Source organism: Schistocerca piceifrons, chromosome 2 (genome assembly GCF_021461385.2).
Source record: "Schistocerca piceifrons isolate TAMUIC-IGC-003096 chromosome 2, iqSchPice1.1, whole genome shotgun sequence".
NCBI classification, from domain to species: Eukaryota; Metazoa; Arthropoda; class Insecta; order Orthoptera; family Acrididae; genus Schistocerca; species Schistocerca piceifrons.
Window position 1 is genome coordinate 466,188,005 of NC_060139.1, and position 144,179 is coordinate 466,332,183.

General features: G+C 42.6%; 1 protein-coding gene, 1 long non-coding RNA gene and 1 other non-coding gene across 4 annotated transcripts; 2 read left to right on the forward strand and 1 right to left on the reverse strand.

The window, feature by feature from the left end:
• Positions 1 to 1,383: 1,383 nt before the first annotated feature.
• On the reverse strand, positions 1,384 to 109,017 carry LOC124777713 (mucin-2-like). Of its 2 annotated transcripts, XM_047253210.1 has the most exons (8): positions 108,932 to 109,017; positions 60,277 to 60,407; positions 45,960 to 46,139; positions 29,390 to 30,401; positions 25,013 to 25,212; positions 12,282 to 12,467; positions 10,913 to 11,045; positions 1,384 to 1,540 (listed from the first exon to the last, which is right to left on the reverse strand). In XM_047253210.1, exons 1-8 carry the CDS (start codon positions 108,948 to 108,950, stop codon positions 1,404 to 1,406), a joined length of 1,998 nt encoding a protein of 665 aa, XP_047109166.1. In that variant the 5' UTR covers positions 108,951 to 109,017; the 3' UTR covers positions 1,384 to 1,403. The 2 variants fall into 2 exon arrangements, with proteins under 2 accessions (XP_047109166.1, XP_047109167.1); XM_047253211.1 differs by lacking the exon at positions 108,932 to 109,017 and having other exon boundaries at positions 45,960 to 46,205; positions 60,277 to 60,409.
• Trnae-cuc lies at positions 17,115 to 17,186 on the forward strand. The gene has a single exon. It is a non-coding gene; the product is annotated as a tRNA-Glu (tRNA).
• LOC124777714 lies at positions 78,683 to 79,328 on the forward strand. The gene is made up of 2 exons (XR_007015772.1): positions 78,683 to 78,753; positions 78,994 to 79,328. It is a non-coding gene; the product is annotated as an uncharacterized LOC124777714 (long non-coding RNA).
• Positions 109,018 to 144,179: the final 35,162 nt, after the last annotated feature.

A 144,179-nucleotide genomic window follows, 5' to 3' on the forward strand; every position in this document is an offset into this window, starting at 1 on the left:
ATTATTAAGCATATCTGGGATGCCTTGCAAATTGCTGTTCAGAAGAGATCTCCACCCCTTGTACTCATACACATTTATAGACAGGCCTGTAGGATTCAGGATGTCATTTCCCTCCAGCATTACTTCAGATCTCAGTCGAGTCCATGCAATGTCGTGTTGTGGTCCTTCTGCATGTTCTTGGAGGCCCTACACAATATTAGGTACGTGCACCAGTTTCTTTGGCTCTTCAGTGTAGTTCACCATCTGTTCCCAGAGGGAGCTTTTGTACAATCCCAGTTCAACTGATAGTGCTATATCTACATGTTGCTTAATCATAATTTACAGAAGTCATCAAAGGGCCAGAAACTGTATAAAAATTTCATACCAAACAAATTAGTGTATTTGTGCTATTTTTTACCTTTTTTGCCCCTCAATAATCTAAAAGAATTGTATTTGCAAGTTTCATGGCGTATTCCTATGATCTGTTATCATCTATCACATGTTGTGGAAGTACTTAAAAATAAGTCTGATGTATTACCTATGTAGTTAGATGTTGACTGTACATATTTTTAATATAACTAGGAGTACTATCACCTGTGAGTGATTTATGTATCTTACAATATACTCTAAGCGTCATAAAAATGCAGACAATATACCATATGGCTTTTGACCATTCCTGTAATGCCTAGTTTTTTCCCAAAAAATTATCTCTACTTTTGACAACAGGTTTCCATTACCATTTTTCGATAATCATTAGCTTTGCTCACCATCAGATAAATGACTGATTTTTAATTGACAAGATGATAAATTTTGTGTTAGTAAATATCTGCAATCAGATGTGCAGATCATGAAGGCAACAAAAAGTGGCTTTTAAAGAAAGTAGGAATTTGTTATATTTGCATATAAAAAACACGTGTAAAGGAAAGTTGTTTAACTAATACAAAATCAGAAAACAATTGTAAAAATGCGAAATCTATCTTCTCTAATATGATTCTTCTCTGATATGAGACAATAATGGGTTCTCCATTATTAACTAGTGCATTAACATTCAGCAACAGAAATATATAATGTTCCTGATGGTCTCCCAATCAGCTTCCTGAGAACACTGATTTGTTGATAATTGAAATGTTTCCTGTTGTTTTACTAGACACCAATTCCAATATTCAGCACTCAATGACACTGACGTTTCATAATATAACTAATAATTTTTCATAACGAACTGTCAGAGAACTACAGTTACCTGCCAAAATCTGTAACTTTCAATTTTTACCACTGCTTTCAAGGAAATAGTTGCTGATTAAACATGCCTGATTGATGCAGGCCAAGTCTTACTGATTAAATTTTAAAGTAGTTTTATGGGTTATTTTATGAAACATATAACCAAATAAATAATATCACTCTTGGTGGTTGTAAATGTCAAGAAATCAGTTTATTTTTTTACTGAGAGGGTTGGTCATTTTACCCAAAATCAGTGTTACATGAGTCTCCTTATCAAGTACAAAATATAAAAATGGATGCGTTGCATAAAATCTCTCGATTGGTCCATAAGCAGTTAGCTCACCTGTGAAAACAAGCAAATCATTTTAATATTTTCATTCTTAGACTGTATTGCAAAATAAACATTCCTATAGTATGAAATTCTTGTAAAGAGAGAAATGTTCAATTTATTTAAAAAAAAAAAAAAAAAAGCCTCCAGGGAACAGTTATTATGTTACCCTATTTACTTTGATGAAGTTTCAAAATTGAGAAAGAAGTGTTCCTTTCTTTTTGCTATTTTGAAACATGCAGAAATCAAGGTTTATTGTAAATTTTTTTGTCAGATTCTTATTAACAGAGGAATTGTAATGTACATCTTCCAAAAGCTCATAATACACGAAGTTCTTACTGCACTAGAGTAACTACAATGAAAACCCTCTTAATTGTCCAGATGGGCTATACAGTAATATTATTTTTTCAAAAGTGTTTAACTTATGTATGGCTTACATAGTCTGTGGCTGCTGTGAATTGTTAAGTGACTATGTAAGTGTGACAAGCAGCCACAAAAACTGGTTGATGACAGTGCAGGTCAAAGTATGGTACAAATTACCACAGTAAACAAATAAGGATGAACAACCAATAGATCTGGGAAACATGAGTTGATTAATGATTATATTTTGAAGCTGAAAAATTACAGAAAAATCCTAAGATAAAATTTGCAGAGGTTCATATGATCTGAGAATCAGGACATTGATTTAGCATTTATTGTGTTTTGAACAAGATTCATCGATATTCCAATCATAAAAAGAAAAAAGATTCATGGAATATTTCTTGTAGCAAATTATTTTAAAGTCATCTTTTCCATTGTGTGTCTAATTAGCAATTACTGTACCAACATCACCACTACTGTTGTTCACAAGCATGGAGTAGAAACAGTTAGAGAAAATTACTTCCTCATGGTGAAAGATCTACCAATTTATTGGTAGAAGTATTTAATAACTATGAGGTATCAATAATGAAACATGGACAGAACTGCAAAAGTCAGTCAGAAAAAAATATAACTTGACAAACTGGGCTGAATGATCCAGCTAATCACTGAATTGCCAACAGTGAAGATGGGTGTTGATCTTTCAACTTTACTATTGTATCTGTTGATGTTATTTGCAACTAAGTACATGTCAAGTAAAGGTCAATCATAAAAAGTAATATTTATTTATGAATCAAAAACTGATATTATTACATTCTCTTCAAAGTTCAGATAAATAATTTGGGCCTACATGGTTTTCAGTTGAGCTGTTGTCCATAGAGTTGTTAGTAGGTTTTTGAGGTGAAGTGTTATTAAGAATCCCTAATGTTTTTGTGACACTATTAGCTAGATTTCACAAAGAACAATGACCTTTTCCAGTCTTCAGGTTACTTAGAAGCAACAATTATTTTCAGGTGAGTGTTAGTTATATAACAATACAGACAGAGTATGCTCTTGTGGCGTCGATAGGTCACATCGGCAACGTAAAACATGATCTTTGAACTCTAACTGCTCTGACAAGCCGCCATGTTAATAGTCCAGTCAGCCTTTGTACCTTGTACAGTGTACACGTGTAGCTTTCTTTGTGCTGAAATATATGTATGTATAGACATTTATGGGAACAGTTTGTTGCATATACAGTTATCTGTATTCCCATTTTCCATATTGGTGACCCTGAAGTTTCTACGTCTTCCGCGACTTCCGTGCTGGCTGTGTGGAATCAAAAGGTTTTGCATTCGGCGCCATGGCTGCCTCACCCAACATTTTATATGAGGATTTGGAGGCTCAGCTACTACTACCAGGCCACTCTAATCCCCTGCCAATGGTTGTTGCACCACTAACGGACAGTGATTCACAATCTCCAACAAAGTTAACCTCAAACTTTGCAGCTCTACAATGGCCAAGTGTTACGCCGTTACCTGAGACAATGGACTCAGATTTTATGTCACCGGACTGTGCATGCCAACATGTGAAAGGTGAAGTGGACGATTTCCAGAATCGCGTAACGATCAATCACTTGTGTAGTGTTCAAAGGCACAAAAATTCGCACACGTGCTTTGATCCTCTATGCGCTGCAACATTGGTTACAGTAGTGCTGTGTGCAACGCCATTCATGCAAAGCGCTCACATAGTCAACTGCTATCAAGCTATGCCAGTTTCGCCTTCCTCACAATTTAATAACAGACATTTTTATACATCAAGTTCGCCAGGCTCAACCACCCGATCTGTCGCCCAGTTTCTCGACCACATGGGTTCAAGCACACCCGACGGTGCTTCACCATCCAGGAATGTTGTACCATGACAATGTGACTGTCAGCAGGTTTCACCAGTGATTTATAGTTCTTCCGCACCAGGTGTGTTTCCGATGTGTACAGAAAACTCTTGATGCTGCTACACCAAGTACCAAACCATCCCCCCGCCAGCCTCCCCTCACTCACAGGGGGCCCCAATTCCGACCATAAAGCCGCTCGCTCCTTCTGCAGTGCCGTCTGCACCTGCCGTGCTGGCCTTCCACATCATTTCCAAGGTGGACAAATTAAGTACTGTGCCTTTAACCAGTTTACGGGCCTAGCTCACACACCGCTCATCCATTCGTTCCCATGGTACTGACTGTGCCAGCTACGTCATGCTTCCATGACTCATCAGGGACATTTCAACTGGCCATTGATCGGGACATGTTTGCTAGTAACATGCCCCCAGTAATGTTGGGTTACAGGACAGCCTATCTACTCTACTCTACATCCATACTCCGCAAGCCACCTGACGGTGTGTGGCGGAGGGTACCCTGAGTACCCCTATCGGTTCTCTCTTCTATTCCAGTCTCGTGTTGTTCGTGGAAAGAAGGATTGTCGGTATGCTTCTGTGTGGGCTCTAATCTCAATGATTTTATCCTCATGGTCTCTTCGCGAGATATACGTAGGAGGGATCAATATACTGCTTGACTCCTAGGTGAAGGTATGCTCTCGAAACTTTAACAGAAGCCCATACCGAGCTACTGAGCGTCTCTCCTGCAGTCTTCCACTGGAGTTTATCTATCATCTCCGTAACGCTTTTGCGATAACTAGATTATCCTGTAACAAAGTGCGCTGCTCTCCATTGGATCATCTCTATCTCTTTTATCAACCCTATCTGGTACGGATCCCACACTGCTGAGCAGTATTCAAGCAGTGGGCGAACAAGCGTACTGTAACCTACTTCCTTTGTTTTTGGATTGCATGTCCTTAGGATTCTTCCAATGAATCTCAGTCTGGCATCTAATTTACCGACGATCAACTTCATATGATCATTCCATTTTAAATCACTCCTAATGCGTACTCCCAGATAATTTATGGAATCAACTGCTTCCAGTTGCTGACCTGCTATTTTGTAGCTAAATGATAAGGGATCTATCTTTCTATGTATTCGCAGCACATTACACTTGTCTACATTGAGATTGAATTGCCATTCCCTGCACCATGCATCAATTCGCTGCAGATCCTCCTGCATTTCAGTACAATTTTCCATTGTTACAACCTCTCAATACACCACAGCATCATCTGCAAAAAGCCTCAGTGAACTTCCGATGTCATCCACCAGGTCATTTGCGTATATTGTGAATAGCAATGGTCCTATGACACTCCCCTGTGGCACACCTGAAATCACTCTTACTTCAGAAGATTTCTCTCCATTGAGAATGACATGCTGCGTTATGTTATCTAGGAACTCCTCAATCCAATCACACAATTGGCTTGATAGTCCATATGCTCTTACTTTGTTCATTAAACGACTGTGGGGAAGTGTATCAAACGCTTTGCGGAAGTCAAGAAACATGGCATCTACCTGTGAACCCGTGTCTATGGCCCTCTGAGTCTCGTGGATGAACAGCACGAGCTGGGTTTCACACGACTGTCTTTTTCGAAACCCATGCTGTTTCCTACAGAGTAGATTTTTAGTCTACAAAAAAGTCATTATACTCGAACATAATACATGTTCCAAAATTCTACAACTGATCGACGTTAGAGATATAGGTCTACAGTTCTGCACATCTGTTCGATGTCCCTTCTTCAAAACGGGGATGACCTGTGCCCTTTTCTGATCCTTTAGAACGCTACGCTCTTCTAGAGACCTACGGTACACCGCTGCAAGAAGGGGGGCAATCCTATCACAGGACAGCAGGCCTTCCAAGATACGCTGAAGGTAACCCCACCCCCCACCCCTCCCTCGTGCTTGTGGAGCACCTTTTCGAGTTACATCAAGTGACTGACAACAACTCTAAATTTCTATGTCTTGTCACGCACCTCCATGACCACTCAGATTTAATTTGTGACCTCCTTTCGCCACCACTGCCACCAAAATACGAGTTTGCCAAGAAGATAATATTGGACCGATTCGCCTGCTCACCACAGGAATTAATAAAATAATCAAGATCCTGTACAAGGAACACCTGGGGGACCCCACTCCGTCACAACTCTGGCGCCGCCTTCGGCTACTTGTGAGTGAACACACAATGCCGGACGTTATGCTGTGGATGGTATAGTTCACCAAGTTACCTGCTGACCTGCAGATACACCTGCTACTGCACTCTTTCGAGCCTAATGTCTCTCGCCTTTGCATCGCAGATCAGCTGTATGCACTACTGCGACAAAAACCACCAGCACACCTCTCACCGCTAGTTGGCACTACGCCTCCTGTTTACTGGCCATCTGTGGGCAGAGGCAAGACTCATTCTGCCTCTAAGCCATCTACACCACTGGGCAGAGCTCATTGGCTCTCTCCTCTTTCTGAGCACTCAAGAATCGCACATGCACCATACGTCGTGGTTTACATTCTGGAAGAGATCAACGAGGACAAATCTCCTCTGCTGTCACAATCATCGCCACCGCCACATCTGGCTCATCCTTACTGTTGGTACCACAAGATTTTCGGGGATGAGGCCAAGAAGTGCAGATTACCTTGCCAGCATCCAAACGCCAACCGCAGGATCTAAAAGACGCTGAGTCCTGTGGGGAACTTCACAGGCGTCCTCAAACATTGCACTCCCTCCACTCGTCCTCTCAGCCGAGCAGTCATTTATACGTGACCGACATTTCGTCCAGACTTGTTTTCCTAGTCGACACAGCTGCTGAAATGTCCATCATACCTACATTGTTGGCTGCTCCCGTTTTTTCACTGACGAAGTTGCTTTTACGCTCTGTCAATGCATGAACATTACAAACTGTCTGCTCTGCTAAAGTTATGGTGCGTCTGTCTCCTTCTCTACATTTCCCATGGACTTTTTACATTCCTGACATTGACTAACCAATTCTTGGTATGGATTTCTTGTCCCATTATAAACTCTCCCCGAACATAGTCCAAGGTTCAGAGCTACACCACTCTTCTGACACTCAGATACCGCACTCAGGCACTTGTGCTCGTCATTCTGTTTCTGTTGCGACACAGATTTGGTTTACGAGTGCTCCACCCTTGCGAACAACATTGTGACCTGTGTCACTAATCTATTGTCAGAGTATGACACAGTGGTGCAACTTTGTTGGCAAAACAACAAGTTGAAACAATGCATTGCTCACACTTTCGACGAGCTCACCGCAGCTCATACCTCGCTGCTGCAACTGCAGTCCAAGTTCCTTCACCTGATCAACCTTCATCAGCAAGCACCAGCACCGACACTTATCAGGTTAGTTCAAAAACATTCATTGCATGTGACGATTCATGTTCAGTGATCTCAGCACCCACCACACACCCGCTATGAGCAGTGCCATGTGTTTCAAACAGTGCTTCTAATGACAGTCGCATGCGTGATGCGAACACACCCCACCACGCAGACAGCTGCCCCGCGTGTTGGTAAACATTCCCCCTCTCTCATGTGCCAACCACGTGATTCGGCGGCCATCGCCATTCCCCGCATGACGCCACCGCTTCTCTCGCCCGTGCCAGTTACTCAAGGAGTTACTCAAGGCAAAGCTAACAACAGACAGTCGCTGCACATTCCGATCCGCTCCTTGCTGTATGTGCAGCATGTGGCACAAACGTGGCAATGTTTCATTGACTCAATCCTATGACGGTTTGAGTTCTGCTTTGCATACCTGGATGACATCTCATTTTCAGCAAGTCGACAGAGGACCATTAAAAGATCATTTATCCCATGTCCTCCAGACCTTGAACTCCAACAGTGTCAAGGTCAACAAAGATAAATTCCAATTGCGCCAGTCTTCTGTGACATTTTTGGGTTACACGGTCTCAGCAGACAGAATACAGCCTCCCAAATCCTGCATGTGCAGGCTATCACGTCATTTCTACCCCCAGCTATATACAAAGAACTCCGACATTTCCTGGGTACTATAAATTACTACCGCCAACATCTACCTTCTGCCGCCGCCATGCAGGACCCGCTGGCGGACTCGATTCCCGGCAAACATTCTTCGGGCCTTAAGTCAGTCCATTGGGGGTCTTCAGGGCTCTAAAGACAGTGTTAACTCTTGCTGTTGTGCTCACCCGCCCCGATCTGTCTGCCAAGTTGTTCATCACTACGGACGCTAGCGACATCGCAGTTGGGGCAGTATTACAGCAACGCAAAGGTGACATGGTTTCACTCCTTCATTTCTTCTCTAAAAAACTGTCTACAGCACAGAAGAAATATTCTGCTTTTGATAGAGTACTTCTGGCGGTCTATGAAGCCATCAAACACTTTGGCTCTGACATCGAGGGCCTTTCTTTCTTCATCTTTCGACATGGTCCCTCAGTTTACTATGGACGTACACTACATCAAAGGCATGGAAAATATCCCCCCCTGATTCTTTTCGCAGATCAATACTGTCTCACGCATCATCGATTTATCTGACCTTGCCTCTTTCCAGGCCCCTGATGAGGAATATCAAGCTCTCTTCATGAATCCTCAGACATCGCTTGTGTTTACCAAAGCCAAGTTCTCCAGCGTTTTGGATGAAGTGTGGTGCGACTCTTCTACTGGCACTGTACGGCCATTGCTCCCTCCCACGTTGCACTGACAAGTCTTCGATGCCTTGCATAACCTCACCCAACCTGTCGTCCACACCACCACATGCCTCATCACCGAACATTTTGTTTGGAAAAATGTTAAGCAGGACTGTTAAACCTGGGCACGCAGCTGCATTTCCTGCCAACACAATGAAATCGGACGCCACACCTCTCCCCCCCCCCCCTTGGCAAGCTTGACATTCCGCAAGAATGTTTTCGTCTTGTACATATCGACCTTATCAGCCCTCTGCCACTGTCAGAGGGCCACAGATATATCCACTCCACAATCAACCGCATGTCTCATTGGGTGGAAGCTCTTCTTTTACCCAAGGTCACAGCAGAAACCATGGCCAAGGGACCTACCTCATCATGGATCGCTAGGTTCGATTGCCCGTCCGCCATCACCACCGACCAGGGTTGACAGTTCAAGTCTACACTTTTCAAGATTCTATGTAACCTTTGCAGTGACAAAAAATTTCATACAACAGCCTACCACCCGCAAAGCAATGGTTTAGTGGAACGATGGCACCGCACCCTTAAAACAGCACTCAGGTGCCATGACTGCCTCTGGTCTGAGGTGCTTCCTTGGGTGTTACTCGGTCTCTGTTCGACCTTTAAACCTGACTTACAGGGAACCATCTCTGAATTCGTTTTTGGTGAGAACCCAGTTCTACCCGGGGAACTCGTGGATTTCCCCACCTCCCCAGATTTTATTAGTAGAATGCGCACCCACTTTAGACATGCATGGTACACCTGCCTGTCAGCCATTCCTCCCCGGACACTTACGTGCCAACCGGACCCATCATATGCTCCCACATTATGCTCAGGGCTGATTCCATTAGACAACCCCTGCAATCCCCATACCTCAGCCCCTCTGAAGGACTCCAGAGGGGCGAGACGACGTTCGACATTATGGTTAAAGATCACCCACAGACTGTTTCGCTACACAGGCTCAAGCTTGCTTTTGTGGACTCCGACACCTCTCTGCCGTCCCAGTCAGACCATCTGGACGAATTTTCCATTGCCGAGCCCAATAATGAATTAGCTAATCCCATGGTAGGGTCTTCTCCTTCCGATGATTCATCACCGCAGTTCGCGGGTTTCCCAAGCAAGTCGTCATCAACCCCATGCGCAATGTTTGATTACGTTTCATCTACTGGAGAGATTTCCTCCCCAACTTTCAATTTGCACTGCAATGTACCACCTAACTGTGTTGACACTTTCGACGACCATGTGCTCGTGCTCCTTACAGACACTGCAGACTTGACACTCAACGAGGAACTAGATGGAAAGATAGTGCGTAGCCTGTCCCTCCCCTGAGAGTGTGATCCATCAAGAGTTCGTGCATTCATCTCCTCGGACGGCTCGATCTGCATTAGGGGCAGGCATGCTCGTACGCCGCACCCCTCCCCACATCTCTACTCCCGGGCCGGCCAACGCATTGCCTGCCCCCGCTGGCTGTCTGATTACAATGTGGGTCTGCATCCCATCACCACACCTTCGCATGCCACCCTGACTGAGCTGGAGCTTCCAGTCATTTGCCTGCCACCTCGCAATACTCACTTCAATGCTGATGCCCACACGACCTCCCCTCAGGCTTCACAGGCCATACTCTGTACTGTGGAGGGGGGGGGGGGGGGCTGTGTTGTGTTGATAGGTCACATCGACCACGTAAAGCATGATCTTTGAACTGTAACTGCTCTGACGAGCTGCCATGTTATTAGTCCAGTCAGCCTTTGTACCTTGTATAGTGTACACGTGTAGCTTTCTTTGTGCTGAATTATATGTATGTATAGACATTTATGGGAACAGTTTGTTGCATATACAATTATCCATATTCCCATTTCCCATACTCTAAAAAAGGAAAAGAACCTTAGGGTCAAACTAAATATAATTCTACATGAGAGGTTGTCCTCAGTTGTGGGCATATTTTATGTACTCCTTGACACATTCTTATTTTACAAAAGGAGATCTACTGGAATGAGGTGGAAGTCTAGAAGAACTAGAGGATAGAGAATGGTTAAAGTAATAATGGTTTTGTGATGTCTCACGTTCATGGGAACACAAAACTGCACTGCAAAAGTTACAAGAAGTAATGCTAAGAGAAGAAATAATGGCAGATGTGATACCAGCATCAAAAGCAAAGTTGACAGTTTACAAAATAAATAAATAAATAAATAAATAAAAGTGTTTCTCAAAAATCAACTACACAAAGAAAAGATAACTATAAAGAAGTTGAGATGCTAAAGAGAAGAAGAAGACTTTCAAAGTTCAGGCAAAAGAGACGTCAAGGAACGGTAAGCCTAAAAGTTGGTCATGCAAATAAGGAAACCTGTTGAAATTCATATTCTGACTCCTAGAAAACCAATTACGTATGAACTCGCTGGAACAGTCAGAGTACATATGTAAATTAAACTGTAAACACAAGAACTGCTCAGAATAGTAAGACATAGTACTTACCATTTTGTGAATCCATATAATTTCTTATGTTAACTTTGATGGTTTGTTCAATGTTTCGTACATAAAGCTCTGGATCATCACTCATACCAGTCAGATTTGCTCTTTTGGGATCAAAAATGTCCCAGATGCCTAACTGAAATAGTTAATTGAAAACAAAGTTTATATACTGTGATGTATCATGTACAATAAACACATTTATAACCCAACCAAATGAAAAGGCAATTGGTGCATTTTGCTACTGTCAGAAGAACAGACACCACATATATATAATTAGGCAATGACGGCCAATGATAGCTTCAGCGCAGATGCACACCAAGCCCGAACTCTTATAGGAATTGGCAAAATGCCATGAGTAATGAGGGTAATGGACAAGAGGCACTACATTAGTAGTGTGTGGATAGATTGGGAATTTGAGTCTGACAGGGGGTGTGCTAGCTTAGTGCATGCAGGTGGGATGACCACTGTGTTCTGATAAACAGCACATCTGCCTAGTAAGCATGAGACCTGGGTTCAAATCCCAGTCTGGCACAATTTTTCAACTTCCTAATTGACTTAAATCAATACCCACTCACAGCCAATGTCTGTAACTCCTTTGTGGCTTAATTCATAGTGATCGCAGGATCAAGATTGTGTCTGTTCTTTCAGACATGTCCAAAAGAACAGACACCCTGAAAACTATTCCTATACTATTTCCTTTCTCATGGAGAAGAGAGGTAGGTCGGGGGCATGTCACTTATACCCCAGAATTAGACAACCCATCTGTTATGAGAATAAAGGGGAAATACAGATGACAGTGTCATCTTTAAAAACTACATATGTTCATATACTACTGTAAATAACATGTGCAATGTCATATACAACAGTGACAGGAGAAATTTTAAGCATGACAATCTGTAGGGAATGTTACATTTAATCCCTTAGAACAAGGTTGCACATCTAGAATGTACACTGCCACAGTGTATCATATTCGGATAGCCAATCGAATCAAATCAATATAATGTAGAGTACACAAAAAGTATAATTTTGTAACTGAACAGTGTAAAGTCACATACTGTTCATCTAACAATTGAGATCACCAATAATCTGTCTTTTGAGCACTTTTCTAATCGGAAATCAGGATAAGGAACAAACAGTGCCTTAAAATTGAGATAGCTTACCTACCAGGAGGGGATGAATGATTGTGTACACAAATACAAGAATTTTTTATGGAGGCATTCACACATTTTAACAAGGGATACTGTCTTGAATGAAATAGACACTGTGCACAATAAACCCTATTTAAATAAAAAAAAGATCATTTAAATTGATTCATAATGGGGAACTTAATTATTGTCAGCTATTTGATCTTAATGCTGATACATTAATATACCTTTTTTAGGGATGTTGACAGAGAAATATCACCATCTGCCATAAATGTTGGTATGACAGCATTCACTCTTGTGAGAACCAAAGCTTCATACACCAGCCGCAATGGATATAAACTTAGAGAGTATATGAGGCTTTTTAATCCACATTTGTCCACTGGCAAAATTAAGAGAAGCTTATACTTATCATTCTGAAATACAGAGTACAAGACAAATTTTCATTAAAATAAAGTGTAATTTTTGTAAGATAATTCAGTCCTAAAAGTAAAGTTCAGAAGTAACATTACACACTATTACACAAAAGATGGAAAAACCTGCACACTACTGAACAATACAAGAACAGGCTCCTCAAAACCATAAAACAATTGAGGAAACTTTTGAACTTTGTGTGTCATTACAAAAACTGATATGTTTAGCTTCTTGTTGGATCTGTTACAACTGCTACTGTGTTTGTTATAAAAGGAGTTACACAATATAGAAACTTAATTGTAGTCAATGCACAGCTCTCTTTTTGCACACAATACAAACCAACTGTTTTCTTTTATGTACAACCAATGATATACTGTGACATGGGATAAGTTTGATCAGTTATCTGCTGATCAAAATGCACTCAACTTCAAATAGTGCTTCACTTTCCACGCCTCCTGTTAGTTTCCTGTCTCACAAACCTTCCTGAGTTTTTCTCTCATTCTGGTGCTATAAACTCATTTCACATTATTTTCTTAACTGTCACGCTCTGTCTTACTCTCTTGCTTGCTTGCCTCTACAGAACCCACTCAGTCTTTGTATTCTTATCTTCCTCCATTGCCATTTTTTCATCAGCCTAAGTCTATCTCCAACTATGCAATGTTTGGAAAGTATTCTCTTAAGTTTTCCCAATGAATCAGTTGTCTGTTTTGATCTCAGTTTTCCAACAGGGTGCAGTCATTTATGTAACATGACATTTCAACAGCATAACTTGCAATCATCTTCAGGTGGCACCTGGAGAATAAGTGCCTTTGTTATATCGCACCTCCTTTACACTCTTATCACTCCCCTCATATACCCTCACTACCTGGTCACACGCCTCATCAGCTGGATTGGTGTGTGTTGGTGTGGATGGGAGTGGGGGAGTGGGAGGAAGGGGGGAGGGGGGTAGCGTAGCCACAGTCACCAAATTCTGGGTGCAAGCTCTGGTCCCTCAGTGCTTCTACTGCTCCTATCAATCACAGAAGTCTCTCTTGGGTGACGCTGTGACTTTAGCTGGCTGAGGATTGGGTCCCACACCTTCCTGAGAGTGAAGCCACTGGCTTTATTGACCAGGCTGTTGGCCTCTCATATTTCAATGGCCTCTTTAGAATAAAGTCACAAAATAATGAATTCTATTGTAGCACTTCCATTTGTTCATATTTCATTGAGTCCACTGTAGCTATGCAATGTTCCAAAACCACAGTTTTTGTTGGTTGCTTGAGTTGAAATAGTTGATGTCATCAATAAATCCGTACCAAACTTTGGGTTGGCAGGTCTGGGTAACCAAGAAGGCTTCCTCTAAGCGACCCATGAATAGGTTGGCATACGAGGGGGCCATCCTGGTACCCATGGCTGTTCCCTTTAATTGTTGGTATGTCTGGCCTTCAAAAGTGAAGAAGTTGTGGGTCAGGATAGAGCTGGCTACGGTAATGAGGAAAGAGGTTTTAGGTAGGGTGGCAGGTGATCGGCGTGAAAGGAAGTGCTCCATCGCAGTGAGGCCCTGGACGTTTGGTACAGATTTATTGATGACATCTTCATGATCTGGACTCACAGTGAAGAAGAACTCCAGAATTTCCTCTCCAACCTCAACTCCTTTGGTTCCATCAGATTCACCTGGTCCTACTCCAAATCCCATGCCACTTTCCTTGACGTTGACCTCCACCTGTCCAATGGCCAGCTTCACACGTCCGTCCACATCAAACCCACCAACAAGCAACAGTACCTCCATTATGACAGCTGCCACCCATTCCACATCAAACGGTCCATTCCCTACAGCCTAGGTCTTCGTGGCAAACGAATCTGCTCCAGTCCGGAATCCCTGAACCATTACACCAACAACCTGACAACAGCTTTCGCATCCCGCAACGACCCTCCCGACCAGGTACAGAAGCAAATAACCAGAGCCACTTCCTCATCCTCTCAAACCCAGAAACTCCCACAGAAGAACCACAAAAGTGCCCCACTTGTGACAGGATACTTTCTGGGACTGGATCAGACTCTGAATGTGGCTCTCCAGCAGGGATACGACTTCCTCAAATCCTGCCCTGAAATGAGATCCATCCTTCATGAAATCCTCCCCACTCCACCAAGAGTGTCTTTCCGCTGTCCACCTAACCTTCGTAACCTCTTAGTTCATCCCTATGAAATCCCCAAACCTTCTTCCCTACCCTCTGGCTCCTACCCTTGTAACCGCCCCCGGTGTAAAACCTGTCCCATGCACCCTCCCACCACCACCTACTCCAGTCCTGTAACCCGGAAGGTGTACACGATCAAAGGCAGAGCCACGTGTGAAAGCACCCATGTGATTTACCAACTGACCTGCCTACACTATGACGCATTCTATGTGGGAATGACCAGCAACAAACCATCCATTCGCATGAATGGACACAGGCAGACAGTGTTTGTTGGTAATGAGGATCACCCTGTGGCTAAACATGCCTTGGTGCACAGTCAGCACATCTAGGCACAGTGTTACACCGTCCGGGTTATCTGGATACTTCCCACTAACACCAACCTATCTGAACTCTGGAGATGGGAACTTGCTCTTCAATATATCCTCTCTTCCCGTTACCCACCAGGCCTCAATCTCCGCTAATTTCAAGTTGCCGCCACTCATACCTCACTTGTCATTCAACAACATCTTTGCCTCTGCACTTCCGCCTCAACTGACATCTCTGCCCAAACTCTTTGCCTTTTAATATGTCTGCTTGTGTCTGTATACGTGTGGATGGATATGTGTGTGTGCGCGAGTGTATACCTGTCCTTTTTTCCCCCGAAGGTAAGTCTTTCCGCTCCCGGGATTGGAATGACTCCTTACCCTCTCCCTTAAAACCCACATCCTTTCGTCTTTCCCTCTCCTTCCCTCTTTCCTGATGAGGCAACAGTTTGTTGCGAAAGCTTGAATTTTGTGTGTATGTACAGGGTGTTTCAAAAATGACCGGTATATTTGAAACGGCAATACAAACTAAACGAGCAGCGATAGAAATACACCGTTTGTTGCAATATGCTTGGGACAACAGTACATTTTCAGGCAGACAAACTTTCGAAATTACAGTAGTTACAATTGTCAACAACAGATGGCGCTGCGGTCTGGGAAACTCTATAGTACGATATTTTCCACATATCCACCGTGCGTAGCAATAATATGGCGTAGTCTCTGAATGAAATTACCCGAAACCTTTGACAACGTGTCTGGCGGAATGGCTTCACATGCAGATGAGATGTACTGCTTCAGCTGTTCAATTGTTTCTGGATTCTGGCGGTACACCTGGTCCTTCACGTGTCCCAACAGAAAGAAGTCACAGGGGTTCATGTCTGGCGAATAGGGAGACCAATCCACGCCGCCTCCTGTATGTTTCGGATAGCCCAAAGCAATCACACGATCATCGAAATATTCATTCAGGAAATTAAAGACGTCGGCCGTGCGATGTGGCCGGGCACCATCTTGCATAAACCACGAGGTGTTCGCAGTGTCGTCTAAGGCAGTTTGTACCGCCACAAATTCACGAAGAATGTCCAGATAGCGAGATGCAGTAATCGTTTCGGATCTGAAAAATGGGCCAATGATTCCTTTGGAAGAAATGGCGGCCCAGACCAGTACTTTTTGAGGATGCAGGGACGATGGGATTGCAACATGGGGCTTTTCGGTTCCCCATATGCGCCAGTTCTGTTTATTGACGAAGCCGTCCAGGTAAAAATAAGCTTCGTCAGTAAACCAAATGCTGCCCACATGCATATCGCCGTCATCAATCCTGTGCACTATATCATTAGCGAATGTCTCACGTGCAGCAATGGTAGCGGCGCTGAGGGGTTGCCGCGTTTGAATTTTGTATGGATAGAGGTGTAAACTCTGGCGCATGAGACGATACGTGGATGTTGGCATCATTTGGACCGCAGCTGCAACACGGCGAACGGAAACCCGAGGCCGCTGTTGGATCACCTGCTGCACTAGCTGCGCGTTGCCCTCTGTGGTTGCCGTACGCGGTCGCCCTACCTTTCAATCACGTTCATCCGTCACGTTCCCAGTCCGTTGAAATTTTTCAAACAGATCCTTTATTGTATCGCTTTTCGGTCCTTTGGTTACATTAAACCTCCGTTGAAAACTTCGTCTTGTTGCAACAACACTGTGTTCTAGGCGGTGGAATTCCAACACCAGAAAAATCCTCTGTTCTAAGGAATAAACCATGTTGTCCACAGCACACTTGCATGTTGTGAACAGCAAACGCTTACAGCAGAAAGACGACGTACAGAATGGCGCACCCACAGACTGCGTTGTCTTCTATATCTTTCACATCGCTTGCAGCGCCATCTGTTGTTGGAAATTGTAACTACTGTAATTTCGAAAGTTTGTCCGCCTGAAAATGTACTGTTGTCCCAAGCATATTGCAACAAACGGTGTATTTCTATCGCTGCTCGTTTAGTTTTTATTGCCGTTTCAAATATACCGGTCATTTTTGAAACACCCTGTATGTGTCTGTTTGTGTTTCTATTGACCTGCCAGCGCTTTCGTATGGTAAGTCACATCATCTTTGTTTAAAAAAAAAAAAAAAAAAAAAAAAATATATATATATATATATATATATATATATATATATATATATATATATATATCCGGTGTGGTCAAGTGGCTAGGATACCTGGCTCTCACCCAGGAGGCCCGGGTTCGATTCCCGGTACCGGAAAAGCGCATTTTGTTGCTCCTCTTATGCGACTTGTCCCGACTTAGCTCGATATATATATATATATATACACACACTCCTGGAAATTGAAATAAGAACACCGTGAATTCATTGTCCCAGGAAGGGGAAACTTTATTGACACATTCCTGGGGTCAGATACATCACATGATCACACTGACAGAACCACAGGCACATAGACACAGGCAACAGAGAATGCACAATGTCGGCACTAGTACAGTGTATATCCACCTTTCGCAGTAATGCAGGCTGCTATTCTCCCATGGAGACGATCGTAGAGATGCTGGATGTAGTCCTGTGGAACGGCTTGCCATGCCATTTCCACCTGGCGCCTCAGTTGGACCAGCGTTCGTGCTGGACGTGCAGACCGCGTGAGACGACGCTTCATCCAGTCCCAAACATGCTCAATGGGGGACAGATCCGGAGATCTTGCTGGCCAGGGTAGTTGACTTACACCTTCTAGAGCACGTTGGGTGGCACGGGATACATGCGGACGTGCATTGTCCTGTTGGAACAGCAAGTTCCCTTGCCCGTCTAGGAATGGTAGAACGATGGGTTCGATGACGGTTTGGATGTACCGTGCACTATTCAGTGTCCCCTCGACGATCACCAGTGGTGTACGGCCAGTGTAGGAGATCACTCCCCACACCATGATGCCGGGTGTTGGCCCTGTGTGCCTCGGTCGTATGCAGTCCTGATTGTGGCGCTCACCTGCACGGCGCCAAACACGCATACGACCATCATTGGCACCAAGGCAGAAGTGACTCTCATCGCTGAAGACGACACGTCTCCATTCGTCCCTCCATTCACGCCTGTCGCGACACCACTGGAGGCGGGCTGCACGATGTTGGGGCGTGAGCGGAAGACGGCCTAACGGTGTGTGGGACCGTAGCCCAGCTTCATGGAGACGGTTGCGAATGGTCCTCGCCGATACCCCAGGAGCAACAGTGTCCCTCATTTGCTGGGAAGTGGCAGTGCGGTCCCCTACGGCACTGCGTAGGATCCTACGGTCTTGGCGTGCATCCGTGCGTCGCTGCCGTCCGGTCCCAGGTCGACGGGCACGTGCACCCTCCGCCGACCACTGGCGACAACATCGATGTACTGTGGAGACCTCACGCCCCACGTGTTGAGCAATTCGGCGGTACGTCCACCCGGCCTCCCGCATGCCCACTATATGCCCTTGCTCAAAGTCCGTCAACTGCACATACGGTTCACGTCCACGCTGTCGCGGCATGCTACCAGTGTTAAAGACTGCGATGGAGCTCCGTATGCCATGGCAAACTGGCTGACACTGACGGCGGCGGTGCACAAATGCTGCGCAGCTAGCGCCATTCGACGGCCAACACCGTGGTTCCTGGTGTGTCCGCTGTGCCGTGCGTGTGATCATTGCTTGTACAGCCCTCTCGCAGTGTCCGGAGCAAGTATGGTGGGTCTGACACACCGGTGTCAATGTGTTCTTTCTTCCATTTCCAGGAGTGTGTGTGTGTGTGTGTGTGTGTGTTATATATATATATATATATATATATATATATATATATATATATATATATATATAAAAACAAAGATGAAGTGACTTACCGAACAAAAACGCTGGCAGGTCGATAGACACACAAACAAACACAAACATACACACAAAATTCAAGCTTTCGCAACAAATTGTTGCCTCATCAGGAAAGAGGGAAGGAGAGGGGAAGACGAAAGGAAGTGGGTTTTAAAGGAGAGGGTAAGGAGTCATTCCAATCCCGGGAGCGGAAAGACTTACCTTTTTTCCCCCTAAGGTAAGTCTTTCCGCTCCCGGGATTGGAATGACTCCTTACCCTCTCCTTTAAAACCCACTTCCTTTCGTCTTCCCCTCTCCTTCCCTCTTTCCTGATGAGGCAACAATTTGTTGCGAAAGCTTGAATTTTGTGTGTATGTTTGTGTTTGTTTGTGTGTCTATCGACCTGCCAGCGTTTTTGTTCGGTAAGTCACTTCATCTTTGTTTTTATATATAATTTTTCCCACGTGGAATGTTTCCTTCCATTATATATATATATATATATATATATATATATATATATATAAATGAAAGTGCTGGCAGGTCGACAGACACACAAACAAACACAAACATACACAAAAAATTCAAGCTTTCGCAACAAACTGTTGCCTCATCAGGAAAGAGGGAAGGAGAGGGAAAGACGAAAGGATGTGGGTTTTAAGGGAGAGGGTAAGGAGTCATTCCAATCCCGGGAGCGGAAAGACTTACCTTAGGGGGAAAAAAAGGACGGGTATACACTCGCACACACACACATATCCATCCACACATATACAGACACAAGCAGACATATTTGGTCTTTAAATATGTCTGCTTGTGTCTGTATATGTGTGGATGGATATGTGTGTGTGTGCGAGTGTATACCCGTCCTTTTTTCCCGCTAAGGTAAGTCTTTCGGCTCCCAGGATTGGAATGACTCCTTACCCTCTCCCTTAAAACCCACATCCTTTCGTCTTTCCCTCTCCTTCCCTCTTTCCTGATGAGGCAACAGTTTGTTGCGAAAGCTTGAATTTTGTGTGTATGTTTGTGTTTGTTTGTGTGTCTGTCGACCTGCCAGCACTTTCATTTGGTAAGTCACATCATCTTTGTTTTTAGATATATTTTTCCTACGTGGAATGTTTCCCTCTATTATATATATATTTATAATAGACTGGCTATTTGTTGAATATCTTCTCAGTCCAAGAGCTCCTGCAGTGGCGCAGTCTGATGTGGTGGCTCATTGTCATCCAGAAATATGAAGTCAGGGCTGAATGGACCCCTGAAAAGACACACATCAGAAGGAGTTCAGTTTCATAATAATGTTGACTGGTGAGTGTACTGTGTTCAATGGTTTGGAATTCGGTACCCCATGCAATATTATGCCAACATACACCATAACACCTTGACAATCAAAACAATCCATTTAAACAATGTTTATGGGTACATTAAGTCCCTCATACGGTGAGAGGTTGGAACACATAATGCACCCAGGAACATTACCCGGTACAAGTATGATCATTTTGGTGGTCCAGGTGTGTGTGTGTGGGGGGGGGGGGGGCATAATGTTGCATGGGAGTACTGCCCTCCAAATCTTTGAACATACGATACTCACCAGTCAACATTATTGGATCTATACTCCTTCCTCACGTGTATCTTTTATGGGGTGCATTCAGGACTGACTTCATTTTTACATAAGACAGTGAGTGACAGCACTGAAATGCTCAGGTGGTGGAGGTCTTGGAACGAGAGAATATTCAGTGAATGCACTGGTCTGTCATTCCTCTGACTCAAAATTCCATCATGTACATGTAGAATGTATTGGGGAAATGTATTGCTGCACATCCAAATACACCAATGGCCAGCAGTTGTCAACTGTGCTGGTGGAGGAATTAAATGCCGTGCCACAAGAACTCCTTACCAACCTTGTGGCCAGCTTGTGAGTGTGTTGCAAAAGCATGTATTGCCATCCATGATAATCACACACCCTATTAAAAACCATGTCCTACCTTTTGTAATATCTAGGGAACCATCACAAATTTCAGTGACTTCAGTGTCATTATTGTCTTTCTGTTTGTCTCATTGTGCATTTCTTCCATTTACCTGTGGTACTATAATGTAGCAGTTTTTTTATGTATGGTCCAAGTTACATCAAGCTATCTTACTTGGCAGTGATACTTGAAGCAAAAGTTAGTTTTGTCCTTAAGTTTTGGGCTCCAGTGTATTTAGTTCCAGTATACGAGTCGTGGATAATATCAAACAATGGAAAAACCGGGATGGAATGTAACAATATTATGAAAAGGAAAGTTGTCTGTCATCCATTTTTGATGAAGGCCTTACTGGCTGAAGCTTTATTTGTGACAGTCTTTTTGTTGTTCCTATCTGCGACTCAGCATCTCTGCTATATGGTGAGTTGTGGTTAATATCCATTTTAAAATACTGATAGTAACCTATAGTATCTAATGTGTTAGTTTCTAAGTTTCTATATATCCATTTAATTTTATGTAAGGTTGTTAAAGTAAATGTATAAAAATTACAAATCAAGATGTTATGTGCAAAAAAGATAATTATTATTATTATTAATGTTATGTAGTATTATTCACAGGAATCAGCATTCAGCACCATCTGGTCAAAAGTATCCAGACACCTTATGTAATGCCAAAGTGACCACTAAAGCTCAAGAGAGGTGGACCTGGCAGTATAAAAGTCAAGCATTGCAGAGGTTGGTTGCAAAAAAATGTGTGAAATCAGAAGAAGGGATTCCTCATGAATTCCAAAATGCTACCAGAAGCCCTGCTAGCACAATGACTGTGCACAGAGAATTAAAAATAATGCGGTACAGTGGTTGAGCAGCTCCTCATAAGCCACACATTTCAGTAGTCAGTGATAAGTGACACTTGAGGTGGTGTAAAGAGTGATACCACTAGATGATGGATGACTGAAAATGAAAAATGAGTGATTTGGAGTGATTAATCATGCTGGACACTGTGGCAGTCTGGTGGAAGGGTTAGTGTTTTTGCAAATGCCTGGAGAACATAACCTGCCATCACCTGTAGTACCTACAGTGAAGTACAGAGGAGGTGGAGCTATGGTAAAGGGGTGTTTTTGTGGTTAGGATGTGGTCTCCTTATTGTTCTTAACAAAGTGCTACATGCTGATGGGTATGAAAGCATTTTACAGCATCATGTGCTGCATGTAGCTGAAGAACAATCTGGAGACAGTAATTATTTGTATCAATAATTATGCAAAGAATAGACTGCTATTCACCCCAAATATGATATGCTGAGTTGCAGGCAGGCACAAGGAAAAGACTGTACAGAGAACTTTTGGCCAAAGCCTTCATCAGAAAAAAAAGGCACACAAGCAAGCACACCTTACATACACCTGAACGCTCTCTCTGGCTGCTCTGTCGTGTGTGTGTGTGGTGTGCTTGCTTGTGTGAAAGCATGTGTGTTTTTCTTTTCTGATGAAGGCTTTGGCCAAAAGCTTAATGTGTAACAGTCATTTCATTGCAGCTGTCTGCAACTCACTGTGTCATCTTTACAGTGAGTAGCAGTCTATTCTTTCCATAATTATTGATATTCGAACCTGGACTTTTCATTGTTTGTTTATCTTCACCAGTAAGACAATGCACCATGTCAAAATGCAGCATCTGTGAGACCATGGTCTATGATGAATAAAATCTCTGAAATGGCCTGGTCTGTCCAGAGTCACAACCTGAACCCATGAACCCAATGGTACGAGGGTCAGTCAAAAAGTAATGCCTCCTATTTTTTTTTCTACGTTTAATTGTCAGGAAATTTAAATGCAATTACATAGGTTGAAAACCACAACATTGAGGATCATTTTGTCATTTTTCAATGTAATCTCCGCCCATCTCTACAGTTTTGGTCCATCTTTGAACAAGGGCATGTATCCCAGCACGGTAAAAATCACAGCTCTGCTTCCTAAGCCATTGACGCACGGATGTTTTGACGGCCTCCTCATCTTCAAAATGAATCCCACGATGAGCTTCTTTTAGTGGCCCGAACAGATGGAAGTCTGATGGTGCCAGGTCAGGGCTGTATGGGGGATGAGGCAAAACTTCCCATCCAATTTTGACAATCTCGTCAGAGGTGTGACGACTGGTGTGTGGTCTTGCATTGTCATGCAAAAGAAGAACATCTGCCATTGATTTTGTTGGGCGAACTCGCTGAAGACGTGCTTTAAGTTTGTTGAGGGTTGTGACGTATTGAACAGAATTTATTGTGCATCCCTGCTCCAAAAAATCAACCAGAATCACACCCTCTGTATCCCAGAAAACTGTTGCCATAACTTTCCCTGCCGATCGCACAGTTTTGAATTTTTTCTTCCTCGGCGAGCTTGTGTGACGCCACTCCATTGACTGCCTCTTTGATTCGGGTTCAAAAAAATGCACCCATGTTTCGTCCCCTGTCACAATTTTTTTCAGAAACTCATCTCCCTCCAAACGGAAGCGCTGCAAGTGTTGGGAGGCTATTGTTTTCCTTGCCTCTTTATTCTGATCGGTTAACATTCTTGGAACCCACCGTGCACAAACTTTTGAGTACCCCAGTTGTTTAATAATCGTGATCACACTGCCTTTACTAAGAGAAATAACGCGACACACTTCATCTGCAGTCACCCGACGGTCACCACGAATGATGTCATCAACTTGCTGAATGTTGTGTGGAGTCACTGCACTCACCGGCCTGCCGCTCCGCTTTTCGTCAGTCAACGGTGTTTGCCCTTCAGCTTCCTTACAACGACGAACCCATCGTCTAACAGTGCTGACATCCACTGTCACAACACCATACACCTTCTTCAGTCTTTCATGAATGCGTATGGGCGTTTCACCTTCTGCATTCAAGAATTCAATCACACAACGCTGTCTCAAACGAACATCGATGTCGGCCATCTTACAAACTTCTGCTGTGCTGCCACCTGTTGACACAGAAAGTTACTACTGCAGTGGATTGCAGAAGAAGGTTTGAGGAATGGCGCCAAATTCAAATTTTTCACTTAACTTAATTTCTTTAAGTAGAAAAAAAATGGGAGGCATTACTTTTTGACCGACCCTCGTACACCTTTGGAGTGAATTAGAATGTCAGTTTGGCTCCAGACTCCAAGGTCCAGTGCCACTACTTTCTCTGGTTTTAGCTTTTGAGGAAAAATGGGCTGCCAAACTTCCACAGGCATTCACACATCTCATTGAAAGGATCCCCAGCAGAATTCAAGCTATCATAAAGGCAGATGGTGGACTCAGCCTATATTAATGTTTACTAATAGGTGTCCAGATACTTTTGATCAGTTAGTGTATGTACTATGCTCCTGTATGAATATCTCAGAGAACAAACAGTGGATGTCTGACCTAAGAGAATTACAGGAGCTTATTTTATTTGCATTTAATGATAACATTTTTATTCGTAATTTATAACAAATAAGAACTATTTAATATCTTTATCCATTACCTATAAAAATTACAATTTCCTTGGCCCACTACAAAATTCTGCAGCTGGATCTATAAGAGAAACAGTATCTTTGTGCAAAGAGAGGTGCTCCATTTTCCTTATGGCACTCTTCAAAAAAATAACTGTTAGATCTCAATTTACGTGGAGATGACATCTTTTGCTGTAGCAAAATTAATCTACACTGACTTAACAGTGCAGAATTTGTAAATTAGGAGCACTGTATTCCTGCTGTTGACACAAACCTGTGCTGATATTCATTATGTTCCCTTCCATGTATTGCTGAAGTAGTGTTTTGACTTTTTACAAACTGAATGAAGTGCTTCCATTCCATTTCCCAAAACTATCTATATTACTGATTTTTGTTTCACTAAGTTCAAATAACATAGCCATGTTCATAATGAAGTTATTAATGAACAATATTGAATTCCATGCCAAATGTCACTCACTGTAATCAGACTTTTCATGACAGGGATATCTGTTGTGATACAAAATTTTAAGCAAGTGCAGTACCATCTCAACAGGGACTTCATATTTCATTTTCTTAAATGTCACAACAGTCACTGATCACAAATATTTTTTTATTCAACTTAATAAACAGATATTTGCAATCAGAGAAAGTTGCCATATTTACAAAAATTTCATAACACTGGATCATTGTCACCTTCACAGCGACTATGTCATCCCGCATTTTATCCCTTTGTTACACCAAGACAGATGTCACAGAAAAAAAGGAAGCTAAACAGTGATTCTGGTAAAAAATAAAAAATCTTGTTACTGACTACTAGTAACTGCACACAGTTTACGTATTACTTGAACAAGTTAGCATTACTCACATCAAGTGGGAATTCTAAAGCAGTAGCATGGAGTTTTCTGAGATAAGCAAATCGAAATGTAGCAGTAAGAGACATGACAGGAACATATTCCTCTTGTATCCCATCAATCAAAAATGGATAACAAGGATTCATGTGACATGTCTGTCTTCTTGCAATATGTCCTATTTTCACCAAAGTGCTCTGCCAAGCTGATCTATACCCTGTAAAAAGTGATTAATTTTTATACATTAAAATGTGTTTAATTGACTAAGAATGAATATATTAAGGTATTTGATAATTATTTACTATTAAATCTGATTGAACCAAGTTTTATGTTTCTGTTCTGCATATGCGACTGTAGGAAAATGATATCATTATATCATCACAATACATAAAATTACCTGTAGAGATAGCTGCATGGGTTAACATGCCACATTCAAGATCTGGGCAGGTGCATTGGCCCCAGAGCAAATCCACCCAGTGGATTAATGATGAGGGCTGGTGCACTTGCCAGTTTGGATATGGTTTTTAGGTAGCTTCTCACATTTGACTAGGTGAATATTGGGCTGGTACCCAAGTCCAACCTCAGTTAAATAATTAACACACATTTAGAAAATGTCTGTGCTCTTTCACATGGGTAACACCACATGCAGACAGTTGGAAAACACTTCCCTTCTGGGAGGTAATGGGGTGGTGGCAGGAAGGGCATCCAGATACTCCTTAAAATTGTGCATGAGTAATAAGAGCAGAAAGCTAAATGCACTATATACGGTATAGGAGGGGGCTGGGGAAAATAGTCAATAGTAGCCATGCTGACTATGCATAGGTATGGGACAAAGGCATAAAAAAAATAAGACACCCACAATATGTAACATTATATGCCTACACAAATCAAGAATTTGTTACTACTCTAATGAGTATGCTGTCTCCACATTGTTGATTTCCTGCACAATAATGAGGAAGGAGAAAGCAAGTACAATTAGAGTAAGGACAGAGATTTATGGCATTCATGACACATGCTGGCATATATTTGTTTCCAGTGAACCATTCCATCTTCTGACATTTGAGTGTTGCCTCAACCCTTTCTAAGATTTTTGACATATCAATGAAAATAATGGATTTTGGAAAAAATAATGTAATTGGATAGATAAAAAAATCTACTCACCAAGTGGCAGCAGGGGAACACACATACATTGACATTTGCAAGCTTTCAGAGGCTGTGGCTCCTTCTTCTGGCAGAAAGGTTGAAGGGAGAAGGAAGGGGACTGAAGGAAAAGGACTGGTGAGATGTAGGAAATGGGGAGAGTTCAAAAAAGTTGCCCATAACACTGGGTCAGGAGAGACTTACTGGATGGGCTGAGAAGAAAAGACTGATTGTTGGAGAATGCACCAGACAAGATCTGAAAACCTGAAAGCTTAAAGGTGGAAAGTTGGGTAGTATGCAAGACACAGATTACTGACAAAATATCATGCATTAATTAATAAAAGCAGAAAGCTAAGTATGGTACATTATATGTGATAGAGGTGGGGAAGGGGGATGGTGGGAGGGGGGGGGGGGGGTGAGGTTGGGAGGAAATAGATGGATCAGGAAATAAAAGAAAAAGAAACTTCACTCCTTAACTTTCTTCTCTCCTTTTAAGCTTTCTATATCTTTTATTTTCTGACCTGACTATTTTTCCCCAGCCCCCACCTATACCATATATAGTGCATTTAGCTTTCTGCTGTTATTACTCATGCACAATGTTTTGTTAGTAATCTCTGCCTTGCATGTTATGCTATCTTCCGTCTTTAAGCTCTCAGATTTTCAAATCTTCTCCAAAGTAGTCATCAACAATCAGTCTTTTCTTATCCCATCCAGTAAGTCTCCCCTGACCCAGGGTTCTTGGTGACTTCTGTGAACTCTCCCCATTTCTCAGGCCTCACCAGTCCTTTTCCTTCACCTCTATTCCTTCCCCATCAACCCTTCTGCCAGAAGAAGGAGCCACTGGCTCCAAAAGCTTGCAAATTTCAATATCCTTAGATGTGTTCTCCTGCCACCACTTGGTGAGTAGATTTTATATCCATTCACTTACATTATAAGATTTTTGTTAGCAAGATGATTTCTGAAAGGTGGTACAGCAAGTGAACACTGCCATGCATTCTGGAATACCTGATTCTAATGCTTATGTGGAGATTCTGATTTAGCTTGTACAATTAAGAGTTTCATGCCTTTCCATCATTGAGGCTACTAGAGATGGAGCACAAGCTAGGTTTGAACCATGGTGTGAATGGAACTTAGTGGTATCTGCATTTAAAAAATCATCTCAGCAATCACCCAGAGTGATTGTAGGAAATCACAAAAGCCCAAATCTGCATTCTCAACTAGAGACTTTAAACTTGGTCATCTGAAATATGAGTCCAATGTCTTATCTATCTTGCTCATTTTCTTCTGGTATACATTTGCATAACTTAGGCATTGGAAGTGACTACTGGGATGTTTTCTTCAAAAAGATTTTGTTCAGGGTTTCCTCAGCCTTGTTTTCAAACTAAAATTGAATTCAGCCCTCAATGACATTGCAAAAAACAGACAATAAAGCATAATAATCAGAAAAGGACAGTTCTTGAACCATAATACTAGAAGTAAAAATAATTTCCACAGAGACTATGCTCAACAACAACAACTCTAATCTTTAACAAATAGATGTTGACATTTCCAGTATACAGAGTTTTTCAGGAGGAATGGTCAATATTCAGAGATATGACAACAATGTTCATTTGAAGCCAAAAAGTCTAGTAAACGTTGACTCTAAAATTTGAACCTAAAGAGCTATTAGCAATTTTTCATCTTTGACACTGTGGAATAAATCTCTTCTACTGTAAACTCTTTGTTTTCCATATTTTGAGATGTGATAGCATGGATCAAAACAAGAAAAAAAATGTCTAGTAAATATGGGCTCTAAAGTGCGTACGTTAAGAGCTACAAGCACTTGTTTATCCCTGCTACTGTGAAACACAGCTCTTCTACTGAACCTGTGCTCACAGCTTTAAATGTATGCATTTCAAAGTCCATGTTTATTGCACAATTTTTTCTTGTTTTGTTCAATACTACTTCTTCCCAAAATATGGAAATCAAAGAGATTGCAGTACAAGAAATTTGTTTCACAGTATCAAAGATGAAGAAGTGCTCATAGCTCTTATGGTACCAATTTAAAGACCATGCTCACATGACTTTTTTTGCTTTGAATGATCATTATTGTCACATTCCTTAGTATTGACCATTACTTCTATGACATCCTGTACAGTCATCTCCAAGAGCATAGTTGTTACATGTGGTTTTATATCTGAGCAAATTCATGTATACAGCTTTTTATTTTACATGTTTTCTTTACTTATTCCACTTTCTGGGAATCTGGCCCATCTAATGATTTAACTGTGGTAGATTGGTAGATTGAAATCAAAACTGGATCTCCTGCTGATTGTGAGCAACCATCATACAATGGTTGTATGAAGTAATAAGAAGTCAACATCAATGTTACTGAAAATTTCAGTTGATCCTGGAGGTATCCTCAGATGGCCTATAAGATTAACACAACCACTTTTGAAAAGCATAAGATCCGAGTTCAAATCTAATTCTGGTACATATTTTCATTGATCATGAAATATTCTTCTCTAAGTTACATTTGCATTTGTTTTATAGTATGCTTTTTTTATTGCATCAGCTCTCTCACTCTATGTAGTCTATGTCATTTTTCTCCCCACTGATACAGTTTCTCTCTTTCTTTTTTTCACAAATTTTACTTTTTCACTGCTGAGTACATATATACACCAGTTCTTCCACCTTCTTGAACATCTGACTTTCCATTCTCAAAAAAATATCATCACTGATTCACACTCACCACATTTGATCCTTACATTATACAACACACATTTCATGTTGAATATCAACAACTTTGAGACTTTTTGCCACTTAAAATTATATTACAGAACAGATTTCACATTAGATGGGAGTTTCAGTTGCAATCACATTTTGAATCGCTACCACAGGTGAATGAGATATTACATGGCTTTCTTACTATCACACCTCTAAGTAAACTTACCCACTGTGTGAGTCAGATTAGTAATTTTTAGCTCTCTCCACTACTTTCCATGCTACACAGAAATAGAGATTTTATTTGGTTTACTTAATGGAAGATACCAGACAAGTTTCTACAGAGAAACCAAAGCATTACAATTTCACTGTTGTTCCATTAACAGGAATCTCACGACATACAGAAACACTCACTTTAAAATTTATGATAAAAGGTGCAGTAATTCTTAAACCATAGTATGAATATTACCAACATTAATAGGATCTATTAGTTTAAATACAAATAACAAAAAGTGTAAATTATATGAAATACAAACAAAAAACAAAATTACCTTCAACTTCCCTTCTTTCTCTGTCAGTATTCTCAGCTTTGGTAGTTGTTTCTGTAGCTGTTTCTCTGGTAAAATGCAAATCATCATTCATTTCTAAACTTGTAAATATTGTGGAAGTTATCTCAGTATTATCATTGTTCATTTTTGCTTCTGTTACTTCATTAGTTGCATAAGAAGTAACTGTTGTGCTTGGTATTTCAGACAGCATTTCTGTAGTAGCTAGTCCAAATTCAGTTGTGATTGCCTCAGTGGTGGTTGTATCTCCTTCAGAAGTTAATGGTTCTTTGAATGTATAGTCAGTTGACTCAGTATTTGCAAGTGTCATAGTGGAAACACTGCTATAGGTGCTCTGATTTTCAGGGGAAACTGATTCTTCTCTTGGAGGTACCGTTTCTGTAGTACTTCCTGGTTTTGGATTTGATGTTGTCAGTGTTTCTGTCACCTGTGGAAAATATGTGGACCCAACCTCATTTGTTGTTGTTGCTTCTACTGAGATACCATTACTCTGTGTAACTGAGCTTTGTGTGGTTATAGGTGTGGGATTAGTGACCATTTCAGTTTCTTCCTTGTTCACAAATATTGTTGGTGTCTCTGTTACCACACTAGGCTGTTGTGTTATAGTTGTTTGAAATTCTTCAGGGGCTATTGTAGTAATATTGTTTGCAATGTTGTCAGAACTGAAATCAGTAGATTCATAAAATTTTGTCGGTGTTATAGTTTGCAAATTTGGGCTGGTGGTCACTGAAGGAGGCACAACATTTACAGAAGTAGTCAAATCAGACATGTCTGTTGTTCCTTTAGTATCTATAGTTTGTTCTTCTGTTGTGATAGTAACTGTTGCAGGAGATGATGTATTTAATGTAACTTCTGTACTTGTTTGTGACTGAGTGGTCATTTCTGATTCAAGGCTATAACCATAAAACCTAAGTACATCTTGAAATTCTGGCAGCAGATGAACATTCTCCTTGCTCATTGACACACCACTCAAATAGCCTTCATGTAAAAAGTAGCTCTGTAACAGATAAATAATCTTTCATAATTTCAGGTTTTGAGGATAAAATGATTATAAAACTGACTCCAGTATTTATATTTGTATATAGAATCACTTCTTAACCATTGCTGGCAATCATTATGAGTTGAAAAAGCAGTTAATATAACATTTAATTATCTGAATAAGTCACCAATTAACCCTCTAAAATTAAGAACTGTATAACCTCTCTTACAAATAAAAGCACCCATTTTATCCATGACAGCTTTAGAAATGCACAGCTGTTTCTGGGATAACCAATGAAGAAGAAAATTGCAATTGGACATGCTGTTTAGAATGGATAGTTTATTTACTTGAAACTTGGTTTGGGATTAGACTCATCATCAAATGACAGCATAGCTTTCATGTAAAAATTTCAAATTTTTATCTTGAGGACAAATTTCTCTTTTGTTATTACAGTGTAAAGTATTGTTTCATTGATGTGTGAGGTGCTGAACTACATTCTGGCTCATGGTTTAGCATGATATGGATCAATGACACAGATCTTTATTTTGTAATACATAAATCAAAACTGTTCCTAATTTTTTTAAAAGATTAAATTTGTATGAAGAAACCTTCCTGTCATCTGATGATTGGGGAAGACCTAAAACTAGTTCCAGAGAAATAAATTATTCATTCAAAAATGGTGTGGCTAGTTGCAATTTCCTTCCTCACTGATCTTTTGTATGAAATTTATTATATCAGTGATATAAACACTGAACTGTATCATTCATGTAATGTGCTGTTCTTTCTGAAATCAAGACATATTCACAGAGATATCATAGTTAAACAACCTATAAGAGAGCCGGTAGGAAATATTCCACTAGTTACTGTCCACTTTCATTGCTGATATCAATTAGTAATATTTTTGAGATGATGGTAGAGTAGTGTCCAACTTCTTTGATTATAATATTCTTAACAAGTCACAGCTTACTTTTTAGAATGGTTCCTTGAACAAAACTTGTTGTTTATATATGAGGTGCATCACAAAAGTAAGTTACCCGATGTTATTTTCTTTAAAGTAGGCATATTTAGCTGGGAAAATCATGCATGCACAATAGATCTATGATGTGACGCCAGCTGGACAGCTCCTGCCTGGTGGCAGTACCATGGCAGCAGTACCCTGAAATGGTGTCTCCTATCTCTTCTCCTGCCGCCTACAAGGTTTGGTCAGTGATAAAGTTCCTTCATGCACAAAACATAGCACCCACCAAAATATCATGAGCTCTTTCAGGTCTATGGCACAAGATCAAGAGCAAACATATGATGTGTCACTGGCGTAGGTCTTTTTCCTAAGGTCATCAAAGTGTCCATGATGAAGAGCACAGTGAGTGATCATCCCTCATCAATGATTACCTAGGTGAGCTGGTGAGCAGCACATCTTGAAGAATTGTTGCTTCACAGTTACAGTGCTGAGCAGCCATTTTCCACAGATATTGCAATCCTTGTTACATGAAATTGTCACTAAGCACCTGCTATTAAAGAAATTGCATGCCAAGTGGGTGCCAAAAAGCCTGACACCGAACAGCACTGACATTTCTGCAGTGATGTCATGATAACAGTGATGAGTTCCTTAACAGGATTGTCATGGGTGACAAGACTTGGATTTCTCACTTGACCCCAGAAAAAAAAGCAGCATTCAATGCACCGGTATCACAGTGGATCTCTGGTCAAGACGTAACTCAAACATACCGTGTCAGTGCACAAAGTGATGTGTACAGTACCCTGGGACAGGACGGGTATTCTGTTCATTGATTTCCTGCCCAGATTTGAAACAGTGAATGCTGACCAATACTGTGAAACAGTGCGGACACTGTGACATACCATTCAGAACAAGAGGCATGGAATGCTTAATGCACATGTTGTGCTACTCCATGACAATGCTCGTCCCCAGACAGCTTGGTGCACAGCAAATGTTTTGCAGATGTTCTGCTGGAAGCTGTTTGATCATTCAGCATGCAGTACTGATCTTGCTCCCAGCAATTTCCATTTTTTCTTGCACCTCAAGAAATTCCTGTCCTCTGGCCGGCATTTGACAATGATGAAGAATTGAAGTGACTTTCACACACTGATTCCATTCACAGATGGCAGGCTTCTATGACACAGAAATACGAAAGTTGATCCCATGATATGACAAGTGTCTCAATTCTTTTGCTCACTGCATTGAAAAATAGCTCAAACATTTCTGTACCTGTTGGCTATAAAGTTTTTCATGTAACTATGTTGTCTTTGTTTAAAAAAATAGGGAAACTTACTTTCTGGATGTGCCTCATATTTATTCATCAAGTTAAGTAACCAGTAAATAATAAAACTGTAAAATGCAACAATGGAAAATCTGGAATGGAATAATATGTGGTCACAGCATCTGGAGATGACAGCAGCCATGGACTTTCTCTGATACCTAGATAATATCCAACAGCTGACTTTTAAATGTGTTGATCTACCACTCAATGGCTCCTCTATTGCTGTTAGTAAATATGTTACATGTTCAAGCCATTCAAGCCACATGATTGTGTCTGTTGCAACATTTATATTAGAAAAAGTAGTGTTTTGTGCAGTTAATAATGTAGCTGAAAGAAGTCTCATGTCACACCAAACAAAAATGATGTAGATTATTGTACATAAATTCAAACATACAGACAAGAACATTTTTCTGATTGGAGGGAAATAATTGATGGAGTTCCACATGGTTCTACTTTAGGCTCATTATGGTTTGCCTTACATGTAACTAATGCTCTACTGAACAGAGAAGCAAGTTTAATTCTTTCAGCATATTATTATCAACCTTAGCTGATTTACATCAACCAAAGAAACTGTAAATTGTATTAAAAACAATCATTCACAAAATTTGTACAGATGTACATTCTCTCTCTTAACTGAATATAAGTTGTAAAAGAAGTAAAAATAAAACACCTTATTCAGTTCTGCAAATCAAATGGTACAACACTGATTACAGTTTCATATTATGGACTAAAAATAATAACAGAGAATTGGAATTTAAGTTGGAGGATGTCCTGGAGTATGTTAGACAATAGGATTCTGTTTCATTTGCTGTTTATCTCATTTGAAAACTTGGAGAGAACTATTTAATTGTTTCAGTAGCTAATGTATTTAATTTGTTATTAGTATCACATATATTCTCTCATAGTATTTACTGTTAATAACCCATTATAGTTCAGAAGATGTGATGCTCCCCTTGTACTTCAATAAAATAATCTTGTGATTAATGTTTCAGTGACTTGAATGTTAGTATCCTATGACAAGCAAGTCATAGTTCTTTCTTCATCAGCCTATACTAACTGTAGTACCCATTTTGCACTTACATGCAAAGCCTTGCTGAGTGTGGCTGACAACACTTATGTCTATGAAAGCAATCTTTCAAAACAGCAATGGTGCCACCTGACGTCATTACGGAAAGTGAATAGTTGGCACAATGTATCTGTTGACTACAGTGGCACCACTGAGCAGATGGCACTTATCACCAGAATGGCTCCTGCATACAAGCTGGCTCAGAGCTAGTCTGAATCAGATGCAATTTGATCAGCGGAAATGTGTGCTGATCGATCTAGGTAGTTTGGTTTTCACTATGGACGTTTTTTACAGGTGTTTACCCTTCAAATTCTGTTAGTTACTAGCAGAACTCTGAACTATGGACTGGACTTTGATTAGAATGCTTACTTAAAATAGCTGCTCTGCTCCAATAAGCGTACTGTAACATATCTCAGTGTGATGAAAAAACTAGGGCAAGTCTCAGTTAGCTTTGAATGTAAATCACCTTTACAAAAATGGTGACGGGGGGACCTGTGACGTGCACAAATCAGACTTTGAACATTTTATGATTAGGCAAGATTGTGAGTTTTCAGTCATGGAGCAACTACAACAACAACTAATTCAAATCATGCAGGGTTATCAAGAGCTAATGGCAGCAATGTTACAGGCAGTGCAAGCATTCATTAATGCACCTCCTACAGCACCCATGCTAACAGCTTTCCCACCCTTTAACAAACAAGGTGATGAGTGGGATGCTTACTCTCATAGATTTGTAGTAACATTTTATGACTTGCCAAATTTCTGACATGAAAAGTCCAAAGGTCATGTTCTTGTTACGAAAACCTGAACTGTATCACATAATACAGAAACTAGAGCTGCTAAAATATCTAGTGCAACTTGAATTGTGCAGAATATTTTTTTACGAGATCATTTTTTGACAATAAAACACATTATTGAATCCAGGTTAGAATTATGGCAATAAAAAAAAGGGCTACACTCAATCTTATGCAGACCGGGCAATCAACCTAGAGGAATACAACTGATTGAGGACCACATTTATATTGAAAATTTTGTGGTAAAATTTTTTTCTGTTTGTTTCACATGAAGATAAAGACCAATGTTTGTGAAATTTAGTGGCCTGACGTGGAAAGAGGGAATAAACCACTGTGATCAGCAGTAGTGAAATTTTATTTTGCTAGCAATTACTCAGTTATTGTTGCTCAAAGAAAGTTTTGTGCTACATTTGGTGGTAGTGTATGTCCTTCTCAAAACAGTTCAGTGACATGTTGAATCCCACAGAACTGGTGGCAGTACAGTTGATGCTAAGTGTATGACTAAGCATAGATCTGTATACAGTCAAGAAACCATTTAAAGAGTGAGAGCTGCAATCAGAAACAGCCGATAGAATTCTGTAAGAAGGCTATCAAAAGAAATTGGTGTCAACATACAAAAGTGTGCAAAGATCCAGATAAGCTACTCTAGTTTGAAACAAGGACATTATTGCAACAGACATTTACCAATTATGCAGTATTACATCTTCTGTTATTATAAGTGCTTTTTCAGATCACAACAGACATTTACCAATTATACAGTATTATATCTTCTGTTATAAGTGCTTTGTCAGATCACCATGCAGTAGAACTAAGTGTGCACAAAAAAAAAGTTCCTACACATAGTTGCTACAGATATATTAGGATGAATCAATATACAACTCATTTGAATAATATGTGGATTGGAACAGTATTCTAATGACACATTATATTTATGGCAAATTCTCAAGTGAACTATACTACATTCTCAACCAAGCCAGACCATTAAAAAAAAAGAGAATTCAAATTTAGTCACATGCTGTAACCCAAAACTGGATATCAGGTTCAGTCACTGAAGCTAGAGAAAAACTAAGATGGTATGAGTATGCTATGTTAAATGACTTGAGCAATAAAAAATTAAAAGAAGAGTTCAAAAAGTATCAGAAATACTATGTAGACCTCCTAATTTTGGAAAAACAGAAACATTTTGAAAGTATCACTCAAAACTCAAATAATATTTCCAAAACTTCATGGTCACTAATAAATAGAGAAATAGGTAAATTTGGGAAACATACAACTGAAAATCACTTGGTGATAAACGGCACAATAGAAACTGATCAGAATAAGATAGCAGATCTACACTCCTGGAAATGGAAAAAAGAACACATTGACGCCGGTGTGTCAGACCCACCATACTTGCTCCGGACACTGCGAGAGGGCTGTACAAGCAATGATCACACGCACGGCACAGCGGACACACCAGGAACCGCGGTGTTGGCCGTCGAATGGCGCTAGCTGCGCAGCATTTGTGCACCGCCGCCGTCAGTGTCAGCCAGTTTGCCGTGGCATACGGAGCTCCATCGCAGTCTTTAACACTGGTAGCATGCCGCGACAGCGTGGACGTGAACCGCATGTGGAGTTGACGGACTTTGAGTGAGGGCGTATAGTGGGCATGCGGGAGGCCGGGTGGACGTACCGCTGAATTGCTCAACACGTGGGGCGTGAGGTCTCCACAGTACATCGATGTTGTCGCCAGTGGTCGGCGGAAGGTGCACGTGCCCGTCGACCTGGGACCGGACCGCAGCGACGCACGGATGCACGCCAAGACCGTAGGATCCTACGCAGTGCCGTAGGGGACCGCACCGCCACTTCCCAGCAAATTAGGGACACTGTTGCTCCTGGGGTATCGGCGAGGACCATTCGCAACCGTCTCCATGAAGCTGGGCTACGGACCCGCACACCGTTAGGCCGTCTTCCGCTCATGCCCCAACATCGTGCAGCCCGCCTCCAGTGGTGTCGCGACAGGCGTGAATGGAGGGACGAATGGAGACGTGTCGTCTTCAGTGATGAGAGTCGCTTCTGCCTTGGTGCCAATGATGGTCGTATGCGTGTTTGGCGCCGTGCAGGTGAGCGCCACAATCAGGACTGCATACGACCGAGGCACACAGGGCCAACACCCGGCATCATGGTGTGGGGAGCGATCTCCTACACTGGCCGTACACCACTGGTGATCGTCGAGGGGACACTGAATAGTGCACGGTACATCCAAACCGTCATCGAACCCATCGTTCTACCATTCCTAGACGGGCAAGGGAACTTGCTGTTCCAACAGGACAATGCACGTCTGCATGTATCCCGTGCCACCCAACGTGCTCTAGAAGGTGTAAGTCAACTACCCTGGCCAGCAAGATCTCCGGATCTGTCCCCCATTGAGCATGTTTGGGACTGGATGAAGCGTTGTCTCACGCGGTCTGCACGTCCAGCACGAACGCTGGTCCAACTGAGGCGCCAGGTGGAAATGGCATGGCAAGCCGTTCCACAGGACTACATCTAGCATCTCTACGATCGTCTCCATGGGAGAATAGCAGCCTGCATTGCTGCGAAAGGTAGATATACACTGTACTAGTGCCGACATTGTGCATGCTCTGTTGCCTGTGTCTATGTGCCTGCGGTTCTGTCAGTGTGATCATGTGATGTATCTGACCCCAGGAATGTGTCAATAAAGTTTCCCCTTCCTGGGACAATGAATTCATGATGTTCTTATTTCAATTTCCAGGAGTGTATTTAACAATTACTTTGCTTCTGTTGGCTCCAGCATAAACAATCAGCTTAAAAATCATAAATACAAATTCAAAGGATCACCAGTGTCAGGAAGTATACTTTTGATGCCAACAAGTAAAGAAGAAATAATTAAAACAGTGAGTAGCTTAAAGAATTCCCATGCAGCAGGATATGATAGTCTTAGTCTGGACACTCTTAAGAATTGTACACATAAAATTGCATCACTTTTATCAACAGTTATCAACTTTCATATGGAAGATGGTCTATTTCCAGATGAGTTGAAAATTGCTCGAGTTGTGTCTATTTTTAAAAAAGGAAACCGAAATCTAGTAGAAAACTTTTGACCCATTTCTTTTCTTCCAATAATATCAAAAATCTTTGAGAAAGTAATATACATAAGAATCTGGAACTTCCTGCAATGCAAAAAAGTGATTTCTAAGGGGCAGTATGGGTTTGTCGAGGGGTCATCCACCATTACAGCAGCATCCAACTTAATTGAAGGTGTCACTCAAGCAATAGATAATAAAGAACATGTATGTGGCATATTTCTAGATTTACAAAAATGATATTTGCAAGAAGGTATGTACTATCATATATGTCCTAAGAAAACTGACACCTTTTTGTAACATCGCCACTCTTAGACAAATACATTTTGCATTATTTGAATCCCATCTAAGCTATGGGATAGATGTATGGGGATTCAGCAGTAACAGTAATATGAAAAGTGTACTTATCTTACAAAAGAAGGCACTTAGAACTATGGGAAAGAAATATGCCAGGGAGCCCTGCAGAAATTTGTTTAAAAAATTTAAAATACTAACTGTTCATAATATGTATGTACTGAAGATAATAATTATGGCAGTAAACAGTAACAAAACACTTAATAAAGAAATACACAACACAACACTAGAGGTAGAGAGAGACCCCACATCATCTCTCATAGAACAACACTTTATGAGAAAAGCCCTCGATATGCAGGCATAAAACTACTGAATTGCTTCCATCCTGATATCTCCAAATTGCCCATTATAAAACTAAAAATGAAATTAAAATTATGGCTCCTAAACAGTCCTGTATATTCAATAGATGAGTTTCTAGATTTAGTACACTCATATGATGGAAGACTGTCTATCTAAAAATATATGTAATCTCAGGTCTTAGACTGTGTCACAAACTGTAAATATTTGAATCTCACTGTGTCACAAACTGTAGATTCCTTAATCTAAGTATTGCAATAACAAATTGTTTTTATGCATAGTCCATATATGTAATGTTGTTCTCTCAACTAAATTTAGAAAAAAAAGTTGTGTAGATAAAAATGCCAAGCAATAATACATAACTCTAGTAAGTAAGGCTCTGATTTATCTAGATGACTGGAACAAAAAAAAAAAAAATTTTTTTTTTTTGTAATCAGTTGATGTTGGATCAAAATAAATAAATAAAAATATATGATTTTGAGGTTTTGTAACACTGAATAGCCTCCCTGTTCCCCAGACTTGACTTCTCCATATATTTTTATCACGTTATTTGAAGTCTACAGTCTACATCAATAAACCAAACAAATTAGAAGCTCTGAAAGCAGAAGAATTGAAATTCATTTGATATAAAATGTAGGGGTGGGTGGGATGGGGGAATGTTTGGGACATCCGTTTTTTAAACTTTGTGGTTGTTGTCACTGGTTTACACTTCTATAATCTTTGACTTTCAACTGTTTATAGCCACCATATTCAAATTTCATCAACTGACTTGATTTTAGACATTACAGGTAAGTTAACATGAATTTCACTATCTAAAGTAAAAAAAAATGGCAACTTTTGAAGTCAATACACAGTGAAGTAACTAAATTTACTGAAGTGCCTGTATTATTATAAGTTCTTCATTAGTTTATCTTTGCAATGTAAAAAAGTTTTTTGTCATTACATGAAAGAAATCCAGTATTTTAGTATCAAATAGAAAAAATGATATGCAAGGGAGGACTGGGCCACTACTGTCCTAGCCCTCCCTTATTAAAATTTGATATTCCTTTACTGTTTACGGTCTGTTTTGGGAGCTGTGTAGGTACATGGTGAAAGACGCCCCCAGATATGGTAGAGTTAAAATTTATTAAAGCAGCGATAATGACAGAATAAAGGCCAACTATAAGGGTCAGTAAAGACATTAGTTATAAATGCGCAGTGTAGACAAATGACCATAAAATATCATTCACTTTTTTTACATGATTTTGTTTCACTCTCTTGAATGTAGAAGTTTAGTTACGCTGATGGGCTACGAGTCTTTTGTATCACATGTGTTTCTGAGTAAGAGAAGACGTAGTAACAGCATTAAGTATTTTTATTAAAGTGAAATAGAACCAAGTTAAGAAGAATTTCTTCACGTTTTATATCATCTTGAGAGGCACTGGTGTTCCCTGCAGTCGACTGCCTGCATTTACAATTGAAATGGAGGAAAGGAAGTCCACAGTCATATTTTCATAAAATTAACAGAAGGAGAAGCTTTCAGAAGACGTCAAACATAATTAAACAGGATGCTTGTAAAAAGTATGTTTCAGCAGCTCTGCAACGAATGTGCCCCAACCTGTGGAAGTAAACCAAGTGAATGATAAATCTAAGAATGTGCTGACCTCTCAGTGTGCAGCCCAGAAAATGTAGATGTGTTCATAAGCAAGCACTCAGTAAAGATACTCCTTGAGACAGATTCTTTGGTGTCCTTGCTAAACCAACCCACTTACTTAAGTTTTGTGTCACAGCCCTTGCAGGTAGCCAAAAGAAACATCTGGGCCTATGGACACCAACATGTGCCTTTGTTAGGAACACTTTCAGTTTTTCTCACATGCTACCAGGTCACTCATCCAGTACATTATCTTGTGGTAGTTGACACCAAAATGGACAATGTTTATAGAGAAAGACATCTTGTTTAGAGGTGTAACTCCTGAGAACCATCTTCACAATTCAAACTCTTGTTCCAGAGGCTAGGTGCAGAAGTACTCAGATGCAACCATCCTTGACATATTTGGGGTTCAAACTCTTGGTCAATGTACTAAAACCAAAGGAAAATTATATCGTGGGCATCAGTAACATGCAGTCACCCATGAATGAAAAAGACCTACGAGTGATTCTGCATAAGATCAATCATCATGATTATCTAATTACAAACCTAACTGAACTCTCTTACACATCGAACCAGATACATCACCAGGGCACACATTTCAAACTGTCACCTTGCTGTCTAGGATTTGGAAGATTGCCTTAAGTGGGAGCTGTATTCACAATATATACCCCTAGTCTGTTGCTGGCAGTAGTGATTAATGAATCCCCCCATGGCATAGGTGAAATTTTGTCCCATAAATATCTTTATGGCACAGAGCACCCTACTGCATTGCTTCTAAGACCTTATCCACATTACAGCAATGCTTCTCTCAAACAGAAATGGAGGCCCTCAGTATCATCTACCCAGCCCTGAAATTTAAATTATTATTTTATTGACAGAAATCTACATCAAGATGAACTTTCATGGTCCATCAACCATTGCTCACTATCTTTGGACCTAAGCATTGCTTTCCAGACTGGGCCTCCAGCACTAGGCAATGTTCTTGTTGAATTTTCACTATTCTATCCACTACCAGGAAGAGACATTTCATGCTAACATGGATGTGCTCTTGCAGTTCACCACGAGACTCTATTCAGCTTTTGACCAACTTGAATAATTGTATTTTCAACTTGATTCAGATCTGGATTTGGCTATTTTGGCTTTTTCCTTAATATCACACAATGCCACAGTTGCTACATGCAAGGAACCAACATTATGCTGCCTTTCTCACTTTGTGCCACATGAAGGGTTGGACTACTGGCTCAGAATGTTGTCCCTATTGGCCATGGTGAAATTAACTACAACTGGATCTTATATAAGGACTACTGCCACAGCTGGATTCTTCACTTTCAGTTGTGGGTGCTGTGCCATTTGCCCCAGGTCACTTATACTGCAACAGTCATGTCCTTGGAAAAAATCTTTGCCACTGAAGGCATCTAATGCTCTTTGGGTTTAGATAACAGGATGGCGTTCACCACTCATGACTTTGAACTGTTTAGTGCTTATAACAGAATTCAGCACCCCCGTACCATGCCCTTTCATTCAGCCTCCAACAATCGCATGGAACACTTAATCCACATATTCAAGACCCAGCTCTACAAGAACTGCCCAATATTGCACCTAACACCATCTGCAATATTCTGGCAACTTATATGGCCACCCTGATTGAAAGCTGCAGTCTGGCGGAGCTGATTTATGGTTGCCCTCACCACACTCTTGGACTTGCTGTGGCTGGCCCTGGCACATGTCATCAATGAGGCCTTCCCCTTCAGGGTGAACACTTCAGTGTGGCCCATGAACTTGGATGCCACCTAACCTGGATCTGTGGACAGCTTCCTTCCAACATAGATCCATGACGTGTATTGTGGTCTCTGCCCACAGGCTTCTGTGGTGCCATCAAAATTAATTTCATCTCCACCATCCCGTTCAGCAGCTCCTGGCTTCACCAGCCCCAGTGAATCCTCCAGTCCCAAGGTGGCTTATGCTACTTCCATTGAGCCTCAACCTGCCACAGACTTCCACAGTGGTGCTCCTGAGGGAGGGCTTGTAGTGGTGCCGTCTGATGTCACTGTGGAAACCAGTTAGCTGGTGCAACATTATTGTTGTTTGTTGTGGTACCACTACTTGGATGACACTTGTTACCAGGAGCATTCTCTGATGAATTCTGCATATAAGACAGCACATGGCCAGTTGTAATTTGATCAGTGAAACTGCACACCACTCAGTCTGTTGGTTTGGTTCTTTCTATGGACTTAGTTTACATGTGTCTATTCTTCAGACTCTTGTTAGTTACTGATGGAGCTCTGACACTGCACAACCTGGACTTCGATTAGGTTCTACATGACTGTGGTCCCCCATGAAGGAAAGGTCATTTTATTAGATTGTTTACTTAAAACAGCTTGCACTGCACCGAGGAGAATTCTGCAACGTGGCTCAATTTGTTAAATAAATTGGGGTAAGTCACTGTTACTTTTTAGTGTAAATAATATTTACAAAAATCACAAAGTTATTTTATTCAAGCTATAATTACAACAAACAAGAAGAATGATATTCATCATACTTTGTTTAATTGACTTCAGGATAGAAAAAGATGAACAATGCTGCTTCCAAAATATTTTTTTACTTACCTAATGATATAAAACATCTGACAGCCAACTACACTAAATTTGAAAGCAAACTATAAAGTTATTTCTCAGCAATTACGTAATTTACACAGAAGAGCGTTTATTTAGAAAAATGTTTACCTAGATGCTTTAAGGATATGTATTCCAAAATTTACATACTCATTTTCATCAAAACTGTCCAGTACACAGTTTTAATCTGCCATGAAGTTTTACTGGCCTGACACTGCAGCACAACTGAGATGGGGGCCTGTGTTGTTTGGAATTGAAAGGAATGTGACACAGGATAGGAGGGAAAAGGAGCAAGAGAATAGGGTAAGAATGTGGCACTGGACTGCTTGCCCTGGTGCAGGCATGGCAAGTTGTGTGTGCCACACAATGTATTTGTATGCGATATGCAATTCCCTGTACCTGTACTAATGTGAGCTCACCAGTGGCACATACCTACCCTATTCTCATGTAGCCTCTCCCTCTCAGTCCTGAGTCACCCTCCTCTCCACCCTTCTCTTTCCCTCCACTCTTCCTTCCTCCTTCTCACCCTCTCCAACCAATACAACCCCTGACCCTAGAAAAGCTGCAATGACTGGATGAAGTAGTCAGATGGGACATTGTAGCTGAACAACACTTGCAGTAGTGTCTATATTCCTACTGACTGCACAGTACCTCAGTTACATACTGAGTATTTATTTTTACTTCCTGCATTATTTGTATCCCTTTCAAGACTTTCCATTATCATATTTTTTAAATGTCTTATTGTTTTATTTCTGTGCTGCTGAGTGTCATATGTTTTGTATTACTTGTAGAACACTATACAATTATGCTTCTACACAACTATGCTGCAACACCATCAGTCCTGATTCTTTCACTCACACTTTTTATATTGTGATGAAAGTTTGTTTCAAAAGTGAAAAATTTCAAATATGAGGTACTGATGGCAACAATTTCATCTATAAAGCTGGTGAAACTGAAATGACTTGTTCATACACTATGTTCTTGGTAACAGGAATGATAAATATTCTGATATCTGATATTAGGTAACTACCTCCAATGGCTATGTTTTCATCTAGTACCTATCAAGCTCATAGGAATCCATCTATTTGGCTTACCAGTCTTCAAGAAATGTCTGGTTTTCCTGTATCTCTCACTGGCAGAAAACTTTCTTTCATAAAATCTTCACTGTTATACCCTTCTTTGAGCCAATTTTTACACACTCCCATATAAAAGTCTCTTCTACACTTCTCCACAAATTGTCAATTTTGGCTTTATGCTTACAGATATATTCAATTTATTTCCTAATTTTGTACACCTGTCTTCCATTAGGTCATTTACTGTTATGAATAATGCAAAGATATGTTTTATTAATTTTTCTTCTGTCAGTGTATCTGAACATTTCATCATTTCATCAGCATTGCAATTCGATAATGGCCAGACTCACATTCTCAACCTCTTCTTTAATTTATTCATTCATTTGGAACCCATTATTATGTCATCTGTGCCTTCTCATTGCACCTGAAATGCTGTTTTTTGTTTGGCATACCAGATACCTATTTTCAGATATGACCTAAAGTCCTGAAATCAATTCAGATCCAGTTGCGCTCTACTGTTTATTACTTTCACTGTCTATTTGAATTTAATTTTCAGTTGTTCTAAACATACAAATTTTCATTAACTTATCCAATAAAATCACTGCTAACCTAGACTGTCATCCTTTCAGTGGACTGGTTATACAACATTTTCATCTTGGTGTAAATAATATTTACCCCTACTCTCATGCTTCCTTTATCAAGCTCATCAATTTTTTGCTAACACATTTCATTCCTCCCAATCTTTTCATGTTGTCAAAGTGCAGTTTAGCCTCATTACAGATATTAACTGAGAAACTGATAATGTAGGCTTGATTTCTCAAGGCAGTTAGCACAGTTTTTATTACAACGAAGTCAAATTTTCATATAATTTAATAAATCCTAGACAAAGTGGTAACCCATAGTCATTGCTTTGCTTGTTTAGTTGTACTTGAAACTTGAAAATTTTCATCATACTACACTCAGTGTTAAAATCAAGATTTTCCTTCCTAACTAAATTCTAATGTTTTCTTTATCTTCTAAACAATTAATGAGAATTTTGGTAAAAGTCTTTCATACCACTAACTAAAGACAATCAACCTGTGACCTTCTTCTCTGTTCCCTTTCTTGTGAATTGAAACTACTGTTTCCAATAATGAGTACTGCCTTTTTATCAAGATATTTGTTGAACAATTCAACAACTTGCAGACAGGCACAATTAAAAGACACTCACATATGTCTTTCGACCATAGCCTTCATCAGTATAAGACACACACACACACACACACACACACACACACACACACACACACACACAGAGAGAGAGAGAGATATATCACACAAGCAAGCACACCTCACACACACACAACCACCAGCTCCAGCATCTTGGGCCAGAACGCAACATCACGTGGGGTGCAAGCAGTAATCTGGAGGGGCTGGGGATTGCAAGCAGCAATATGGGATGCAAGCAGCAATCTGGAGGTTTGTGTGGATGAGGTTTTTGTTTATGTATGTATGTGTGTGTGTGTGTGTGTGTGTGTGTGTGTGTGTGTGTGTGTGTGTCTTTTACTGATGAAGGCTATGGCCAAAAACTATATATGAGTGTCTTCCAATTGTGCCTGCCTGCGACTTGTCATGCCTTCTTTTACTGTAAGCAGCAATCTGTCTTTTCCTACATTGCTGTATTGAAGAGGTAGTGCAATAGCCACTGACAATTTTTTTAGACCCAATGACCTGCTGTTATTTAGTTGTGAAACTAACAGGCAATGGTTTATCTGTCTATAGAGATAAAATGTTAATCTATTATGATAAAATATATTGATCAGTTAAGTACAGATCATAGAAAAAGGTACTGCACAACAGAATCATAAACAATGACTCTATTATGATGTTTAGTGAGGTATTACTGGTTCACCTTTATGACCTCAACAATTCATGATTTTCAGTGATATAATGAATTCTGTTAATTCTTTAATAGTTTAGCCACTAAACAGGTCTCCATTGTGGATCATATAGTGCCTACTTAAATTAACACACCTGTTTCTGATAGTTTATTTTAGTTACTGTGCTTTCTGTTGCTGCTAAGAATAATTTAGTAAATATCATGACAAAAGAGTTGATTCAATAGTCAAGTGCCACAGCTAGACCTAAGGAGTCACAGAAATAATGATTTAGTTTGTGTCAGGTGCTACTCTTTTCCTGTTAGCTTAACTATTGTGGATTTTAGTACATAACTTATATGATGAATGACATAGCCTCTGATTTGTTTACAGGGCAGTTACAGTACTTGTCCGTGACTAATCTATGAAATTAAATTAAATTTTCACTGTTTTAAATAAAGACATTTTCAGCAAAAGTAAAAATCTAAATAAAGAAGAGTTAATAAAATATATATTAGTGTATATAGGAGCTCACCCTTAAGTGGCGATGGATGTCTCTGAAACCAATCCTTGTAATTACACAGTCCCATGGCAGCTGTAAAGCGTGTTGTATTTGGCTGGCTGTTTTGCCCCTGGAACCTTCATAGAGTACGACCAGCACAGATGCAGCTCCATAAGGGGAGAATGCATAATTCCCCCTTGTGTATGCATAGTCCTGTAGCCATTACCACAGGTTTCTTAAACCGAAGACTTAGAGGAAATTCACGATCCATATTTGATACTGAAATATTATAACATCACATTTGCTAAGCATATGTGACATTAACCACATATCTATATTAAAATTTAATACACAAAGCAGAAAGCGGTTATGCTTATAGCAGATAATGAAATTAAATATTGTATAATTACCTGCACGTAGAGCCAAGATGTTAACGTACACAAGACGTACAAGAAACAGTAGAATTAATACTGGGAGTTTTTATGATGAACTAACAGATATGCTTGCACATTTTGTGTTTTGTCATAGTGATGACATAATATTCACCCTAAAGTCTGGCATCCTGGATGCCTTTTGTTGTCTACTTCAGCAAAATTATAAGTTGGTCCTGGTTCTGAAAGCTTAAGATTCATTGGTTTTCTGTTTAGCAGTTAGTCTGGTGGTGCCAGTGCCACATCAGTTTTTGGAAACGTTACTTTGGACAAACCTATACTTTGACAAATTCATGTCAGAGAGGTGGAAGAGTTTGATGTTTTGTTGATGTCAAGGTTAATTAGAGGTGGGGAATATTCATATAAATGCAAGAAACCCTGATCAAAAGACAGAATCCTAAGAAATCACCACTCAGCAGTTATGGAAAACAACTAATTGTTCATAAAATTTGCATAATTCTTTAAAAATATCAAATGCAGTGAGGTGCAAGGTCACTTAATCAAGTGGGCCAATGATGAATAATTTCCTTTATTGATGTATGTTGCTACGACATAACATTGTGGCTGAACCACACCTGGGATACAACAATAACAGTATACATTAGATTAGATTAGTACTTGTCCCATAGATCATGAATACGACACTTCTTAATGATGTGGAACATGTCAGGTTAATAAAAGGTGTCTATAAAAGATATTACATTACACAAATATTACATGACAATATCTTTAATTTTTTTGTGTGTGGTTTGGGGAAATTACCCACTTATTGTATCCAAAAATTCATCTAATGAGAAGGAGTTGCCATTAAGAAATTCTTTTAATTTCCTTTTAAATGCTATATGGCTATCTGTCAGACTTCATGCTATTAGGTAAGTGACCAAAGAATTTTGTGGCAGCATAATTTACCCCCTTCTGAGCCAAAGTTAGATTTAACCTTGAGTAGTGCAGATCATCCTTTCTCCTAGTGTTGTAGCCATGTACACTATTATTACTTTTGAATTCATTCAGATTGTTAATAACAAATTTCATAAGGGAATATATAGGCTATTGCAGTAGCCACCAGAAAGATCGGTACGGCGCGTCATGGACAGTAATTGCCGCAAGTAAAGTCCTGTCCACCAGAGGACAAGCGAGAATTCGGCCGCACCCTCTGCCGGTGGAAACAACTCAGGCAGCACGGGCCATACCCAGTCAGTTCACACTAGCAGACAGTTCCCGGTCTACACTAGGTGAAGTGTGACAAAAACGTGAATCGTGTTACTACACAATTGGCGACGACTAGGATCGTTCTTTCGCATGTTGTGTCGTTGTTCCGGTTTCGCAGCTTATCCATGGCTTGGAGGATTTAGTGCGGGTTTTGGTTGAACAGCAGACGGAGCTCATGGCAACCATGAAACAAGTGCTTCCGGAGTTGCTTTCCACGCAGTCTGCTCCAGCGCCATTCCCTTTCCCCCGTATGATGAAACTGCGGAGGATTGGGACGCATATGAACATCACCTTCAGCAGCATTTCCAGGCGTTTCATGTTGCCGATGCGGAGGTATGTCCTGCTATTTTCTTGTCTTGGATATCTCCCTCACTGTATCAAGTTTTGTGGCAGCTAGCGCCGTTGCAGGAACCCTCGTCCTGGTCTTTTGATGCATTGTGTTCATTGCTGTCTTCATATTATCACCACCGCATGCATGTTGTGGCGGCTAGGTTCGAGTTCTATCAATGCAAGAAACAGCTCCATCAGTCTTACCGGGCATGGGCTGCTAACCTGCACGGTCTTAGTCGCAAGTGTTATTTTGTCACGGATCAGTTGCGAGAGTCGTATGCCCACGTTATGGTACGCGACGTCATTGTTCGTTCGGCCCCTGATAGGGAGGTCTGGCAACGGGCCCTGCAGTTAGAAGACCCTTCCCTCGAGGAAGTCCTGTCCATTGCTCAATCGTATGAAGTCTTTCACACCGCAGGTCAATAGTTGGAAGCGTGGTGCAACGTCGCGGCAGTTCAGGGCGGCACAGCTGCGTCCACTGCGTCCGGTGTGGACGACGTGCGAGCAGTACAATCCGGCAGTGACGGCTGCTCCCACATGGCGCATAAACAGAGTTCCAGCCGCCGGCCCCTGTTACCATCCTGTGCATCATGCTATATACATCATGATCGGTCAGAGTGCCCCCAGCGTTGGGCTGTTTGTCACAAAAGTTTGCCGCTCAGCCTTAAAAACATTGAAGGAAGCAGGTACAGAGGACATAGACATTGGCATTCAGGAAGTTTCATCAGGCCAGGCTCCCGACACATCGGTACACAAACTCTTTATTGAGGTGTCGGTTCGGTCATGCTGATTACAACTGCAAATAGATACGGGTGCCGCAGTTTCCTTTTTGAATGCACAAACTTAATCCAGCCTTGGGTCACCCCCGTTGGCGCCAGTTTACCGGCGTCTACGCAGTTATGGTAAACAGTTCATTCCCCTACTGTGTCAATTCACTACCGACGTTACTTACAAATCAGTCACAACTTTTATTGTTGTCAGTGATGCGAGCTCCGCTAACCTTTTTGGGTTGGATGCCTTTCAAGCTTTCGGTTTTTCTATCACAGACACCATACAGTTGGTCTCCGAAGACGTTCCCTATCAATCATTGGAATATTTGATCTCTGACTTTAAGGATATCTTTGAGGAGGGCCTGGGGCGTGTTTCAGACTTTGAAGCTCACTTGACGTTGAAGGCGTCAGTTCGCCCGCATTTTCTACACGCGAGGCAGATCCCCTTGGCTCTCCGCCCTCAGGTAAAAGCAGAGCTAGACCAGCTGACAGCCCTCGGGGTCGTTATTCCCATTTATTCTAGTGAGTGGGCTTTGCCCCTCGTTATTTTCAGGAAGTCCTCAGGAACATTACGTCTCTGTGGCGATTTCAAGGCCACCATTAATTCCCAATTGGTGGTGGAGACCTATCCCTTGCCTCGTTCTGATGAATTGTTCTCTGCCATGACAGGAGGCCAATATTTTTCGAAAATTGATCTTTCAGAGGCTTATCATCAGATACCACTTGATGAGGACTTCAAACAGCTGGCGGTCGTCAACACCCCATTTGGCCTTTAGCAATACCAGCGGTTGGCCTTCGGAATGTCCAGTGCCCTGGCAATATTTCAGCGTTATCTTGAGCACATCACGTCGACAATCCCTCATTGTAGTAATTACCTGGACAACATAATTGTCACAGGCTGCAGCACGAAGGAACACTTGCACAAACTTTGAACCATCTTTCTCAACTTCAGGTCCGTGGGCCTGCGTTGTAACCTGAGTAAGTCGAACTTCTTCCAACCGTCCATTGAGTATGTGGGCTACACCATCTCGTGGCAAGGCGTTCAGCCACTAGGAAGTTTGGTCCAAGGTATCGTCGACCTTCTGTGGCCCGCTTCGCTGAAAGAGTTACAAGCTTTTTTAGGTAAGATTGCCTATTACCACTGGTTCATTCCCAGGGCTTCCACCATAGCCCGTCCCCTGTACTGCCTTCTGCGCAAGGGTGTTCCTTTTGATTGGTCACCTGCATGCGAGTGAGTGTTCACCTCGTTGAAGGGCCTCCTCATGTCAGCGCCTTGTTTGGCTACTTTTGACCCCAATAAGCCATTGGTCCTGGCTACAGATGCTTCGCAGTATGGGGTGGGGGTGGTCCTGGCCCATCGCAATGCGGATGGCTCCGAGCAGCCACTGGCGTTGGCGTCTAAAACTCTTAGTCCCATGCAGGCCCAGGTGGAAAAAGAGGCTTTGGCCATTGTCTACGCTGTTACCAAGTTTCACCCTTTCTTGTATGGCACGAAGTTTCAGTTAATCACTGACCATAAGCCATTAATATCGTTATTTGACCCTGCCTCTCAGATTCCGGATAGGGCAGCCCACAGACTGCAGAGCTGGGTCTTGTTCCTCTCTAAGTACCATTATGACATTCATTTTTGCCCTACTGGACAGCATGCCAATGCCGACGCTCTTTCCCGTCTTCCGGTGGGCCCGGATCCAAAGTTCGATCGGGAGGAGATTATGTGTTTTCATTTGGATGTGGCATCCCACCAAGCAGTTGATGGCTTCCTGATCACTAGTTCTAGAGTCGCCAGGGAAACGGCAGTTGACCCTGTTCTCTGGCAAGTAGTTTGCCTCGTTCAGCAGGGGTGGTCATCCCAACCTCCAGGTCGGGTCTCGGACACTCTTTGTAATTAATTTGTTCTACGAGACCACCTCTCAGTCTTGGAAGGAGTTCTCCTTCTGGCTACCGATGATACAGCTCCTCACGTGGTTGTTCCTGCAAGTTAGCGAAGGGAGGTCCTCACGTTATTACATGATGGGCACTGGGGTGTTTCCCGTACTAAAACCTTGGCTCGCAGACATGTGTACTGGCCCGGTATTGACAGAGAAATTGAGCACTTGGTGGCCGCCTGTTCCCAGTGTGCGAGCCAACAGGCGTCTCCCAGGTCAGCGTTCTCTTCATGGCCGCCTGCAACCCAGGCATGGGAACGTGTTCACATGGATTTTGTGGGGCCCGTTTCTCAATGGCTATTGGCTCATTGTCATTGATGCTTATTCCCGATTCCCATATCTGGTTCACTGCTCCTCAATCACTTCAGAAGTTGCAATCCAGGCACTAGCAAAAATCTTTTCTGTGGAAGGTCTGCCAGTCACCCTGGTATCAGACAATGGACCTCAGATTATTTCACAGACCTTCCAGGATTTTTGTAGGTGCTTTGGTATTCGGCACGTTTGCTCTCCCCCCTTTCATCCACAATCGAATGGGGAAGCCGAGCGCATGGTGTACACATTTAAGACGCAGATGAAAAAGTATGTGCACGAATTTGCTGTGGAGGAGGCATTGACTTTTTCCTGACGGCATACCGGACCACACCAATGGGAGAATGCAGCCCCGCAGAGCTCCTCCATGGGCGCCAACCTAGGACTCTGCTGCATCTCCTCTGCCCTGGTCCTTGCCAGTCTTCGCAAAACAGGGTACCTGGCTTTCCACCGGGTATGTCGGTCTGGGCACGTGGGTTTGGTCGCAATCCACGTTGGATACCGGCAGTGGTCCTGCGCCGCAATGGCCGCTGGCTCTTTACCTTGCATGCGGGGGACCGGGAGGTATGCCGGCGGAACAACAACAACAACTCAGGCAGCATGGGCCGTGCCCAGTCTGTTCACATTGGGCATACCTAGCAGACAGTTCTCGGTCTACACTAGGTGAAGTGTGACGGAAACGTGAATCGTGTTACTACAGCTATATTGTGAGGCTACAGTGAAGATCTCTAACTCTTTAAATAAGTGTCTGCAGGATGATCTTGGATGAGCTCCAGCAATTATTCTGATTACACGCTTTTGTGCAATGAACACTCTTTTACTCAAATGATGAGTTACCCCAGAATATGATGCCATACGAAAGCAGAGAATGAAACTAGGCATGGTAAGCTGATTTACTAAGATGTATATCGCCAAAATTTGCAATGACCCTAATAGCATAAGTAGCTGAACTCAAACATTTCAGCAGATCCTCAGTGTGTTTTTTCCAGTTCAACCCCTCATCAAATGCATACACCTAGAAATTTTGAATATTCTACCTTAGCTACCGATTTCTGATTGAAGTCTATATTTATTAATGGTGTCATTCCATTTACTGTGTGGAACTGTATATACTGTGTTTTGTCAAAATTTAATGAGAGCCCGTTTGCAGGGAACCACTTAATGATATTCTGAAAAGCATCGTTTACAATTTCACCAGTTAATTCTTGTCTGTTGGGTGTGATAGCTATACTTGTATCATCTGCAAAAAGTACCAGCTTTGCATCTTCGTGAATATAGAATGGCAAGTCATTAATATACATTAAGAACACCAGAGGACCCAAGATCGAACCTTGCGGCAGCCCATTCTTGATTGTTCCCCAGTTTGAGAAATCACCAGTTTTTTCTATATTATGTGAACTGCTTATTTCAACTTTCTGCACTCTTCCAGTTAGGTATGATTTAAACCATTTGAGCACTGTCCCATTCATACCACAGTACTTGAGCTTATCTAGAAGTATTCCATGATTTACACAATCAAAAGCCTTTGACAGATCTCAAAAAGTCCCAACGGGTGACTTCCGGTTACTCAGAGCATTTAATATTTCATTAGTGAAAGTATATATAGCATTTTCCGTTGATAAACCCTTCTGGAAACCGAACTGACATTTTGTTAAAACTTTATTTTTACAAAGGTGTGAAGCTACTCTACAATACATTACTTTTTGAAGAATTTTGGATAAGGCAGTCAGAAGAGAGATTGGGCAGTAGTTGTTGACATCAGACGTATCCCCTTTTTTATGCAGTGGTTTAACAATGGCATACTTCAGTCTATCTGGGAAAATACCCTGCTTCAGAGAGCTATTACATATGTGGCTAAGAATCCCACTTATTTCTTGGGAACAAGCTGCTGGAAATGCAATCAATTCCATGTGAGCTTTTATTCTTGAGAGAGTTTATTATCTTCCTAATTTCAGAAGGAGAGGTGGGTGGAATTTCAATTGTATCAAATAGTGTGGGTAAGGCCTCTTCCATTAACTGCCTTGCTTCTTCTAATGAACACTTTCTCTACAACATTTAAAAAATGATCATTCAAAATGTTTTTGACTTCCGGCTTGTTGTTTATCAAGTTTCCATTCGCTTTGAAGGTATTGATGTGCTGTTATTAGATCAACAGAAGACAGTATGTGGAGCTTTTCTACATTTATTGAAGGTGAGTGATGCCATTAACCATTTGGTTAAAACTGGAGTTTATTGTCCTCTGAGGGGATGCAGCAGATTAATGATCATTTGTTTCAGCGGTGATAAAACTTATGTACTGATAAACATCACTTCCTTGAGACAAAGAAGTTGCTGTCCATGCATCAGCATGGCTTTAGAAAGCATCGCTCCTGTGAAACGCAACTCGCCCTTTTTTCACATGATATCTTGCGAACCATGGATGAAGGGTATCAGACGAATGGCATATTTCTTTACTTCCAGAAAGCATTTGACTTGGTGCCCCACTGCAGACTCCTAACTAAGGTACGAGCATATGGGATTGGTTCCCAAATATGTGAGTGGCTCAAAGACTTCTTAAGTAATAGAACCCAGTACGTTGTCCTCGATGGTGAGTGTTCATCGGAGGTGAGGGTATCATCTGGAGTGCCCCAGGGAAGTGTGGTAGGTCCACTGTTGTTTTCTATCTACATAAATGATCTTTTGGATAGGGTGGATAGCAATGTGTGGCTCTTTGCTGACGATGCTGTGGTGTACGGGAAGGTGTCATTGTTGAGTGACTGTAGGAGGATACAAGATGACTTGGACAGGATTTGTGACTGGTGTAAAGAATGGCAGCTAACTCTAAGTATAGATAAATGTAAATTAATGCAGATGAATAGGAAAAAGAATCCCGTAATGTTTGAATACTCCATTAGTAGTGTAGCTCTTGACACAGTCATGTCGATTAAATATTTGGGTGTAACATTGCAGAGCGATATGAAGTGGGACAAGCGGGTAATGGCAGTTGTGGGGAAGGCAGATAGTTGTCTTCGGTTCATTGGTAGAAGTTTGGGAAGATGTGGTTCATCTGTAAAGGAGACCGCTTATAACACACTAATACAAGCTATTCTTGAGTACTGCTCAAGTGCTTGGGATCCCTATCAGGTTGGATTGAGGGAGGACATAGAAGCAATTCAGAGGCGGGCTGCTAGATTTGTTACTGGTAGGTTTGATCATCATGCGAGTGTTACGGAAATGCTTCAGGAACTCGGGTGGGAGTCTCTGGAGGCGTTCTTTTCATGAATCGCTACTGAGGAAATTTAGAGAACCAGCATTTGAGGCTGACTGAAGTACAATTTTACTGCTGCCAACTTATATTTCGCAGAAAGACCACAAAGATAAGATAAGAGAGATTAGGGCTCGTACAGAGGCATATAGGCAGTCTTTTTTCCTCGTTCTGTTTGGGAGTGGAACAGGGAGAGAAGATGCTAGTTGTGGTATGAGGTACACTCTGCCACGCACTGTATGGTGGATTGCGGAGTATGTATGTAGATGTAGATGTAGATGTAGATGGACCAGAACCAGAAATAACTGTTGATAGAATGAAAGTTCCCAGCACTGCTTGTAATGGATTCCCATTCGTACTAAAGAGATTGCTGCTAGAGTGCAGCAGTAGTCTACCACGGACCAGGACACAACTCTACATTGTTGTCAGAATTCTTTGGTTTTAATATAGATGCTGATTGTCTTAATAAGAATACAAAGTGTGGTTCTCTACGATATCTGTAGTGTGAGTATATTTTATTAAAATTGCTTGTAAATGAAGGAAGGATGGCAGAAGTAGTTGTGCTAAAACTATTTTCAGTGTTAAGGTCATTGGATGTGGAGTGCAAGCTAGGACTGGACAGGTACAGGTTCAGAAAGTGAGTCAAGACCTTGACTGAGGAACCACTGTGGCATTTTCCTAAAGTGATTTACAGAAGCAGTGGGCATCCTAAATCTCAACAGTCAAATGGTATTATGAACCCTGCTGATCCTGAGTACTAGTCCACTCTCTTAATCTCTGTGCTACAAGTTCAGTTTGAATCAATGATATAAAGTTTAATGACATAATAACAGCGTTCAGATACACTAGTATTCACCAACTTGGAGCTCTCTCTCTCTCTCTCATTCACCCACTCTCTCTGCAGATTAATGGGTTGGGTTGGGTTGTTTGGGGGAAGAGACCAAAAAGCAAGGTCATCAGTCTCATCGGATTAGGGAAGGATGGGGAAGGAAGTCAGCCGCGCCCTTTCAAAGGAACCATCCCGGCATTTGCCTGCAGCGATTTAGGGAAATCACAGAAAACCTAAATCAGGATGGCCGGACGTGGGATTGAACTGTTGTCCTCCCAAATGCGAGTCCAGTGTGCAGATTAATCTATCTGTTTTTTGTTTTTTTTTTTAATATTTACTAGTCCTCTGTTGTAGAGTATGTCATCAGTGTATGTTCATGTTCTAGTGTACAGGTTAAAATATTTGAATCACAAATACTGAAAAGATTTCTTAAAAGCAGAACTTTCTTTTAGTCTGAGCTTGTAGTTATAGATTTATTTGGAACAACTGTGCTCTTTGAAACACACTGCACAATTTTTATTGAAGACAATTTCAGTGAGATCTTTACCCAGTAATATGACAATAAGCAGGTAGCCTTTAATGACCTCATTATTGATGGAGTGATAAACCCTAAGCTCCCTTCCTTCCTTAAGTGGGTAGTTGTGTAGTTTCTGTTTCACAAGTATATGTCAGAAATACAGCATGTTCACACATGAAAAACAAAAGCTTATGTTCACTAACTTGTTTCTTAAAAGAAAATTCTCTCATTTGTTATAATAACCCTGTTTATATAATGAAAAATAAATTTATATTTTTTACACACAATCAAAGCAGACTACAAAATCAGTATCACATTTCTTAATCACAATAAAAAAAAACATTATTGCTAATAGATCCTATCTGACAAGACAGAATAAGATAGTTCAGAACTTTCAAAAAGAAAACAAATTTGCTAGCACAATGTGAAATTATGTGTGGATGTCCTTGATGGGCATTCAGTAGCGCTGTGCTACATGATTTTTAACTCTAAATGATTGAAACAAGTGGCAAGTCACAGTGTTTGTGTGTAATACATACCTGAATATACCTCTCAATCTAATTAGTATCTAACAAGTATATAATAGGTGCACATTTAAGATATAATAGGTAAGTGATAGCTAAATATTACAATTATTTTTCTTTGCATTTTTCCAATCCTGTATGTTTAAAGATCTCTCTTTCACCACTAGGAATTTTATTTCATAATTGTAATGATTTTACAGGGTGTTTAGCTCACCCATCATGGTGTATGGCATACTGATTTGTTAAGAGCCTTACATGCATATGATGTGACAATCTATAATTTGCCTGGTTCTAGAACCAGTTAATATTTCATAATTCTATTTTCACTCAGATTACTTATAAGAAAGTCCTCATTAAATAGCATACAGTCTTATGTCATAGCTATGTTAATTACAGATAAATCCATGTCAACATAGCTTGTCCAAATGGAGCTATAGTAACTTCCACTGCAATTACCATAGATACTAGATAGAGAGGAATGTATCTACTTCCACCAATGTACATTTCACATAAGAACCATGGATATAAGGGAAATTAGAGCTCTTATGCAGGCATATAAATGGTTGTTTTTTCCTCACTCTATTTGTGAGTCAAACAGAAAAGGAAATGACTAGCAGTGGTAAAATGTTACCTCTGCCTTGCACTATAAGTGGCGTGTGGAGTATGTACATAGATGTAGATGAGATCTCAAAGAAATTAATTCAACCAAATTTCACTCTTCAAAATCGTGAAAACAGTTCGGGAGAGCACTTGCCTACGAAAGGCAAAGGTCCCGAGTTCGAGTCTCAGTCCGGCACACAATTTTAATCTGCCAGGAAGTTTCAGTTTGGGAGAAAGTTAAAACAAAATTAGAATTTAAGATTTATCTGTTTTGAAAGCCAAACTAATTGCTGTCTTATTGGAACATTTGTGATTACATACCTAAACACAGGGATTAAGTTGAAATTGCAATTTTAAATGTTTTTTGGGCAGAACTATGTGGACACTCTAATGGGAGACATTACTGTATGGCTTATGCCTGATTCAGAAGTGAGAAATCTCATGTTGAAGAAACTGGCTCCTCCTGTGATAGAAGTAATGCGAATAGCTGAATTATGTTTATAGTGGAAGAAGACAGCACTGCAGCCGGCTCTTTGGCACTGGTCATGCAGGATGCCATACCTCCTCTGGTGGGACTTTCACCTGCGCTGTGACCAGGGCAGCACCATAAACCCATACCACCAGCAATGAGCCACACCAGTGGTGGCACCATTGCCTGGCTGTGAATATTGTTTACTTCACCACGCAACTCTGTGTATGACCCCGATGGTACGAAAGTTGCCACGGGTGCAACAAAAAGGGACACTTGTAAGAGGTAAATATTAGCAGTAATGTTGTTAACCTGCCCCAGCCTGCAGAAGTGAATTAGTTGAGTCAGCAATCTACAGGAGTGCCAAAATCACGAAATACACCCCAAAAACTGTAATTTGATGTGCTATTGGTGAAGACCCTGTGAGATTACTTTTGGGAGTCAGTGCTTCTGTGTTTTTGTTAAAACAAATCTTTGAGTCTATGCACGTCAACACATGCCTTTGTTAAAAAACATTCCATTTTACTTATTTATAACCAACTCATATATAGAGTAAATTTTTTCATGGTAGCTGAACCCAGGGTTGTTTTTAGAATTGACTCTTTACATGCTTTTGGATTTCCAAATTTTTGCACCTGGACATGGGAAGATAAACAGCTTTGAAGCTCACACTACTCTTCAAATGACAGCAATCCCACATTTCTTCAAAGGCCATCTCATGCCCTTTGCTCTTAAGAATGACCTCAAAACAAAGATGGATAGGTTCACTCATGGTGATGTGTTAACACCTACTCCTCATAGTCAGTGAGCCACTGCCCTAATCACAGTATCCAAATCCAATGGTACACAGGGACTTCATGGTGATTTCAAAGTAATGATCAATACACAAGCTGAAGTGGAAATTTATTCTCTAATGCTGAATCAAAATCTTACTAGGGCTAAACATGTCATATAGCCTTACCATGAAAATCAGTTACCTTTCAGAATCTGATCAGACACTGCCATATTTCAGCATTTTATGAATCAACTACTGCAGGGCATCCCAACTGTGCTGCATATGATGACAATAACTTGGTCACATGTGCAACTCCTCAAGATCACCTTCACCACCTTGAGCTTTTGTTCCAGAGGCTAACAGTAAGACGACTTTAATGCAACATGTACAAGTGTTCTTTCTTGCAATCTCCCTTGTCAAATTTAAGGTTTAAACTCACAGCAAACAGATTGGAACCATTGATAGATTATGTATCAATAAAATGCAGACCCCACCTCTTCCGAGAACATCAAAGAATTTCAAGTCTTTCTGGGAAATGTCAATTATTATGGCTGAAACTGAAAACCTGGCAGAACTCTATCACCCACTGAAATAGCTACAATGCCAAGACACACATTTTCAGTGGTTACATACTTGTCAACAGGCTTTAAAAGATTGCCTCAAGTGAACACCATGGTTAACAATGTATACTCCTGGTCTGCCTCTGGTAGTAGCAACTGATGCATCCCTGATGCATCAGTGCAGTTTTATTCCATAAATACCCTGACAGCACCGAGTGCCATGTAGTTTATGCTTCAAAAACCTTTTCAAATTCTCAGCAATGCTGCTCTCAAACAGAGTGAGAGGCTCTCGCCATTACATATGCTGTTCAAAAATTTAAATTATTCCTTTATATAAAGAAACTTCATTGCTCACCACCTTTGATCCCAAACACCTCTTACCAAACTGGACTGCACATTGCTTGTAATTCTGAGCACTATACTTGTCTAATTTTCATTGTTCTATCCACTACTGACCAGTGGCATTACACACCAACTTGATGTGCTGCTCTGATTCCTAATGGGAACTGACCTAGCCTTTGACTTAAATGAAATGGTGTGTTTCCAACTCAACTCAAATTTGGATTTGCCAGTTTCATCCTTTCCCGTAACATCACAAGATGTCACAGTCACCATCCACAAGAAGCCTATGTTACATCATCTCACTCAGTTTGTGCAACATGAGTGGCCAGACATACTTGCCAAATTTCATCCCTATCACCCTTAGTGGCATCAACTACACCTTAACCAAAAAGTTCAATAGTGGGTTTCAGACAAGGACCACTGCCTCGTCCTGATTCCACCTCCTCTGCCACAAGTGTTGCGCCTCCTCCACACTACCCACTGGAGCATGACCTGGATGAAAAGTTCGATGGGATAACATGTATTCTGGCCACATATTAATTCCACCATCATGGACCTGATCTACCAACATTCTGCCTGTCAGTCACATCGAACTGCACCTCCCAAGCGTTTCTTTTCCTTGGCAGTGCAGCAGAATCATGCAGGTGTAGCCATTTACATTTTGCTATCCCATTTTGTGGCTCATGATTGTTCTTCTCATTCCCCTTTTTCATTATGTATGTCTCAGATCACTACTATTGCATCCTTGGAAAGATGCGGAATACTTTAACTGCTCCTTTAAAATCAGTCCCACAAGGCAGTTATGTCAAACACAATATCTAATGCTCTCAGTAGCTTTGTAGCAGCTTACAGGGCCACCTTAACTGAGGGCTGCAGCTGTCCTATCTCTGTGTTCTGCAGCAATATCCACTCTGGAACACACAACAGCAGGATGTCATCTCCTCTGGTGGTTACTGCTTGGAGGGTGAGGAGTGGTGGGTGTAATGGCACCATCTGATGTTACCATGGACAATGAGTAGTTAGGGAAACATCACTATTGACCCTAATCAGATGTGCTGATCCTCAGGTGTGCTCTATGAAAAGATCATGCCAGACTCTAGCATACAAGCCAGCGCAGGGCTGGCCTAAGCCAGTGTTGGTGCAAGCAGTGGACTGTGGATGATGAGTGTCAGTGAACTGGCTGCGGAATTATTCTGGTGGACTCCATTTGTAATAGATGGAACTTTGATAGGGCCTGGGCTGTTCTTCATGTAGGCACACAGTGTACTCTGACCGAATGAAGATAGCTAATCCACATTGAAAGACTACCAATTAAGACTACATTGCCCAAAGTATACTGGACATTTAACAATTTTTATTGCCAAATATGCACTTGGTTATAGCTCACTGAGGGACCAAGAACCCAAGCAGAAGTTGAATCTTAAGAATTATTTTTTGTGTGTGTATTTTACTTATGGATTAAATTACAACATTATCCTAATTTTGGCTATAGAGGCTTAGTCTGCTTAATACTGACCTGAATAATTGCTATTCCAAATCCATTAGTTACATCTACCATAGCATCTCGTGGTCTCCAGTGTCTGATAAGGGTTTCCCATTGTCTCTGACAGTTAGTTATTTGAGCCAGCAAAACACATAATATTATATCTGAAAAGTACAACAAGATATTTTGTTAGAAAAACCATAAATGCATTATGTTAAATGTACACAGCAAATATAAAACTGCAACACACAAAGGCAATGAAGAACCTGAACTTTAAAAAAGAAAAATATTGATTTCTTCTATAGCCAGAACATAAGGAATGTATCTTGGGAAGATAACACCCACAATAAACATTGGGAGTAATGAAAACTATGAGGTGTAGTCATAAAGGTCTAATTATCATTTTTTTAAAAAAGTTTTGTGATTAATTTTTTGTGTGTCTGTAGGTACTCATCTGCAGTCTTGCTAAAAATTGAAATCCCACTGCCACAGTACCTCAAAATGATGCTATGGGCACAAAAACACAGTGCCAGCCAACTGACAAAGTGGAGTATAATACGACTGTTCATTTTCTGCATTTGAAGTGGAAAAATGCTCTAAAATCTATGCTGAGTTGATGGACATGTATGGAAACAATGCCACATCCTATGATGCAGTGGTTGAGTGGCACAGACACTTCCATTGTGGTCAGACGTGGTGAATGATGAAGAACAATGTGGCAGACCATCTCCCTGAGAAGAATTGGGCAGCATAACAGAGGTCACTGTCCACTGTGTTCACGACTACTCACACCCATTCCAAAAGCTCATTGGTCTGAAGCAGCAGCAGAAAAGTTGACACTATATCAGACCAATCTAGATGACTTTCTTAGCCACCTCCATTGACTCTCCATGAAGGCTTCACAAGTCTTTATTATGGCAGAAGTCATTAAGCAGTAATCTTCAGACAAGGGGATCCATATGAAACTTTTGAGCTCTTATATCTCTAAATAATGACAGTATTTGGAATGAGAGATGCCAATGAAAAAGGATAGTTGTAGGAATGGTGATAAAACATCTTTAATAATAACTGAACAACTGGAAATGATAATTCTTAATTTATGATAAGTCCTTGTATAAACATTTCCATGATCATAATTCTGAACAAAATTCTTTATAGAGCATTACAACGCTTCGGTGTAAATGATATCTGATGTGAGAATGTAATCCTCATGTACTTTTTGTTTTTCATTTTCTTTAAGGAATACAAAAATGTTAGTTGATTTAGTTACCTTTGAAAAGGCTACATACAACTGTCCATGTGTAAAGACGGGATTTGGTAAACACAATCATACTCTATAAAGTGTTTGTTCCTGTGATTTGTTGACAGTGATCAAAAATATACTTTTAATATGCAACTGTCTTCTTGTCTATTGAAACAGCATGCTTGTATCATATGATGTTGAGGGAATATGGTATAGTTGTAGGTAAACAACTAGAATTCTCTCATATACAGATTTATTCACACTTAGCGTCTACACAGATACAAGTCCGGAGGCTAACTGCCGTTAGCGTCCGACATGCTCTCCAAAGCCCTCTCCTCAAAGATAGCACACTTACGCACAGAACAAATATCGGTTTTTATGGCGCTCTACGCCACATAGCCCGCCCCGCGCAGTATGGAGTACGTCCCTGGGGGGGGGGGGGGCTAGAAGGTAGGAAGGTAACGCACAGTTCTTCTGCGTCAGGCGGAAGCGGTCGACTGGTAGGAGACCGGGGGGGGGTGAAGCCCGGTATGTCGGTGGTGATGTCAGCAAGCGACGCCAGCAGCTGAAGACGACGTTCCATCCTGGAGTGAAGGTGTAGCACTTCATCAGCCGGCAGGCGGAGAATCACCTTGCCAGAAGGCCTAACAAAGGCACGCAAATTGCCACACGCAGCACTTCTGCTCAATTTAAAGCGGCGTACCACATGAGACTCTGCACTTCTTCCCTCAATATTGTCACACGCGAGTACCACACACACAGTATCGCCATCTACGACCACAGATAATTTATGTATGTCATCAGGGTGCACATGTGTTGTGAATTCTTGGATGGCACCTGTACGAGCAATGGTAGGGAGGCAGGGAGGTGTGGGAAAGCCATGGCAGGGGGAAGCATCTGCTAAGAGGGGGGTGGCAGGTGCACTAGACTGTGCAGGAGACAGCCTCGGGCGATTAGCTGACAGACGAGGGAGCATGACCGAAGGCAACGAGGAGCCAGCGTGGGTTGAACGGCGTGACAAAGAGCTGTCACACAAAGATGGTAACACAATGGTAGAATCCGAGTGGTTGGCAGTTCGACTGCGAGGGCTGTGAGGAGTGAAGCCCCGAAAAGATTGGCCACTCGAATTAGATGAACGCGGACAAGGAGCAGTGCTCGGCACAGAGACACGCTGTGGAAATTAAATACCCAAATGCATGGTGTGGGAAGATGGATGGCCGCTCGAAGCAGGAGTGGGAGAAATAGGGGCAGAATCAGGGAGGTTCACCTGAGGCTCAATGAAAGCTGGTTTCACTCGGTTGAGTGAGACCATGGTTACAGAGTCTTTTATGAGGAGATCCATGTTATTCTCAGAGCGTTTGACGACCTTGTAAGGACCTATGTAGGGCGACTGAAGCGGGGCTTTGACTGAGTCGTCTCTGAGAAACACGTACTCACAAGAGTCTAGTGTGCGCGGTACGTACACATGCGGAGGTGTAAGAGCAGCCAGTGGTGGCGGCTGAATTTTGCTGCAGTGCAAGCGCACCCGCTCGAGAAGTGAAGGGAGTTCAGAGGGCCGTGGAAGTGGGGTCGGAGTGACTAATTCTCCAGGCAAAACCAGAGGTTGGCCATATACAAACTCGGCTATGGACCCCTTGAGGTCTTCCTTGAAAGTCGCACGAAGGCCAAGAAGCACGAAGGGCAGTGCCTCTGTCCATAGTGAGTCATGGCAACGCAGGGCAGACTTCAGGGTGTGATGCCATCGCTTGGCAAGCCCATTGCTTTGGGGGTGGTATGCAAAAGTATGAATTTCGACAATACCACACATTTCACATAAGTCAGAGAAAACTGAAGACTCGAATTGTCGCCCCTGGTCAGTGGCGAGGTAAACAGGTGAGCCAAATCTAGAGATCCACGAATCTAAGAATGCTCGACTTACTGTCTCAGAGGTAATGTTCGGAATAGGCACAGCCTCAGCCCACCGAGTCATCCTGTCAATAGCTGTAAACAAGTAATGGAAACCCTCGGAGGGGGGCACAGGGCCTACGAGGTCGACATGAACATTGTGAAACCGGCCTGGAGGTTGGGCAAAACAGCCAAGGGGTGGAGAAGTGTGCCTGGAAACTTTGTTCTGTTGACACACCATGCATGCCCTTGCCCAAGACTGACAGTCACGGCGCATGTTTCTCCAGACAAACTGTTCAGCTACCAGACAGGTGGGGGCTTTGACACCGGGCTGTGCTAATGTGTGTAGTTTGTCAAAGACCTGGCGTTGAAGGGGCTTAGGAATGAATGGCCGCAACGTACCAGTCGATTCATCACACCACACTAAGTCAGATATGCCAGGGAAAGTAGAGCGTACCGGTTGGAGAGAGGAGCTGTGGTCTGAAATTAACTGCATGGTATCGGGGTCTGCCGATTGCAACCGAGGTAGGTCTGTTAAGTCAATTAAGGTTGTGACAGCACCAACACATGAGAGAAAATCAGCGACCACATTGTCCGCTCCTCGGATGTAGCGAATGTCATTTGTAAATTGCAAGATGTAATCGATGTGACGAAAGGGTCGTGGGGGCGGATCAGCCGCAGGATTTTTTATGGCAGGAACCAACGGCTTGTGATCAGTGAGCACATAGAAATCTCGTCCCTCAACATCAGTTCTGAAGTGTCTTATGGCCTCGTAAACTGCAAGTAGTTCTCTGTCGAATGCTGAGTATTTCTTCTGCGCGTTGTTTAGCTTTTTTGAGAAAAACTTCAGGGGGATCGTAACATCGTTGTATGTCTAACTCAGTACTGCGCCGATAGCATTGTCACTAGCGTCAGTAGTGATAAACATTGTGGCGTCCGCCCGTGGGTTAGCAATAGTGACAGTGGAGGCCAACAGCTGTTTGAGTTCATTAAATGCCTTGCCCATGTCTGGTGTCCATGGTACCTGGCGGGTGCCAGAAGTTTGTGGGCCAGCGAGAGCATCTATGAGAGGAGCCTGCACCGCAGAAGCGGCTGGAAAATGTTTCTGGTAATAATTAACTGTTCTGATGAACCTGCGTAATTCCCTGTAGGTCTGAGGGCGTAGCATCTCGAGAACAGGCTTGATCTTGTCCTGTGGTGGTGTCAGACCGTCCGATGACACAACATAACTTAGGAATGTGACGGATGACTGGTGCAATTGAGTCTTTTTATTGTTCAGTTCAATACCAGCGGCTGCTAAAATATCTGTCATGACTTGAACACGCTCCTCACTCTGTTCTAAAGTAGAAGCAAAAACCTATATGTCGTCCATATATACCAAACAAAAGTCTAGATGGGATAAGGTTTGATTGATGAAATGCTGCCACGTTTGGGGTGCATTTTTCAACCCAAACGGCATAAATTTGTATTGGAACAGCCTGAAGGGAGTGGTTATGGCAGTCTTTTCAATGTCCTCTGGAGCCATAGCAATCTGATGAAATGCGTGCTTACAGTCCAAAACAGAGAAGTACTTTGCACCTGCGAGCGCATGATTGAAGTCTGCGATGTGTGGGACCAGATATTTATCAATGATGGTGCGGGCATTTAAACGCCTATAGTCTCCGACCATACGCCAAGTACCGTCTTTCTTTTGGTCAAACAGGATAGGACTAGCCCAGCAACCGGAAGAACGTTCAATTATTCCCTTTTGTAACAGATCATCCAATTGTTCTTTTGCAATTTTCATAAATTCCGGCTTGAGGCGGCGTGGACGTTGCGATATGGGCGGCCCATTGGTTAAACGTAAGCGATGAACTGTGCCGTTAGTGACTACTGCAATACGTGGCGCGGCACGATAGTCAGATGTCCGTAAAGCGGAGCAGGCAGTGGCAGACGGGCCAAGCTGTGGCGCTGAGGGCACGGAAGTACAGGTGTGCCACCCGCTCGTAGGCTGCGTAAAGGCCGCACACGTGTTAACATGGGCGAGGTTGGTACACTGGTTCTTGGTAGCGGGCCATGCCGCTACGAGCGCTGTAGGCACGAGTGGGCATGGCCGGACAGCAGATGGCCGTAGTTCATTGCCACAAGCTTGGCAAGTTAATTTTCCATTCGGAACACAAGGAGCATGAGCACTCGGGCATACCCTATCATTACAAAAGGGGGTGCTGACACAGTTTACAGAGTTCACAACATTGTCGTTAACGTGCGCGGGCACAGGAACACCAGATTGGCACGGATTGACCTTGTCTGTAGCCGACGAGTCGTATGCTTGTAGTGCTGCGAGACGTTGTCGTGTGGAGGCCAACTCGTGGTGTATGTCGCAGAGATGCAGCAGCATTTCCATACGTTCCATCCGCAACTTAGAAGACTTGGCGCACTCCACTAGCCACTTGTTTGTCCAAGATTGCAGCTCCAAGGATAGGTTTACACACTTCTTAGCACAGCACATGTGTTTGGTGTTAGCCGAACTGTCACTCGGCGAAGCGAAAGGAATATGTTTGTTAAGGGAGGGGTAAAACACAGTATTTTGCACAAAATCTAGTGATAACTGATAGTGCTTGAGGAAATCAATTCCGAGAATAGGTTCTTCAATTGTTGACACTAGAAACGTCCACTCCAGCTTGCACTCGGGCGAAAGTTTCACTGTATACAAAGTGGAACCCAAACATTGTAGGGTAGACAAGTTCACTGCACGAAGTACTGTTTTGTGTGGTTGCACTTTATTGGTTGCTAGGTGAACCGGCAGCAAAGAGACGTCTGCGCCAGTGTCTACCAGAAAACATACACCTGATCGTAAATCGCGAATATAGACTCGACCACACTTACTGTTATTGTCCGAAACGAAGTGCAACGTGGGATGGTGCCCGTTGTTTACATCGCAGGAGGTGGCACCGTAGCCTACCTGCGGTTAGAGTTTGGGTAAGAACATGGTAACTGGCATTTGCGAGCTTGCTCCCCGAATCTCGCGTGGAACAAACAGTAAGGTTGGGCGGGCCTGTGCCCTTGTGGGTAGTTGCTAGGTGACGGAGTATGTGCCCCAGAGTCTTCCACAGAGGCCGATGCACTGTCTTTGCGAGGAGTTGAAGGTGCAGGCAGGGCGGCTAGTTTAAAAAACTTGTTATCAGCAGCACCAGACAAGGGCGTGGCGTCAGAAAGCGTCTTAGTGCGGTCACGTCCAGAATGCAGTGCACGGAGCTCACGTTGCCTGGCGGAGTATGCTCTGTCAGCGGCACGTAAACGTTCATTTACCGGCCTATCTTCATACGCAGAGATTGCAGGCTGGACAGGCAAAGGCAGCTTTTCAGTCCAGATTTCTGCGAGCGTGTCATCAGGCATAACTTGCTCATTGACGAGAAGACGGATGCACCGCCACTGCTGGGACGGAGACCTGTTGCCGAGACGCTCTTCGTAGATGAGCTGTCGCACATTTTCTCTCTTTGTTTTAGAGACGCGCTCGAGTATCGTTTGTTTCGCCACAGCATACTTCCCTGCTAGGGGCGGGGTGCTTTGACCAGATCATAAATTAAATCGACGCGGTCGTGAAGATGGTTCATGAGGCAGGCGAAGCGTGCGTCGTTGTCCAAAGCACAGACATTGAATTTTTGCTCAACCAGGTTAAACCAGAACTCCGGGTGAGCGGGTTTGAAGTCTGGTAATTTCGCAGATTCGGCACTGCAGTCACTGAGGAGGTGCGCCTATTACTTTGGGCGGAAGTAGAGCATGCAGAAGATTGCGAGTCCGGATTATTGGTGTCCCGTACTATGGGAATCGCGAAATTCACTTGACGGCGGGGGGGCGGCTGAGAAGCCACGGACGCTCGAATGGTGTGAGGATCGTAGTCAAAATGTGCATTCTCATTGACGTGGTAGAAGCCACAAGTGCTTAAGTACGCTGGTGAATGTCCGTTATGCACACAGTATTCACTCGACCAAGAGTGGTGGGGCTGGTTGTAGATGTTGGAGTAATTACTATCCAGCATAGAATTGTTGACCTGATTAGAAGCAACACAAGGATCCCACACACGTCCACTAGGATGCACACTCGGCGTGATATTTGCTGTTTGGCGAGTATTGAACACCTGTTGACTAGCCGGCGCGGAAGGATACACACGTGGCGGGAACTGATTCGAGTTTGAATTTACTACTGGATTTTCCAAAGTAGCAAAACCTCGCTCGACGCCACAAACTGTACTGAATTGTGTGTTCGACACAGGAGTAGAAATATTCCGACCAACACTCTATGGAGAACACGTGGGAAGGTCCAGGCTAACAAAGCCAGAGTCCAAGACCATTGGCAGTTGGAAGAAACTGGCGGCACTCGATGAATTCCACTGCGTGTTCTGGCTGAAGGATTCTGAAGATTCTTGAGGCATGTCCACTACGACGGCAGGAGTGCTGGAGAGATGTTGCAGGAATCCGGGCGGCGGTGAATGCTGAAAGGCCATTGTCTGGAGCTGAACAAAGGCCCTCACGATCGCGGAGAAACCCGACATGGTAGCCGCGTAAATAACCTTCAGGCGGTAACTCGGACATGTATTACACAAAAACGGGGTCACCAGTGAGGGAATATGGTATAGTTGTAGGTAAACAACTAGAATTCTCTCATATACAGATTTATTCACACTTAGCGTCTACACAGATACAAGTCCGGAGGCTAACTGCCGTAAGCGTCCAACATGCTCTCCAAAGCCCTCTCCTCAAAGATAGCACACTTACGCACAGAACAAATATCGATTTTTATGGCGCTCTACACCTCAATGTTAAGTTTATCCATTGTATTACAACAGTTTTCCTGGTGTCAGTCAGCTGAGCATTACTTGTAAGCAGAGGACGCTTGGGAAACTTTCACACTTTTAAGGTTATAAATAAATGTAGTCATTGGGAAAGGTTTGTTGTGGGAATGACCAGAAAACACTTTTAGAAAAGAATTGAGCAATGTGAAATAATAAATATGAATCTATGAAACATCCCTTGTATATAATAATTTTGGACAAAATTCAGTTACAGTAAGCATGTTAGGCCATAGTGGCAATAGGTAAATCATAGTTCAAGGTGACAATGACAAATATGTTAGTCATTTTGGAAAGTATATTCGTTTAGAAAAGCCAATTTGTACGATGAGCAGAGATAATGGATTACAACAGTGGTCACTGTTATCATGTATGACAATGCCGTATATAAATTATCCACGTAATAATTACTTTAAAATAAATAAAATGGTATTTGTAATAAGACTATATGAAATGGGAATCCCTTATTCATAATTAATAAAGTAGCTTCATAAAATATGGGTATGAAGCTGGGCATCCATGATGCCCTTTTGCCTATGATAATTAAATGTCTCTTTTATGTTAAAATATTCCACAATTAATAAATTCTAATACAAAATTGGTATGCAGTGTCAGAAACCAGTTAAAAAACTTGTCCACAATTAATAAGTTTTAATACGACATGGGTATGCAGTGTCAAAAGCCAGTTAAGAAACCTTTCTAACAACAGTACCTCATTCTTCCCTGTGGGTTTAGTATATGTTGAGAAAAATGGTTGACTTGTGGAGTAATATATATGTTGGATCACATAAGACACATTTAAAGTCATGTTTTCTTTTCCAGCATACTAAGTAACATGATACAGAATACATACAAGTACATATTTTTGTGAGATACCTACTGTTTTTCTGGGTTATGCAGATTTGTAGTGGTAGCTACAGTTGTTGGAAAGTAAACTTTGATAACTTATTTGTTTATTTCTTTCAATATTCTTCATAGTTTCAGTGGACATGTTTCTTTTTTACATTTTTAATTTTATTTAAGCAGCAGCCTCAAAGGCTGCCAGCTGATTAGTGCAATTTATCTGTTACATCCTGTATAGTGAATACATGTCATAAATAAATAAAAATTTAGCTTTCAAACTCAGTCTTCTCCTAACTTAATACACTATATTATATAAAATAACAACTAAAACAGTTCTCAAGATACCTTGTTGCTATAATTATATGAAAGGAAACTGCTGTGTTGAGGCCTTGAACCTACTCATCTAGCAGTCATTAACACAGAGAGCCTGTACAGGCAATGGAACTCTTTGCAGATGACAGACATGAGAGGGCCATGCTCCATCCTGTCACCACACAGTTATCCAAGTGCTGCCAGAGGTCACTGGCCCTGTGAACCTTTTCTCTTCCACAGGCTGTGTGACTGAAAATAATACCAGCTGCATCCTAGTGTACAGGCAGTACTTAGACCAACGCTTGGGCCAAAATGTGTGAGTTCACTAACAGCCAGTTTCCTGGGCCAGGTACCAATTGAAAAAGCATTCCCACAATCAGAATGTCACTCTGGAGCCACTACCATGATGCTGTCGCCATCCGCATGAACCTTGCCATCCAGAAGCTGCCACCTTGGCCTCTACATCACAGAGACATGGCCACCTGCACCGTAACAGTTCTCTAATCATTAATTAGCACTACACCGGACTTCAACTTTTGTGCACTCCTTCAGGACATTAACATTTGTTCATCTCCTCAAGACTTTAATTTGTGCATGGCTAATGCACTCTGATAATCGTGCACTTAGTGATGCAAAAGTTCCACCATCCAATTTACTGTGACAGTTTCAGCCTGCAGCTATTATTTTTGTTTTCTCCATTCTTCAGAAGTGATTTGTGTTCAATTATTGTGTGACTTCAATTTAGGCTAGAGTCATTTATTCACCTTCAGCCTTCTGTTATTTATCTTGTTCATTAAATATTTTAAAAACAACTCGTTTTAAGTTAATATGTTCGACTTTAACTCCCCTCAGAGAAGATCATTTAGTTGTGTGTAATACAGTTTGCAATATTTACTGCCTGGGTGGTTTTCCTTGGGTCCACATCGGCGGACATATCAGAATCCAATAAAATTAATTCCTACACAAATGATGATTCCCAACATCTCTCTTCTCTGCTTCATACTCAAAATATACAGGGTCTCCCTCTTTACTGTTTCACTCTTTCAGGGTACTGAAGATATGGGAGAATCTATTTCGACCTTGAAAAAGAGTTACAAAAGACATAGGCCAATGAAATAGTGACAAGTTTTCAGAATGAGATTTTCACTCTGCAGCATAGTGTGCACTGATATGAAACTTCCTGGCAGATTAAAACTGTGTACCAGACCGAGACTCGAACTTGGGACCTTTGTCTTTCGCGGGCAAGTGCTCTACCATCTGAGCTACCCAAGCAAGACTCACGCCCCGTCCTCACAACTTTACTTCTGCCAGTGTCTCATCTCCTACCTTCCAAACTTCACAGTAGCTCTCCTGTGAACCTTACACAACTAGCACTACTAGAAGAAAGGATATTGTGGAGACATGGCTGAGCCACAGCCTGGGGGATGTTTCCAGAATGAGACTTTCACTCTGCAGTGTAGTGTGTGCTGATATGAAACTTCCTGGCAGATTAAAACTGTGTACCGGACTGAGACATGTCTCCACAATATCCTATCTTCCAGGAGTGCTAGTTCTGTAAGGTACGCAGGAGAGCTTCTGTGAAGTTTGGAAGGTAGAAGACGAGATACTGGCAGAAGTAAAGCTGTGAGGACAGGGCGTGAGTCATGCTTGGGTAGCTCAGATGGTAGAACACTTTACCGCGAAAGCAAAGGTCCCAAGTTCGAGTCTCAGTCCGGAACACAGTTTTAATCTGCCAGGAAGTTTCTTAGTGACAAGTTGTTTTTGTAACTTTGTTAATCAACAGAATAAAGACATTAACTTTTTCTCAGATGGATATATCATTTTTTTGTTTACATTATATTAATTATTGATGGGTGAAATGCAGTAATTGCTATTTTGTAGGTCTGAGAAATATGTTTATGATTGAGGTAATTAAATGACTTTCTACCCAGAGGCTTAAAAGAGCAAGGTAAGAAGTTCCTGGCTTGATAATGAAGGATTCTTTGCCTAATGTTGTTTCTGTGGGAATTTTTCACCAGTTTTGTGGCACAAATTTCTTTAGATGCAGGACTAGGTATGCACTAGAGGGCATAAATGTGGTGAATAGTGTGAATATTCCAACAATATATAAGTACTTTAAGTTTCCCAGTGTTCCTATTACCAAAGAACATTTATTGGCAGGTGTATTGCCCTGACAAAAAATTATTTCATTCTTTGACAATCTTGGCATGTCCCCTTACATGTTCATACCTAGACTGCTTAAAAAAGTTTGGAGCTACTTGCAGATCTACAAACATATGCAGGCTTAGATCAAAGAGAGCAGGGAATGGAAGAATAAGCCTCATGAGAAAAAATATAACTTTACTGTGAAATAAAGAGAAACCAAAAATTAAAACTGAGACAGTCTGTTTGAAAGTGCACATCTTTGCATGTCACTGGAAGCAAAATCTGCTGGTATCATCCTTGGCATGCTGTAATCAAGACTCAAAAAAAAAAAAAAATGTTGCTGTCTTCCATGGCGGCACTCCCAAGTTAAGGAGTGTATGAGGAGTGTTCCAGCAATGACTCCTTCAAGTTTCAACCAGTCCTAATGATGCTCAGTTGGAGTCATGTCAGCAGGTACCACAGGCCATTTCAATCGGCTGATCCCTGTCTCCTACAAGAAGGTACTCATGAGATGGGTGCACTGTGATCTTGCAATATTGTCTTGCAAGATGAGCGTAGTGCCAAAATGTTGATTGTAGAGGTGGACAATAGGTTGCAGGAGCCTGCTGTAATACTGCACAGCCATCAAATTATCTTTGAAATGTGACAAAAAATGTCTGACATTAGTACACAATATGGGCCCAAAACATCACTGACCTACTATCCTACTGAGCCTGTGAGACTGTATGCCTGAGATGTGCACTAGTATGTGGTTGCCTCCACACTCTTCCTTGATGATGACTGTGCTTCAGACAAAACATGTACTAGTTGAAGAAAATTTCATGCCACTGATGCAGGTTCCATTCCAGGTGTTCCCTTTCCTCACTATGATGCTGGGGGCTTGACTGCTGTTTGCAATAGAGGCCCAGATGCCACATTGATTCCCAGATGTTATGAGAAAGGCAGTGTGTACACTGAGATATGGAAGTCGTGTGATAGTGGTATGCATATGTACATGTGTGGCAGTATCATGTACACAAGGCATAAACAGGCAGTGCATTGATGAAGCTGTCATTTGTACTCAGATGACTCATGTGAAAAGGTTTCCGTCATGATTATGGCTATAAGCATGGCAGGAATTAGAGGACTATGAATGTGGAATGGCAGTTGGAGATAGATGATTGGGACATCCCATTTTGGAAATCATTAGGTAACTCAATACTGTGAGATCCACAGTGTCAAGAGTGTGTCAAGAATGCCAAAGTTCAGGCATTACCTCTCACCACAGAAAACACATTGGCCAATGGCCTTTACTTAATGACTGAGAGCAGCAGCGTTTACATAGAGTTGTCAGTGTTAAGAGACAAGCAACACTGTGTGAAATAACTGCAGAAATCAGAGTGAGACATACAATGAAGATATCTGTTAGGACAGTGTGATGGAGTTTGGCATTAATGGGCTATGGCAGCAGACAACTGACGCGAATTCCTTTGCTGTCATCATGACATTGCCTGCAGTGCCTCTCCTGGGCTCTTGATCATATCATTTGGATCCTAGGTGACTGGAAAACTGTGGCCTGTTCAGAAGAGTCCCAATTTCGGTTGGTAAGAGCTGATGGTAGGATTCAAATGATGAAGCCAGGGATGCAAGTTGTCAAGAAGGCACTGTGCAAGCTGGAAGTGGCTCAATATGGTGTGGGCCGTGGAATGGACTGTGTTTATGTAGAATGGACTGGGTCCTCTGACTGGAAATGGTTATGTTTAGCTTCTTGGAGACCATTTGTAGTCATTGATGGACTTCATATTCCCAAAGGATGATGTCATGTCACTGGACCACAGTAATTCGTGATTTGTTGAAGAACATTCTGGACCATTTGAATGAATGATTTGGCCACCCAGATCCCCTAACATGAATCCCGTTGAACATTAATGGAACATAATTGAGAGGTCAGTTCATGCACAACATTCTGCATTGACAACACTTTGGCAAATATTGATGGCTAAATAGGCAGCAAAAGCATGTAGTTCGCCGGCCGGAGTGGCCGAACGGTTCTAGGCACTTCAGTCTGGAACCGTGGGACCGCTAAGGTCACAGGTTCGAATCCTGCCTTGGGCATGGATGTGTGTGATGTCCTTAGGTTTAAGTACTTCTAAGTTCTAGGGGACTGATGACCCCAGAAGTTAAGTCTCATAGCGCTCAGAGCTCATAGTTCTGCATGGGAATTCCAACAACTTATTGAGTCTATGCCACATCGAGCTGCTGTACAATGCCAGGCAAAAGGAAGTCCTACACAATATTAAGAGGTATCCCATGACTTTTGCCACCTTAGTGCAGTTTTGTTGCTTTCTCCTAGGAGTAACAATCAATACTTTATCGATAGTTGTGATTAACTGGTGTTGTTGACTGCAGGAGGTAGAACTTCAATATTTTGTGCAGTGAGTGAATGTTCAGATGGGCTTCACTGTGGAGTATGTCAGATCAGACAACAATTTCCTGTACTGACAAACCATCTTGACTAAGGTTGAAATGCCTCTGCAAGAAATACTGCTAGGCTCAAGAGTGTATGGAAGCATACTGTCCCATCCATGCACTGATGAAGCAGGTCACACATATAAATGTACAGTCGTGGACAAAACGAGCAAGACCCCTCGCCTTTTCGTTATGCTGATCCACACAGCTTTAAAGTCTGCTACACAGCATAACAGGCAAGGTGACGAATTGCTACCAACATACTATGCACAGGCGTAAAATTGAAAAACTATCCGAAATTTGTCAGACTGTTTTCAATCATGTGTAAGACTATATTAATGCTGATTAGTGTGTTAACCACAACACCTAAATATAAGATATAAATGAAAGAAGAAACGCTAATTAGTAAGAACTGTACTATTAAAAGTGACTTTCAGCTTATCGAGATGACATAACTGGTTTAGTAAGACAAAGTACCCCATACCGATACGAATTAGCAAAATATTATGCGCATTCAGCCGCGAAATGGTCTGTGTCAATATTCAGACCAGTCATACTGGATTACCGTTGCTGACCTACCATGAAAGTGTGCAAATATAGCAATGCATGAAGATTTATAACGAAATTCAGTTAAAAATCATTCAGTGCCACACTTAAATCATTTCAGTTATTGACAGAAGCGGAAAAAGTAGGCAGTAACAAGCATGAAATTCTATAAGAGTTTCATATCGACATCCACAGGGCGCCGGTATAGAATATAGGTGGCAATAAAACGTATTCGGGGCGCGAGAATTTCTTAAAATTCCTTTACTGAGTCTATCTACCTCCATCGAGATTAGAACCGAAAACAAACCAGAGCTCACTTGCAGCAGCATATGCCTTTCACTACGCTAGCAGACAACCCAGGCAAACAGCCCTCTATTATTACCCCAGACATGAATAAGCCTGCAATTTCGCAATGAAAATGGCAAAATGATCTGCAGTTTCTGTTGCATAGAGCTTTCTGGACTCAAAAACATGAATTGTCTACCTTTATGTCACCGCTTATGTGACAATCATTTGGGATGTTTATCAAAATAACAAAAAACCGTTATTAGCCAGTAAATTTAGTACGATAATTCTGCACCACCCCAGGAAATAAACGTATTCTACAATATTTCGAATTCTCCATTAGACGTGCCACAGCCAGAAAACTTTAATTAGCCGAAGTGTTCCTTAAGGTAGCTAGCAATGGAAATGCTCACACATCTAAAACACGGTGGCATTAATAGTGGGATCTTAATTACCACGTGTATAGGCAAATGGATTTTATTTGCATTCCTGTAAACGTCATTTGGATCGAAAGCGTAGCAACGATTAATAAGCTGATGTATCGACTGCAACTGGAACATTTCGAATAAAGAGTAGGGGAAATTATTATGCGGCCCTCATCTTCAGTAACTGTGGTAGCTAATTTTGTCGTTAGGATTTCGTCACGTAAATAGGTAAAAATGAAACCCTACTAGTCTCAGTTTCTTGACCGTATATCTGTCTACGCAACCCATAAAACCCGTTTACCTCGAGTACGGGCGGATGTAATAAGCGGAAATGTATCGCACTTCCTGCGGTATACGGTACCTTGGTGGTGTAAAAAAGTGAGCTATGTCAACGCAATCTAAAGATGCGACTGTTTATGTGAAGATAATTTACGCGAAAGGTCAAAAAATGACTCTAAGTACTATGCGACCAAACTGCTTAGGTCTTCAGTCCCCTAAATCTAGAACTACTTCAACCTCCATGCCCGGGGAAGGATTCGAACTGACGGCGCAAGCAGCGGTGCGGTCTGCGATATGACGACGTTGAACACAGGGCTAACCCGCGCAGGCAAGCTGTTTATATCATCTGGTGTTGGTAAAAAGTTATTCACTTCTGGTGAATGATTTTCTGCGCAGTTCATTTAAGATAGAATAACTACAATATCTTTGATGTTACGGAAGAGTAAGGACACCTAATTCATTTCCCCTTGTCTTTATTTATGATGTTAGATTCGCAATTTGAGCATACATACTATACATAACCACACTTTAGGTCCAAGTCACATTCACAGATATGCGAATAAAACACATTGGCTTATACTTGAGGTATTTCGTTTCCTACGAAGTGGTGGCAAACGATGCTGTGGCGTCTTCGAAGCGCGAGTTTCTCCAGTGCAAAGCGAACTTGCATAGTATGTTGGTAGCACTTCGTCGCCTTGCCCGTTATGCTGTGTAGCAGACTTTAAAGCTGTGTGGATCAGCATAACAAAAAGGCGAGGAGTCTCGCTCGTTTTGTCCACAACTGTACATAGCCATTTCCCATGCTCAAAAGTGTTTGGATAAAGAGCAGACCAACAAAAACCAAGCAAGTCAGTTTTTTAGTAGTTTAATTGGCATAGAAGACTAGTGTGGTATTTTCCAGGTATTTACCATTAGCAAAGCAATTAATAAGAAGAAAGCTGTAACCTTTCCAGTAGTTTAAATAGCCTTTGTTTTTTTTGGTGCTGTTGCACTAGCTCCCACTAACTATTGTAACACAATGTTCTCCAAAGAAACATATCACTGAGCAAAATCAGTTGGATTCTATTTAAAACAATCCTCACACAGCTGACACAATGGTTCTCGCATTTCTTTTTGGTCAGCATACAACAGATGTGCCACCTATTTCACACTGGCTACGGATACATTGTGATAAAGTTATTAAATACAAGTAATTGAACCCAACAGAAGTGTTGAACACATGGTAACACAACAATGACACAATCTCTTTGTGCATCACCAGCTGGTGGGTGCATTTTAATTTCTGATGTAAAAAAGTGTAATGACATAAACTTCTATAGTAATCGTGTTAACAAATTTTTGAGATGTTGGGAAGAGCATACACTGAAAGTGTGCAATGCCAACAAAACTACAAATGTAAATAAAAAATGTGCCCAATTCCACAGAATAATGTAAACAACTAAGAACACTACGACATGGCTTGCGGCCAAATTTTACAAGCACATGATGGTTTGTATTGTTATAATTGTTGTGGTAGTGAAAAGTGCTTCTAATTTGTCCCAGTTACCTATAAGAGTCGCAGGAAACAGACAAATTATTATTTGAAATTTACAAAGGCTGTATGTGTGTCATTTCTTTAAAAATTTATGATTAGGAGGACCAGAAGTGCTTTTCTACTGCCGATGTATTGCCGGTACTTGGCTTCTGCTGAGATGAGTATCAGGGCCTATGGTACTAATAAACATTAACAGAGACCGGTGGCAAAACAGCTGATGAAACTTTATTTCATTTTTGTTTTAAACTTTCACTGCTGTTAAACATACAGTGTGATTCCTTAATCATTTTCCATGAGTAAGATATCATAAATGCTCAATAGGAAGGTGTGGTGCCACTCATGCAGATCGCTGACAACATCCTGAACAAATTCTCAAGGGACTGTGTCGAGCAGAGAAAGTAGGCTCTATCCACTGACTCCCAGCACATTGTCAGATGAGGGGCGGGGTGGGGGGGGGGGGGAGGGAGGCTGGGTCAGGAGAATAAGACATGCTTTTGTCTCACAGTGCTGGCACCATAAATATGCTTACTGGTTTGGCATAGCACTGCATGACAATGAGTTCGTAACAGCCACAGTAAACACGAGTACTGTATGATTAAATCGTTAATGTTCGCATCGGCCGGGAACAAAACATGAGAATGGCAGACTTCTGTTGATCCAGAAATATGGAGCCCTGATTCAACACATTTTGAACAAATAACGTGGCAATAAATATTCAGTTAATTTCCTAAGAGAGAAATAAGTGTTTTGCATAGCCCATAATAATGAAGTTGTTCTCTTACAGGCACTAAACAATAAGCCTAAATACTTTGTCTCTCAGTATTTATGCCTCTTGCCTAAATATCGATATTAATGAATATTTTATAGCTTGCTTAAATGTCCTGCCTTCAAGAAATCTACAGATATTAACTAAAAGTTTGCTTCAAAGCAATACAATACCGTACATTAAATATACCACTACTTGATTTAACAGTGACCCATCTTACTTTTGTACCATACAGTAAAATTGTGAAATTAATTTTTTCCAGCTAGAATAATTTTGTCACCAGAATCAGCGAAGTCACAAAAATTAAGAACAGATTCAGTTCTGTAAGCTGCAGTTTTTTGGTTAAATGGTAAAAGCATTTGGTATTCAACCACCAGCGGGTAAGGTAAAAGCTGCCATTGTTCATGAATCAGAGTATTATGTTTTGAGGCATCTCGTGGTGGCACCTGCTTAAAAGCAACGTACGACATTGTTAGAGTCATAGGGCAAGTGTACTGAATGGTTAGATCCTGTATAAGTCTGTAGCACTGTCTCCCTTTATTGTACCTCCATGCAAAAATAAGAACAACTCAGACCATTTAAAAATGAAGATAAAATAAGATTCGTACCCTGACCTTGTTCCTTTGTTACCTCACCTACAAAAACACATAAATTAAATTTTCGTTGCAAGGTTGGCACCTATCGCTTGTAACAAAATCTTCTATGTACCTTACAGTAATCTTTAACATCTTATTGCCCAGTGTGCCATGTTTGGCACATAACCACTTTACACAGGTATTTAATGTTAAATTTTAAAGCAACAATTTACTGGCCCATTGAGCCATACCTGGAACTATTTTCAACCATCTACCGTATTGTGCTGTTGCCTGGTGGCAGTTTAGTGAACTACAGTCAGTGAGCAGTTCCATCATCTGAGATAAACATGTGCTGCTCATAACCTCAATTTTTATGGCTGTAAAAACAAAAATTAAGGTAAGTGCTTTTTGTAAAATATTATGTTGTTTATGCAGTCTATTTAAAGTTCATTACGGTAGTTTCAATTTGCAAAACATGCTTAGTTTACATTCTATAAGGTTTTTTGGGTTTGTGCCAAATTTGTCACAGTGGACATATACTGAAAAACTACTGCTTTTTGGTCTGTGCCAAAACTGGCACATTTCGCATTGAAGAATTACTTCATGCAATTTGGACAATGAAGTTTACTCTTTTCAGATGTCACTTTGTTGACTAAGAAGACATCACAATGCAACACCATTTGTACCTCCTGATGAGAGTGAAGGTAGTTTGGTGGATAACTCGGATGGCAACCCAGATTACACCCTTGACCACGACAGAAGGAACAAAATATCCTTATTTGGTGATAACTGAATTCTGCTTTTTATTTCTACAATGTAATTTACCTAAATTAAACTATGATAGTTGGACATTTACAGTAAAGTTATAATAACTTGTTACCTAATATCATCAAAGATGAAATGACTGGGGCTATATCTTATATAACAGTCATTATAAATGTGTGATGTTTGAATAAAACAAGGTAGCAGTGAATTTATTTCGTTTTGGGAAACAATGAAGCATGCTCCAATGACGGCACAGATGAAGGTGAAGAGAGTGGCCCTACAGATTCTACAGCTCTAGCCACATAAAAAATCACTGTTGGATTCAGGTAATGATCATATACTTCAGTCTCCAATTGACTACTTTAAAAGTTTCTTCTTCTTTTTTTTTTTTTTTTCAATTTAATTGCCACTCAGTCAAACTTGTACAGTGACTAATAAAATCTGAACAAGCCTCTGAATATCTCAGAGAAGGAAACAGAGCAGTTTATGGCATATGTATCTATATGAGCAATTATGGTCTACCTGGCAGTAGGACGTACTAGAATGGAAACATCCAAGTTGAGAAGGGAGCAAATGTTATGGCGTATAACAGATGGGAGGAATTGAAGTCGAATTTACACTTCTGTGACAACAATCACATGCCTTCACAGAATGACCCCAACAGAGGTAGACTTTATAAGATCCACACAATAGTTAATGCTCTTCAAAGTGAGTTTAAATAAATTCCCGTTGCGGAATCAATGCTCTGTGTTGATGAGCATATTGTGCTTTTCAAAGCTCGTCTTCTCTAAACAAGAACAATCCAATGAAACCCCATCATTGGGGATATAAATTGTTTTCCTTTGTGGCACCATGGACCTACTTCACAATTTTGAGATCTATACAGGTTGTGTACTACCTGAACCAATCCTTCCTAACACTAGAGCTAGCTCTTATTTTGTTTTATCTCACAATGAAAACAAAATCTAAATTTACTTTGACAATTGGTACGTATCACCAGCTTTGTTAATGACTCTGTCAAATACTGGTTTCCAATCCCTAGGAAACATTCAACTACAATGATTCCCAATCTTACAGTCTTCATCTGATAAAGAGATGAAAAATTGAGGGTGTGGTTCTTAAGAGGAAGAAGAAACAGCAGGCATAGTCCATATCAATTCAGACAGGCTAGGAAAAAATTTTACCTTCATAGCCTCAGACGTTATTGAATTTAGTATATGTTAAAATGAAGGACTAAATAAGTGTAACACATATTTTTTTGTTTTCTCCAAAAAAATTTCTGCTCCAAGATACAGCCCTCTAAAGATGACACTGCACATACCATTTTGAAGATACGAATTTTGGAAATTTTTTTAAAATGCTGTATCTCTGGAACAGTTCTAGATATTTTGCTGGTTTTTTTTATTTGAAAGATAATTTCTTTATGACTGCAAAGAAATCTCCCATTTGGACTTACCTGTCTAAGTTCTTTTACTAGAGTGTTCTGAACTTTTTTTATAATTTATGCAAAAAAATTGTTTTTCAAAAATACCACTCGATAAAATTTTGAGTTTTTTTCTGTTGATTAGTACCATATAGTTCTACATTCCCTGAAAAGGAGAGCTTCCACTTTTTGGTTGAACAACTGAAATTTTTGCCATAGGCCTACATAAAACCTGTTTTATTACCACATTATCGCATAACAGGCTAATAAAAATCAAAACCTAGCCTTATTTAAGATAATTTTAGTTTTGAAAGATGAGTAAGAGACTCATTTCTCACGCATTTTAAATGGTTCCAAAGTGTATGTGAAAGATCCAAAGACTTAAAGGTTTCAATTTATATAACTTCTATGCTCTCTGTTTTGTATTGAAATCAGCCAGTCAATGAACTAAAAATGTGTTCCACTACTTCAGTGTCTTCCTTTGAAGAGTGATGCTTTCCCATTGAACCAATAGGAACTTGAGCACTTACAATCTTCCAAACATTGTGAACAGTAAGTGAACACTGATGACATTGTTGCAGTCCTTCAGCTGGAAACTTGTATCCAGCAGCTGGTCCATGTGGTAGCACAAAGTTCACTACAATATCGTTTAACTCATAAATGGCGTCTATAATCTCTGCAGTCCACCAGTCCAGTCATACACAGATGTCACAAACATCCCCCTTCTCAGGTTGTAAATCTGAATATTATCCTGCTGCCTCTGAGGTGTTGGCTGAATGAACGAAATTTATTCTTTCTTGCTCTTTAAAGTATGTGCAGTATGAGTTTGCCCATCACTTTGAGTCCAAAAATGTGTCTTCTGATTTCCTTTCATAGGAGTAGTTTGTTTGGACAATTCTTCTTTTATCTGTTCTTGGAATTCTTCGATTTCCTCTTTTGGCAAAAGAATGAGGGCTGTGGATGTGTAAGATTTCAAAACTGTCATAAAATCCTCAGTATTCTGAATCACAGCTGTATTTGGTCTGGCAAGATTATGTGTTGTGGCATGGTGCTTCAGCATGCCTCCTACACCATCATAAGGCCGCTTCCCATGACCAATAGCACTGTATACCCAGTCAGTTGGCACAACCAACTTACTCAATTCAAACAGCTGGTAATGATTTTTAAAATGACTAGGAGTACCATCAGAAATAATTATGATTTTCTCTGCCCCTGTTTGCAGTTCAAAAATTTTCTGCATTGTTAGCAAAGCATGTGCTGAGTCATGTCCTTTGTCATCACTTATAACTGCAACACTTGTGGCCTTGTTTTGAAAATATGTCGCTCCTGTAAAAAATTGAAACCTGGTCATTACTCCAATGATACCCTTGTACTTCTTGTGTGAGAATTACAGACCAGGTCTCAGCAAAATCAGAGTGAAGCACTAAACATAGCTCTTCAGCCTGTACACACCCTTTCACTCCTGCAAAGTGTTGTTATTGCAGGCAACAATTTTCTTAATTAGTTTATTTTCCTCCCATGTTGCATATGTAATTTCTGCAGGGTTACCTATCTCATATGTCTTCCAGGCCTAGTGTCTGTAAAGACAATTCTCCCTTTCCAGTGCAGTCTCCACGTTCTTGAAACAAACAAGTCCCTCGCTTTACGTTACAGACTACTAATGACTTCAAAGCCCAACCGAGGTGTCATATGTCACATCCTTCAGTAAGTTCTTCAAAGTTACCACACAAAGTTCAAAATTCATGCATTACACACATAAACAGACATCTCTAGGTGGGTGTGGAACTACCCACATAGGTCATAGTGCATAAAATTTTGATCTTCCAATATGTGAAGTTGTATAGTTGCTCTTATAAATTGCAAAAGTTTATTTAATACTGCGAATCATGTACCTCATCATTTTCACAACTTCTTGACCTTCAACTGTTACAGTTGAAGTGTCTTTTTTGTTGGCACTCTGGTGAGAGCAGTCCCATTTATCTTCCAGATAAAATGACTACACTATTTGAACTTGAGCTGCTTGTTGTACAGGATGACCATAATAGGGATCTGGTCTTCCAAAGACTTCTTTTACAGACCTCACATTTCTTGATTTGTCTACCATGTACTTTGATACTGATGGAACATGTTTCAGAATTGTTTTCTTTGAAAATGTCTCTGGAATAATAGTTAAAACTTGCACCTTTTCACCATAGGATGCACAATATTCAGCAGTTGAATTTATATTTGTGAAAAATTCTTGGCAAAAGGTGCAAGAGTGTTTTGGTTCATTTGAAATTTCTACTTTGAAGAGTGTGGTCAGTTTTGCTGTAGTGTATTTATCCATAGCTTTAGTAATTTCTCTGCACTTTCCTGATACATAGAGCTTAAGACTCGACTGCACTGACCACAGTTTCTTATCAGGACTAACACCAACCTCTGTAGCTGACTGATTCAGGGTATTTAATTCTTCCCCTATTGACTCAAAATCTGCATCATCTGCACAATGGGACACTTCACCTTGTTCTGATATTATCATTGTTGTTATTCTGTCAAAACATTTAGAATACAAAAAGTCGTCACTGGAAACATCTTCACTTTCAAACACAGTCTTCAAATGAGAACACTTATTCCCAACCTAAACAAAGGCTGTTTTTTTTGTTTGTCTTATGTATCACTCTTTTCTGGATATGCAAATAGTGAGCACACTTCACTCTCCTGTGGCCTCATTCAGAAGACATTTCAAACAGTCATTTCACAAAACACACTGCAGCTGTGTTAACTGGCAAATTCCTCACGAAAACACAGAATTCACTGGATGGTCTCAGACTTCTGAGAAGTCTCTTCAGTAAGCAAATTAGCACTGAACAACTACAATACAGAAAACTGCAATGAACAACCATGACAAAGAAATTGACAAGAAACTACAACTAAGTGTAAGAAATATCTGCAATAATGAAAGTGAAAAGAAATAACTGCAACAAAGAAATCAATAAGAAATAACAGCAACAAAGACAATAGAAATAAACATTGTATCAAGGAAATTAGTAAGAAACAACTTCAGTGAAGACATACATTACCCTTGAAAGTTAAAAAAAAAATAAAATTATTTTTTAAAATAAAACCTGTCTGACTTAAAAGTGCGAGCTCTCCTTTTGAGGGAATATAGGACTACATGGCATTAATCAACAGAAAAGAAATCTAACTTTCCTGGATTGGCATTTTTGAAAAAAAAAAAGAATCTGTAAATTATAAAAAGAATCCAAAAGGCGACAGTACAAGAACTTTGACGGATATGTCCAAACAAAGGATACCATTGTAATCATAAAGCAATTATCTTTCAAATAAAAACTTCTAACAAAATATCTAGAACTGTTCCAGAGGTATAGCATTTTTTAAAAAAATTCCGAAATTCGCATCTACAAAATGGTGTTAGCGGTGTCATCTTTGGAGGCCTGTATCTTGGGGCAAGAATTTTTTGGAGAAAACAAAAAATACAATTTCTTGCTTACTACTGAATTTTAACATATGCTAAATTCAATAACATCCGAGACTATGAAGGTAACCCCCCTGCCTGAAGTGATACGGATTATGCCAGCAGTTGATGGGGTAAATATTAGGGCTGTAAAATGGTTGGATAACAGAGGAGTATCTCTTGCGTGAACTTTTTAATCTGCTCTCCCTCTCACCATTGTACGATGTTTTGACCAAAAAGATGAGCAGGAGACTGATGTCACTTGTCCTAGAACTCATAAAAAAAATCATGGAGTGAGTAGACCTTCTAGATGGTCTCATCAGCTAAGGCCTAGGAAATTTTATTTGAGATTTTTCTTTCACTTCATCGATATAACTATTGTCAATGGTTGGCTTCTCTTCGAACAAGACTGCAAAAGTAATGACATTCCTATGGATTCCTATTGGAATCTAGTACTCAGAGGAATAGATATACGGCGCTTAATTTATACTAGTGGCTAGCTCATACGTTAGTGTTCACACATGGTAAAAGTAACTCCACTAAACTGCAGATTTAGCGTTGTTGATCTCGAAGGGAAATGCTGCATCTTTAGAAATTACAATTTATTTCGGTCTTTCTTTGTTGTCTCACTGTCCGCAGGACATTATGCCAGTTCCTTGGCGCGGCTGCGTTTTCAGCGCTGATCTGCAGTTAAGATGGATACGAGCTTTTATACATCCTGTGCCGAAACAATATCTTTTCTGCCCCTTTCCCATACTGCCTTTATCACGTTGCAGAAAAGCCGATAAAAAGCCCCTGGGGCACAGATTCCACAGCCGATTCCTAACACAACAAACACAACTACACATGATGCCAGTCATTCGTCTCTAATTAGCGTTAGGACGCCCTCGCCCTTTTACGCATGGAATCACGACAGGTCAACAGCAGTTTACCATTTCTCTGTGGAAAAAGAGAATTCATGGCTTGCTGATTCTGCATTAGGTTTTACACTCTGAAGAACACAACCATGCTATATTGTAGGTGAGTAGGCCTACATCTATACTTAAACCCAAACACGTCAATCGAAAAAGAAAATTCGACTTTTCCGCTAGAAGAGAGGGAAAAAGTATCCAGAATTGGGATTGCTCTACGTCTATGGGTGCAAATCAACACCACATGTAGGCACAGAGCTGCGATTTGCGTTACAGTTGGTATGCCTGCACAATAATTTGACAAACTCGAGAGAGAAGGTTTAGCTTGGCGCAGTCCTAGCCTACTAAAAGCTGATTTTGCCGGCCAATCAGAGAATGATTTTTTGAGGTTCCTCGCTTTCATATACACTCCTGGAAATGGAAAAAAGAACACATTGACACCGGTGTGTCAGACCCACCATACTTGCTCCGGACACTGCGAGAGGGCTGTACAAGCAATGATCACACGCACGGCACAGCGGACACACCAGGAACCGCGGTGTTGGCCGTCGAATGGCGCTAGCTGCGCAGCATTTGTGCACCGCCGCCGTCAGTGTCAGCCAGTTTGCCGTGGCATACGGAGCTCCTTCGCGGTCTTTAACACTGGTAGCATGCCGCGACAGCGTGGACGTGAACCGTATGTGCAGTTGACGGACTTTGAGCGAGGGCGTATAGTGGGCATGCGGGAGGCCGGGTGGACGTACCGCCGAATTGCTCAACACGTGGGGCGTGAGGTCTCCACAGTACATCGATGTTGTCGCCAGTGGTCGGCGGAAGGTGCACGTGCCCGTCGACCTGGGACCGGACCGCAGCGACGCACGGATGCACGCCAAGACCGTAGGATCCTACGCAGTGCCGTAGGGGACCGCACCGCCACTTCCCAGCAAATTAGGGACACTGTTGCTCCTGGAGTATCGGCGAGGACCATTCGCAACCGTCTCCATGAAGCTAGGCTACGGTCCCGCACACCGTTAGGCCGTCTTCCGCTCACGCCCCAACATCGTGCAGCCCGCCTCCAGTGGTGTCGCGACAGGCGTGAATGGAGGGACGAATGGAGACGTGTCGTCTTCAGCGATGAGAGTCGCTTCTGCCTTGGTGCCAATGATGGTCGTATGCGTGTTTGGCGCCGTGCAGGTGAGCGCCACAATCAGGACTGCATACGACCGAGGCACACAGGGCCAACACCCGGCATCATGGTGTGGGGAGCGATCTCCTACACTGGCTGTACACCACTGGTGATCGTCGAGGGGACACTGAATAGTGCACGGTACATCCAAACCGTCATCGAACCCATCGTTCTACCATTCCTAGACCGGCAAGGGAACTTGCTGTTCCAACAGGACAATGCACGTCCGCATGTATCCCGTGCCACCCAACGTGCTCTAGAAGGTGTAAGTCAACTACCCTGGCCAGCAAGATCTCCGGATCTGTCCCCCATTGAGCATGTTTGGGACTGGATGAAGCGTCGTCTCACGCGGTCTGCACGTCCAGCACGAACGCTGGTCCAACTGAGGCGCCAGGTGGAAATGGCATGGCAAGCCGTTCCACAGGACTACATCCAGCATCTCTACGATCGTCTCCATGGGAGAATAGCAGCCTGCATTGCTGCGAAAGGTGGATATACACTGTACTAGTGCCGACATTGTGCATGCTCTGTTGCCTGTGTCTATGTGCCTGTGGTTCTGTCAGTGTGATCACGTGATGTATCTGACCCCAGGAATGTGTCAATAAAGTTTCCCCTTCCTGGGACAATGAATTCACGGTGTTCTTATTTCAATTTCCAGGAGTGTAGTCATGTATTGGCCCTGAGCCACACTAACTAACTACAAAAAATGTAGATTACAAAATACATTTTATTCCATTTCAATTGTACCAGCCGACACTAAAGACATATAGATTTTGAAAGTAATGCAAAACATCCGATAATGTGAACAGATGTGAAGTTTTATAAGAAAACAAAATGTTGCACTTGGCATCAGAGTTGAGCAAACCTTTTTAAAGTTTATGTACTATTTCTCCACTTCTAGAAACAATAATGCAGTATTGTTGTTGGCTTCCAGCAGGATATCATTCTGACTTTTTTCCAATTTCAGGCCGCGCGGGGTAGCACCGCGGTCTGAGGGGACCTTGTCACGGCCCGCGCGGCTCCCCCCCCCGTCGGAGGTTCGAGTCCTCCCTCGGGCACGGGTGTGTGTGTGTTGTCCTCAGCGTACGTTAGTATAAGTTAGATTAAGTAGTGCGTAAGCTTAGGGACCGATGACCTCAGCAGTTTGGTCCCACAAGACCTTACCACAAATTTCCAGAAATTTTTTTTACTATTTCAGTTTTTATTTTTCTGTTTCAACCTAACATCATGGGAACATCCATAAATAATTTTTTGTGAATTTTTTTCTAGTTTTATTTCATAGCTCGCTGGATACCCTGAATTTAATCATATGAGGATATAAATTCAGGTAGGCGAATCAAACAAGTGACATCCAAATTAATGTTAATAATAGTAAAACATGTACTTTGCATATGCTATTGAAAAATGCTTAACATTTAGGTACCAAAGTAACCGACTTTAATAATTCTAAACAGATAACCATCACTCTTTTGACGTACCGTATGTTTTCTGTACTTCCTGTAAAATTTAGTTCTTGGTGCACGAGGCGTACAGGTATTCAGATTCATCGAATCAGTTACATCAAGACTAGCAAGTTTTGAATCTTGCCCCTCCTGGAAACATTTCTGCGGAGGCCCATGTCTATGATATGAGTGATATCCCACTATTTTACTGGCCGCTCATCCAATACAATATTACAGAGTATGTTAATTAGCCCTTTGTCAGTGCCTACGTTACGGTAATCTCCTGTGCACAGAATTCCGGACGAATCTTTTTAGCACCTATCTCGAAATAATAACTGACAAAATTTCCGTCCGTAAATGGCCGGCAACTTTTTTCTATAACGGGAGATATTTCGAAACTTATTTGTGTTGCATTTACTGAATCTCCAACAGATTTAGTGAATATAGATTGCTGACAGGTTACTTCTCGTTTCAACGGTGTATGTAGTGCTGGCAATTCTGAAAATGGAGACTTTCGTAGTGTCTCTTTGTGGAACGGCTGCAACAGTTTTGCAAATAAGGCGAACGATATTATTCAGCGACTGTGCAAAAAAAAGAAAGGTTTTTCCTTCCAGCTACCCTGAAGCTGCCGCGTTTGGAGTGCTTGTAGGCCCTAATGCACCTCTGACTCCACGACGCATTATACTTGTAAGTATTTTGTTTTCTGCCACAAGGGTAGCCCTACAACTGCCTATGAACATGTCCTGTATTTTAAATGATGATTGGACGAGTGTAGTAGTGATTTTGAAATCCTGTGAGGTTACACGACCATTCCCTGAGATATTAGAGGGTAGATTTTAACTGTCATAAGGGTGACTGATTCATTCCCAAGCATTTTCATCAAAAGGTTTCATTTCATCATTTCATTTTTTAATATTTTATCTTTTGGGTGACATAAAATCTTTAAACATTGAGGTTGCGTGTTTGAATGGGTACAGTTTGTAAGCGTGACTCTTTATGTGTGATCAACCATACATGCATCCACAGATTTTAAATTTTTTCAGAGAAGCTGGTTCCTGCTCTTTTTTAGTAACTGGTTAGCACAATTTTTGAGGTTTTGTCTTATAACTGCATCTTTCGTTGAAAATTATTTTATCGTGAGTGTCGTAGTTTTGTTTCAGCCAATGTATAAGAAAGATTTTATTAGTATTTTTTTAAACTCATGCGTCCAATGATAACATTTGATGGCGCTTGAGAGCTAGATGTTGAGCGCTCCAAACCACACCAACAATTACAACAACGTTGTTTCCTACTTTGTATGCCTTTATCCATTCTAAAATTAATTTTAGATCTTCTTCAAGTACGGAGAATGAATCTTAGCAACAATGTCTATGAAGAGGAAAAAAATGTTCGGCGCAAAAATTGATTATAAAATTTTCTTACGTTAATTCGATCAATAATTGTAAGGTTCACACAAATCCATGTAGAAATTTTCGCTTATCTTGGTCACAAAAAGCTGAACGAACTATTTAGGAAGTCGCTGGAAATTCCATTGACGACTAAATTATGTCTACCTGCAGACCGGCGTGCCGCTCTTGTCGCTGCGACTGCGTTGTTGCACAAGTGTGTAAAAGCATCGAACAGTGAGACTAGTTACAAGAATCAACGCCGTGACAGCCTGTTGATAATTGTTGGGCTGCATGTGGCCTGAAACAACCGGGTTTGGGTTACATTCGTTTTCTTCCTTGCCAGTTTAACCCGAAACCGGTCAAAAAAGCCAGTTTCTAAGATAACCGATTTTCGCTTTTTTATTCCTATTATTTCCTGTGATAAACCTCGAAATCGAACAAAAAATGAAAAATTTTGACTCTCTCAGATTCAAGATACATAGAATAAAAATATTAAATAGGCAAATAAAAGAAACCTTAGTCCGTCCCCCGTTCGCTGCGCATCTCGAAAAGCGATAAGTGGTTGAATACTACAAAAACCACCAATATTCTCCTACTGATTCTAATTTTTTGAAACACTGCACAAAAATCAGTTAGTAACTGGGGATCATACCATTGTTTGGACATTATGAATAGTCAGTGTTAAAGTGTGAAAACTAAGGCTGAAGAACTCTTTTCTTCGTGTTAGTCTGCCCGTTTTCAAGGACTACAAGCCCATAAAGGCGTATTACGTAGTCACGGCAGAAGTTCAGCCACTTTCTATTCTTATTGTGTACTATGAATGAAATGCTGGGTTTTTAATTTATTACTGTTGTCACAATTTTGCAATACTGCAGATGTCGGCGCGACGAAAGCGAGAAACTGCTGTATAGACCAGGTGCACTGCATGTACACGTGTACCTAATAACACGACACGCGGCAACAGAGACATTGTTTCAGCAATGCACTACCAATTTTTATTATATGTGTTTGTCTGTCGCGATATTTCCGGTGTTTTATCGGTTATCAGTAAAGAAATGAATAAAACACCTGTTAGAGTCGAGACGAGACGTATACCGAAAAATACCCGTTACTGAGAGCTGAAATACCAGTGTCGGCTTTAACCGATTGGTTATTACCATTCGTAATCTGCGTGCCCTTGCTCCAATGTAAGTGTGACTTATCAGAGAAGCAGCGGCTAGTAGATACCGTCGAGTCTAGATCTCGTATTATCTTCTTCTATAATTTCAGTTTTTATGCAAGACATCTGAAATATACTAAATGATAGGAAGGCAAAACCCTTTGAATTTCGTTCCCCCATCCAGTATTACAAGATGGATTGTATGAGTGATTTTGCGTAACTCCATTTTTTCATTCGATGCTGGGGGGGGGGGGGGGGGGGGGAGTGCGGGAGGGGTTGTTTTAAGGGTTTTCCTGAACTTTTCTCCGACCTTTTAATCAGTGTCTCGACGAGCATTTGTTCAGTGGTTGGCAGAGAGTTCATCGACAGAATGTTCTAAAAAGTCCACCTTAGTTAACTGCCGCCTAATTTTTCTTTTTATATCTTTAACCCATTACTTTATATGAAACAGTATACTATGTAATTTCCGAATGCTTCGTGATGATGGTTTCCTAATGTCTTGTAACGAGCCTTCCGCGGTAGGAATGCCGTTCCTCGTCCACTCTTGAATGTAAATTTATTGACTATCTGCACGGTACTGTTGTATTGATTAAACAAACCGCTTACAGATAGGACTGTTATCGTCGATATTACTGGATGAACCACAACAAAGCAGTAGTCAGAAAGCGATGTGAATAATTCTCTGAATTCAGTGTGTTCCGTTAAGTTATAGCTTTCTAAAGCTCTAATGCGCGTTTCTCGTTAGACGTATTAACTTCCAAGTCATGTTGCCTTTCGGAGTTCACAGTTTTGTGGAGAGATCTTGTTTTTTCCGCTATTTAGTTAGTCACAACTGCATTTGCACATTTTTTCTTAATAACGGCGTTTAATCAGTCCTTCTGCTGTAACTATTATACTAAAGTGTATCATGCCATCTGCATTTCTGTTTGTAGGGAATGCAACTGGAATAATTTGCTGCAGTTCTGCCTGTCACGAAGCTCTCAGTCCAGTCGCAAGCCTGGTTAACCATCCCACACAAAAGTATTTTCTACAACAGGTGTGGAGTTAATAGTAAATCAAAAGCTTGTCCGAAGTCTACAGACGCCAATTGTTTCAGACTAAATATCCATGGTACCTAGAATATCACGTATGACGAGCGCGAGCTATGTTCGCAAGGTCGATGTTTTCGGAATCATGTTGGTTGCCTCGCAGAATATCACTGTTTTAGATAGGCCTCATGTTTGAATTCAGAACTTGTTGTAGAACTCTACTACAAATAGAGGTGAGTGGTTTATAACGGTAACTTTGTGTAAATTTATGCTGCGTTATTCCGTTAATGGGGGTAATCTGTGTTTTCTTTTTCAGCCAATGGAACATTTCCCCGTTGCAAGGATCTGCGGGAAATTGTCATAAAGCGTGACATAACTCACTTGCAAACACTGTATATAACTTGAGTAATATTCCGTTGAAGCCTGGGACATAGTTATGTAACGGCTACTTTATTTTCTTTTGAACATTCCTAACTACATTCTATTTACCACCAATGTTTGCTGTGGTGCGGCAATTGAATACTGGAAACATTTCTTAATTTTAATTTGTGAAGGAACATTTCAAAACAGAATTCAGCACTTCGGGCTTCAATTTGTTATTGTCTGTTTCAGTCTCTTGTCAGCAAATGTCTGACCTTCTTTTGCCACGCTGTGCCTTAACATACGACCAATACTACTTAGAGAGTTTTGAGAGAGATCATGTGACACTGTTTTGTCACAGCAGGCTTCATGCACTGTCCTGATAGCCAAGCGTACTTTGATTGACATCTGCCTATGTGCACATTTATGTTTTGCTTCGAGAATGCACGTAGGAGTGGAATTTCTTTTCTCAAGAGTATCAGAGCCACCGGCAAACACGAGGATGAGGCTGAAGGTGTTTGGAGCGCCTTGACTCTTCGTTTACATTCGACAGCTAATTCTTAATGTTTTGCGAGTTGATTACCTTGTAATTTTTTCGAGATATTCTAATAGTCTGTTAATGATCATTATTTAAAGATCTTTATGTGCACCGAAAAACATTTTCAGGTTATGTTTTTTTACGGTTCTTAATCGTCATTAACGCCAAAAAATGTCAAGATCGACTCGGAAATGCATTTTGTGAAGAAGCTCCTTCTCAAGCAACAATTTATATTTTATACTGCGAATTCAAAAGAGAATGGGTTTATCTTAGTGATGAATTTTGTGCAGGGCACACAGGAACTGAAGTTGCTGATCAAATATTGCAGCTGTTCAGGCAATGCCCAAAAGAGATCGACAGATATCAAAGGAATTTATTCGGTAGAAACTTGACTTTGATAAGAGTCAAATTCAAAACATTTTACATCAACACGACAGCTACATATGAGGAAATTTTGTTGTCGATGGATTCCACATAAACTGAACCCACTTAGAAACAACAACGCACTGACTGGTATAGAGGAACTGGATACTTCTGATGTAGCTTAAAACTGGAGACGAATCTTGTATTCATTGTTCTAATCCTGAGAAGAAAAGTCAATCAACTCAGTGGGTCAGAATCTATGCAGAAGTTCGACGAATTTGCAGTGACGGTATGGAGATTGCTGTTAATTTCTTTAAGCGGGCCATCATTTTTTTAATGATACTCAAACGTCTGTTTATTGCAAATTATTGAAAAAGTTAATGGAAAACAAATCTCATGACAATGTGTCATTGCACTCAACAAAACCTAACAACTGGGTATCTGGATGCCCTAAAGTTCAGCACCATGGACTCTCCACCATACATCACTGACCGAGAACTTTTTTGTTTTCAAAAATTAAAGATAAAATGCATAGGATAACTTTTATGATATGAAGCAGTGAAACATTACAAAAATGTGGTTTCTGAAGTACTTCAGGAAGAGAGGCATCATTGCTTTCAGGATTGGTTTCATCGAATGGAAAAACGTTCTGATGTTAAAGGGAAATATTTTTAAAAACAATAAAATCTTTCGAATTTTTTAAAATCTAATTCTTCTTAGATTTTGTAAAAATCTTCAGTGTTGCCCTCATATTCGGTTCTCATAGATGTCTGTCCATTCGCTTTACCGTATTCGGGTGGTCTGTGAGTCCTACATCTATACTGTTCAAACTACTGTGGAATGTGTAGCGGAGGGTACATCTTACAACTCTAGCTGTGTGACCCGAGCCTCGAGGAGGACTGTAGCATATAATTATCTTTGTCACTGGAGACAATGTCGCTCCAGTTTATAAACTGATGTCGAAGACCGGTGTGTATGCTATTACTGGACACATAAATCCATATGGCTGTATCTACCTAAAGTTTACACGATTCCGGGAACTACATTACGCAGAAGGACTGGTATTCTTTGTGAGAAGAAGCAGTCAGTGGGAAGTAATAGAAAGAAGTTTTTGATACTGCAATCCAGAGTCGAAACCGAACAGTTCGCCCTTTCATCATAAGCATCAAGAACATCAGTAAAAAAAATTGTTTTTACAGAGTTCATGAGCACTCTTCCTCTAGGCATCATCTTGCTATGTCAAACACAGCTGCACATCTGTACGTGAAATCTTGACTCAAACGGAAGCGATTTTGTACATAACTGTGTGGAACCAAGAATGTGCACATGTGCTGATTTACCCGTATTTGTTGTGTATATATCCCTGAGCGGCTCTTAAATTGACATCTATCTGCCATGCCCATTTCCTTCACCAGACGTCAAGGTAAGAAATACCTACTGAAAAGAAAGTGATTCCATGTTCTAGTAACTTGGAAGAGAGCATGGTGTTTAAACTTGGATAACATTAAAAGGATCAGTCGACGGAATGAGATGTTTCTCGACTCTCAGAAAGTGGTAGATTCGCCACACACTGCCTAAAAGGGAAAAAGACATAAAAAGGAATCCAAAGTTTTGTACCTCACTAAATAGAACCCTAATGCAAGCATTTTATTCCATCAAACACAAATAAGATTCAGTGCAAATAATGCTTTGGAAGGTACGAGCCTGTCTGAGCATTTAAAGTATTTAAAGTACAAGAATGTTTACATAACGATTGTGAGAATCTACTTATAGTATTATTTAAGCTTTTAGCATTTACAGTAAGTTTAAATGCAATCAACCTAACAGAGACGATAACACTAGAATGTTCTGCCGAATCTGAAAATCTGTGAAAATTTACTAACAAAAAGTCACGGACAAGCTACCAAAACGCTACTCAGAAAATTTCTCGCTTCGTACGAGGTATTGTTTACAGGTTTCCAAGTTTTGGTTTAAATTTCCTCGACTGTATGCAACGTCAAACTGATTTTCAAATGGGGGATAGAAAATGTCATGGGGAGCCAAGACCGTTAAACATCGTCGTTGGAGCGCAAGTGTCATCCTATTTTCAGCCAAGCTAATCGGCACATTGGCAACCGCATTCGAGTATGGTTTGTCGTAGGAAAGTTTTGAGACACTTTCTCCTTATATTCTCCCTCAGACACGTTGGCATATCGTGACAGAACTATTTATTAACTTTTTGACCAGGAGGGACTGACTCCTTACGGTAAAAGCCGTCAAGGCTAAAGAAGCAGGTAAACATTAACTTAATATGGACCTTCAATGGACAAGATAGTTTTTCTGTCGCTTGAAGACAGAGTAAGATGGTATAAGTTTTTGGGTATGGTGCCGCTTCATTTTGTAAAATAAATGTCAGTAAAGTCGATGTTTCAGCCATGGCTGCAGTGGCCTTCCTGGATCTTCTGTTATACTGTGTTGTCGATGGTTCAGACACTACATTACAATTAAAAAATAAAACTGTAGAGACGTTTGATATCCTATGCTGGAAGGAAGGATAACTTTAGTGACCGAATTGGCAAACATCTTCGCCAGGTTGGTGTCCATTCCATCTTCGAGAGCGTCAGTGAGGTGTAGGATGTGTTGGGCCCCAGCAAGGACATGACAGACGCTGCACACATTGCAGGTGTGTACAGGATGGAGTGCGACTGTGGAGAAGACTACGTCGGAAGAGGAAGGAAGGGAGATTAAGGTTTAGCGTACCATGGACATCAAGGTCATTAGAAACGGAGCACCAACTCAGTTTTTTCAAGGATGGGAAGGAACTTGTCCGTGCCCTTTCAAAGGAACCATCCCGGCATTTGCCAGGAGCGAATTAGGAAAATCTCGGAAAACACATATGTGGATGTCCGGATGCGGGTTGAAACCGTAATACTCTCTAATGTGAGTCCAGTGTACTAACGACTGCGCCTCCTCCTTCGGTTACCTCGGCACTGCTGTCGACTTGGGCAGTACAACTAATCGGCAATGGCCGAATACCACATAGATTACGCCAAGACAATAAGCCAGCCAGGGATCGTGAAGCACAAGGTCAGCAAGGCCACTGAAATACATTGCTGACCACTAAAACTGCAATACCAAGAAGGACAGAAAATAATGAAATTTTACTTGTACAATAAGTAGACAATACAGTGAGATAGATTACTTGATTGCCGGCGGGTGTGGCCGAGTCGTTCTAGGCGCTTCAGTCTGGAACCGCGCGACCACTACGGCCGCAGGTTCGAATCCTGCCTCGGGCATGGATGTGTGTGATGTCCTTAGGTTAGTTAGGTTTAAGTAGTTCTAAGTTCTAGGGGACTGATGGCCTCAGATGTTAAGTCCCATAGTGCTCAGAGCCATTTGAACCATTTTTTAGATTACTTGATTAATTTTGTATACGTCATTTCATACTGCTCCAATACTGTATCAGAGTTCGTCAGTCGTATTATCTGGTGACCAGTGGCGTGCCCGTCTCTCGGCAACCAACGGTTAGACATTTTCAATGGGTGACAGATCTGGAGAATGTCTTGGACAGAACAGCAATTGAACGCTCTCTATATGGAGGTATGTCAGGGAGCGCAGAAAACATATGATTTCGCATTATCTCGTTGAAAGATAAGGCCACCGAGATTTCCAAGATTAGGGGCCAGCCACTGGCCTAAACATGTCAGAAAGGCAGCCATTGCTCTTCAAATTACCGGCTGTGTGGTCCTGTTGTACACTAAATGACAGGCTATGCCATCACTCCAGGTGATGGGCCCGTATGACAATGACGAATGCCATATGGCAACGTTCATTCCTCATGGAGCCTCCACATAGGCCTACTATTATTTTCATCGTGTTGCTGTACAGAGAACGGGAAGTCGTCCGTGAAGACGACGTTTTGCCATTCCTGATTAGATTAGATTAGATTAGTTTTTCGTTCCATAGATCCGTGTTGAGGAGATCCTCGTGGATGTGGAACATGTCACTTTTTTTTTAAGCTGAAATAACAATACTAATAGTATGAATATATACAATACATCATTTGTTTCTATTAAAAAATTCGTCAATGGAGTAGAAGGAGTTGGCCACTAGTAGGTCTTTCAGGCTCCTTTTAAACTGATCTTTATTTGTAACTAAATTTTTTATGTTTGCTGGCAAATTATTGAAGATGAGTGTTCCTGAGTAGTGGACCCCTTTTTGAAATAAAGTAAGTGCTTTTAAGTCCTTGTGCAGATCATTTTTGTTCTTGGTATTGTATGTATGAACTGAGCTGTTTGTTGGAAAAAGAGCTATATTATTTAGGACAAATTTCATTAAGGAGTAAATATACTGAGAGGCAGTAGTTAGTATACCCAGTTCTTTGAAGAGGTTTCTACAAGACGCCCGTGAGTTTACTCCACAAATAATACGTATTACACGCTTTTGGACTCTGAAAACTTTTGTTTGACTTGAAGAGTTACCCCAAAATATTATACCATATGACATTATGGAATGAAAGTAGGCAAAGTATGCAAGCTTTTTCACTTTAACGTCGCCTATGTCTGCTAACACTCGAATTGCAAATACAGATTTGTTAAGGCGTTTCTGCAGTTCTGTGGTGTGCTCCTCCCAACTGAATTTATTATCAAGTTGTAATCCCAGAAATTTAAGACTGTCAACCTCTTCTATCTGCTCTTCTTCGTACTTTATGCATATGCTGGGTGGAAACCTCTTACAGGTTCTGAATTGCATATAGTGAGTCTTTTCGAAGTTTAATGTCAGTGAGTTGGCTTTAAACCATTTATTAATATCCTTTTTCATTCTGTTCGATATAGTTCGTTGCGTTTGGTCTGGGCGGACGTCACAAGACATCCGTTCAAGTTGGTCCTTGATTCCTTGACTCAGTATTTTTATTGCAGAGAGTACGCAGCCCTCTGACCGAACACGCTGAGCTTCCGTGCCGGCACCATCCGAGCTACCCATGCACGACTCACGACTCGTCCTCACGGCTTTACTTCTGCCAGTACCTCGTCTCCTACCTTCCAAACTTTACAGAAGCTCTCCTGCGAACCTGCAGAACTAGCACTCCTGAAAGAAAGGATATTGCGGAGACATGGCTTAGCCACAGCCTGGGGGATGTTTCCAGAATGAGATTTTCACTCTGCAGCGGAGTGTGCGCTGATATGAAACAGAAGTGCTAGTTCTGCAGGTTCGCAGGAGAGCTTCTGTAAAGTTCGGAAAGTAGGAGACGAGGTACTGCCAGAAGTAAAGCTGTGAGGACGGGGCGTGAGTCGTGCTTGGGTAGCTCAGATAGCAGCCGGCACGGTCAGAGAGCTGGTTGGCCTTTGTAATAAAAAAAACTGACTGGAAGGATCAACAAACGAACTTGAACGGATGTCATGTGACGTTCGCAAGGACCAAACACAACGTAAAGAAAAAAAAAAAAAGATGGTAGAGGACTTGCCCGCGAAAGGCAAAGGTCCCGAGTTCGAGTCTCGGTCCGGCACACAGTTTTAATCTGCCAGGCAGTTTCATATCAGCGCACACTCCGCTGCAGAGTGAAAATCTCATTCCGGAATCTAATAAAGTTTCACACTGCTTCCACCGTAGGAGATCAACCGTATCAATAGTATTATTTTTTAAATTGTGATACTGTACAATGTGGAAGGACCATGTAAGTGGACTCTATGAAACAGTGCACCTGTAAACCCCGACGAGAGGCATTACAACCGTGGTCGAAACTTTGGTTTTATTCAGTGACAGTTATTTGAAAATATAAGCGGCACCATACCCAGAAAACTTTTATGTTTATTTGTCATTGCAGTTGAGTAAGAGTGAAATATAGGCCGAGTTGCAGGACGAAGAATACCTGTTATTTCCCCTTACTCTTGAGAAACAGCGAGAAGAATATCATGCCCATTAATCTTGCGCCCTCCACATCTAGGGGAGAGAACCCAAAACGCAGCAGCGGTGCCAGATTACAATTCTTGCCTTTCTGTGTTACTGTTTTATGAGTTTCATATATATACATGACATTTCTATTGCTAGCGATCAGCAGAGCAATTAAAAGATGTAGTATTCGATAACCAGCGGATCTTCATTTTTTTTTAAACGGAGTGTGATTTTCGCCTATGCTAGAACTTTCTATACAGGCAGAACCACAAGTTGCATCGATGTTAAAAACCCAGTTGAGTCCAAGGAAAGTTCAAGTATGTAAACATTATTGTCTACATTTACAGTTAGACTCTACAGAACAGCCGGCCGCGGTGGTCTCGCGGTTAAGGCGCTCAGTCCGGAACCGCGCGACTGCTACGGTCGCAGGTTCGAATCCTGCCTCGGGCATGGATGTGTGTGATGTCCTTAGGTTTAAGTAGTTCTAAGTTCTAGGGGACTGATGACCACAGAAGTTAAGTCCCATAGCGCTCAGAGCCATTTGAACCATCTACAGAACAACGTACATAAAAATTAACATTAAAATCTCCAAAAAGTTATGAATAAGAAAGCGTCTATGGGAATATATGCTTCTTTGCTACAAATGAAACAAAGTAACATCAAGTACTTAAATCTTTCGTATCTATTGGGTTAATTGCTTGGTGAACCAAATTTTAGGACGAGTGACAGAAATATTTTGTAGATCAAAATATTATGATGTGGTTGGAGAACTGTGGCGTAAGATTACCCACTATGAAGCAGAAAGTACGTCAAGTGACAAAGTACAGTAATATGACCCGAGTTCGGACGGCTGCAAATTGGAGCCAAACGTGACTGCAAACTCTTTATGTTTCACCTATATGAGGAGTCTCTGACATTCCATTACGATCGTGATATTGCAGAAGATTCGCCTTCGCGTAAATTGCTAAAAGTCAAACACACCTTCACGTATTGCAGAGGGCTGAATCAGCCTTGTGTACGTACTGCAGGAATAAGGCTACTGCTACCACCATTGCTTACTTCAGTGAATGTGAGCACAAGTCACCCGCTACGCCGACGGAAATGTAAACTGTTACTCCATCAACCCACAGGCTTAACGCCACCAAACAGTTGCTCCAGTATTCCATTGCCTGTGGAATATGTTCGGTAAAATTTCTTCCTTTTGCGAGCTTATATTCAATACAGAAATATGTCATTTCTGCAGACGAAAAATTATGTGAGTGCATCTGGCTATTTGATGTACCTAACGTTGCTGGGACGTGGCAGGTGGATATCGCAACACAGCATGGTCAGAGGACGTGCACGTTCAGCTTATCACCATATTTCGGATTTTGAGAAAAGTCTTGTGACTGGAATGTGTGACACTGGAGCATCACTTCGACAGATCGCACAGAGCTGTAGTGCAGCGGCTGTAGAACGAGCGCTGGGGAGATGGGCTCAGATAGGATTACAGCACGAGAAGATAGTGTGGATTTTTCGATTGACTCTGACGAATTAATGGATCACAACAGCTGAGCTCGGGTACAGTTTACAGGCAGAGTGTCATCACGAACTTTCGGGAAGAGTTTACTGGAAGTTGGATTGAGTTCTTGAGCTGCCATGCGTGGTTCTCCGCTGACATCATACCACTGACGACAGAGGCTTGCGCGACGTAGAGCCAGAGTCAACTGGGGCGTTGAGTCGCACTCTGCAAAGTTCAGTGATGAGTCTGGCTTCTGAATGTGGTGGTCAGATCGACGCCATGGCGGCCGTGGACGACTTGCTGAAAGGCCACAGGAAACAGAGATTCGTGAGACCCATACCTGAGTTCAAGATTACTAGAGGGAGTTTGAATACTTGCCAGTGTGAGGCAGTAATTCTAAATCCTGTTTTTATGCCCCTCATGACTTCTGCTAATGCCGAAGAGCGACTACATCGCTGTACTTGTTTATGAACTACACCCAAGTGGTCATAGAGTCCACTGCGTTTGGGACGCAGGATCTGAGATGTGGTGGTGTGTTGGGGCTTATGGGCGCTCAACATCGAGGTCATCAGCGCCCTGACACACATCTGATCTGAGACTTTCGAGGGGAAGACGCTGGTCTGAGAGGGGTTGCAGTTTGTAGCAAACTTAGGACACGTCACTGCACTCAGAGGAGATCTAGTAGCGATAAAAGCGACGATTTTTTTTCCGGACGTCGTCTGTTTGATCAGTTTCTAATACATGGATGGACGAAAACAACGTACGAAATATTAACTACATCCTAATTAAGTCTCACTTCTACTCGTACATACACGAACACATCATTAATATGTAAAGGAATATTTGAATGTTCATTACATAGGGCAGTACTCCAAGCAATGCCCATTTGCTGAAAAACTGAATATATGTTTATGTACCGCCACTTAATTTCCTGCTGGGTGTTCACATTATTAGATATACATTAACGGAATTTAGAAATATTACCCCATGAAGTGCCAGTCTGATATTTATCAAACTCTGAAGACATCTTCACCACATAAATGATGGAACTGTCATTCCATACGGAAGTAATGTCCATTATCAACATCAGTACGATGTGTGACGCTTCTCCCTGCCTCTCGCACCTCCCCCCCCCCCCCCCTCTCCCTTCCCGAATATGGATAAACTCTTGTATTTGTTGTGGCATGGAACCCAACAACGTTTAGATGTTATGTAGAGGAATTTCTTGCCATTCAGGAAGCAAATGCTGCGTCAGTTCATAAATGCTACACGCCGGAGGCTAACAGGAAGTGCAGTATACATCTTGTAAGACGTGTATATTTCTGTTCTCTATTGTCAAACCACAATTTATGAAAGATGTTTATATTTTATTAATAGGATTAAGTAGGAATAATTAATATTTGTCATGTTGGAAATAATTGTGGTAGCAGGGAATGTTTGCACCAAATTATTGTTGGCAAGAGAGACCGCAAATTGATGTAATTTTAAAAATGGCGCGAGAGACCGCGTATGGATACATTTTAAGAAAAGAGCGGGAAAGACCGCGCATTGATACATTTTGCAATGGTAGAAGAGATTGTCTGCACCAGAAAGCATTGTTGGCAGGAGAGACCGCACTTTAGCGTTCGTAGGAAGTCAGCAGTAAGTGAGATGTGAAGTGAGTCGGTAGCATGTCAGAGGAGAGAGACGTTGAGAGGAGCCGTGTGCCTGCCAGCCACCAGCTATGATTTACAAGAGATTACAAACGGATGTACAGAGACATCAACTAAGTATTATCATAAGAGGAACTAATATTATTGAATTATTTTCTTTGCGAAACTCAAGACTACTGAAGGTATGTTTGCGCAATGCTAGTTGTAAGATTTTTGTAAAAAGTAAGTCCCGTTTGAACGTTTGTAAAATCATTTCATTACCAACAGTAAATATTTGAAGCGTTTTCAGAATATAATTAATTTTTGCCAGCAATGTTGCATTACTGATTATAATCCATCCCAAAAACCATCAACGTAAAACTTTGCAAAAATTTTATTGTTGTCAAGAAAAAGTGTAACTATGAATTACGTAACTTCAGTCAAATTAATTAAAGAATAACGTCAGCTTTGCTATTAAATAATAACGTCAGCTTTGGTAAAAAATACAGCCACTTATTATGACAGCCCACCAGCAGTTAATAGAGTATAGTAAACCAGAGTAAGTATATTCATGTCACAGTGCGATGTAGCAGTCAGATGGCGAGGCAGTAACAGTAAAAAAGGCAAGGAACAGTTTTGGGTTATTGCAGATAACGACTGAGGGCCGCGACGACGACACATTCTATGCTTCGTCGAAATAATCAGAAAATCACTTTTAATAAGCATCAATTAAATTTGTATGCGAAGATTGAGAAAGAGATATAGAGGAGACGGGAAGGTTTCAATCTTCCCATTGTACCACAGACGCGCTCTATGGGTGACAGATCAGGACACTGAGCAGACCAGTCAAGGAACCGTAAATTTCTCACTAGTAAAGTCGTATTGCATGGTTGGCTGGGTGGGAGATCCCAGAGGACTGGTTTAGCCGCCTAATTGGAAAGGTTTTTCTGTTCTTCGCGCACACTGGCACCTTCCTTCACGAAGCGTGAAAATGGTGTTCAAAAATGTTGAAATGTGTGTGAATTCTTATGGGATCAAACTGCTGGGGTCATAAGACACTAGACTTAACACTACTTAAACTAACTTATGCTAAGATCAACACACACACCCATGCCCGAGGGAGGACTCGAACCTCCGGCGGCAGAGACCGCGTCATCAGTGACATGGCGCCTCTAACCGCGCGGCCACTCAGCGCGGCGAGAGTTATTTATTTGAATGAATCCAGTAAGTGTAGGTGACTGTAACGGTTGTGTGTAGTGGAGTGCCTTGTTTGCTTTACTGATGGTGAGAGAAGGAAGATGGTGGAAAACCCGGCTTCGATATGTAGCGTACTCCTCTCGAACGACGCTAAACGAGCCGCCACGCCTAACGCCCCCAACCGTAAAACCCATCACCATCAACAGTGTCACATGCACTCACTCCGTGAGACACTGCGGAGAGATTTGAAATGTAATGCAGGACACTGGAACGAAGAATAGGGATCAGGGACCTTACGCCACCACCCCTTCTCTCCTATGCCGTAAAGGTAAAGCGAAGAAAGCAGCCAGTAGCACGTGACATACCCAGGCGGTTACCCATACCTGACGTTGCTCATCTTCGATGATCGACGAGAGCCTGTGTAATCAACGAGGCAAGGCCGTTGGCACATTGCTCAATGTCTTTCTGGTGTGAACAGTTATGTGTTGTCTTGCATTATCATGCTGGAATATGGCATTTTTTTCGATCCTTCACGTATCAGAAACCGGTTAAATAGACAATACCCGGAAAAAAACGCTGCCTTTCCCGCTAATAGACCTCCTCTGACTGCATTGTGATATTTTAAATTTGATACCATTTGCGGCTCCTCTCAGTCCAGCCGTCTCCCTCTCGAAAACTTGATCGGAAAGATCTCAGATACCATGTACCAAATGCAGCGAACTGTGCCATTATTTGGTAGATCATACACAAGCACAGCGATGTAGTCTCCCTTCGGCACTAGCCGAAGCCATGAATTAGATATATGATATCGTTTCACACTAATCGAAACGGGAATCCGTATTACAAACGGTATCTACACTGTACCTATCCCTACTGAAAGCCCTCTAAGGTTTTCAAAACAATTTCGAATCATACGTATATTAAAATATTTCCTCTTCCGTTCACGCACAGAGTGCAGGAAGAAACTCTCGTTACATTTGTATGTAGTAGATACAATCAACTTGACGTTATTTACCGTTAGAGACGGATGAGACAGGTGATGAGAGAGAAATGTGGCTGCATCCATAAAGTGTTGCCTGTACTGAATAATGATTATCTTTACCATCGCCACAGAAGCGTTTCCTAAGCAGTGGATTGCAGGATAGTTTTAGATTTCTCAACGTAAGTCGCTCCTTGTAAGGACACTTTCTTCAAGCGCCTCCCACTTCAAATTTTTAGAAGAGCTCTGATATCCTCGCACCACTTAAACAAGCAATTAAATAGTCGCGCTGCAGTTTTTTGCGTTTGCTGGAAATTCTGAGTCAGTGCAGCCTGATACGGGTGCTTGATCGACGTTCTAGTATCGATTGTGCCAACGCTTTATCATAAAAGTTCTGAGTTACGATTTGCCTTTGTACTCCACTGACAACTGAGCCTTTGTCAATGTTCCATTTCACATCTTACTGCAATGTGACACACAGTTATTGTAAGATATGAATGGTTACATTGCGATTTATTAATCCTATTGGCAATGGGTATTATACAGTAGTAAAAAAAAAGTCGCATATTGCCGAAACTTTAATATTAAACTTTGTGGTCCAGAAATACATAACGATATCGATACAGTGATTTGTTTGTAATGTAATTATAACGGGAATAGTCCATGTTTACACCATGAGAGGGCGGTATGTGCAATATATGGCAACCGTGTCATCTGGAAGCACCGCAGTACTTGGGCCGCGTGTCATTACGAGAGCCGTGTTGCTTCAAGATGGTTCGGACAACAATAACATAGGAGCAGAGGTTCCGTACAGTCAGTCACTCTAATGGAGCCAGACAGGAGGACGTCGCAGAGAATCTCACTGTGAGTCATAGTGAGGTCTCTAGGATCATGAACAAATTCCTAGTGACAGGATGAGTTGACGATAGTCACAGAAGTGGTCGCGGGAGGAAAGCAACAGGCGTGTAAAACGAAAACTGCGTAGCAGTAAGCAGAAACCCTGAACACAATGGCGGCAGTTCCAAACAGCTATAGGAAAGCGGGGATTACGTGCCAGAAGACTTTTCAAGGCTCTCCTCTAGATCGGGCTCAGAGGGGGGCTCGTGTCGCCTGGGCACGAAACCACTCTTTGTGGACTGGGCAGCAGTGGGACATAGTGCTCTTTTCTAGTGAGAACCGTATCAATCTCCTCCCTGAAAATATTGATATTCGAGTACGGAGGCAACGAGGACAACGTTTACACCTTAGCTGTATCGTAGACAGCCATCTTCATCAAAGCTGTTGGGTCACGTTTTGGAGTGGAATCAGGTATGGCCGCAGGACACCGCTTATGCCAATACATGGCACGATGAGTGGGGTGAAGTACCGGGATCTTGCACGTAGTGTGACTCCATTTGGTGAACGTAATGGAGCGGGATTCACGCTGATAGACGACAATGCACGGCTCCATCATCACAATTTTATGAACACGGTCCTAGTCCGATGGAATGGCCTCCATATTTTCCAGATCTCAAATGCATTGAGAGTGCATGAGCCGTGCTAAAACTACAGGGCATCATAAAGGCTGCTGTGGAGGAGTGGGACAATATCGCACATGCTTATGTGGACAATTTCGTAAACAACATGCCTAACAAAATTCAAAACTGTCTCCAATTATGGGAAGGGCCAATTGGTTCATAGACAATATGTTATGCAAGATGACATGAGAAGAAACTGTAATGCTTGCAGTGGAATCTTTTGTAGGTTTTTTGGTTTGTGTTTATCAAGTGGAAATGTGTTTACTTTCTTCATTTTTGTTTCCTTATGATTACACTTGATATAACAAAAACAGTGTTGTTACTTATTAGCCGACCGCGGTGGCCGAGCGGTTCTAGGCGCTTCAGTCCGGAACCGCGCGACTGCTACGGTCGCAGGTTCGAATCCTGCCTCGGGCATTGATGTGTATGATGTCCTTAGGTTAGTCAGGTTTAAGTATTTCTAAGTTCTAGGGGACTGATGACCTCAGATGTTAAGTCCCATAGTGCTCAGAGCCATTTGAACCATTTTTTTTGTTACCTATTATGTCCAGTACTGACAATAAAGCAAAATGTGACTTTTATTTTGTCCGATGTAGCTACACTCTTCGTGAAATACGTAACCTTTTATTCATCTACATGTAGAAGCAAATGCCAAAATTTCACTAAATGGAAATATTATTAACGTTTGGATAACATCACAGACAATCAGTCTCTTGCAAAATCTGTAAGACTGGCGCTAACACTTTCTGCAAATTTATTAATAAACAGTACAAAAAATACTGGTCTCCTCACAGCTCCTTAACGTATCCGCAGTTGCTTGTGTTCTGTTTCATCTATAACAGTGGGTTATCCCTGCTGGATGTCGCGTAATCTGTGAATCGTACCTTTACGCCGGCAAAGACGATGGTAACACAGATTGGTGCTGAAAGGGGCAAATGTTGTTTCGCTACATCACCAGCGATCAGTCACTGCAGTCAGTTACAAACATCGAATACACAGGGTGTCCCAGAAGGGATAATCAGTATTCAGGGATATGACAGGAAAGATCATTTGAGACAAAAAGTCTAGTAAACGCATACTACGGCAGGCATACCTTAAGAGCAATGAGCGCTTTTTTTCAGTAGAAGAGATGTGGTTTACCTTAGCGAGATGAACAAGTGCTCACAGCTCCTAAAGTATGCACATTAGAACCCATGTTTACTGGCCTTTTATTTCTTGTTTTGTTCCGTACTATCACCTCTCAAAATATGGCAAGGCTACGACCTCGCAGTAGAACAGATTTGCTTCACAGAATCGCAGATAAAGAAGTGAACGTAGCTCTTAAGGTATGAATTTTAGAGCCCATGTTTATTAGACTTTTTTGCTTCGATTGATTTTCTGTCGTATCCCTGAATATTGTTCATTCCTTCTGGGACATGTTGTATAGCGGCTTCCATGCTGCACGATTTAAGATGGACGTGCTGAAGATGTGTAACTCGTCTACGAATAGAACGCGTAGAAAGTCCAGCAGTGTTCATTTGCCTGGACCGTTACTAACCCTGATGAAAGGAACCTGTAGAGAAGTTTCAAAGAAGAGTTGCGCCACATTTCTATTTAGTGAAACCGCGAGCGTCATAGGAACACTCAGTGATCTCCAGTGGGAGACGTAAGCAAAACGTTCTGCATTATGTAGAGGCGCATTATTACTACTCCGAGAACGTTCATTTCAAGGCGTTTTAATAAACACTGTACATCATCCATCATAAATTTGACGCTGAAGTAGGTATTCGGATATACTGGCGCGTCAGATGTTACATTCAGAACGCTGCGGAATTATCGGGAAAAGGTAAAAGTTCGGATGCACAGAATTACAGACCATTACCGCCGCAGTCCGTCTGCTGGCTGATGCTAGGCCATATTGTGAGCTCAAACATTATGGAGTTCGTAGAGACAACATGCTTCTCTCAAAGAATAACCACGGATTCGCGAAAAACCAGTAGTGCGAATCACAGCTTGCTTTATTCATACACGACATCTTGTAGATAATAGGAGTAGGTGAGCAGGTGGATTCTGTCTTCCGAGATTTCCGAAAGGCGTTCGATATACTGCACCACATCTTTTTCTACTGATCGGAATACGACGATGCGGAGTGTCTTTGGAAATATGTGATTGCTGATAGAACACATTACGGTATTTTTCAAAGCGAATGTTTCACAGTAACGAAAGCAACATCGGATGTATCCATGGAACGTTAATAGTATTTCTAATCTTGTTCGTATTATTCCTTGCCTTATCTCGTGTCTTCACGGGGTCGGCATGTTAATCAGAAACTGACAATGTCAACAGCAGAGGGTGGCTGGAAGTCCTTCTAGCAGCCACCCCTTTTCCTAGGAAAGAATTTGTGTACCCCATCTGTCTGCGTCTAGCGTTAACGCGCGTGAAACTGTGATCGTTTACGAATTGTTTGCGAATGGTGTAACGGAGGCGGGACGTGGGTGCCAGCCCGTATACACCTAGAGGTATGGGGAAAACCATATAAAAACCACATCCAGGCTAGTAGGCACACCTGACCTCGTCGATGATCCGCAGGGCGGATTCGATTCGGGTCCGGCTAGCCTCCCTGGGTCCCGGAAGCGGTGTTGTAACACGCGCGTCTATCCGGTTGGGTCAGTACCTCTAATGTTCTCAATGTACACAGACAATTTATCATATATGATCAGCAGCAGTATTAGATGCTCTTGCGTACAGGAAATATTAGCTGTGAGCGATAGTAAGAGACTGCATCAAATTCTTAATTCGGGTTAATGAATGCAGGTCTCTTTAAATGCAGATAATTGTATGATAATGTGTATAAGAAAGAGAAAGAACCCAGATGTATCTGATTTGCAAGAGTAAAGGTGCACTCCTGAGCACGTCAAGTCGTATAAGTGTTTAAGGTTGTGAAATCAAAAATGGTTCAAATGTCTCCGAGCACTATGGGACTTAACATCTCAGGGCATCAGTCCCCTACACTTAGAACTACTTAAACCTAACTAACCTAAGGACATCACACACATCCATGCCCGAGGCAGGATTCGAACCTGCGACCGTAGCAGTCTCGCGGTTCCGGACTGAAACGCCTAGAACCGCACGGCCACCGCGGCCGGCGTTGTGAAATCAGACGATCAAGTAAAATCAGTATTAGGGAAGGCGAATGGAAGACTTAGGATTGTCGGAAGCGTTTTGGAAAAATGCAGTGCGTCTGTAATGGAAATCTACATCTACATCAACACTCTCCAAACCTCTGTGAAGTGCATAGCAGGGGGTACGTCTCACAGTACCATTATCAGGGCTTTCGCCGTTCCATTCATATATGGATCGCGGGAAGAGCGATTGCTCACACGTAAGGAGATAGAGCGACCATTGCCATGGTACTGTTCCAGTTTTTTGAGTCCTTATCAAAAAGGCATAAAAAAGATACCGAACGAGTTCAGATAGGCGTTACTAGGAAAATAAGAGATCGCCATAACCCTTCGAAAGTGTGGACGTGCTCGGGGAACTGAAAGGCAAATCCTTGCAGGAAAGACTATATAGTTCTCTCAACGCCCTGTTGCTTAAATTTACAGAGCCGGTTTTGGAAAAAGTATCTTCGACCTTATGCAGCCACTGTCCAATCATTTTTCTGCCGCTCATTACGCGAATGGAACAGAAAATCGATAATATTGGTGCGATGTACCCTCCTACATGCACTCTGAAGTGCCTTGCAGAGAATATTTGTGGATGTATATGTAGCGGACCCGACAGTCGATTTTCCAACGTATTACCCAGCATAGGACACATCTAAAATGCTGGTAGGCAGTACATATTCTCTTGGCATACGACACGCTTGATTGCGGTGTACAGGTGTAGAAGTGCGGCCACTCACCTATGCGGTAAGCCGCCATGGCGCCGTGTCGCGGTCAGCCGTCCGCTTCCCGCACCGTCAGCGCCGGGACTGAGCGAGCAGACGCCGGCTCCGCGAGTAACTAAGCCCCCAGCCCGGTGCCGGCTCCGCCCCCACGACACCTCCCTCTTCCCGCCTCCCCACCCACAACTTCCAACGCTGCACGTTATCGTAAAACACCCCTGCCTAAATGTCAGGCACTCCGCACTTTCGCCTACATTTTCATCGTTAATCAGCAGAATACGGAAAGGTTTGACAGCGACAGCAAGCGACTCCCTTATCTAGATTAGGGGGGCGCTCGCAATACACGAGTGAATTGCGCAGCTCGTGTAACTTCAGACTGTACTATAATATCTTAGGCGTTATTTCTGTCTCATCTATGACAGTTATCCGTATTAGTAGCGCTATTTACAGCCCTACAAGATATAACATTTAACGAAATTTAAACGTCACTACCAACTACAAAGAAAAAGTAAACATTCGATTTCATCAAACAAAGGAACAACCTACATCTACATCTACATCCATACTCCGCAAGCCACCTGACGGTGTGGGGCGGAGGGTACCTTGAGTATCTCTATCGGTTCTCCCTTCTGTTCCAGCCTCGTATTGTTCGTGGAAAGAAGGATTGTCGGTATGCCTCTGTGTGGGCTCTAGTCTCTCTGATTTTATCCTCATGGTCTCTTCGCGAGATATACGTAGGAGGGAGCAATATACTGCTTGACTCCTCGGTGAAGGTATGTTCTCGAAACTTCAACAAAAGCCCGTAGCGACCTACTGAACGTCTCTCCTGCAGAGTCTTCCACTGGAGTTTATCTATCATCTCCGTAACGCTTTCGCGATTACTAAATGATCCTGTAACGAAGCGCGCTGCTCTCCGTTGGATCTTCTCTACCTCTTCTATCAACCCTCTCTAGTACGGATCCCACAGTGCTGAGCAGTATTCAAGCAATGGGCGAACAAGCGTACTGTAACCTACTTTCTTTGTTTTCGGATTGCATTTCCTTAGGATTCTTCCAATGAATCTCAGTCTGGCATCTAATTTACCGACGATCAGCTTTATATGATCATTCCATTTTAAATCACTCCTAATGCGTAATGCGTACTCCCAGATAATTGATGGAATGAACTGCTTCCAGTTGCTGACCTGCTATATTGTAGCTAAATGATATGGGATCTATCTTTCTATGTATTCGCAGCACATTACACTCGTCTACATTGAGATTCAATTGCCATTCCCTGCACCATGCGTCAATTCGTTGCAGATCCTCCTGCATTTCAGTACAATTTTCCATTGTTACAACCTCTCGATATACCATAGCATCATCCGCAAAAAGCCTCAGTGAACTTCCGATGTCATCCACAAGGTCATTTATGTATATTGTGAATAGCAACGGTCCTACGACACTCCCCTACGGCACACCTGAAATCACTCTTACTTCGGAAGACTTCTCTCCATTGAGAATGCCATGCTGCGTTCTGTTATCTAGGAACTCTTCAATCCAATCACACAATTGATATGATAGTCCATATGCTCTTACTTTGTTCATTAAACGGCTGTGGGGGAACTGTATCGAACTAATTGCGAAAGTCAAGAAACGCGGCATCTACCTGGGAACCCGTGTCTATGGCCCTCTGAGTCTCGTGGACGAATAGCGCGAGCTGGGTTTCACACGATCGTCTTTTTCGAAACCCATGCTGATTCCTACAGAGCAGATTTCTAGTCTCCAGAAAAGTCATTAAACTCGAACATAATACGTGTTCCAAAATTCTACAACTGATCGACGTTAGAGATATACGTCTATAGTTCTGCAAATCTGTTCGACGTCCCTTCTTGAAAACGGGGATGACCTGTGCCCTTTTCCAATCCTTTGGAACGCTACGCTCTTCTAGAGACCTACGGTACACCGCTGCAATAAGGGGGGCAAGTTCCTTCGCGTACTCTGTGTAAAATCGAACTGGTATCCCATCAGGTCCAGCGGCTTTTCCTCTTTTGAGCGTTTAGGAGTGGATATACTACAACTGACTTATTGCAAATCGTGAATGAAAATGCAGTAATGAATGGGAATTACCATTTCGTCTAGGATTCATACATTTTGCCTCAGCTTTGGACTTAATTTCAATAAAATCTGTATTAGATATCTTTGAGAAACAGGGATTTGATTCAGTCAACGCAAATACACGGAAGGAGATGGAGGAGATTAGTACTTAACGTCCCGTCGACAACGAGGTCATTAGAGACGGTGCGCAAGCCCGTGCAAGGGAAGGAAATCAACCGTGCCCTTTTGAAGGAACCATCCCGGCATTTGCCTCAAGTGATTTAAGGAAAACACGGAAAATCTAAATCGGGAAGGCCGGACGTGGGTTGGAACCGTTGTCCTCCCGAATGTGAGTCCAGTGTGCTAACCACTATGCCACCTCGCTCGGTACACTGTTAAGAGTTCATGAGAAGAGTGAGAAATTCAGAATTTAAAGAGGAGTCAGGCAGAAAAATTTCACATCACCAAAATGATTCTCATCAGCCCCAGAGTTGATATCAAGAAGAAATAATATGGATTAATGCGGTATATATGAACCATCTACCTTTTATTGGCTACATTGTACTATTTGTCTCTAGTGCAAATAAACTTGATATCTTAAGGGGGATGTAACGGAAAATGTAAACATTTATCTATAAAATCATTAAAGCCATAGCCGGCCGTTGTGGCCGAGCGGTTCTAGGCGCTTCAGTCTGGAACCGCGTGACTGCTACTGTCGCAGGTCCAAATCCTGCCTCGGGCATAGACGTGTGTGATGTCCTTAGGTTAGTTAGGTTTAAGTAGTTCTAAGTTCTAGGGGACTGATGACCTCAGATGTTAAGTCCCATAGTGCTCAGAGCCATTTGAAGCATTAAAGCCATATTTGTTAATGTACAAATCTAAAATTTTGTATGTGTATAGCAAAAGAGCTTTGCTTTAACAGAAAAATATAATCAAATAAGCAAGATTAATATTTTGCCAGAAATCTGAATTTTTAATTTTTTTAAACTGTCTTTTTCATAAAAAGCCATAATTCAAGTTCTAATCATGCAATTAATCTGAAAATTTTATTGTAGTGTCCTGAGAAGGTTATAACATCACTGAACTACAGTTATTAATTTATGGTACAAACTGTATCATTAACAGGGTTTTTAAGTTTGCACAGCCAAAATTAACTTTTTTTTCTTCATACAATCATCTAAAATCAGAACGTAATTGCACGATCACGTATTTTTTAGTTCCAGCGAGACAGCAACACGTTGCGAACAGTTCTTGAAAATTCCATAGCATTAGCGCGTATACTTTTTGAGAAAAGGCTTCTAATAATGTAAAAAATGTGAAACAGAGAAAATGAGGTTCAAAGATTTTCTTCTCATAGGCTCCTACTTCTACATGTAATAAATAATCTTACCTCAATTTTAAAATCCTCCATACTGATACTCCTCGTCCTCCAGTTTTTTCTTCTCTCCTCTTCGAATCTGTCTGACATGTATTTGCAGGTAAGACACTGATCTGTCAGCTTTCTTGACCCTGCTCTCGTCGATGGTGTAAAATGCTTTCGTCGTAAACACGCCAGGATCTATACCAACTCTCTTCAGCACTTCATTTCTCCCATTATTTCCGTTATTGTAACATAAAACTGCATCATAGACACCTATTTTGAGTACTTCAAGACCCAGAATGTCCTTTTTGAGCATCTAAACCAAGTTAAATTATTGAGGCTTTCATTTGCATTTTGTGTCTTTCCGTGAAGACACTTCCTCAACAAATCAGAGTTTGCAAGAAACCAGAATGTGGGCTTAATTGCATTCATAACAGGTTCTGGTAACGAGTGTTTATGTGAATACATCTCATTTCTGTTGTTGAACTTACACCAGTTGTCTTTCGTACACAGATTATGCACTGGCGTTTGGTCAGTGGATAGCTTGTGGAGAAAAATTGCCCACACAGCACGCCTCATTGCCTCTAAATTACGTGTGTTTTTTCTGATAGCTCTTCCATAAAATAACTGAAGAGAATCAGTTTCTTTCAGAGTAGGCCTGCCTTTTTCTCCTAGTGGTTTTCCATCCTCAAGTGCTTCACCTTTCTTCTCTTTGAGCAAGCGACGAAGCCTACCGCCAAGGCTCTTTTGGATGTGGCCAATACATCCAACTTTTCTATTGTTGTATTGTACGTATTTTTATCTGTTACAGCTTTGAACGAAGGGAAGTCCCCATCACTAAGGTATTTAGTGTATCTAACACCGTACTGGTCCTCAGATCTGGAGAACATCCTCACAACTGCTGCAGCCTCCATGCCCCCACTTGAGCCACTATAATTTTTAGAGCATGCTACTGCATGCTTTTCTTATCACAGTTTCTCACTGTCTTTTTCACCTCCCATTATGCACAAATCTTGACTTCCGCGTAAAGGTTTGCAAATTCAACCTTCCACCTACTAATATGTGTTAGCATTGTCAAAACGTAAATAAACCACATGCAAGAAAGTTTTCAGGCAAAGATACAGATGTCAGCCAGAGATATAGATGTCAGCCAAAGATATCGAAAGAAAATAGCCTTCACACTGACAAAAATTCCACTGAAGCAAGCAGTTTCCCAAATGTCGGAAAAGGTGGGAGTGGCCGACAGTGCAGAGTTAGTCAGTTTAACGATTTAAAGGCATTTTTAAAGCTGCTATCACGATAAAATTCACACACGACTTAGATTAAAGTGTGTGGATCAAGAAAATAATATTTTTGAAAAATCGATTTTTTGGACCAAAATCCATTAATGGACGAACTTAATAGTGCAAGATTGTCTAAAAATCAACCATCATATGGTGCTTAAAAAAAAAACAAATGCTAGTGTGCAAAACTTAAAGACGAAAGTAACTTTCACACGAAGTGTTAATGTAACTCAGTGAAACTTAGACCATATGTAGAAAGAAGGCGCGCGGGATTAGCCGATCGGTCCGAGGCGCTGCAGTCATGGACTGTGCGGCTGATCCCGGCGGAGGTTCGAGTCCTCCCTCGGGCATGGGTGTGTGTGTTTGTCCTTAGGGTAATTTAGGTTAAGTAGTGTGTAAGCTTAGGGACTGATGACCTTAGCAGTTAAGTCCCATAAGATTTCACACACATTTGAACATCTTTTTGTAGAAAGAACTGCTGTAGTGTAGTACAGTATAGCGGAGAAAATAACTGAAAGAAATACGATGGAGACGAATAGATGACTATTTTATTCAAATTAATTTCACTGAAGTCAGCGCGATTCGCGATGACGTAATCTAAGTCAAACTAACTTACGCTAAGGACAACACCCCCCCCCCTCCCCCGCCCATACCCGTTGGAGGTTCGAACCTCCGATGGGAGCCGGCTGGAGTGGCTGAACGGTTCTAGGTGCTTCAGTCCGGAACCTCGCGACTGCTACGGTCGCAGGTTCGAATGCTGCCTCGGGCATGGATGTGTGTGATGTCCTTAGGTTAGTTAGGTTTAAGTAGTTCTAAGTTCTAGGGGACTGATGACCTCAGAATTAAGTCCCATAGTGCTCAGAGCCATACCCCCACCTCCGATGGGGGGGAGCTGCCGCGCGAACCGTGGCAAGGTGCCTCAGACCACGCGGCGCTAAATGGTCATTGGCGCTATACGGATGAGCTGAAATACGTCTCCTCAGTGCGTCCCACATGTGCTAGATGCGGTTTAAGCCGGGAAAAACGGCAGGCCAGCCCGTTCGCCGAATACCCTCTCGTTCCAAGAGCTCCTCCACCTATGCTGTTCGATGCCGTCGTGCATTGTCGTCCATTCAAATGAAGTCAGTGCCGAATGCCTTTTCGAAAAGACGCTAGGTGAAGGAGTACAATGTCACAATAATATTTAGTGGTGACAGTACCGTGTTCAAAGACAACGTGTTGCCTCTCCCCACCGTAACACCCGGACCAAAAAATACGATTATGTTCGACAATACTGGACGTACCATCATGTGACGAAAGGAGGGAACAGGTAATGCACTCAGGAACACTGTCGAACATGATAGTTTTGATGGTCCAGTCTGCCCGGAATTAATTTTTATGGATGACAGTGCTCGACTGCATCGCATCGAACAGCCCAGGTAGAGGAACTCTTGGGTCTGGAGGAAAATCGGCGAATGGGCTGGCCTGCCGGTTTGCCTGACTTAAGTCCCATTAGGCGCGCGTGGGGTCCATAGGGGAGACGTGTTGCGGCACGTCGACGCTCACCAGCTACCATCCAGCAGTTGTGAAACGCGCTAGTGGCGGAATGATAGAAACATACACTACTTGCCATTAAAATTGCTACACCACGAAGATGACGTGCTACAGACGCGAAATTTAGCCGGCAAATGATTAGCTTTTCAGAGAATTCACACAAGGTTGGCGCCGGTGGCGACACCTACAACGTGCTGACATGAGGAAAGTTTCCAACCGATTTCTCATACACAAACACCAGTTGACTGGCGTTGCCTGGTGAAACGTTGTTGTGTGTGTGTGTGTGTGTGTGTGTGTGTGGTTTGAGGTTTTCGGGCGCTAAACAGCGTGGTCATCAGCGCCCAAACGCATAGAAACAGGAACACATGCAGTGAAGGGACGAAGATGGACAGCGAACAAGGAGAACGGCTAAAAGGCACAGACCTGACGCAGTTACAAATCCTCACATACAGAGGCAAAACAAGAGGAGAAGAAACGCACTAAAAAAGGAAAGGAAACACAAGGAAAAGAGAACAGAAATCGAAGTGAAACAAGTAGGTAATCGTGACTGGCGGACCTCTTACCTAAAGCCTGGGTGAGCCAGTCACCCAGCAGCACATTAAAATCCTCTCCCTAAAATCCGAGGCAACAAATTGGACAGGACACAAAACCGTAAGACCTTAACCACAGTCGTTGCGTCGTCTTGCAAAATAGAGGGCAAATCCGGTGGCAAGGAAACCACCGCCCTCTGGTCAGAGAATAAAGGACAGTCAAGTAAAATGTGGCGGACAGTAATCTGGACGCCACAAGCACTGCAGATTGGGGGGTCCTCCCGCCGGAGTAAAAAACCGTGCGTTGAGGGACTGTGCCCGATGCGGAGGCGAGTGAGGAGAACCTCATCCCGCCTGCATGACTGGTAGGACGTACGCCATGGCCGCGTGGTGGCCTTGACCAGACGCAGCTTATTTTCACCGACTGCCAGCCACTCCTCTTCCCATTGACGCATAACACGAAAACGCAAAAGGGAGGTAACAGCATGGAGGGGGACGGCACATTCAACAACGTGAGGGAGGGAACATGCATCTTTGGCAGCCACATCCGCCAGTTCGTTTTCCCTAATACCCACGTGCCCCGGCACCCAGCAGAAAGAAACCTCCTTCCCCTGCCGTTGCAGGTGGAGTAGGGCATCATGGATGTTCTGGACGACCGTATCCGCTGGGTACAAGTGTTGCATGGTCTGAAGGGCACTCAGGGAGTCAGAACAGATGAGAAACTTAAGACTAGGAACACATCTTATCTGCTTCAATGCCCGCAAGATCGCAAACAATTCGGCATTAAAGATGGTAAACGCTGCAGGAAGCCGTAACTTGACGACTCGATCAGGGAAAACAACAGCACAACCAACAGAGTACCCCTGTTTAGAGCCATCCGTAAATACTGGTACATGGTCGGCATGCTGGTTTAAAATATCGTAAAATAAGGAGGTAAAAACAAACGCAGGAGTGCAGCTCCTCCGGTACTCTGACAAGTCTAAAAGGACGCTGGGCCTCTGGAGCAACCAGGGAGGCAGGCGGGTAAAACCCTGGAGTTGGGGTGCCACACGCTCCACACCAAGGGACTCAAGCAAATGCTTGACACGAATCCCAAATGGTCTCGTTGCCCTTGGACGACTGGAAAAGAGACGTTCCATAGGCGGTCGGGTAACAGTAGGGTATGCAGGGGAGGTAGGACAGGCAAGGAATTGACACACCCGTCGCACCATGAGGAGTTTCCGCCGGATGGCGAGCGGCGGTTCCCCTGCCTCAGCACACAGGCTGGGGATGGGACTGGTACGGAAGGCACCAGTGGCGAGCCTGATACCCTCATGGTGTACTGCGTCAAGAATCTTCAGATACGAAGGCCTCGCTGATCCATACACAGTGCATCCATAGTCAAGACGCGACCGGACGAAAGCCCTATAAAACTGCAGCAGACGCGCCCGATCTGCTCCCCAGGACCGATGGCTCAGACACTTCAAAATATTCAGCGCCTTCAGGGCCCGCACCTTGAGGTCTTTAAGGTGCGGCAACCAGGACAACTTGGAATCAAAAGTGAGGCCCAGGAACCTCACAGTGTCTCTAAAAGGAAGAATGGTGTCCCTCAGACGCAATTCAGGGGAGGTAAAAGCACGTCGAGAACGATTAAAATGAACACACACACATTTGTCTGCAGAAAAGGTAAAACCCGTCTTCGCAGTCCATGCCTCTAATCGCTTTATCGTAAGCTGCAGCTGCCGACTAGCAGTGACAAGACTGGAGGAAGAACAGAAAACAGCAAAATCGTCCACAAACAAGGAGCACTGGGCAGGACTCCGGATAGTGGACGTGATACTGTTAATGGCGATGGCAAAGAGGGTGACACTTAAAACGCTTCCCTGAGGAACACCATTCTCCTGCACATACAATTCAGATAGCACATTACCAACCCGATATCGAAAGAGGCGGTGGGAAAGAAAGGACCGAATGAAGATGGGGAGATGGCCACGAAAGCCCCACTGATGGAGTTGACTGAGGATAAGGCGGCGCCAAGTAGTGTCATACGCCTTATTAATGTCAAAGAATACACCTAGACAATGCTGGTTACGTAGGAAGGCCTGCTGGATGGCCGCCTCAAGCAGGGTTAAGTTGTCTATAGTTGAACGACATCTCTGAAAGCCACACTGAGAGTGGCTAAGGAGCTGCCTGGTCTCGAGCAGCCAAACCAGGCGACGGTTGACCATGCGTTCCAATGTCTTCCCGACACAGCTCGTCAACGCAATACTCTGATAACTACTGGGATGCATTCGGTCTTTTCCCGGTTTGAGGAGGGGAACCAAAATCGCCTCCCTCCACGAGTCAGGGAACGTGCCGGATGACCATATCATATTAAAACAATTCAAGAGAACTTCCTTGGATGGCAGCAACAAGTGCTGCAGTATGCTGTACAGGATTTGATCATCACCTGGTGCAGTATCATGAGCCACAGACAGCGCCGAATCCAGTTCCCACATTGTGAAGGGGCAGTTGTAGGGTTCAGAATTTGGAGACCAGAAGTCCAAGTGATCCCTCTCGATGGCAGTGCGGTAGCGGCAGAAATCTGGATCACAGTTAATAGTGGCAGTAGATTCAGCAAAATACATGGCCAGTGTCTGGGCAATGTCTCTCGGCGCCGTGAGTAGACAACCCTGATGCAGCAATGCCGTGACAGGTAGTTGGCTGCGTTTCCCGGAAATCCTCCTGATGGCTTCCCATACTTTTGTAGAACTAGTGGAGCGGGAGATGGAGTTCAGGAACGATTGCCATGACCGTCGTTTGCTCTCTTTAATCACTCGCCGCTCCTTGGCCCTTGCCACCCGAAAGGCCGCAAGATTGTCAGCTGAGGGACGGCACTTGAAGCGGTACAGAGCTGCACGGTGGGCTCGGATGGCTGAGCGGCACTCAGTGGTCCACCAAGGGACAGGGCGCCTCTTGGGATGACTTGAGGACCGTGGGATCGACAATTCAGCAGCATGGGAGATCACGGCTGTAACATGGTCGACCCATTCGTGGACGCTGGCACGGTGTTCCAAAACAGCTAAATCGCTGAAAAGTGTCCAGTCAGCTCTGCAGAGGTGCCACCTGGGCGACACTGGTAATGCCACAGTCTCATCCAGGAGGCGAATCCAAAGGGGGAAGTGGTCACTAGAATGGAGGTCAGCAGCAACCTCCCACAGAGCAGAATCCGCGAGTGCTGGAGAGCAAATGAAAGGTCAATAGCTGACGACGACCCAGAAGCAGTACAGAAATGAGTGGGAGCACCAGAGTTGAGGATGCACAGTTCTTCGGATGCCATGAGGCTTTCCAGAATGCGACCCCTGGGGCAAGTAGTCGTAGAGCCCCATAAGACATTATGAGCATTGAAGTCCCCCAGAAGGAGAAATGGGCGGGGGAGTTGGGTAATAAGGTCTGTGAGAGCCTCAGGGTCTATTGCATTCTGAGGTGGTAAGTAAACGGAACAGATTGTGAGCCTCCGCCCCACAAGAAGGTCAACTGCAACTGCTTGCAAGTCCGTAACGAGAGGGAGCTCAGATGAGTGGTGCATGTCATGGACAAAAACCGCAACACCACCCTTTGCCCTTTCCTCCATCAGATCATCTTTTCGATACACGGTATAGCCCCGTAAAGAAGGAGCATCAGTTGCCCGGAAATGTGTCTCTTGGAGACATAAGCACAAGGGGCGCTCTCGTACAAGGAGTTGTAATTCGGCCACATGCGTCCTGAACCCATTCAGGTTCCACTGTAATATGGGAGCCAGTGATCAGGGTGGCTGAATTTTCACCCTGCCCCTGTGCTTTGGAGGAGAGCCCGTACTCGCCGGAGATTTATTCCTGGGGCGAGAAGATCGCCCCCGGTCGACATCAATGTCCATCAGCTCTGATGGCGACCCAAGGGAGATGTCAGATAGTACGATGGCATCGTCATCGGACTGACCCTGACTAGTCTCCTCAGGTGGCAAAACCTTCACCTTCGGCGTCTTCGTCTTGGGGGGCTTAGAATGCAGAACTTTGTCAACAGCTGGAGCTTTACTCGCCTGGGCAGAAGGTGCCATATGGGGAGGGGCAGGAAGTACCCCAATGTCAGCATCCACGGCCTTGTCCGACGTTGTGGGGAGAGCTGCAGGTTGCAAAACAACCGCAGCAGCACAAGTGCACTGGCAAATGCAGGTATTAGTGCTGACACTAGCAACCTCCGTTTGTGTAGCAACAGTGGCCAACTGTACCGGTTTCTGCAGAGTGGAAGCGAAAGATGTTGTAAACACAGGAGGCTGCATGGCCTTAAAGAGCTGCTTGGCCTCACCATAGGGGATGCGCTTAGATGTTTTTATCTCCTGTATCTTCCGTTCCTCGAGATAGATGGGGCAGACCCGGCTCCAGACAGGGTGACTCCCAGAGCAATTCACGCACTTCACAGGCGATGAACAATCGGCTCCTTCATGGGCAAGCTGACCACATTTACCACAAGTGGCTATCCCATTGCACCCCAACGTAGTATGCCCAAAGCACTGACATTTGAAACAGCGCATTGGGTTGGGGAAATATGGCCGTACTGGCAAACGTAAGAAACCCGCTTTAACATGCTCTGGGAGTCTCGGGCAATTGAACGTGAGAATAAACGAGTCGGATTTGACTAGGTCCCCATCGACTCGTTTCATAATATGCTGCACGTCGACAATACCTTCATCAGCCCACTCAGATTTCAACTCGTCCTTGGGGATATCCACCAAGTCCCTACATGTCACAACACCCTTACTATAGTTCAAAGTGGAGTGGAGCTCGGTCTCGATAGCGTACTCTCCGAGACAGGTTGCTTTCCTAAGAGAAGTGACTTGACGCGAACTAGAAGTTTCAACTAACAGAGTCCCATTGCGCAGACTCTTCACAGATTTCAGTGTTCCTGCAATTCCCTCAAGACCCTTGTGGATGTAAAAGGGAGAAACTCTCTCAAAGCTACCTTCCTAATCAAAAACACATTCTGGATATCCGCAGGTGCTCTGTTACGACAGTCTGATAAATCTCTAGTAACACCAGGCGCTGGAGGACTCGCAAGTCGCTTTTTCGATGGGGTGTGTTTTCCTACCAGTGGGCCACCCAATCCACTGGTAGGGGGAAATGTAGAGGTCGAAGGGTCCATTGTGGTCCCACGAGCAGCAAGGGAACTAAAGGTCCGCTCAGACAGAGCCCCGCGTGCCTGAGTAAGCCTTATACAACCGGGGCGCGCCAGGTGCCCCAGAGGTTGCCCGCTTGCGACTGTTCCACCCCAACAGCCATGCATCTTATAGGTGCGCAGCACACTGTAAGATTGAGGGGTTTTTGTAGAGGTTTATCTTCCTCGCAATCCAGGCGGTCAAGCCAAGATTACCATTCCCTGCAGCACACAACATTCCACCGCTGCGCCATGCGGTGGTCGCTGAACCATGTCCGGGGTTTACGGTGACAGGAGACTGGCGGCGCTGACCAGTCCCCAGCTCAGGACCCCGGGGTCGCCAAGCCCGTACTCAGCAAATGAATGCTGAGCCCCTGGGGGCGTGAAACGTTGTTGTGATGCCTCGTGTAAGGAGCAGAAATGCGTACCATCACGTTTCCGACTTCGATAAAGGTCGGATTGTAGCCTATCGCAATTGCGGTTTATCGTATCGCGACATTGTTGCTCGCGTTGGTCGAGATCGAATGACTGTTAGCAGAATATGGAATCGATGGGTTCAGGAGGGTAACACGGAACGCCGTGCTGGATCCCAACGGCCTCGTATCACTAGCAGTCGAGATGACAGGCATCTTATCCGTATGGCTGTAACGGATCGTGCAGCCACGTCTCGATCCCTGAGTCAACAGATGGGGACGTTTGCAAGACAACAACCATCTGCTCGAACAGTTCGACGACGTTTGCAGCAGCATGGACTATCAACTCGGAGACCATGGCTGCGGTTATGGTTCAAATGGCTCTGAGCACTATGGGACTTAACATCTATGGTCATCAGTCCCCTAGAACTTAGAACTACTTAAACCTAACTAACCTACGGACACCACACAACACCCAGTCATCACGAGGCAGAGAAAAATCCTTGTCCCCGCCGGGAATTGAACCCGGGAACCCGGGCTGCGGTTACTCTTGACGCTCCATCACAGACAGGAGCGCCTGCGATGGTGTACTCAACGACGAACCTGGGTGCACGAATGGCAGAACGTCATTTTTTCGGATGAATCCAGGTTCTCTTTACACTATCATGATGGTCGCATCCGTGTTTGGCGACATCGCGGTGAACGCACATTGGAAGCGTGTATTCGTCATCGCCATACTGGCGTATCACCCGGCGTGATGGTATGGGGTGCCATTGGTTACAAGTCTCGGTCACCTCTTGTTCGCATTGACGGCACTTTGGACGGTGGACGTTACATTTCAGATGTGTTACGACCCATGGCTCAACCCTTCATTCGATCCCTGCGAAAAGCTACATTTCGGCAGGATAATGCACGACCGCATGTTGCAGGTCCTGTACGTGCCTTTCTGGATACAGAAAATGTTCGACTGCTGCCCTGGCCAGCACATTCTCCAGATCTCTCAATAACCGAAAACGTCTGGTCAATGGTGGCTTTACGCCAGTCACTACTCTTGATGAACTGTGGTTTCGTGTTGAAGCTGCATGGGCAGCTGTACCTGTACACGCTATCCAATCTCTGTTTGACTTAATGCCCAGGCGTATCAAGGCCGTTATTACGGCCAGAGGTGGTTGTTCTCGGTACTAATTTCTCAGGATCTATGCACCCAAATTGCGTGAAAATGTAATGACATGTCAGTTCTAGTATAATATAATTGTCAAATGAATACCCTTTTATCATCTGCATTTATTCTTGGTGTAGCAATTTTAATGGGCAGTAGTGTATAATCATGATTGTGTGAAATGTATGAGTACTAATTTACAGTCAAATGGCAGAAATTTCTTTCAAAGAGTTCTACAGGACTGCGGTCACCTATGAACGAAAAACTGTTAGTCAGAAGTTATTTCGGGAAACCAAGGCGAACGGATATCAGGATGGGCGAGTGGATACTTCAACTCCGCTACTACAAAATACGAGTCGTACAAACGGCCTGCGGTTTTCCTCTAAGAGCACATCAAAAGATTTTAGCTATGTTTCGCACTGATTAACACAACGGATGTGTATTCGTAATGAGCATCGTTCAAATTCCGCTTTGGCAATCCTTTACTTCACTGTCACCTACAGCATTTTAACTGCATGAGAGATAATGCTGCAATTTTGTTATGTTGGTGTAAGATGTATTAAGCGGAAATATCTCATTGAAAAAATGAAACATAAATAGCAGTTGTTATTCAATAAACTGAAACTACTTATATATTTTCTTCAAATGAAACTGTTTGGTTCCAGAGACCTTTTCAAGAATACCCCAGCATCAAATGAAACGGGGAACTGAGGTGGGAGGTGTGTTAGGGTAGTCCGTGCAGGTGTACATAGCCATTTTATTTTAAAAAGTTCTTATTACCGGTCTTATGACCGCAAACACTTTCTACAGTGGCGGCGCTATACAGGTAGGTAGCCCTTTCGAATTTTGACAAAGATCGGTGAGCCCCTAGTTGCTATTAGGCCTTTGGTTTCGCTCTATCCCTTTCCTTCGTCACCAGCACAAAACAATGCTTCATTCTACAAATGCATCTGCCGTAACCACCTACGCGAAACTGTTGTAAATAAGATGCACTATGTACTATGGTAAGGCATCATGTGAATGAACTTTTCTGGCTTAAGCTACTAAGCCCACACAAAAAATTTAATAGCCAACAGTACTACAGGACATCTAAATATCTGCTGCAAGTTAATACCGGAATGTTCCTTAATGGCCGTACACACAAGCGACGGAGCGCGGCAGTTCGTCGCATCCAGAATCGGTGGAATCGACCCCGCCACACACGAGCCATTTGTCAAGCAATTTCAACCAGTTATACGAACACCATTGTGTGGAAAAGTTCTGCCATGGAAAATGAACTGCTATGTTTAGCAGCAGTCACAGCTCATCTTCGTATCCTCACGAATACTTGCAAAAATATATTAAAAAACGGGAATTATAATTTATTAAATTTGTTTTTAGCGATTTTCTGGGGCACTGTGGGTTAATTTACAGAATATGTCAAGTTTTTCATTGTTTGAGGGAGAGTTAGATTATATGAAATTACAAGGGACTTGAGTGTAGCAGTATAATATATTTGTCGCTAACATTTAAATAAAATTGTCCACCTAATATTATGGCGCGTCATTCTGTTTAGAAGCTAAAAGCTTTAATTATGGGTGTAATTGTTTCATAAATAACTCAAAATTATCAGACGTGACTATTACACACCTATAGCATGAGTTTCAAAATCCTAATCACTGCAAAATCGGAGGATGTATTTTGTATTACTTCTGAATATAAACATCAGCTCTGGCTTCCAGTTCAGTAGTTCGTGGTCCCTGGATAACTATAACTTTTAATGTACTGTTCTCTCTCCACAGAGGCAAAGTGAAACGAAACAAAACTGCACAAGCACACTTAACAACTGGAGAAACGCGTCGCATCCATATTATCACACATTGTCGCTAGTCAGTCGGGTAGCCACACTGCAAGCACGAATCGCATGCGACCCAGCAGACTGCCTGGGATTTCCACGCGATCAGCGGCCGATCGCTGCGATTCGCTCACACACGTGGCATCTACGAAGCGATCGGTCGACGACGCGATGAACCCTTCGATGTGTCGCTCTTTTGTGAAGTCCTTGAAACTGGCCACGATCACTTTCTTTTTCATCCTTCTCCAACTTGACTATACTCCATATATGGCTACCTCAAAGAAATTACGAAATGCTTACCTCCCTCGTCATTTTCTTCCTTCTTGTACGAGTCACAACACATCACCAGGCGTAGGTTTTTTTTTATTTGTATTTATTGGGCTTCAGGTTTCACCATACACCAGGTTCATACTTACAAAAAAATGTGTAGGTATTGATAAGAGTATACATAAGTATAGACAGACCAATACGGTATAATCAGTGTAAAATCAAAGGTTGTAGAGGACTCCCGTGCACTCCATTGCCAGTGATGATACATTGGTCTTAGATGTGCATACCAGTGGCAACAGTGAATCTGTACATCGTGAGGAAAAGTCTGTGATCCTGTGATGCCAACAGACTACGAGAAGGCAGAATGTGTCATCTTGTACATAGAATCCAAATCTGTGACAAAGATACTGCGGAATTATCGACGCCAATGTGGTAGGGCACCATTGGCAAAAACAAGGATCATGAGATGGTTATGTAGGAAAGGTAAGGGACTATTGACGTTAGCTGCATCGGGACACATGTCCGAAAGAACAGACACAACGCATTCATATAATGAGGCGGTATTTTTTGCAGAGAAAACCATGGAGGTAAATGTTGATCTTGTTACGTTCGAATAGATGGAAGAGATGCAGGCGTCCATCGTCTTCTAGCGTGCCAGCGTTCCTCCACATTCGAGTAAGAACGTGCGGGATGCGCTGAATTACACATTTCCTGCGAATGAGTGGGTCGCGGAATTAGATTAGATTAGACGCACTTTTCGTTCCAATAGATCCAAAGTGAGGAGGTCCTTCAGGATGTAGAAAACGCCAGAGAAACAAGAACACACAATAAACATTTACAAAGAAAAACAAGTATGCTAAAGTACCTTCCGCAGGTACTAACTTGTAAGTGAAATGGTCCTCATGGGTGTGGAACATCTAAAAAAAAAAAAAACTTGAACATATTTTCATTCGAACGGTAATTAACAATTTTTGTCACAAAACATGTATATGTTCAATACACTGAGATGTACGTGATAATTTCTAGGATATATTTAGCCATCCATCATCGAGAAGAAAAATCATTTTACAACACTTATAAACAGTGATCACATTATTGCACTGAAATTGTACAGAAGTCAGATTGTACTAATACATTATTTGATATTATTAGTAAAATATACAAATCTGTTCGTTCTACTTCGAAACTCATCAATGGAGAAGAAGGAGTTGGCCACCAAAAAAACCTTTAGGCTCAAGTTAAACGGTACTTTTTCTAGGTGCTGGCAAGCTATCGAAAATGCACGTTCCCGCATAATGGACACCATTCTGGACCAAAGTAAGAGACCTTAAATCTTTGTGAAGATTATTCTTATTTCTATGGTCCTATGGCATGGCACTGCACGCCCCCTATGTCACGCCAGCAGACTTCTTTTTGTGGGGTTACCTTAAGGGTCGCGTGGACACCGCACCAAGCAACGACTCTGCTATGCTTACAGCACAAATGAATGACGCAGTCAGAAGTGTTGATGCTGCAGTGCTCACACGTACTTGCACAGAACTCGAATATCTCCTAGATGTTCCACGATCGACAAGTAGGGTGCTTGTTGGAATTCTGGCATAAGAGTAAAAAACTTTGAGAGATGCTAAACGTTTTGCAACAACCCACCTCTAATAGTCCAATTTATGATTTTTTGAAATGATAGTGGGACTTCGCAGGGTGTTTAAATTAGTTATACAAAAGTAACCTTTCATTTTGCAAGGGTAAATAATTTACAGAAACGTTTGATACGGCACATAATGCAATATTTCTTCAAGTTTTATTCCGGCCTCACACTTTTCGTTTCCAACTTTCCTCCTAGGTTTAATGCGCGAATGAGTTATTCCAACAACCGCCGTTGAGTCGTATAATAGTGCAGAATCTGCACTGTGTTGTTTATGGTTTCATCAATCCAAGCCACCACCTCAAACAGACACTGTTGTTAACTGGTAGTCCTACAATCGTTTCCCCGAAACGCTGCGAATCACATAGGACGCTAGGTCAGAGTCGGCCAGCATTCTCTGACGCAGCAATTGAACAAGCTCGGCAGTGTTACAGCTTGTCTTTGAGGTGGAGGCCCCTGAATTGTCTCTGAACTGTAGCAGCGGATTTGGATTCACGAAATCATAAACAACACTGCGCTGCACTGTTATACGACTCCATGATGACTGTTGGAAAAAATCATTCGCGCGTGCCACCTAGCGGGAATGTCGGAAACTAACAGTGTTAGGAGTGAATAAAACTTGACGATATACTACATTCAGCAGTTCATCAAACATTTCTGTAAGTTATTTACGCGTATCACAATTAAAGGTACCGCTTTTACAGCTATTTTATAAACGCTCTGGGTATTATTTGCTCGGCACACATTTGGCATACCAACCATTCGAAACGCCTTAGTTTCCTTATAAATTAGTGTGTGGTTATCACGGGATTAGTCGAGAGATAGCTCACTTCGATATGAAATACACATTTATTGAACACTTGCACATACGACAATAGTGGCTGTTACTCATATCGCGAACAGAAAGTTCACGCCAGACTCGCTAGTCCAAAGAAAAAGGTTCACAAAGATAGGGCGCTCTGCGCCAGAGACGCCACAAGTGCAATAACCATGATTAATACAGGACCACAGCAATGTTTCCACTACCAAACACAGCTTACAAAATGTAATTATGACTGAAAACTTCTGATCCTTGATTACCGTGCTTTTGATATTGTTGCGCGACAAACTCTGCCTTCGCCATGCCGGGCTACACACATGCCTCAAGTGACAACGGGTAAAGAGGACGCAAGCAGCCGCCGTAGCTTGGCTCCCGGCGACCGCCGACCTTGGCCGAAGGCGCGGGTTGAGTGGCCGCTGTTCAGCGCCTGGGGAGAGCCCGTTGTCCCAGTCTGGGTTTTACTGAACCGGCCGACTTCCGCGGCGTCGCAGACGTGAGGTCCTCCTGCAGGTCAGCGAACTTCATTAGGCGAGGGAGGTAGAGGACCTCAGTGAGGCTGCCACACGTTCCGTCTTGACCCTCTTAATCTCTTTCGGTTTCTTTCCTTAGAGATGTCATCCTCGTACGCTTGATTGAGTTTAAGCTGCATTGAACTTTTGCGACAAGTTAAAACTGTGTGCCGTAGCGGGGTGACAAACTCCTAACTTTCCTAGATAGTACTCTTTCTAGGTGACGCGCGTGTCTACGCGCTTCAAGGAGTAACTCAAAGCTGTGAATTCCTACTGACAATTTTCCAGTCAATCTAATCTACAGAGGACATATCGCATAATGATGTGAAATAGGCACACGCAAGGACAATCCAATCTCAGTGATAACCATCCGCCCTTTGCGTCAAACAGCTGTCGCTGTTTTTCTAGGTTCACCAGAGCACACCACTGTAAAGGCCGTTTTGCACGAGCGGCTATCTGTTCAGGTTCGACTTGTCGTCTTGGGTGCGCGTCACGCACCTGCATGTAAATCAGCCGCCAACCTAGTCGCGAATGGATCAGTGACATCAATTATCAATTGACCGTGCCGAGTGTACAGTTCTAAAATCCTAAGTGTGCTGGACATTCCACATGCACAGAAATAATGGAATAGAATAGAAGAAGAACACAAGTTAGCCAGCTCTCACCGCGTCGCTCATGTTACAACAACATCTTTAATGTTTTTGTAATCTTTATTTTACTGTTTACTTGTTTTCATGACACATTGGTCAGGTTGCGTGTAAAGATTTTTCCTACTAGTATTGTATAACAAGAAATGCAAAATATCTGAGAACAAAACAGAAGCCGGCCGGGGTGGCCTAATGGTTCTAGGCGCTACAGTCTGGAACCGCGCGACCGATACGGTCGCAGGTTCGAATCCTGCCTCGGGCATGGATGTGTGTGATGTCCTTAGGTTAGTTAGGTTTAAGTAGTTCTAAGTTCTAGGGGACTGATGACCTCAGAAGTTAAGTCCCATAGTGCTCAGGGCCATTTGAACCATTTGAACAAAACATATTTAGGTCCTAGAGCACCCGGTCATAGAAAAAGCCTGTTGTACATGAATTTGACAGTAAACAGATGAAAAATATTTTAATTAAAATTTTTTCAGTAGGGAAGCAATCAGAAACATTGAACGAGAAAAATACAGACGGCAAAAAAGTTTTGTATCACCCTAGTTCACAGGACTCCTGAAGATAGGCGTTGACTGTGGATATTGTATCACAGACACAGTTCCTTTGACTATTCAGAGGTGTTACTAAACCCGCCCAAAGATATAAACAACCATGCATGAGCAGCGCCTGTTAGACGGAGGGGCTCCGACAGCCGATTAGTTTCAGTCATTCAACCAGGAAAGAGGTACACGGCTCGTGTTGTCTGTAGTTCAACCATGCATTGACGGTCAATACCGGTGTTCAATCGCTTCCGCATTGTTATTTTGTGGCAGGAGGGGCTCTCAACAAGGGAAATGCCCAGGCGTCTCGGAGTGAACCAAAGCAATGTTGTTCGGACAAAGAGGAAATACAGAGAGACAGGAACTGTCAATGTCATGCCTCGCTCAGGCCATCCAAGGGTACTGCAGTGGTTGATCGCTACCTACGGATTATGGCTCAGAGGAGCCCTGACGGCAACGCCACCATGTTGAACAATGCTTTTCGTGCAGCCACAGGACGTCGTATTACGATTCAAACTATGAGCAAAAGGCTGCATGATGCGCAGCTTCATTTCCGACGTCCATAGCGAGGTCCATCTTGGCAACCACGACAACATGCAGCGCGGTACAGATGGGCCCAACAACATGCAGATTGGACCGCTCTGGATTGGCATCACGCTCTCTTCACCGATGAGTGTCGCATATGCCTTCAACCAGACAATCGTCGAAGACGTGTTTGGAGGTGACCCGGTCAGGCTGAACGCCTTAGACACACTGTCCAGCGAGCGCAGCAAGGTGGCGGTTTCTTGATTTTTTGGGGTGGCATTATGTGGGGCCGACGTACGCCGCTGGTGGTCGCAACGGCTGTACGATTCGTGAATTCCATCCTCTGGCCGATAGTGCAACCGTATCGGCAGCATATTGGCGAGACATTCATCTTCATGGACGACAATTTGCGCCCCCATCGTGCACATCTTGTGAATGACTTCCTTCAGGATAACGTCATCGCTCGAGTAGAGTGGCCAGCATGTGCTCCAGACATGAACCCTATCGGACATGCCTGGGATACATTGCAAAGGTCTGTTAATGGACGACGTGACCCACCAATCACTCTGGGGGATCTACGCTGAATCGCCGTTGAGAAGTGGGGCAGTTGGGACCAATAGTGTCTTGATGAACTGGTGGATAGTATGCCATGACGAATACAGGCATGTATCAGTGCAAGAGAACGTGCTATGGGTATTAGAGGCACCGGTGTGTACAGAAAACTGGACCACCACCTCTGAAGGTCTGGCTGTATGGTTGTACAACATGCAATGTGTGGTTTTCATGAGCAATGAAAAGGGCAGAAATGATGTTTATGTTGATCTCTATTCCAATTTTCTGTACAGGTTCCGAAACTCTCGGAACCGAGGTGATGGCAAACTTTTTTTTCTATGTGTAGTTTCCGACATTACTTGGCCCTTAGAGACAAAACAAGACACGAAGCATATACTTTACACAGGGTGTAAACAATAACGTTTTACAACGTACCATAGTGGTGTAGGTGAAGTCGAGACACAGAATTTGGTACAGGACAATTGCGGTCTAAAAATGGTTCAAATGGCTCTGAGCACTATGCGACTTAACTTCTGAGGTCATCAGTCGCCTAGAACTTAGAACTAATTAAACCTAACTAACCTAAGGACATCACACACATCCATGCCCGAGGCAGGATTCGAACCTGTGACCATAGCGGTCGCTCGGCTCCAGACTGTAGCGCCTAGAACCGCACGGCCACTCCAGCCGGCAATTGCGGTCTACCACGCCGGGAAACAGCCTCAAATTGGCCTACACAAGCCACCCAAGCTACAGAGCAAGCGTACCACACGAGATTTCCAAAACTGTGTCGCCCTCTTACGCCACTGGCTTAACATTACTAATTTAAGCTTTCCAGTGAGGGTAATGGAAGAGAGAAAGCCTTTTGTTAAAAGTTATGCAAAAACTGATTACGTTTACAATTCGATCTACAGGGTGGTTATAATTAAACTTCCGTTACTTGATCCAGTGAAGGCGGAAAACTATTTGCTGTGAGAGTACCCAATTTTATACGAATGATTTCCAGGCTGTGCCCTGCACAGTTTCCGCTGTTAGCAGTCTTAGTGTCATGACATGCCGTTAGGCGCCGGTACTGGTACGGGGACGTAGTGTTGAAATATGTGCAAGCATCAGAGTGCACTATAGTTCCAGAGAGACAACTTAAATCTGCACAAGGTGAGCGGGCTTTACTCGTTAAACTGTATTAATCAACCAACAGCGGTAGTGCTGCTACTCTTGGCGAGTAAACGACACATTAAAGGAATACGAGAAGGTCTTCCTTCCGCACCGGGGCTGAAGAACATGATTCGGAAATTCGAATTTACTGGCGATTTGGAAATCCTCCTGAGAGAGGCTGACGGCCAATTGCGCCACAAATTAATAAGAAGTTATTGTTCCCAGAGCTGAGAATGCTGGACACAATGTGTGGTCAAGCAATGTACCAGCTGCGTCACGAGAGCTAAACAAGCCATGGTCCACCGTACGAAAAGTGCTGCGAACAATAGTTGTCAAATGGTATCCGTACAAACACCGGGCTGTCGTAGATGCAGATGAGACCTGGAACATGTACGTGGTACGCAATTAACAAATGTTACCCTCTCATGTGGAAATTGAAATTTTTTCTGTTAATGGTACATTTGTTCTCTTTTCCGCATGTCCTTACAAATATTTCCGCAAAATCGCTTTGTCCCACGATCACTCGTTCCTCATGAGTGCTCTCTCAAGTAGCGAAAGTTTAATTATAAGCCCCATAAGTGCGATAGTTACATATTATCAGGCTAGAAAAACAAATGGATTTCGTTGTTATTTTATGCTGTTAAAGTTCACAATATTCTTAGGTAAAATTTACATAAACGTCAGTTTTACATTCTGTAAGTTCAAGAATAAGTGGTTTCCAATATTCAGGGACGGTTTATCCAAAATCTCGTGCGGCGCGAATGTGCTATAAGTTAGGCGGTTCTTGTAGGCCAATTTGAGATTGTTTTCTGGCTTGACAGACTACTAATGCCCGACATCAACGTGTCCGTTCATCTTGACCTACACCACTGTGGTACGTTGTAAATAGTTATCCTACCTCTGGATTATGCGATCCTGGGTTCGATTCCCGGCCGGGTTGGAGATTTTCCCTGCCCAGGGACTGGATATTTGTACTGTCGTCATCATTCCATCATCATTGGTGAAAGTTGCTTGACTGGACTGTGTACAGGTTGGGAATTTGTACGGGCACTGATGACCGCGGAGTTGAGCCCACCACAAACCAAACATCATCATCATCATCATCATAAATAGTTGTCGTTTACACGATGTATATCAGTTCGTACACGACAGTGCACGATACCAGTATGTTCCAAAAAGCCGTGCGTGAAAATGCGACTTTTCAGGGCTTCATATCTCAGGTTCTATTGATCGCAGAGATAGGGTCAAGTGTTGCGGATAGCCCTAGCCATAGCGGCCATTTGTATACCTGCCGAAAGAACGCGATACGGTAGCTAACCTACGGTACAGGATCAAAATTTAAACATTATACACTTCCTCCAGCCCAGGCTAAATGAGCAAATCGGTTGGATCTTTTGCATTAGGTGTGTTCTAGGGTGGGCCTTAGAGGCCTTATAAAAACACCATTTGTTCGTGGGCGGTTCCTGAGAAAACCCCCAAAAACAATGACTTTTGGGTGCAAAAAGGACCAATTCTTCAAGAATTCCTATTCTTGGCAGGTCGTTGAAATTTTTACAGTATGGTATTGAGACACTATTCTCTAGGAACTTCTAAACTTTTTTCGATATCTTTACCCCTTACCGAGATCCACAGGTCCAAAGTTACCGAACTTACGCACGTGAAATATGTACGTAATATCCGGTCTGACGCGTAAATGTAGTTTTAACTGACGTCATGACCACATAACAAAGTTTCTGGGATCATCGCAAGGGTTCTGAGGTCAACAAACATGCTTTTAGTCGGCATTTTTCACCAATAAAACTTTATAACGCACTGTCTTTGCATAACGTACCTATAAAAATATGCCCGTAGTGGTACTGTAGTGACAAAAGGGGCTAAAATGGTCTTAAAATGCCTGAAAAGAACATAAAATGACTGCTAAAAAATTATGTAAATCTAGAAAGATGGAAACTACGATAAAAGGTTTCTAATACCATTTTTACTCTTTTGTGCTACAAATCATAAGAAGGGCGTCTGTGATGAACTACGATCGATGACCAAGGTATCTAGAAGAAACGTAAAGCAAAAGATTTTATATCAACCTTATATTATGCGTTCTTCTTTGTTGTTCATATGTGTAAAATATATAAATGTGCTGAAATATATAAATAAACTGTCAAAACTCTACTGAGCTACAGAATTCGTTTTACAATGAAGCATCATAGAAATGGGTATAGGCATGCGTATTCAAATACAGAGATATGTAAACAGGCAGAATAAGGCGCAGCGGTCGGCAACGCCTATATAAAACAAGACGTGTCTGGCGCAGTTGATGGATCGGCTACTGCTACTACAGTGGCAGATTATCACTATTTAAGTGAGTGGTGTTATAGACGTTATGGGCGTGTACGGGTATGGAACAACCTCATGAATCCATGGACCCTGCATGTCAGCAGGGGACTGTTCAAGCTGGTGGAGGTTCTGTAGCGGCGTGGGGCGTGTGCATTTGGAATGATATGGTATCCCTGACACGTCTAGATACGACTCTGACAGGTGACACGTGCGTAAGCATCCTGTCTGATCACCTGCATCCATTCATGCTCATTATGCATACCGACGGATTTGGGAAATTCCAACAGAATAATGCGATACCCCACACGTCCATAATTCGTACAGAGTGGGTCCAGCAACAGTCTTCTAAGTTTACACTTCCGCTGGCCACGAAACTCCTCAGACATGAACACGGGACCTAGGAACGACGGAGAGGCTTCGTCCCCGCCGTAGTCCTCAGTGGTTCACAACCCCACAATAGGATACAGCAGTCCACTCACCCCACCGCCGCCCCACATCGAACCCAGTATTATTGTGCGGTTCGGCCCCCAGTGGACCCATGAATAGTATCGTGAATAGTATCATTACGAACATATTACTTGCTGGAAGAATTATTGTCTGAGGTACCGCAGTACATTTTTGGCAGAGAGTGAACCTAGTAATAAAGACATACAACGCTCTGCTGATCCCGCTGACGGAGCTCCAGTACAACGACTGTGCACTCTTCCAGCAATGACATCGGAATTTCCAATCAGCCTACATATGATTAAGTTGAAAATTACAAAAATACCTTTTGTGTATCCCACTTCATAAGCAAATAAAATCCAACGCATCTACAACACATTTTTGCAGGTGCCATTAAGAAACCCGCAGTCAGTCATCAATGGGTTTGTGGCCTTCATGTATGTAACGATGGGGCGGACACAGCAAGACAAAAGGATGACTTATGCCCCCGCTGCTGCTTGTCATTGTGCTCTGGTTCCACGGTTTTCGTGCACTGAATGTAGAACGCGCTCCTCCGTCTCAAGCGTGCGGACTGAAAGAGGTCTTCCACTGTTTACCTTCGGAATGCTAGAGTGCCTCTGTCGCAGAGGCGCTGGGAAACAGACAAGAGCACACCTTGCGGTGGGGAAATTTTTCAGTTTTTGAGATCACAGGTCACAGGCTGCATCAGTCTTGTAAATACTAGCAGAAAATTATATCTGTTATGTCACTAGCCGGGCACGAGGCTACCATTGACGACAAGCAATGAACCATTCGTACTGAACCATTCGTATGTTGAAACACCACAATAACAGCAAACATAAAACTGAAGTCATATATGTGAGTAAGTAAGACTGCCGGAGTTGTGAATAATTTACTGTGCAATAACAAACACTATGATAGACTGATCTTGCGTTACAACAAAACTCAAACCATACAACTGACTGCAGGCTGCTTAATGCTCAGACTAGTCTAGCTTTTTCTTAAAAGAGAGCCCAAATTATCCAGACTACTGAGCACTGTCTTCGACCTCAGTTTTCTGTCTCAGAACTGTTACTTACCTCACTGTCTCTTCACACGTCTCGACCTTACTCGCCATTTTTCACTCATGGCGTCTAGGTCAAGTCTGTCCACTACTTGAGTCTGCTCCCAATTGTCCAGGTTGGTGTCACTCTCCGGGGTTCCATCTCTCGACTGACGTCAGTGGGTAGCGTTCTTACGTCATATGTGATGATTTCCAATTCTTACATGTGTCTTCACGTGATTCAACGATGGATGCAGTAGTCTATCAATAATTTCGTTATCAGAGTAGTGCTTTCTTCTAATTAAATCGCTACATACTCTGAGGTTTGAAATCAGAGTTCATTAACATGTCACTGAATGAAGTGGGAGGTGACATCAGAAGTTTCCGCTGATACCATTACATTACAGCTGTAGAGGATATATCTTCTCGAATCCTGATTCTTTTTCTACAGCGCCTCATCGTCTATCTCAGTTACATTTTCCTTGTAGTTCAGAATCGTTGGCAAGCGGAACCCGGCATCACAACCTGCCGCAGACAACACTCTTTGCTGTACAGGTATAACTACTCCATTGGTTCTGACGCACCACTAAAACCGAGCTTCACAGCTGCAATGTGAGTGTTTGTAATCTAGGGAGAACATTACTATCTGACCACGATATTACTGTACTTTGCCTCCCGTGTGTCACACCGGAAACACGTGGTGATATAGTAAACACCTACAGTGGTGACTGAGGATAACGCATCACGCAGTGTATCATTTCAAGACAGCTGTGTTTATACTGTCAAGTGGTTCAGCGTGTCCTCATGAAATATTACGTGCCCTCACTCGCAGGTGCAATAATACTGTGGTTGACTAATGCCGCATACGATTCCATTGCTTTAACCTCTTTACCTTCTCGGTGTTTATAATTTGCCAGGGATCATTATTCAATGATCGTAATTACGAATAGTGAACTTAAAAGACAAGACAACAGCAGCCTCTGCCGGCCGATGTGGCCAAGTGGTTCTAGGCGCCTCAGTCTGGAACCGCGCGACCGCTACGGTCGCAGGTTCGAATTATGCCTCGGGCATGGATGTGTGCGATGTCCTTAGGTTAGTTAGGTTTAAGTAGTTCTAAGTTCTAGGGGACTGTTGACCTCAGATGTTAAGTCCCATAATGCTCACAGCCATTTGAACCATTTTTGAACAGCAACCGCTAATTGATGCAGTAAATGAAAAAAACCTTTAAACAGAGAAGCTTGGACACAAACAGTAGAAAAATAGTACATAGACGCTATCGAAGAGGAGTAGCATAACGGAGCGTCCGACAGATGGAATAAATGAAATGCGATGGAGTTATGATTTTTATCTTGTCAAAGGCCTTAGTTCCGTGAGACCTACTTTCACGTTATTTTATTATCCTGGCACAGAAAGCCGAGAGCTCACTCAGGAATGAGCCCACTACTATGATATGATTATGTAAATTGATTTATTTATTGAATAAGAGTTGGTGAAAACACCGAGCGAGGTGGCGCAGTTGTTAGCCCACTTGACTTGCATTCGGGAGGACAACGGTTCAAATCCGCATCCGGCCATCGAGATTTATGTTTTCGGTGAGTCCCCTAAATCGCTCCAGGTAAATGCCGGGATGGTTCCTTTGAAAGGGCACCGCCGATTTCCTTCCCCATCCTTGACTCGATACTAGCTTGTGCTCTGTCTCTAATGACCTCGACGGCGACGGGATGTTAAACTCAATCTTCCTTCCTTGGCAAAAACGGTGCTTAAGTATCGCTGTCAAGCGTAACGTGTCAGACTCCGGATTAAAAGGTCACGGGTGCAGTCCCCCGTCAGTAATGATATTATTATCAATAATTTACTACTTACTTCATCTCTTGTAGTGTTTTTTATGTGGAAAACACCGAGTGGCACCTCGGTTTGGAGTCCATTTTAAACCGCAGATCCCACTGTAACTGGATGAGAAAGTCAGTTCAAATGTCGGAAATAGGCTACGGTATTCTTCCTCCAATAGGAACACGCCTATTGCACTGTGGTGCTCAAGACAACCATTGGGATGAGGATAGCATTACCTAACACTAACGAGAAATTAAAAAGAAGAAACAGACTGAAGAGACTGCAGCTGCTTAGTGACATAGAGATCAAGGCAACGCAGCTGCAATGTTAATATTCAGCTCCTGTGACATCGTTTTACCAGGCAGATCAAGCATCAGAGAGCGGATATCCCAACCATACGTTGCGTGCCACAGACGGTCGACACAGAATGGGAGCGTTAGACCGCGACACCCAATCCCTTTGTTGTTTGTGATGGTTATCTCAGGAATTAATTAAGGAAAGTACAGTCCAAATACATGACAAGAGATGACGGCGATTCGCGCCGGAAATCGAAGACAATAACGTGACAAAGGCCGCCAACGCCGGTTGTGCAGTCCACTGCTGCAACACACAGGGGCGGTGGCCTTCCCAAGGCTGCGCTCGTGCATGGCTCGTTACCATCCACTCACTGCAGCGTAGTGCTCCTTGAAGGAGTTCCATACGTCGTGCTGGGTTTCAAGGTCATGAGGCCATACGAGTTCAGGTTCGCAAGCACCTTGATAACTGTTTAGTATTTACCTTACTACTCTGATTTGGTTCAAATGGCTCTAATCACTGTGGGACTTAACATCTGAGGTCATCAGTCCCTTAGATTTAGAACTACCTAAACATAAATAACCTAAGGACATCACACATCCATGCGCGAGGCAGGATTCGAACCTACGACGGTAGCAGCAGCGCGGTTCTGGACTGAAGCGCCTAGAACTGCTCGGTCACAGCGGCCGGCTTACTCTGATTTGGGTGTAGTACTGAAGATCGTTGTCATTCGCCATTAGAGTGCCACAACTGGACGAAGCAGTCTTCTGGTTGTTTCGACTACTCTGTTTATAGTCGTAGTTGCCTTTGATGATCGTACACATCCTGTCATTACATTTAGCCACCTTAATCTACGTGTTTTTTTTTTTTGTTTTTTTTTGTTCTAATGCACACAGTCAGAGGTAAGTCTGACCGGTGAAAAACTGTTCTGTCCGCTGCCATTTCAGAATTTCATCTTGGTTCAAAGATCTCGGTGCTCTTTCTGATTACCATATCTCTAGTTCTTCTCCTATCTACATCCCCCACTCTTCACCCCTTCAGGTCTCCATTATAAAGACCAGTCCAATCCCACCGCTGTCCATCGCACACATTGTCGACTCACAGGTTCTGCGCGCGCAATTCCCAAGAATTGAATACTTTCCCTTACCCTATCTGTTGTCTCCTTTCTGATATTTACTGTGCAGTTTCTCATTTTGTCACTCTCCCTTTCCACCTTTACTCGGTCTGACTATCGTGCGTAACAGCATGCAAAGCCTATTCACTGCTAGCGCCTTCGTGGTCACAACAGTGTCACCAGTGTTTTAAAAAAAATCAAAATTAATGATATTTTAATCTCGCTGTTTTTAATGCCGGGTGATCAAAAAGTCAGTATAAATTTGAAAACTTAATAAACCACGGAATAATATATTAAAGAGAGGTAAAAATTGACACACGCGCTTTGAATGACATGGGGTTTTATTAGAACAAAAAAAAAGTTCACAAAATATCCGACAGATGGCGCTGGACAGAAAAACTGCTACCGTGACAGGGGAGAGGTACGACGATATGTTACAGAATCGCATCATCCCTAGCCTGGCTGATAAACACCTACTGGAATGTACGATGTTTATGCAGGATGGCGCTCCACCCCATATTGCTAGACGCGTGAAACATATCTTGCACGCGTCGTTTGGTGATGATCGTGTGCTCAGCCGCCACTTTTCGTCATGCTTCGCCTCCCAGGTCCCCAGACCTCAGTCCGTGCGATTATTGGCTTTGGGTTTACCTGAAGTAGCAAGCGTATCGTGATCGACCGACATCTCTATGGATCCGACGCTAATGCCTCACGAGAACTCCGGACATGCTTTACAGTGCTGTTCACAACATTATTCCTCGACTACAGCTATTGTTGAGGAATAATGGTGGACATATTGAGCATTTCCTGTAAAGAACATCACCTTTGCTTTGTCTTACTTTGTTATGCTAATTATTGCTGTTCTGATCAGATGAAGCACCATCTGTCGGACATTTTTTGAACTTTTGTATTTTTTTGGTTCTAATAAAACCCATGTCATTCCAAGCATGTGTGTCAATTTGTACCTCTGTATCTACATTATTCCGGGATTTATTCAGTTTTCAAATTTATACTGACTTTTTGATCACCCGGCACTTTAAGTGTAAAAATCTGGCGTTGTGTATTTACAAGGGCGTGCTGAAAAGTAATGCCTCCGCATTTTTAAGTGAAAACGCTTAAAGCTTTTTAAATATAACAAACGCTATTACCGAGCGAGGTGGCGCAGTGACTAGCACACTCGAATCGCATTCGGGAGGATGACGATTCAATCCCGCGTCCGGCCATCCTGATTTAGGTTTTCCGTGATTTCCCTAAATCACTCCAGGCAAATACCGGGATGGTTCCTTTGAAAGGGCACGGCCGACTTCCTTCCTCGTCCTTCCCTAATCCGATGATACCGATGACCTCGCTGTTTAGTCTCTTCCCCTAAACAATCCAATCCAATCCAAACGCTAGTAACATCCTACTGCTTTATTCTTCATGTCTACATATTTATTTCTCAACATAGTCAACCTGGCGATGAACATATTTCTCCCAGCGAGAGGCCAATTTGTTGATACAAGCAATGTAGAACGTTTTACTTTGTTGACGGAGCCACAACCCCACATCTGCTTGCACCGCTTTATCACTATCTGAAGTCCTCGAAGGCGCTCTTGAAGTTTTGGAAACAGATGAAAATGACTCGGGCCAAGACGAGGCTGTAAGGAGGATGATCGATGACAGTGGTATGGCGATGTCATGCTGAATGAGAGGGAGCTCCATCTCTGGACGAACTCTTCGAATTCGAAAGTCTATTGCAGCACTCTGTTTCTCACGCACTGACATACTTATGTTACACAGCGCCATGTTACACGCTACAATTCTGGGTCCTCTAGCAGCAGAGAGCTGCAAATATGTAGACATGGAGAATAAATGTTAATAAAATTTATTCAAAAGTTTTCACATTAAAAAGTCGGAGGCATTACTTTTCAGCACATCCTCGTACAACAAATTTACACTCAAGAGATTTGTAAGACGTTTAGTATCCCCTCCACGTCCCCCTCCTCCCTATGGAGATGAGCTAAGCTATGAGTAAAGCAAGGTAAATATAATATTCAGAATGGTCCATTCTTTCTAAAGACGATGATGGTGAAAATCATCAGAGGCTCGAGATTTTGTTCTGCTCCGACCCATATTTTATAGCGAGACCGTTGCACACCTGTCAGAAACTGTTGTGCAACGTACCACTGACCACATTAGATCACACGTAATCATTCATTGTAAGATCTTAGCATATAACATGTACGCAGTGATTTATCACCTATTTGTTTAAAATGACTTGAGTTGAAACTGTTTGACAATTGCAGACAAACCAAGAAAAAGCGCGCAGTTTTGTTCATACCTATAAAGTTGAGAATTGTGTTTCAGTGCGTAGTAACGCATCCGGGTACAGTGTCATCATACCATTGAAAATTAATTTGTTTCACGACACAAACTCACGTTTTGGTAATAAATAACATTGACTGAAGAATAAACCCGCTGACTATAGGTGTAAGGCGAAGTTGACCAAAGAAGAATTAACTAAAGAACTAAAAAAGTTACAATATACATAAAGCAATAAGTATGAGGAACAAATAATAAGGTAGAGAGAGAGATTAGTTATGTTCATCCCAACTCCAGCGCTTAAAGCACACAGGTGGCTTATCATTTGGCGCCCCCCTCCCTCCCCTCTTCACCCTCGTACACGTTCACCCGTGTCAGTTTTCGCTACTAATTGAGTTGTGATACGCACTTAATACAAATCTCGCACTTGGGCACCCCCTCCCCTCCCCCCCCCCCCCCAAACACACACACAACTTGACGCCCCAAGCAGGCGCTACTAATCGTGGTTAGTGCTGTACAGATATCTTACATCTGAGGCACCATTTGCACCTCTCCCAGCTTGGCGCCCCAGATGATAGTTTGTGTCGTTTGGACCTTAAACCGACCCTCAGCTCTCAATCAGTTCGGAATGTGTTCTGAAGATCGCTCCCGGCTCATTGACTATGGCGGTTTCACATTACAGCTCGCGAAGCAATTTCCGGGATTGTAATCCGGATTGTAAAATGACTTCGACAGTCCACTCCTATCATTTTTTTTGTTTTGGTTTTAGGGCGCAAAACTGCTATGGTCATTAGCGCCCGGTCCGTGACTTAGGAAACAGTAAAAAACCGAAATTGAAAACCAGCAGTAATGGGAACGAAAGTCATAAAATTGGAGAAACTAAAAGCAGAAGGAAGGCTTAAAAATCCACTACAGAAAGGGGTTGGTTGTCCCCAAAAAAAGCTTCAAATGACTGACGTCATTTCACTGGCACTAATAAACTTGAGAACGCGGTCGGCTGAGCGCGTGTCATCTGCTAAAATCGACGATAAATCAGGCGATAGCGGTAGACGGGAGCGTAACGGATTAAAATAGGGGCAAACAATTAAAAGGTGTCTTACCGTCCACAGCTGAGAGCAGTGGGGGCATAGTGGGGGAGGATCGCCGCTTAAAAGATGTCGATGGCTAAAAAGACAGTGCCCTATTCGGAGTCTAGTTAAAATTACCTCCTCCCGACGACGCGTTCGGGAGGAAGAGGTCCAAGCACAAGGAAGAGCTTTCACGTCCCGCAATTTATTATGGGGAAGTGTCGACCAATGCGCGTGCCATAAATGAACAACACGACGACATAAAACGCTCCGTATATCGGCGAAGGGAATCGATTGAATAGCTGGCCGAAGAAGAGAGACTGCAGCCTTGGCTGCAATATCGGCCGCCTCATTTCCACAGATACCAACGTGTCCTGGGAGCCAGAGGAATGCCACCGAGACGCCCCCCAGGTGGAGCAAGCGCAGACAGTCCTGAATCCGGTGGACCAGAGGGTGCACAGGATAAAGAGCTTGGAGACTGAGGAGAGAGCTGAGAGAATCTGAGCAGATAACGTACTGTACCCGCTGATGGCGGCGGATGTAGTAGACAGCCTGGAGAACAGCGTAAAGCTCCGCAGTATAAACCGAACACTGGTCGGGAAGCCGAAAGTGATTTGGGGTGTCGCCAACAAAATAGGCACTCCCTGCACCTAACGATGTTTTCGAGCCGTCGGTGTAAATAAATGTGGCGTCCGTCATTTGTGCACATAGAGCAGCAAATGCCCGACGATAAACAAGTGAAGGGGTACCATCCTTGGGAAATCGACAAAGGTCACGGAGCAGGCAGATCCGGGGACGGAGCCAGGGCGGTGCTGTACCCCAAGTTGTATGAAGGTTTTAGGAAAGCGGAAGGAAAGAGAATGGAGCAGTTGACGGAAGCGGACTCCCGGCGGTAGAAGGGAGGAGGGGCGGCCTGCTTACCCTACATCAAAGGAGGCGTCGAAAAAAAGGTCATGGGCTGGATTAGCAGGCATGGAAGACAGATGGCTAGCGTAACGACTCAGAAGGACTGCTCGCCGATTGGACAGCGGAGGTTCAGCAGTCTCAGCATAAAGGCTTTCCACAGGGCTGGTGTAAAAAGCTCCAGACACTAAACGTAATTCACGGTGGTGGATAGAGTCGAGACGCCGAAGAATAGACGGCCGAGCAGAGGAGTAGACTATGCTTCCATAGTCCAATTTCGAGCGCACTAAGGCGTGATAGAGGCGGAGAAGGACCACTCGGTCCGCTCCCCAGGAGGTACCATTCAGGACACGGAGGGCGTTGAGGGATCGCAGACAGCGAGCCGAAAGATAGGAAACGTGGGAGGACCAGCACAGTTTTCTGTCAAACATAAGACCCAAGAATTTAGCGACGTCTGAAAACGGAAGGTTGACAGGACCTAGATGTAAGGAGGGCGGAAGAAACTCCTTACGTCGCCAAAAATTAACACAAACGGTCTTACTGGGTGAGAAACGGAAGCCGGTTTCGATGCTCCAAGAGTGGAGGCGATCGAGACATCCTTGAAGATGTCGTTCAAGAAGGCTGGTCCGTTGAGAGCTGTAGTAGATCGCAAAATCGTCCACAAAGAGGGAGCCCGAGACATCAGGAAGGAGACAAACCATAATTGGATTTATGGCAATGGCAAACAGTACAACACTCAGCACGGAGCCCTGGGGTACCCCGTTTTCTTGGGAGAAAGTATGGGAGAGAGTAGTGTTCACCCGCACCCTAAATGTGCGCTCTGCCATAAATTCGCGAAGAAAAAGGGACAGCCGACCTCGAAAGCCCCAAGAGAACAGTGTGCGGAGGATGCCTGTCCTCCAACAGGTATCGTATGCTCTCTCCAGATAAAAAAATATTGCTACTGTTTGGCGTTTCCGGAGAAAATTGTTCATGATATAAGTGGAGAGAGCAACAAGATGGTCAACTGCAGATCGATGCTTTCGGAGTCCGCATTGGGCAGGTGTTAAAAGACTGCGGGATTCCAGCCACCACGCTAAACGGTAATTTACCATACGCTCCAAAACCTTACAGACACTACTCGTGAGAGAAATGGGGCGATAGCTAGAGGGGAGATGTTTGTCCTTTCCAGGTTTCGGAACAGGAACGACGATAGCTTCCCGCCATCGTCTGGGAAAAGTACTGTCGGTCCAAATTCGATTATAAAGGCGAAGGAGGTAACGCAGACTACGGGTTGATAAATGCAGCAACATTTGGACGTGGATACCATCCGGTCCTGGGGCGGAGGAGCGAGAAGAAGAGAGTGCATGTTGGAGTTCCCGCATGGAGAAAACAGTATTGTAGCTTTCGCGATTTTGAGAGGAGAAAGCAAGAGGTCGCACTTCCGCTGCACGTTTCTTCGGGAGAAACGCTGGCGGGTAATTTGAACAGCTCGAAATCTCAGCAAAGTGCTGACCCAACGAGTTAGAAATTGCAACGGGGTCCACTAATGTGTCATGCGCGACAGTGAGCCCAGAGACCGGGGAGAAACTGGGCGCGCCTGTGAACCGTCGAAGCCGACTCCAAACTTCCGAGGAGGGAGTGAAGGTGTTAAATGAGCTAATAAAGAATTTCCAGCTTGCCTTCTTGCTATCGCGGATGACACGACGGCATCGCGCACGGAACTGCTTATAGCGGATACAGTTGGCCAAAGTAGGATGGTGGCGGAAAACGCTCACGTATTGCATCACGGCATGCTTCGTTCCACCAAGGAACTGGGGCGCGCCGGGGCAATTCGGAGGTGCGTGGTATTGAATGTTCCGCAGCTGTAAGAATAACGTCGGTAATATGTGTGACCTCATCGTCGACGCTGGGAAAGTGACGGTCATCGAATGTCGCTAGAGACGAAAATAGTGTCCAATCAG

Excerpts from the sequence above, each read along its gene's own strand:
- LOC124777713 (XM_047253210.1), bottom strand. Across the intron at positions 11,046-12,281 it reads TGTCAACATCCCTAAAAAAG|TTAGGCATCTGGGACATTTT; the intron begins GTATATTAATGT and ends TAACTATTTCAG. Across the intron at positions 1,541-10,912 it reads TTATATGGATTCACAAAATG|GTGAGCTAACTGCTTATGGA; the intron begins GTAAGTACTATG and ends TTGTTTTCACAG.